General features: G+C 53.7%; 1 protein-coding gene across 1 annotated transcript; it reads left to right on the forward strand.

Moving 5' to 3' along the window:
• Positions 1 to 37,057: 37,057 nt before the first annotated feature.
• LOC136592140 (tyrosinase-like) lies at positions 37,058 to 102,524 on the forward strand. Its single transcript, XM_066588576.1, has 5 exons — positions 37,058 to 37,082; positions 39,650 to 40,449; positions 41,588 to 41,798; positions 93,980 to 94,082; positions 102,212 to 102,524. The coding sequence occupies exons 1-5, from the start codon at positions 37,070 to 37,072 to the stop codon at positions 102,393 to 102,395; spliced, it is 1,311 nt and encodes a 436-aa protein (XP_066444673.1). The 5' UTR covers positions 37,058 to 37,069; the 3' UTR covers positions 102,396 to 102,524.
• The last annotated feature ends 41,655 nt before the right edge of the window (positions 102,525 to 144,179 follow it).

The raw sequence follows: 144,179 nt of genomic DNA on the forward strand, positions 1-144,179 counted from the left end.
CTTATGGCACGGCACAGATATGGATATATATATATACACATACATACATACTTATGGCACGGCACAGACATGGATATATATATATATATATAGATACACACATACATACATACTTATGGCACGGCACAGACATGGATATATATATACACATACATACATACTTATGGCACGGCACAGACATGGATATATATATATATATACATACATACTTATGGCACGGCACAGATATGGATATATATATATATACACATACATACATACTTATGGCACGGCACAGACATGGATATATATATATATATATATATACACATACATACATACATACTTATGGCACGGCACAGATATGGATATATATATATATATACACATACATACTTATGGCACGGCACAGACATGGATATATATATATATATATATATATATATATACACATACATACATACTTATGGCACGGCACAGATATGGATATATATATATATATATACACATACATACTTATGGCACGGCACAGATATGGATATATATATATATGTACACATACATACATACTTATGGCACGGCACAGATATGGATATATATATGTACACATACATACATACTTATGGCACGGCACAGATATGGATATATATATGTACACATACATACATACTTATGGCACGGCACAGACATGGAGATAGATATATATATGTACACATACATACATACTTATGGCACGGCACAGATATGGATATATATATGTACACATACATACATACTTATGGCACGGCACAGATATGGATATATATATGTACACATACATACATACTTATGGCACGGCACAGATATGGATATATATATATACACATACATACATACTTATGGCACGGCACAGACATGGATATATATATATATACACATACATACTTATGGCACGGCACAGATATGGATATATATATATACACACATGCATACATACTTATGGCACGGCACAGACATGGATATATATATATACACATACATACATACTTATGGCACGGCACAGACATGGATATATATATGTATATATACACATGCATACATACTTATGGCACGGCACAGACATGGATATATATATATACACATACATACATACTTATGGCACGGCACAGACATGGATATATATATGTATATATACACATGCATACATACTTATGGCACGGCACAGACATGGATATATATATATACACATACATACATACTTATGGCACGGCACAGATATGGATATATATATATACACATACATACATACTTATGGCACGGCACAGACATGGATATATATATATACACATACATACTTATGGCACGGCACAGACATAGATATATATATACACATACACACATACTTATGGCACGGCACAGACATGGATATATATATATACACACATACATACATACTTATGGCACAGCACAGATATGGATATATATATATACACACATACATACTTATGGCACGGCACAGACATGGATATATATATATACACACATACATACTTATGGCACGGCACAGACATGGATATATATATATATACACATACATACATACATACTTATGGCACGGCACAGATATGGATATATATATACACACATACATACTTATGGCACGGCACAGACATGGATATATATATATACACACATACATACTTATGGCACGGCACAGACATGGATATATATATATATACACATACATACATACATACTTATGGCACGGCACAGACATGGATATATATATATACACATACATACATACTTATGGCACGGCACAGACATGGATATATATATATACACACATACTTATGGCACGGCACAGACATGGATATATATATATACACACATACTTATGGCACGGCACAGACATGGATATATATATATACACACATACTTATGGCACGGCACAGATATGGATATATATATATACACACATACATACTTATGGCACGGCACAGACATGGATATATATATATATACACATACATACATACATACTTATGGCACGGCACAGATATGGATATATATATATACACATACATACTTATGGCACGGCACAGACATGGATATATATATATATATATATATAGATACACACATACATACTTATGGCACGGCACAGACATGGATATATATATATATACACATACATACATACTTATGGCACGGCACAGACATGGATATATATATATATACACATACATACATACATACTTATGGCACGGCACAGACATGGATATATATTTATACACACCTATAACACACATACTTATGGCACGGCACAGACATGGATATATATATATATATATATACACATACATACATACTTATGGCACGGCACAGATATGGATATATATATATATATATATACACATACATACATACTTATGGCACGGCACAGACATGGATATATATATATATATATACACATACATACATACTTATGGCACGGCACTCTCAGTGGCCACCTGGCCTTGTGCCCCGATATCAGCGGGACGCGCCGGGCCCCCATGGGGCATATAAACAGGAGCCCGGCTAATAATGACCCCCATGTGGTTACCGTTTAGGGTCTGAGAACTAATGGCCGATGAGGCGAAATGACAGCTTGGACCTACAGGCTCTGATCCCGTTCACCGCGGGGCCGTAAGGAGCAGCTTTCCTTTTAGGATCTGTACAGATGCTTGGATGACGATGCGCTTCATGTACATAAACACGCGACTAATGACCATCTTCTCCAACAGTCTCTATTGTGGGTGTTTGTTACCTCGTATAGACCGGCCCCACACCTACATGTCGGCGTAGCCACCGCTTGGCCTTACACCTACATGCCGGCGTAGCCACCGCTCGGCCCCACACCTACATGCCGGCGTAGCCACCGCTCGGCCCCACACCTACATGCCGGCGTAGCCACCGCTCGGCCCCATGCCTACATGCCAGCGTAGCCACCGCTCGGCCCCACACCTACATGCCGGCGTAGCCACCGCTCGGCCCTACACCTACATGCCGGCGTAGCTACCGCTCGGCCCCACGCCTACATGCCGGCGTAGCCACCGCTCGGCCCCACACCTACATGCCGGCGTAGCCACCGCTCGGCCCCACGCCTACATGCCGGCGTAGCCACCGCTCGGCCCCACGCCTACATGCCGGCGTAGCCACCGCTCGGCCCCACGCCTACATGCCGGCGTAGCCACCGCTCGGCCCCACGCCTGCATGCCGGCGTAGCCACCGCTCGGCCCCACGCCTGCATGCCGGCGTAGCCACCGCTCGGCCCCACGCCTACATGCCGGCGTAGCCACCGCTCGGCCCCACGCCTACATGCCGGCGTAGCCACCGCTTGGCCCCGCGCCTACATGCCGGCGTAGCCACTGCTCGGCCCTACACCTACATGTCGGCGTAGCCACCGCTCGGCCCCGCACCTACATGTCGGCGTAGCCACAGCTTGCCCCGCACCTACATGTCGGCGTAGCCACCGCTTGGCCCCGCACCTACATGTCGGCGTAGCCACCGCTTGGTCCTACACCCCTACACCAACATGCCGGTGTAGCCACCGCTTGGCCTTACACCTACATATCGGCTTGGCCCCGCACCTACTTGCTGGCGTAGCCACCGCTTGGCCTTACACCTACATGTCGGCTTGGCCCTGCACCTACTTGCTGGCGTAGCCACCGCTTGGCCCTACACCTACATGCCGGCGTAGTCACCGCTTGGCCCTACACCTACATGCCGGCGTAGTCACCGCTTGGCCCCGCACCTACATGCCGGCGTAGCCACCGCTTGGCCCTACACCTACATGCCGGCGTAGTCACCGCTTGGCCCCGCACCTACATGCCAGCGTAGCCACCGCTTGGCCCTACACCTACATGCCGGCGTAGTCACCGCTTGGCCCCGCACCTACATGCCAGCGTAGCCACCGCTTGGACTCCTGATGGAACTCTGGATTGTTTGGGCTTGGTCAGTCTGCTTCCAATAAATATACTAGCTCTTGCTGCCAACTGATCCTCTTTCACTATCAGCCCCCCGGGGGGTCTATATGTCTATAGGTCCCTTTACACAGGACATGCCCAACACTCCTCCTTGTGTCCTCGCTGCGCTGCTGTCACACGGGAGCTTGTATCGCTGGCTCTCTCACAGAACGGCCAGTAGGGGGCGGCTGCAGGAGATTTCTCTCCTTGTTACCCCCCCCCCCCCCCCCCCCATCCATTCACATAACATAGTGGCCGCTCACTACTGACCGGCTGCTGGCTACACTGAACGATGTGCGATGAGCCTTATGCTGTATATGGCGCTGGACGGTCAGCCGAGTGTAAACAGCAGCTGGTCAGTAGTGAATGGCCGCTATGTTATGTGAATGGAAGGGGGCGGGGGAGCGAGGAGAGAAATCTGCAGCCCCCCCTGCTGGCCGCTGCATTTCTAGAGAGTGACAGCGCATGCGCAGCATTCTGACAGTGCCGTGGAATTCCTGGTCCAGGCCGGCTGGCGATCCGCGCATGCGCAGCATTCTGACAGTGCTGTGGAATTCCTGGTCCAGGCCGGCTGGCGATCCGCGCATGCGCAGCATTCTGACAGTGCTGTGGAATTCCTGGTCCAGGCCGGCTGGCGATCCGCGCATGCGCAGCATTCTGACAGTGCTGTGGAATTCCTGGTCCAGGCCGGCTGGCGATCCGCACATGCGCAGGATTTTCTTAAAACGCCACTGTATGCAGCATCGCAGGATCCTGAACGAGTACCCGATACTGCGCAGGAACCAGGTAATATCGCGGGACTCCAGGATAAGTACCATCGGTCGTCCGGGCATGTGCGGGATCTATTTTGATATCGGTGGAATATGGAGAGGGCTTTCAGAGTTCAGTTGCTACTTGCGGATTGACGCAGGGGAGACATACCGCCAGCCAGAGGTTGGGAGGGGGGAGGAGACACTGGAACGTCAGCCTGACCTGTACCTTTGTCGTACCGTCTCTGCACAGAACACGTTAGCGGCCGGACAGTTAGGTTAGGTAGCATGGCCACCCTCATGAACCAGTCACAGACATAAAGGAGCTGGGTCCCACCTGCCTCTCCAGCCATACTCCCTGGGTCCCGCCTGCCTCTCCAGCCCCGCTCCCTGGCACCCGCCTACCTCTCCAGCCCTGCTCCCTGGGTCCCGCCTGCCTCTCCGCCCAGCTCCCTGGGCCCCGCCTGCCTCTCCGCCCCGCTCCCTGGGTCCCGCCTGCCTCTCCGCCCCGCTCCCTGGGTCCCGCCTGCCTCTCCGCCCCGCTCCCTGGGCCCCGCCTGCCTCTCCGCCCCGCTCCCTGGGCCCCGCCTGCCTCCCCGCCTGCTCCCTGGGCCCCGCTTGCCTCTCCGCCTCGCTCCCTGGGTCTTGCCTGCCTCTCCGCTCTGCCCCGCTCCCTGGGTCCCGCCTGCCTCTCTAGCCCCGCTCCCTGGGACCCGCCTACCTCTCCAGCCCCGCTCCCTGGGTCCCGCCTGCCTCTCCAGCCCCGCTCCCTGGGACCCGCCTACCTCTCCAGCCCCGCTCCCTGGGACCCGCCTACCTCTCCAGCCCCGCTCCCTGGGTCCCGCCTGCCTCTCCGCCCCGCTCCCTGGGTCCCGCCTGCCTCTCCGCCCCGCTCCCTGGGTCCCGCCTGCCTCTCCGCCCCGCTCCCTGGGTCCCGCCTGCCTCTCCGCCCCGCTCCCTGGGCCCCGCCTGCCTCTCCGCCCCGCTCCCTGGGCCCCGCCTGCCTCCCCGCCCGCTCCCTGGGCCCCGCTTGCCTCTCCACCCAGCTCCCTGGGCCCCGCCTGCCTCTCCGCCCTGCTCCCTGGGTCTTGGGCCCGTCTGCCTTCCCGCCCTGCTCCCTGGGCCCCACCTGCCTCTCCGCCCTGCTCCCTGGGTCTTGGGCCAGTCTGCCTCCCCGCCCCGCCCCCTGGGCCCCGCCTGCCTCTCTGCCCCGCTCCCTGGGCCCCGCCTGCCTCTCTTCCCCGCTCCCTGAGTCTTGGGCCCGCTGCCTCCCCGACCCGCTCCCTGGGCCCGTCTGCCTCTCTGCCCCGCTCCCTGGGTCTTGGGCCCACCTGCCTCCCCGCCCCGCTCCCTGGGTCCCGCCTGCCTCTCTGCCCCGCTCCCTGGGTCTTGGGCCCGTCTGCCTCCCTGCCCTACTCCCTGGGCCCCGTCTGCCTCTCCGCCCCGCTCCCTGGGCCCCGCCTGCCTCTCTGCCCCGCTCCCTGGGTCTTGGGCCCGTCTGCCTCCCCGCCCCGCTCCCTGGGCCCGTCTGCCTCTCTGCCCCGCTCCCTGGGTCTTGGGCCCATCTGCCTCCCCGCCCCGCTCCCTGGGTCCCGCCTGACTCTCTGCCCCGCTCCCTGGGTCTTGGGCCCGTCTGCCTCCCTGCCCCGCTCCCTGGGCCCCGTCTGCCTCTCCGCCCCGCTCCCTGGGCCCCGTGTGCCTCTCCGCCCCGCTCCCTGGGCCCCGCCTGCCTCTCCGCCCCGCTCCCTGGGCCCCGCTTGCCTCTCCGCCCCGCTCCCTGGGCCCCGCCTGCCTCTCCGCCCCGCTCCCTGGGCCCCGCCTGCCTCTCCGCCCCGCTCCCTGGGTCTTGGGCCCGTCTGCCTCCCCGCCCCGCTCCCTGGGTCCCGTCTGCCTCTCCGCCCCACTCCTTGGGTCCCGTCTGCCTCTCCGCCCCGCTCCCTGGGTCTCGTCTGCCTCTCCGCCCCGCTCCCTGGGTCCCGTCTGCCTCTCCGCCCCGCTCCCTGGGTCCCGTCTGCCTCTCTGCCCCGCTCCCTGGGTCCCGTCTGCCTCTCCGCCCCTTCCCTGGGTCCCGTCTGCCTCTCCGCCCCGCTCCCTGGGTCCCGTCTGCCTCTCCGCCCCGCTCCCTGGGTCCCGTCTGCCTCTCCGCCCCGCTCCCTGGGTCCCGTCTGCCTCTCTCCGCCCCGCTCCCTGGGTCCCGTCTGCCTCTCTCCGCCCCGCTCCCTGGGTCCCGTCTGCCTCTCTCCGCCCCGCTCCCTGGGTCCCGTCTGCCTCTCTCCGCCCCGCTCCCTGGGTCCCGTCTGCCTCTCCGCCCCGCTCCCTGGGTCCCGTCTGCCTCTCCACCCCGCTCCCTGGGTCCCGTCTGCCTCCCCGCCCCGCTCCCTGGGACCCGTCTGCCTCCCTGCCCCGCTCCCTGGGCCCCGTCTGCCTCTCCGCCCTGCTCCCTGGGTCTTGGGCCCGCCTGCCTCCCCGCCCCGCTCCCTGGGCCCCGCCTGCCTCTCTGCCCCGCTCCCTGGGTCTTGGGCCCATCTGCCTCCCTGCCCCACTCCCTGGGCGCCGCCTGCATCTCTGCCCCGCTCCCTGGGTCTTGGGCCCGTCTGCCTCCCTGCCCCGCTCCCTGGGCCCCGCCTGCCTCTCTGCCCCGCTCCCTGAGTCTTGGGCCCGTCTGCCTCCCCACTCCTCTCTTTGGGCCCGTCTGCCTCTCTGCCCCTCTCCCTGGGTCTTGGGCCCGTTTCCCTCCCTGCCCTGCTCCCTGGGCCCCGTCTGCCTCTCCACCCTGTTCCCTGGGTTTTGGGACAATCTGCCTCCCCGCCTCGATCCCTGGGCCCCGCCTGCCTCTCTGCCCCTCTCCCTGGGTCTTGGGCCCGTCTGCCTCCCCGCCCCGCTCCCTGGGCCCCTGTTCCCCGCCTGCCTCTCTGCCCCTCTCCCTGGGTCTTGGGCCCGTCTGCCTCCCCGCCCCCTGGGCCCCGGTTGCCTCTCTGCCCCGCTCCCTGGGTCTTGGGCCCGTCTGCCTTCCCGCCCCACTCCCTGGGTCCCGCCTGCCTCTCTGCCCCGCTCCCTGGGTTTTGGGCCCGTCTGCCTCCCTGCCCCGCTCCCTGGGCCCCGCCTGCCTCTTTGCCCCGCTCCCTGGGTCTTGGGCCCGTCTGCCTCCCCGCCCCGCTCCCTGGACCCCACCTGCCTCTCTGCCCCGCTCCTTGGGTCTTGGGCCCGTCTGCCTTCCCGCTCCACTCCCTGGGTCCCGCCTGCGTCCCTGCCCCGCTCCCTGGGTCTTGGGCCCGTCTGCCTCCCTGCCCCGCTCCCTTGGCCCCGCCTGCCTCTCTGCCCCGCTCCCTGGGTCTTGGGCCCGTCTGCCTCCCCGCCCCGCTCCCTGGGCCCCACCTGCCTCTCTGCCCCGCTCCCTGGGTCTTGGGCCCGTCTGCCTTCCCGCCCCACTCCCTGGGTCCCGCCTGCGTCTCTGCCCCGCTCCCTGGGTCTTGGGCCCGTCTGCCTCCTCGCCTGCTCCCTGGGCCCCTGGGCCCAGCCTGCCTCTCTGCCCTGCTCCCTGGGCCCAGCTTGCCTCTCGGCCCCGCTCCCTGGGTCTTGGGCCCGTCTGCCTCCCCGCCCCACTCCCTGGGCCCAGCCTGCCTCTCTGCCCCTCTCCCTGGGTTTTGGGCCCGTCTGCCTCCCCGCCCCGCTCCCTGTGCCCCGCCTGCCTCTCTGCCCCGCTCCCTGGGCCTTGGGCCCGTCTGCCTCCCCGCCCCGCTCCCTGGGCCCGTCTGCCTCCCCGCCCCGCTCCCTGTGCCCCGCCTGCCTCTCTGCCCCGCTCCCTGGGTCTTGGGCCCGTCTGCCTCCCCGCCCCGCTCCCTGGGCCCAGCCTGCCTCTCCGCCCCGCTCCCTGGGTCTTGGGCCCGTCTGCCTCCCCGCCCCGCTCCCTGGGCCCGTCTGCCTCCCCGCCCCGCTCCCTGGGCCCGTCTGCCTCCCCGCCCCGCTCCCTGGGCCCCGCCTGCCTCTCTGCCCCGCTCTCTGGGTCTTGGGCCCGTCTGCCTCCCCGGCCCGCTCGCTGTGCCCAGCCTGCCTCTCTGCCCCGCTCCCTGGGTCTTGGGCCCGTCTGCCTCCCCGCCCCGCTCCCTGGGCCCGTCTGCCTCCCCGCCCCGCTCCCTGGGCCCCGCCTGCCTCTCTGCCCCGCTCTCTGGGTCTTGGGCCTGTCTGCCTCCCCGCCCCGCTCCCTGGGCCCAGCCTGCCTCCCCGCCCCGCTCCCTGTGCCCCGCCTGCCTCTCTGCCCCGCTCCCTGGGCCTTGGGCCCGTCTGCCTCCCCGCCCCGCTCCCTGGGCCCGTCTGCCTCCCTGCCCCGCTCCCTGTGCCCCGCCTGCCTCTCTGCCCCGCTCCCTGGGTCTTGGGCCCGTCTGCCTCCCCGCCCCGCTCCCTGTGCCCCGCCTGCCTCTCTGCCCCGCTCCCTGGGTCTTGGGCCCGTCTGCCTCCCCGCCCCGCTCCCTGGGCCCAGCCTGCCTCTCCGCCCCGCTCCCTGGGTCTTGGGCCCGTCTGCCTCCCCGCCCCGCTCCCTGGGCCCGTCTGCCTCCCCGCCCCGCTCCCTGGGCCCCGCCTGCCTCTCTGCCCCGCTCTCTGGGTCTTGGGCCCGTCTGCCTCCCCGCCCCGCTCGCTGTGCCCAGCCTGCCTCTCTGCCCCGCTCCCTGGGTCTTGGGCCCGTCTGCCTCCCCGCCCTGCTCCCTGGGCCCGTCTGCCTCCCCGCCCCGCTCCCTGGGCCCCGCCTGCCTCTCTGCCCCGCTCTCTGGGTCTTGGGCCTGTCTGCCTCCCCGCCCCGCTCCCTGGGCCCAGCCTGCCTCCCCGCCCCGCTCCCTGTGCCCCGCCTGCCTCTCTGCCCCGCTCCCTGGGCCTTGGGCCCGTCTGCCTCCCCGCCCCGCTCCCTGGGCCCGTCTGCCTCCCCGCCCCGCTCCCTGTGCCCCGCCTGCCTCTCTGCCCCGCTCCCTGGGCCCGTCTGCCTCCCCGCCCCGCTCCCTGTGCCCCGCCTGCCTCTCTGCCCCGCTCCCTGGGTCTTGGGCCCGTCTGCCTCCCCGCCCCGCTCCCTGGGCCCAGCCTGCCTCTCCGCCCCGCTCCCTGGGTCTTGGGCCCGTCTGCCTCCCCGCCCCGCTCCCTGGGCCCGTCTGCCTCCCCGCCCCGCTCCCTGGGCCCCGCCTGCCTCTCTGCCCCGCTCTCTGGGTCTTGGGCCCGTCTGCCTCCCCGCCCCGCTCCCTGTGCCCAGCCTGCCTCTCTGCCCCGCTCCCTGGGTCTTGGGCCCGTCTGCCTCCCCGCCCCGCTCCCTGGGCCCGTCTGCCTCCCCGCCCCGCTCCCTGGGCCCCACCTGCCTCTCTGCCCCGCTCTCTGGGTCTTGGGCCCGTCTGCCTCCCCGCCCCGCTCCCTGGGCCCAGCCTGCCTCTCTGCCTCGCTCCCTGGGTCTTGGCCCGTCTGCCTCCCCGCCCCGCTCCCTGGGCCCGTCTGCCTCCCCGCCCTGCTCCCTGGGCCCCGCCTGCCTCTCTGCCCCGCTCTCTGGGTCTTGGGCCCGTCTGCCTCCCCGCCCCGCTCCCTGGGCCCGTCTGCCTCCCCGCCCCGCTCCCTGGGCCCCGCCTGCCTCTCTGCCCCGCTCTCTGGGTCTTGGGCCCGTCTGCCTCCCCGCCCCGCTCCCTGGGCCCCGCCTGCCTCTCCGCCCCGCTCCCTGGGTCTTGGGCCCGTCTGCCTCCCCGCCCCGCTCCCTGGGCCCCGCCTGCCTCTCTGCCCTGCCTCTGTTTATGACCCTCTGCTCTGCGTGAGGTTTCCTGTAAATCTGCATTTGTTCTTACGTTTTTTTTCCGCTTGTCTCCGCTCTGCCCTCCCGCTTCGGTCTGTGTGCCAGCCCTGCCTGATTCCGTGTTTTACCCTTTCAGGGATAGTCAGGCCTGAGGTTCCAGCACAGGGCTGCCTTTATCGAGGCGATGGCTCCGCTTATATCTTCCCTGCAGCCAAGGGTCCGTCTCCCTTCCTGTGTTCTGTCTGTCTTCCCAGTTCCGTCAGTTCTCCCATCGCTGGGTCGGTTCCTCATTAATGTCTATAGTCCGCCTATCTGAGGAGTCAGCCACCAACCACTCCAGGATTACCCCCAGCCCTGGTGGATTACTCCAGTGGATCCACTAAATCTGTTAAATAAAGTAGATCCGTAACAAGCATCAAGGTGATCTGGCACAATAGTTGGCATAGTCAGAGTACATGATAAGGAAGACACTTTTCTGAGTGGCATCATAATCGCTCCGTATAACTGCTGATGCCAATAATTGGTGCCAGGCAATCGTGCATTAGGAAACTCAACATGTATGTACAGTGGATACTGATCGCTATCCGGCGGGGCCATCTACACGAGATCAGCCCCGCTCCGGGTGGGTGGGTGAGGCATCACTTTGGTGTGACATGCTCCCCCCCATGTTAGTACACTTGTGGCCCTCAGATGGGGGCCCAGAATGAGTCAATAGTACGGTGTGGGAGAATAGTAGCTTTAGATACATATACATTGTATCCAGGTGGGGATCCTCCATGATGCTTACATCTACTGGGGTTGTCCTGCCTATTGGGAAGTTTTACCAGCTTTAGTTAATAGAATTAAGTTTTAAATCCAGGGGTCCCTGAAAAAGACTAAACCGCTGATGGGCTTCGTTTATTGCAGGTTTTTAATTGCGTCACAGAAAGGGAAACAAAAAATCATAAACAATCACAGAAAACGGCCGTTCCTTACGGACTGAGGAGAGCATATAGATGCATCCTCCTCTCAACATGCAGGTAGCTGGAGGAGCCAATAACACCTGTGAGGGACACCGATGAGACGGCCAATCACACTGCCTCCGGATAATGAGGGGGGTGGATGCTTGGTGTACACTCCCACACAGAGTGGATACAGGGTGCCAGACCATTCTGATATATGTAGTGCACCATGCAGACCAGCATCCTATTAATGATGCCATGATAATTCCGCGGGTTGTCCTGCATTTCCATCAGTGAACCACATTGGTACTGCCACCCTGGGCTCCCCCTGGAGTCTTAATGCCACACTGCATGTGAATGATAGATAATGCAGGGCATTGGTTGGATGTTGGCCAAGATACATGAGCCCTCCCCCCTCGCCCCCCCCCCCATGGTCCCCCCTCCCCCCTCGGTCCCCGCCTCTCGACCCCCCCTCCCCCACCTCTCGGTAGTTCTGGCACATGATCTATAATTCTGTATCTCAATTGGTTTACAGAATGCCTCAAGTCTAGAAAAGGTTTAGAACCCGGTAACTTTATTTTTCAACCGCATGGTGCTTCTGTGCTGCGAAATGCTCTTTCTAGCTTCTTGTGTTCCCCCACATAGCCTAGCCCACCCCGCAGGTAAAGAGCGCGGTTACGTGTGCCCACCTTACCGTGACGACGTGAAGACAATGCTGGCGCATGCGCAGTGAGCTGCAGGACCGCCAGGGCCGACTGAGTACATCAACATATGAGATGTATGACACCTGGACACAGACCACCATACAGGTACTGCTCTCACACAGGTGTGTTGGGGGGGGGGGGGGGGGGGCGCAGATGGGATTGGAGACAAGGCAATGGGGTTCATTACACTGATACAGGTTTTAGTATTTTAGGGGGGTAGTAAGGTAAGGTAGTAATGCTTGAAAAGACCTAATAATGGTCGGAACGTCGTGTGGTCACTTCTCCTGCATGTGGAGGAATACACTAAAGAGACGCCTGCTGCTGTCTATTTATAAGGCTTTGTGGCGTGTGGCTATTGGCGGTCATCCCCGTTACAGCGGTGCAGCGGGAGGAGCCGCCCCTTGGAAGAGTATTCAAGACAGTAGAGCTGTTGGTCCTACTAGATCATACTGGGCTTACGGAGTCCTGCGGAAATTGGCAGTTCTGCAGCAGCAGCGCTCTTCCAACTTCGGTCCAGTGTCATTGCCCACTTTCTTCATCAGCCGCAGCTGCTGCAGCACCTCTCAACAGCAACTCATCATCCTCCAACCTTGCGGAGCTGGTAGCGGAGGAAGTGGAAGCAGTATGCATGCTGAACACCGGAGATGCAGCGGGTCTCCTCCGCAGTGTCTGTGGGAGCAAGCGGGCTGGACTTTGTCTTTACCCCCATGAAATGGAAGCTGAAGTTGGCGTCCCCGTACAGAAGTACGAATGGCCCTAACCGTTCTGGGATAGTGACTGGCACAGCTATGTTAACAACGGTATAGTGACTGGCACAGGTAGGAGGCAGAAATGCAGTGAGTGGCACAGGTATGGTAACAATGGTGCAGTGACCGGCAGATGGTGGAGACATTGGTATTGTCACTGGTTCAGGGGGGAGGTGGTGCGCCCGTACCGAAAAGGCACAACTGTGCAACGGAAAAGAAAACTAAGGGAAAGCCTCTCCCTGCAAACCCCTAACCCGGGAGGGGGCCCTGCCTACTCAGCCGGCCAATCACTTCCAACAAGTGCGGACCCACAACCCGTGCCTGGGCCACTGATAATTCCCTACTGGGGAGCCCCGATACAAAGAAAAGGGAACAGTACACCAAAAACACAATGATACTTAATAGAGCTGAGCGAGCACCAAAATGCTCAGGTGCTCGTTACTCGAGTCGAACTTCCCGCGATGCTCGAGGGTTCGTTTCGAGTAACGAACCCCATTGAAGTCAATGGGCGACCCGAGCATTTTTGTATATCGCCGATGCTCCACTAAGGTTTCCATTTGTGAAAATCTGGGAAATTCAAGAAAGTGATGGGAACGACACAGAAACGGATAGGGCAGGCGAGGGGCTACATGTTGGGCTGCATCTCAAGTTCCCAGGTCCCAATATTAAGCCACAATAGCGGCAAGAGTCCCCCCCCCCCCCAACAACAATTTTTACTTCGGACAAACCTTCATTAGCATGGCATACCTTAGCTAAGCACCACACTACCTCCAACAAAGCACAATCACTGCCTGCATGACACTCCGCTGCCACTTCTCCTGGGTTACATGCTGACCAACCCCCCCGCACGACCCAGTGTCCACAGCGCACACCAAAGTGTCCCTGCGCAGCCTTCAGCTGCACTCATGCCACGCCACACTCATGTCTATTTATAAGTGCGTCTGCCATGAGGAGGAACCGGAGGCACACACTGCAGAGGGTTGGCAGGGCCAGGCAGCGACCCTCTTTAAAAGAGGCGGGGCGATAGCCCACAATGCTGTACAGAAGCAATGAGACAGAAGCAGTGCCACACAGTATTCATTCTGTCAAGGTGTCGCATAGCTCAATCCACACTGCAAGAAGAAAGCCATCTGCGCTCTGCCCCCTACCCAAGTCAGTCAGTGTCTTTGTGCCAGACAGGTCAAACACCGCGATGGGAACTAAGTTTGCACCAACAGCATAGGGGGGTCCTAGGAAACCCAAGACGAACGAAAAATTGATCTGAGCGGCCCAACATGGCGGACTTGCACCGCGCCCACGACATAGGCCTCGGCCCACAGATTCAGCAATCCTAGGCAGGAAGCTCCTCAGCAGCAATGGCAGCAAGGTGGAGGAGCTCCAGAAACAGGCTGAGCTCCTTACCAGCAATGGCAGCAAGGTGGAGGAGCTCCAGAAACAGGCTAAGCTCCTCAGCAGCAATAGCAGCACGGTGGAGGAGCTCCAGAAACAGGCTGAGCTCCTTACCAGCAATGGCAGCAAGGTGGAGGAGCTCCAGAAACAGGCTGAGCTCCTTACCAGCAATGGCAGCAAGGTGGAGGAGCTCCAGAAACAGGCTGAGCTCCTCAGCAGCAGCACGGTGGAGGAGCTCCAGAAACAGGCTGAGCTCCTCAGCAGCAGCACGGTGGAGGAGCTCCAGAAACATGCTGAGCTCCTCAGCAGTAACGGCAGCAAGGTGGAGGAGCTCCAGAAACAGGCTGAGCTCCTCAGCAGCAGCAATGGCAGCAAGGCGGAGGAGCTCCAGTGGTGGCTGTGCTCCTCAGCAGCAGTCCAGGTGACAACTGAACAATGACCAGCACTGAGGTCAATTCTAGCCTGGCTTATATAGGAGCCGAGCTACTCAGCAACAGGTGAGGACTGACATCACTCATCCAACCACCACACCCCTCAGCGCCAGGAAAGGTAGGGACACTGCTAAACCCTGGTCCGGCCCGAGAGCCAGGTGAAGACTTCAGAACGGCTGCAACAGGAGGCATCAGTGTAGTGACTGGAACAGGGTGAAGGTATCGGTGCAGTGATTGGCACAGGAATAAGGCATTGTTATAGTGACTGGAAAAGGGAGGAGGCATTGAAGCACTGACTGATACTGGGTGGAGGTAACAGTGCACTGATTGGCACAGGATAAAGGCATCATTGTATTGACTGGCACAGGGTGAGGTAACAGTGCACTGATTGGCATAGGGTGGAGGCATCAGTGTAGTGACTGGGATATGATGGAGGCATGGGTGTAATGATTGACATAAGGTTGAGGCATTGGTGTAGTGATAGGCACAGGCTGGAGGCATTTGTGTAGTGATTGGCAGAGGGTGAAGGTATGGTGCAGTGCATGGCACCCGGTCAAGGCATCGTTGCAGTAATTGGCACACGGCAGAAGCATAAGTTTAGTGATAGGCACAGAGCAGAGGCATCAATATAATGAGTGGCACAGATTGGAGGTATTGGTGCAGTGACTGGCATAGGGCAAAGGCATCAGTGTAATGATTGGCTCAGAGTGAAGGCATTGTTGTAACAATTGGCACAGGGCGGAGTCATTGATGTAATGATTGAATAGGGTGGAGAGGTATTGGTGTAGTGACTGACACAGTGTGGAGGCATCGGTGTAGTAAAGGCATCAGTACAGTGATTGGCACAGGCTTGAAGCACTAGTGCAGTGGTTGGCACAGGGTGGATGCATCATTGTAATGATTGTTGCAAGGTTGTGGCATCGGTGCAGTGATTGGCACAAGGTAGAGGCATCAGTGATGTGCTTGGTACAGGGTGGAGGCATCAATTTAGTGATTACAACATGGTCGAGGCATCGGTGCAGTGACTGGCACAGGGTGGAGGCATCAGTGTAATGATTGACATGAGGTTGATGCATTGGTGTAGTGATAGGCAAACAGTGGAGGCACCAGTGTAATGATTGTTACAGGGTGGAGGCATTGCTGTAATGACTGGCACAGAGCAGAGACATCGGTGTAATGATTGGCACATGATGAAGGCTTTGCTGTAATGATTGGCATGGAGCAGAGGCATCGGTGTAGTGACTGGTACATGGTGGAGTCATTGCTGTAGTGAAGTCATCGGTGCTTTCGGGAGCTGGAGGCATCGGTGTAGTGATTAGAAGAGGGTGGAAACATCGGTGTAGTGCTTGACACAGGGTACAGGTATTGTGTAGTACAGGCATTGCTGCAGTGAATAGCACAGGGCAGAGGCACTGGTGTAATTATTGGCACATAGTGGAGACGTCAGTGTAGTACAGGCATCACTGCAGTGACTGGCACAGGGCAGAGGCATTGGTGTAATGATTGGCACATAGTGGAGACATCAGTGTAGTACAGGCATTGCTGCAGTGACTGGCACGGGGCAGAGGCATTGGTGTAATGATTGGTACAAGCTAGAGTCCTCGATGTAGTGACTGGCACAGGGCAGAGGCATTGGTGTAATGATTGGCACATAGTGGAGACATCAGTGTAGTACAGGCATCACTGCAGTGACTGGCACAGGGCAGAGGCATTGGTGTAATGATTGGTACAAACTAGAGTCCTCAATGTAGTGACTGGCACAGGGCAGAGGCATTGGGGTAATGATTGGCACAAGCTAGAGTCCTCGATGTAGTGACTGGCACAGGACAGAGGCATTGGTGTAATGATTGGCACAAACTAGAGTCATCGATGTAGTGACTGGCACAGAGCAGAGGCATTGGTGTAATGATTGGCACAAGCTAGAGTCCTCGATGTAGTGACTGGCACAGGGCAGAGGCATTGGTGTAATGATTGGCACAAGCTAGAGGCATTGGTGTAGTGACTGGCACAGGGCAGAGGCATTGGTGTAATGATTGGCACAAGCTAGAGTCCTCGATGTAGTGACTGGCACAGGGCAGAGGCATTGGTGTAATGATTGGCACAAGCTAGAGGCATTGGTGTAGTGACTGGCACAGGGCAGAGGCATTGGTGTAATGATTGGTACAAGCTAGGGGCATTGGTGTAGTGACTGGCACAGGGCAGAGGCATTGGTATAATGATTGGTACAAGCTAGAGGCATTGGTGTAATGACTGGCACGGAGCAGAGGCATTGGTGTAATGATTGGCACAAGCTAGAGTCATCGATGTAGTGACTGGCACAGGGCAGAGGCATTGGTGTAATGATTGGCACAAGCTAGAGGCATCGATGTAGTGACTGGCACAGGGCAGAGGCATTGGTGTAATGATTGGCACAAGCTAGAGGCATTGGTGTAATGACTGGCACAGAGCAGAGGCATTGGTGTAATGATTGGCACAAGCGAGAGTCATCGATGTAGTGACTGGCACAGGGCAGAGGCATTGGTGTAATGATTGGCACAAGCTAGAGGCATCGGTGTAGTGACTGGCATAGGATGCAGGCATTGGTGTTGTGATTGTCACAAGATGGAGACATCGATGCAGTGATTGGCATAGTGCAGAGGAATCAGTGTAGTGACTGGCACAGTGTGGAGGCATTGGTGTAATGATTGGCATAGGGTCGAGGCAGCGGTGCAGTGATTGGCACAGTTGGAGGCACTGGTGTAGTGATTGGCACATGGTGGAAGCATCAGTGTAGTGACAGTGGTGGGTGACAGACAGGGCAATCTGCCACAAAGACCGGGATCATCGAATGGTGTGCTGTCTTCCTGGTGTGGATCGGGTTGACAGATTACTGGGAGGGGCTGGTGAGGATCCAGCGGTCATGGTGCACGTTGGAACCAATGACCGAGTCAGAGGTCAGTGGAAGATCCTTAAAAAGGATTTCCAGGATCTAGGATGTAAGCTTAGGGTGAGCACCTCCAAGGTAGTATCTTCTAAAATATCTTCAGACAGGCAGCGAGAGATTAGGGAGGTAAACAAGTGGCCCCAGCGCTGGTGCAAGAAGGAAGGCTTTGGGTTCCTGGAGAAATGGGCTGACTTTGTGGTCGGCTACAGGCTCTACCGTAGGGACGGGCTGCATCTTAATGGGGAGGGGGCATAGTTCTCTGCGTTACCCAGGAAACACCACGTGGAGGTAACCATGCAACGTTTCCTTCATATAAAATGACATCAGGAAGTGAGAGAATTAGATTACGTACATAAAATTTGGACACTAATTCTTTTGCGCATAGAATTGAATAATGGAGTTGGGACCCATTAGCTTTTCCTATTGATGACATAATCAATGCCCGTGCCAAATTTCATGTTTCTATGACATCGGGAAGTTGGAGAATTAGTGGCGAGTCAGCCAGTGAGTCAGTCAGTCAGTCAGTCAGAGAGTTAGTCAGTCAGTCAGCCAGTCAGTGAGTCAGCCAGTGAGTCAGCCAGTCAGTGAGTCAGATAGTCAGCCAGCCAGTCAGCCAGAGAGTCAGTCAGAAAGTCAGTCAGTGAGTCAATCAGTCAGTCAGCCAGCCAGTGAAGGCTTTCGTCATATATATATATATATATATATATACACACTACCGTTCAAAAGTTTGGGGTCACATTGAAATGTCCTTATTTTTGAAGGAAAAGCACTGTACTTTTCAATGAAGATAACTTTAAACTAGTCCTAACTTTAAACAAATGCACTCTATACATTGCTAATGTGGTAAATGACTATTCTAGCTGCAAATGGCTGGTTTTTTGTGCAAAATCTACAAAGGTGAATAGAGGCCCATTTCCAGCAACTATCACTCCAGTGTTCTAATGGTACAATGTGTTTGCTCATTGGCTCAGAAGGCTAATTGATGATTAGAAAACCCTTGTGCAATCATGTTCACACATCTGAAAACAGTCTAGCTCGTTACAGAAGCTACAAAACTGACCTTCGTGTGAGCAGATTGAGTTTCTGGAGCATCACATTTGTGGGGTCAATTAAACGCTCAAAATGGCCAAAAAAAGAGAACTTTCATCTGAAACTCGACAGTCTATTCTTGTTCTTAGAAATGAAGGCTATTCCATGCGAGAAATTGCTAAGAAATTGAAGATTTCCTACAACGGTGTGTACTACTCCCTTCAGAGGACAGCACAAACAGGCTCTAACCAGAGTAGAAAAAGAAGTGGGAGGCCGCGTTGCACAACTAAGCAAGAAGATAAGCACATTAGAGTCTCTAGTTTGAGAAACAGACGCCTCACAGGTACCCAACTGGCATCTTCATTAAATAGTACCCGCAAAACACCAGTGTCAACATCTACAGTGAAGAGGCGGCTGCGGGATTTTGGGCTTCAGGGCAGAGTGGCAAAGAAAAAGCCATATCTGAGACTGGCCAATAAAAGAAAAAGATTAAGATGGGCAAAAGAACACAGACATTGGCCAGAGGAAGACTGGAAAAAAGTGTTGTGGACGGATGAATCCAAGTTTGAGGTGTTTGGATCACAAAGAAGAACGTTTGTGAGACGCAGAACAAATGAAAAGATGCTGGAAGAATGCCTGACGCCATCTGTTAAGCATGGTGGAGGTCATGTGATGGTCTGGGGTTGCTTTGGTGCTGGTGGGAGATTTGTACAGGGTAAAAGGGATTCTGAATAAGGAAGGCTATCACTCCATTTTGCAACGCCATGCCATACCCAGTGGGCAGCGCTTGATTGGAACCAATTTCATCCTACAACAGGACAATGACCCTAAACACACCTCCAAATTGTGCAAGAACTATTTACAGCAGAAGCAGGCAGCTGGTATTCTATCGGTAATGGAGTGGCCAGCGCAGTCACCAGATCTGAACCCCATTGAGCTGTTGTGGGAGCAGCTTGACCGTATGGTACGCCAGAAGTGCCCATCCAACCAATCCAACTTGTGGGAGATGCTTCTAGAAGCGGGGGGTGCAATTTCTCAAGCTTACCTCCACAAATTAACAGCTAGAATGTCAAAGGTGTGCAATGCTGTAATTGCTGCAAAAGGAGGATTCTTGGACGAAAGCAAAGTTTGATGTAAAAACAATGTTATTTCACATACAAATCATTATTTCTAACCTTGTCAATGTCTTGGCTCTATTGTCTATTCATTTCACAACGCATGGTGGGGAATAAGTGGGACTTTTCATGGAAAACACAAAATTGTTTGGGTGACCCCAAACTTTTGAACGGTAGTATATATATATATATATATAATGTCCTGGATCGGTGACATGTAGATAACGTGGACTATAGGGCCGTATTGTTCCTCCAGCCTCCGAGCTCCTGCCTGTAACTGCTGCTGTGAATCTACCTGGAATTACCTGTATGCAAAGTTTACCTATGTAAAGTTTTACCGGGCCTCCACCGTTCCTGAAGACCCGAGGTACGATACACTTGGCCAGTGTTTATTACTCCGCCGTGTATGAATGCCGGTGTGTGGAACGGTGGCGTCACAAACTGACAACTACTACCCCCCCCTCATCCTGAGGACTACTGGCCCTATCCTCTGCTGCGGTAACTCCCTCCGGGACCTGGAGTTAGTAAGTGCCACCATGACAGGTCCACGCACTCCACCCTCCCAACTCCAGCCGGATGGGTGGGTACAGAGTCAATCCCCTGCGGTATCCCACCATGGGTGTTGCAGAAGTTAGTGTCTCCCAGAGACCACTACATGTCTCTTCGGTCTCCTCTAGAGATGAGCGAACGTACTCGTCCGAGCTTGATGCTCGTTCGAGTATTAGGGTGTTCGAGATGCTCGTTACTCGTGACGAGTCCCATGCGATGTTCGAGTTACTTTCACTTTCATCTCTGAGACGTTAGCTCGCTTTTCTGGCCAATACAAAGACAGGGAAGGCATTACAACTTCCCCCTGCGACGTTCCAGCCCTATACCACCCCCCTGCAGTGAGTGGCTGGCGAGATCAGGTGTCACCCGAGTATAAAAGTCGGCCCCTCCCGCGGCTCGCCACAGATGCATTCTGACATAGTTCAGGGACAGTGCTGCTGGTGCCGGAGCTGCTATAGGGAGAGCGTTAGGAGTGATTTTAGGCTTCAAGAACCCCAACGGTCCTTCTTAGGGCCACATCTGACCGTGTGCAGTAGTGTGGAGGCTGCTTTTTGCAGTGTTGCACTTTTTTTTTTTTGGTATATCGGGCGTGCAGAGCATTGCGCCCTGCAGTAATACTACAGGGATAGAATTGTGTAGGCAGGGACAGAAGACTTATATAGATTGAATATACACAGTGGGCCTTTAGAAAAAAATATTGGAAGAACAACAAATATTTGGCCTGCCTGTCACTCTGCTCAGTGTTCTGGGTCCATGTCTGCTGAGGGTAGTAGTTCTACAAATAAATACGCAGCCAGCTAAGTGTTACAGCAGGCGTGCGCCAAATTATTTCCTGGCGTTCCGTAAGCGAAGTCAGCCTCCAACCACAGGCCAATAAGCGGCACATTTAATTACAGCGTTCTGTTTCTGCACTACTGGTAATACACCATGCTGAGGGGTAGGGGTAGGCCTAGAGGACGTGGACGAGGACGCGGAGGCCCAAGTCAGGGTGTGGGCACAGGCCGAGCTCCTGATCCAGGTGTATCGCAGCCGACTGCTGCGCGATTAGGAGAGAGGCACATTTCTGGCGTCCCCACATTCATAGCACATTTAATGGGTCCACGCAGTAGACCTTTATTAGAAAATGAGCAGTGTGAGCAGGTCCTGTCGTGGATGGCAGAAAGTGCATCCAGCAATCTATCGTCCACCCAGAGTTCTGCGCCGTCCACTGCTGCAAATCCGAATCCTCTGTCTGCTGCTCCTCCTTCCTCCCAGCCTCCTCACTCCATGAAAATGACATATTCTGAGCAGGCAGACTCCCAGGAACTGTTCTCGGGCCCCTGCCCAGAATGGGCAGCAGTGGTTCCTCTCCCACCAGAGGAGTTTATCGTGACTGATGCCCAACCATTGCAAAGTTCCCGGGGTCCGGGGGATGAGGCTGGGGACTTCCGGCAACTGTCTCAAGACCTTTCAGTGGGTGAGGAGGACGATGATGATGAGACACAGTTATCTGTCAGTGAGGTAGTAGTAAGGGCAGTAAGTCCGAGGGAGGAGCGCACAGAGGATTCGGAGGAAGAGCAGCAGGACGATGAGGTGACTGACCCCACCTGGTGTGCAACGCTTACTCAGGAGGACAGGTCTTCAGAGGGGGAGGCAAGGGCAGCAGCAGGGCAGGTTGCAAGAGGCAGTGCGGTGGCCAGGGGTAGAGGCAGGGCCAGACCGAATAATCCACCAACTGTTTCCCAAAGCACACCCTCGCGCCATGCCACCCTGCAGAGGCCGAGATGCTCTAAGGTTTGGCAGTTTTTCACTGAGAGTGCAGACGACCGACGAACAGTGGTGTGCAACCTTTGTCGCGCCAAGATCAGCCGGGGAGCCAACACCACCAGCCTCACCACCACCAGCATGCGCAGACATATGATGGCCAAGCACCCCACAAGGTGGGACGAAGGCCGTTCACCGCCTCCGGTTTGCACCGCTGCCTCTCCCCCTGTGCCCCAACCTGCCACTGAGATCCAACCCCCCTCTGAGGACACAGGCACTACCGTCTCCTGGCCTGCATCCACACCCTCACCTCCGCTGTCCTCGGCCCCATCCACCAATGTCTGTCAGCGCACCGTCCAGCCGTCGCTAGCGCAAGTGTTTGAGCGCAAGCGCAAGTACGCCGCCACGCACCCGCACGCTCAAGTGTTAAACGTGCACATAGCCAAATTGATCAGCCTTGAGATGCTGCCGTATAGGGTTGTGGAAACGGAGTCCTTCAAAAGTATCATGGAGGCGGCGGCCCCGCGCTACTCGGTTCCCAGTCGCCACTACTTTTCCCGATGTGCCGTCCCAGCCCTGCACGACCACGTCTCCCGCAACATTGTATGCGCCCTCACCAACGCGGTTACTGCCACGGTCCACTTAACAACGGACACGTGGACAAGCACAGACGGGCAGGGCCACTACATCTCCCTGACGGCACATTGGGTGAATTTAGTGAAGGCTGGGACAGAGTCAGAGCCTGGGACCGCTCACGTCCTACCCACCCCCAGAATTGCGGGCCCCAGGTTGGTGGTGGTATCTGCGGGGGTGTATGCTTCCTCCACTAAACCACCCTCCTCCTCCTCCTCCTCCTCCTACGCAACCTCTGTCTCGCAATCTAGATGTGTCAGCAGCAGCAGGACGTCGCCAGCAGTCGGTGTCGCGCGGCGTGGCAGCACAGCGGTGGGCAAGCATCAGCAGGCAGTGCTGAAACTACTCAGCTTAGGAGAGAAGAGGCACACGGCCCACGAACTGCTGCAGGGTCTGACAGGGCAGACCGACCGCTGGCTTGCGCCGCTGAGCCTCCAACCGGGCATGGTCGTGTGTGACAACGGCCGTAACCTGGTGGCAGCTCTGCAGCTCGGCAGCCTCACGCACGTGCCATGCCTAACCCACGTCTTTAATTTGGTGGTTCAGCGCTTTCTAAAAAGCTACCCACGCTTGTCAGACCTGCTCGTAAAGGTGCGCCGGCTCTGCGCACATTTCCGCAAGTCCCACACGGACGCTGCCACCCTGCGCACCCTGCAACATCGGTTTAATCTGCCAGTGCACCGACTGCTGTGCGACGTGCCCACACGGTGGAACTCTACGCTCCACATGTTGGCCAGGCTCTATGAGCAGCGTAGAGCTATAGTGGAATACCAACTCCAACATGGGCGGCGCAGTGGGAGTCAGCCTCCTCAATTATTTACAGAAGAGTGGGCCTGGTTGGCAGACATCTGCCAGGTCCTTGGAAACTTTGAGGAGTCTACCCAGGTGGTGAGCGGCGATGCTGCAATCATTAGCGTCACCATTCCTCTGCTATGCCTCTTGAGAAGTTCCCTGCAAACCATAAAGGCAGACGCTTTGCACTCGGAAACGGGGGCGGGGGAAGACAGTATGCCGCTGGATAGTCAGAGCACCCTCCTGTCTATATCTCAGCGCGTTGAGGAGGAGGAGGAGGAAGATCAGGAGGAGGGGGAAGACACAGCTTGGCCCACTGGTGAGGGTACCCATGCTGCTGGCCTGTCATCCTTTCAGCGTGTATGGCCTGAGGAGGAGGAGGAGGAGGATCCTGAAAGTGATCTTCCTAGTGCGGACAGCCATGTGTTGCGTACAGGTACCCTGGCACACATGGCTGACTTCATGTTAGGATGCCTTTCTCGTGACCCTCGCGTTACACGCATTCTGGCCACTACGGATTACTGGGTGTACACACTGCTCGACCCACGGTATAAGGAGAACCTTTCCACTCTGATTCCCGAAGAGGAAAGGGGTTCGAGAGTGTTGCTATACCACAGGACCCTGGCGGACAAACTGATGGTAAAATTCCCATACGACAGCGCTAGTGGCCGAAGGCGCAGTTCCGAGGGCCAGGTAGCAGGGGAGGCGCGGAGATCAGGCAGCATGTACAGCACAGGCAGGGGAACACTCTCTAAGGCCTTTGACAGCTTTCTGGCTCCCCAGCAAGACTGTGTCACCGCTCCCCAGTCAAGGCTGAGTCGGCGGGAGCACTGTAAAAGGATGGTGAGGGAGTACGTAGCCGATCGCACGACCGTCCTAAGTGATGCCTCTGCTCCCTACAACTACTGGGTGTCGAAGCTGGACACGTGGCCTGAACTAGCGCTGTATGCCCTGGAGGTGCTTGCTTGCCCTGCGGCTAGCGTCTTGTCAGAGAGGGTGTTTAGTGCGGCTGGGGGAATCATCACAGATAAGCGTACCCGACTGTCAACCGACAGTGCTGACAGGCTAACACTCATCAAGATGAACAAAGCCTGGATTTCCCCAGACTTCTCTTCTCCACCAGCGGACAGCAGCGGTACCTAAACAATACGTAGGCTGCACCCGCGGATGGAAGCATCGTTCTCTATCACCATCCAAAACGGGGAGCTTTTTGCTTCATCAATCTGTGTTTAATATTCCTCCTCCTCCTCCTGCTCCTCCTCCTGAAACCTCACATAATCACGCCGAACTGGCAATTTTTCTTAGGCCCACAAGGCTCAGTCATATAATTTTTCTAAACAATTTTTATACGTTTCAATGCTCATTAAAGCGTTGAAACTTTCACCTGAACCAATTTTTATTTTAACTGGGCTGCCTCCAGGCCTAGTTACCAATTAAGCCACATTAACCAAAGCCATTAATGGGTTTCACCTGCCCTCTTGGTTGGCCATGGCCAATTTTTCTGAGGTACATTAGTACTGTTGATACAGCAATTTTTGGGGGTCCTCGCCTACAGTGTAATCAAATTAATTTTTAGCCCACCTGCATTACAGCTGACGTTACATCCGCTGTGCTGGGCACTGCAATGGGATATATTTATGTACCGCCGGTGGGTTCCAGGGAGCCACCCATGCTGTGGGTGCACACGGAATTCCCATTGCGGAGTTGTACCTGCCTGTGACTATTTATAAAAAACCGCGGTCTGACTGGGGCATGCAGACACCTTGACAGAATGAATAGTTTGTGGCACATAGGTTCCCCATTGCTATGCCCACGTGTGTAGCTCCAGATGGAGGTGGCACAGGATTGGATTTCTCGTTGCTTCTGTACAGCATTGTGGGCTATCGTCCCGCCCCTTTTAAAGAGCGTCGCTGCCTAGCCGTGCCAACCCTCTGCAGTGTGTGCCTGCGGCAGACGCCCTTATAAATGGACATGAGGGTGGCGTGGCATGAGGGCAGCTGAAGGCTGCGCAGGGACACTTTGGTGTGCGCTGTGGACACTGGGTCGTGCGGGGGGGGGTTGGTCAGCATGTAACCCAGGAGAAGTGGCAGCGGAGTGTCATGCAGGCAGTGATTGTGCTTAGTTGGAGGTAGTGTGGTGCTTAGCTAAGGTGTGGCTTGCTAATGAAGGTTTGTCCTAAGTAAAAATTGTTGTTGGGGGGGGGGGCACTCTTGCCGCTATTGTGGCTTAATAGTGGGACCTGGGAACTTGAGATGCAGCCCAACATGTAGCCCCTCGCCTGCCCTATCCGTTGCTGTGTCGTTCCCATCACTTTCTTGAATTGCCCAGATTTTCACAAATGAAAACCTTAGCGAGCATCGGCGATATACAAAAATGCTCGGGTCGCCCATTGACTTCAATGGGGTTCGTTACTCGAAACGAACCCTCGAGCATCGCGAAAAATTCGTCTTGAGTAACGAGCACCCGAGCATTTTGGTGCTCGCTCATCTCTAGTCTCCTCCATGAAGAATGGCAACACCATGACAGAGTTTTTCTGCGAAAGGTCCTGTTTCTGGCTGAGCAGGTAGCTGCGCTGCGGTGGATGGACGCGAGGGGCCCTTCCACTCACTAACAACCATACCTTTCAATGACCAGGTCTATAAAGCATGCATGTGCCCAGATTCCATAATGTGCGATTGGTCACTCAGTCTTTTCCCCCCGCGGATGCTCGCCTCGGCTACATGAGCGCTGCAAAGGGGGTGTTAGCTCACCTCCTCCCCTCCCTGCACAATTACCACTAAGCTTAATAATAGTCTGACACTTCCTGTTCTGTAGAGGAAGCATCTCAGCTGTCTCTCATTATCATCACAGACAGGATTACACTGAGAATGCACCCTTCACAATAGTCACAGCTCACCTCCTCCCCCACCCTGTACAGACAGGATTACACTGAAAGGAGACACCTATATATAGATAACACAGGAGCCACCATTCACAATAGTCACAGCTCACCTCCTCCCCCACCCTGTACAGACAGGATTACACTGAGAGGGGACACCTATATGGAGATAACACAGGATCCACCATTCACAATAGTCACAGCTCACCTCCTCCCCTCCCTGTACAGACAGGATTACACTGAGAGGAGACACCTATATATAGATAACACAGGAGCCACCATTCACAATAGTCACAGTTCACCTCCTCCCCTCTCTGCACAGACAGTATTACACTGAGAGGTGACACCTATATATAGATAACACAGGAGCCACCATTCACAATAGTCACAGCTCACCTCCTCCCCCACCCTGTACAGACAGGATTACACTGAGAGGGGACACCTATATGGAGATAACACAGGATCCACCATTCACAATAGTCACAGCTCACCTCCTCCCCTCCCTGTACAGACAGGATTACACTGAGAGGAGACACCTCTATATAGGTAACCCAGGAGCCACCATTCACAATAGTCACAGCTCACCTCCTCCCCTCCCTGTACAGACAGGATTACACTGAGAGGAGACACCTCTATATAGGTAACACAGGAGCCACCATTCACAATAGTCACAGCTCACCTCCTCATCTCCCTGTACAGACAGGATTACACTGAGAGGAGACACTTATATAGATAACACAGGATCCACCATTCACAATAGTCACAGCTCACCTCCTCCCCTCCCTGTACAGAAAGGATTACACTCAGAGGAGACACCTATATATAGATAACACAGGATCCACCATTCACAATAGTCACAGCTCACCTCCTACCCTCCCTGCACAGACAGGATTACACTGAGAGGAGGCACCTATATATAGATAACACAGGACCCACCATTCACAATAGTCACAGATCACCTCCTCCCCTGCCTGTACAGGCAGGATTACACTGAGAGGAGACACATATATATAGATAACACAGGATCCACCATTCACAATGGTCACGGCTCCCCTCCTCCCCTCCCTGCACAGGCAGGATTACACTGAGAGGAGGCACCTATATACAGATAACACAGGATCCACCATTCACAATAGTCACAGCTCACCTCCTCCCCTCCCTGTACATACAGGATTATACTGAGAGGGGACACCTATATATACATAACACAGGATCCACCATTCACAATAGTCACAGCTCACCTCCTCCCCTCCTTGTACATACAGGTTTACACTGAGAGGAGACGCCTATATGTAGATAGCACAGGATCCACCATTCACAATAGTCACAGCTCACCTCCTCCCCTCCCTGTACAGACAGGATTACACTGAGAGGAGACACCTCTATATAGGTAACACAGGAGCCACCATTCACAATAGTCACAGCTCACCTTCTCCCCTCCCTGTACAGACAGGATTACACTGAGAGGAGGCACCTATGTATAGATAACACAGGACCCACCATTCACAATAGTCACAGCTCACCTCCTCCCCTCCCTGTACAGAAAGGATTACACTCAGAGGAGACACCTATATATAGATAACACAGGATCCACCATTCACAATAGTCACAGCTCACCTCCTACCCTCCCTGCACAGACAGGATTACACTGAGAGGAGGCACCTATATATAGATAACACAGGACCCACCATTCACAATAGTCACAGATCACCTCCTCCCCTGCCTGTACAGGCAGGATTACACTGAGAGGAGACACATATATATAGATAACACAGGATCCACCATTCACAATGGTCACGGCTCCCCTCCTCCCCTCCCTGCACAGGCAGGATTACACTGAGAGGAGGCACCTATATACAGATAACACAGGATCCACCATTCACAATAGTCACAGCTCACCTCCTCCCCTCCCTCTACATACAGGATTATACTGAGAGGGGACACCTATATATACATAACACAGGATCCACCATTCACAATAGTCACAGCTCACCTCCTCCCCTCCCTGTACATACAGGTTTACACTGAGAGGAGACGCCTATATGTAGATAGCACAGGATCCACCATTCACAATAGTCACAGCTCACCTCCTCCCCTCCCTGTACAGACAGGATTACACTGAGAGGAGACACCTCTATATAGGTAACACAGGAGCCACCATTCACAATAGTCACAGCTCACCTCCTCCCCTCCCTGTACAGACAGGATTACACTGAGAGGAGACACCTCTATATAGGTAACACAGGAGCCACCATTCACAATAGTCACAGCTCACCTCCTCCCCTCTCTGCACAGACAGTATTACACTGAGAGGTGACACCTATATATAGATAACACAGGACCCACCATTCACAATAGTCACAGATCACCTCCTCCCCTGCCTGTACAGGCAGGATTACACTGAGAGGAGACACGTATATATAGATAACACAGGATCCAGCATTCACAATAGTCACAGCTCACCTCCTCCCCTCCCTGTACAGACAGGATTATACTGAGAGGAGACACCTATATATAGATAACACAGGATCCACCATTCACAATAGTCACAGCTCACCTCCTCCCCTCCCTGTACAGACAGTATTACACTGAGAGGGGACACCTATATATAGATAACACAGGAGCCACCATTCACAATAGTCACAGCTCACCTCCTCCCCTCCCTGTACAGGCAGAATTACACTGAGAGGAGACACCTATATATAGATAACACAGGAGCCACCATTCACAATAGTCACAGCCCACCTCCTCCCCTCCCTGTACAGGCAGAATTACACTGAGAGGAGACACCTGTATATAGATAACACAGGATCCACCATTCACAATAATCACAGCTCACCTCCTCTCCTCCCTGTACAGACAGGATTACACTGAGAGGAGACACCTATATATAGATAACACAGGAGCCACCATTCACAATAGTCACAGCTCACCTCCTCCCCTCCCTGTATGAATCGCAGAGTGTCATCACAGTATGTCACATATCAATTGTCCCGATCCCTGCAGTAAAGCATTCACAGGTTCAGGTGGGTCTAAGGAGAAGAAAACTGCAGGTGGAAGAAGAGGCCATACAGTCCGGCCGAGCTCGGGGGGCGGTTAATCCTGCAGTGCGGCCACTTACTGCTCCTTCTACCTCTATAGTAAGGGGGTGCCTGTCAGGACCTGCGACTCTCAGGGTCTCCGTATCTGCACCGCCGGTCCTATCTCCTGAGCTGTGGGGGTGCGGCACAGGGGAGCCCTGGTCTTGGTGACCTCCCCGGGCTCCGTAAACCTAGACGCCGGCTCCTGTACTCAGGGAGCGGGTGCCTAAGTAGCCGGGTTGCTAGGGATGCAGCTGGTGCCTCCCGCGTCGTTGCCCCTGTTGCCATGACACCCGAGCGCGCTTGCTCTGCACTCGCTGCATCATGTCTGGGTCCTGCTGCTGTCAGGCTCCTCGCCCCAATCAGCTGCCGCCGGGAGTTCGGACAGCATGTAGTTCCTCCTGACCGTGCCAGTGTATGTTTGGTCTCCAGCTGCACCCGCGTACCCTTGGATTGATGCCCTGGTCTGACTCGCTTGCTTCGGACCTGACTTCGCTCTCTCCTGTTGCCGACCCTGATTGCCTGACCTGCCTTTGTGTTTGTGTGTTTCCCTGTATCTGTCTGTTAGTCTGACTCCTGCCCCGCATCCCTAGCGAGTCTAGGGACTGTCGCCCAGTTGTCGCCCTAGGGCCTAGCTTAGGGGGGCCAGTAGGTAGGGACAGGGGTTGCGGGTAGTTTCAGGTACTTCCACCTGCCCGGACTCCAGTCCCCTGACAGCACCATTGTGTGGGCAGCAGCTGGCAGACCCCATGACTGCGGGGCTGTCAGACATCAGCAGGGCGCTGTAATGTACTGGTAGGTATGTAGGGCCCTCCGCTGTCTGCCCACCCTTTCCAGGACACCATATACTAACTGTACCCAGGATGTTGGCACCGTGTTCTCCTCACCCAGGAAGTCCCAGGAGGAGCACACAGTCAGTCAATCTTCCGCTTGGCACAGATTCGGGGCTTCACCGGCTCTCGGAAGCGAAGGATTTTATTTGCATCTTGGGTCTTCCTGAAGCTTCTTCTCCGCGTAGATAAATACACGCCATGCCTCCATCTGCACCCACAGACCTCGCAGCCTGCAAGGTAGGTATGTGCTCTAGGGGGTCAGTGGTGGGGGGGAGGGGGTCAGAGCTGCTGCCGCGGCCCCCTCACCCTAGACACACCAGGTGGCGCACACCATGTACACCCGATACCTCCAGGTCCATCTATGCAGTGGGCACAGACGCTGGCAGAGATCAGGTGTATGCACTCATGCAGGTAGGTGGGCTCAATAATACTCATCACTGCACAAAGAGACAGACGGGGGAACACACAGTGCATGAAGGTATAAACGCTACACTCCGGCCAACCAACCTGCAGAATACAGACCAACCTAGAGCAGAGGCAGCCCTAACCATAAGAGCTTACAATCTACAGGGACACCAAGAGAGAAGCAAATATTCAGGAGGAGAGGAGGTAGGTTGTAGTCTGGTCTGTAGAGATGGTGGTGGTGGGTAGGAGGTAGGTTGTAGTCTGGTCTGTAGAGATGGTGGTGGTGGGTAGGAGGTAGGTTGTAGTCTTGGCTGTAGAAATGGTGGTAGTAGGCAGAAATTAGGTCGTAGTCTTGTCCGTAGAGGGGGTGGAGAGGAGCTAGGTCATAGTCTTGTCCGTAGAGGGGGTGGAGAGGAGCTAGGTCGTAGTCTTGTCCGTAGAGGGGGTGGAGAGGAGCTAGGTCGTAGTCTTGTCCGTAGAGGGGTTGGAGAGGAGCTAGGTCGTAGTCTTGTCCGTAGAGGGGGTGGAGAGGAGCTAGGTCGTAGTCTTGTCCGTAGAGGGGGTGGAGAGGAGCTAGGTCGTAGTCTTGTCCGTAGAGGGGGTGGAGAGGAGCTAGGTCGTAGTCTTGTCCGTAGAGGGGGGTGGAGAGGAGCTAGGTCGTAGTCTTGTCCGTAGAGGGGGGGTGGAGAGGAGCTAGGTCGTAGTCTTGTCCGTAGAGGGGGTGGAGAGGAGCTAGGTCGTAGTCTTGTCCGTAGAGGGGGTGGAGAGGAGCTAGTTCGTAGTCTTGTCCGTAGAGGGGGTGGAGAGGAGCTAGGTCGTAGTCTTGTCCGTAGAGGGGGTGGAGAGGAGCTAGGTCGTAGTCTTGTCCGTAGAGGGGGTGGAAAGGAGCTAGGTCGTAGTCTTGTCCGTAGAGGGGGTGGAGAGGAGCTAGTTCGTAGTCTTGTCCGTAGAGGGGGTGGAGAGGAGCTAGGTCGTAGTCTTGTCCGTAGAGGGGGTGGAGAGGAGCTAGGTCGTAGTCTTGTCCGTAGAGGGGGTGGAGAGGAGCTAGGTCGCAGTCTTGTCCGTAGAGGGGGTGGAGAGGAGCTAGGTCGCAGTCTTGTCCGTAGAGGGGGTGGAGAGGAGCTAGGTCGCAGTCTTGTCCGTAGAGGGGGTGGAGAGGAGCTAGGTCGCAGTCTTGTCCGTAGAGGGGGTGGAGAGGAGCTAGGTCGTAGTCTTGTCCGTAGAGGGGGTGGAGAGGAGCTAGGTCGTAGTCTTGTCCGTAGAGGGGGTGGAGAGGAGCTAGTTCGTAGTCTTGTCCGTAGAGGGGGTGGAGAGGAGCTAGGTCGTAGTCTTGTCCGTAGAGGGGGTGGAGAGGAGCTAGGTCGTAGTCTTGTCCGTAGAGGGGGTGGAGAGGAGCTAGGTCGTAGTCTTGTCCGTAGAGGGGGTGGAGAGGAGCTAGGTCGCAGTCTTGTCCGTAGAGGGGGTGGAGAGGAGCTAGGTCGCAGTCTTGTCCGTAGAGGGGGTGGAGAGGAGCTAGGTCGTAGTCTTGTCCGTAGAGGGGGTGGAGAGGAGCTAGGTCGTAGTCTTGTCCGTAGAGGGGGTGGAGAGGAGCTAGGTCGTAGTCTTGTCCGTAGAGGGGGGTGGAGAGGAGCTAGGTCATAGTCTTGTCCGTAGAGGGGGGTGGAGAGGAGCTAGGTCGTAGTCTTGTCCTTAGAGGGGGGTGGAGAGGAGCTAGGTCGTAGTCTTGTCCGTAGAGGGGGGTGGAGAGGAGCTAGGTCGTAGTCTTGTCCGTAGAGGGGGGTGGAAAGGAGCTAGGTCGTAGACTTGTCCGTAGAGGGGGGTGGAGAGGAGCTAGGTCGTAGTCTTGTCCGTAGAGGGGGTGGAGAGGAGCTAGGTCGTAGTCTTGTCCGTAGAGGGGGTGGTGAGGAGCTAGGTAATCTTGTATGTAGAGATAGTAATGGTGGTGGTAAATTGGAGCTATATTGTAGTCTTGTCTGTAGTGATGGTGAGGGAGGAGGTATGTTGTAGTCTCGTCTGTAGAGATGGTGGGGGGGAGGAGGAGGTTGGTTGTAGTATCGTCTGTAGTGATGGTGATGGTGAGGGTGAGGAGGTAGGTTGTAGTCTCGTATGTGGAGATGGTGGAGGGAGGAGGTAAGTTGTAGTCTTGCCTGTGGTGATGGTGGGGGGAGGTAGGTTGTAGTCTTGCCTGTGGTGATGGTGGGGGGAGGAGGTAGCTTGTAGTCTTGTCTGTAGAGAGGGTGGGGGGGGAGGTAGGTTGTAGTCTTATCTGTAGTTATGGTGAGGGTGAGGAGGTATGTTGTAGTCCGGTCTGTGGAGATGGTATGGGGAGAGGAGGTAGGTCTTAGTCTTGTCTGTAGAGATGGGGGGGGGGGTAGGTTGTAGTTTTGTCTGTGGTGATGGTGGGGTGGAGGAGGTAGGTTGTAGTCTTGTCTGTAGTGATGGTGGGGGGAGGAGGTAGGTTGTAGTCTTGTCTGTAGTGATGGTGAGGGGGGAGGAGGTAGGTTGTAGTCTTGCCTGTGTTGATGGTGGGGGGGAGGAGGTAGGTTGTAGTCATGTATGTAGAGATGGTGGGGGTGATGAGGTAGGTTGTAGTCTTGTCTGTGGTGATGGTTGGGGGAGGAGGTAGGTTGTAGTCTTGTCTGTAGTGATGGTGGGGGGAGGAGGTAGGTCTTAGTCTTGTCTGTAGAGAGGGTGGGGGGGAGGAGGTAGGTTGTAGTTTTGTCTGTGGTGATGGTGGGGGGGGGGGAGGTAGGTTGTAGGCTTGTCTGTAGTGATGGTGAGGGGGGAGGAGGTAGGTTGTAGTCTTGTCTGTAGAGATGGTGGGGGGAGGAGGTAGGTTGTAGTCTCGTCTGTAGAGATGGTGGGGGGAGGAGGCAGGTTGTAGTCTCGTCTGTAGTGATGGTGAGGGGGTAGGTTGAAGTCTCGCCTGTAGAGATGGTGGGGGGAAGAGGTAGGTTGTAGTCTTGTCTGTGGTGATGGTGGGGGGGGAGGTAGGTTGTAGTCTCGTCTGTAGGGATTGTGGGGGTAGGAGGTAGGTTGTAGTCTCGTCTGTAGTGATGGTGAGGGTGAGGAGGTAGGTTTTAGTCTCGTATGTGGAGATGGTGGGGAGAGGAGGTAGGTTGTAGTCTTGCCTGTGGTGATGGTGGGGGGGAGGATGTAGCTTGTAGTCTTGTCTGTAGTTATGGTGAGGAGGTAGGTTGTAGTCCGGTCTGTGGAGATGGTGGTGGGGAGAGGTAGGTTGTAGTCTTGTCTGTGGTGATGGTGGGGGGAGGAGGTAGCTTGCAGTCTTGTCTGTAGTGATGGTGGGGGAAGGAGGTAGGTTGTAGTCTTGCCTGTGGTGATGGTGGGGGGAGGAGGTAGGTTGTAGTCTTGTCTGTGGTGATGGTGGGGGGAGGAGGTAGGTTGTAGTCTTGTCTGTGGTGATGGTGGGGGGAGGAGGTAGGTTGTAGTCTTGACTGTGGTGATGGTGGGGGGAGGAGGTAGGTTGTAGTCTTGTCTGTGGTGATGGTGGGGGGAGGAGGTAGGTTGTAGTCTTGTCTGTGGTGATGGTGGGGGGAGGAGGTAGGTTGTAGTCTTGTCTGTGGTGATGGTGGGGGAAGGAGGTAGGTTGTAGTCTTGTCTGTAGTGATGGTGGGGGGAGGAGGTAGGTTGTAGTCTTGCCTGTGGTGATGGTGGGGGGAGGAGGTAGGTTGTAGTCTTGTCTGTGGTGATGGTGGGGGGAGGAGGTAGGTTGTAGTCTTGTCTGTGGTGATGGTGGGGGGAGGAGGTAGGTTGTAGTCTTGACTGTGGTGATGGTGGGGGGAGGAGGTAGGTTGTAGTCTTGTCTGTGGTGATGGTGGGGGGAGGAGGTAGGTTGTAGTCTTGTCTGTGGTGATGGTGGGGGGAGGAGGTAGGTTGTAGTCTTGACTGTGGTGATGGTGGGGGGAGGAGGTAGGTTCTAGTCTTGTCTGTGGTGATGGTGGGGGGAAGGAGGTAGGTTCTAGTCTTGTCTGTGGTGATGGTGGGGGGGAGGAGGTAGGTTCTAGTCTTGTCTGTGGTGATGGTGGGGGGAAGGAGGTAGGTTGTAGTCTTGTTTTGTCTGGTCTGTTGATGGTGATTGTGGGGGAGAGGACGTAGGTTGTAGTCTTTTCTGTAGAGAGGGGGGGGGGGAGGTAGGTTGTAGTCCTGTCTGTACAGCTGGTATAAGTTATACATCCCCCTGTATATAGTGATATGGAGCATGCTGGTATAACATGGGTATCTCCTGTATATAATTATATATGTACAGCTGGTATAAGTTATACATCTCCTGTATATAGTGATATGGAGCATGCTGGTATAACCTGGGGATCTCCTGTATATAATTATATATGTACAGCTGGCATACGTTATACATCTCCTGTATATAGTGATATGGAGCATGCTGGTATAACCTGGGTATCTCCTGTATATAATTATATATGTACAGCTGGTATAACCTGGGTATCTCCTGTATATAATTATATATGTACAGCTGGCATACATTATACATCTCCTGTATATAGTGATATGGAGCATGCTGGTATAACCTGGGGATCTCCTGTATATAATTATATATGTACAGCTGGTATCAGTTATACAACTCCTGTATATAGTGATATGGAGCATGCTGGTATAACCTGGGTATGTCCTGTATATAATTATATATGTACAGCTGGTATAAGTTATACATCTCCTGTATATAGTGATATGGAGCATGCTGGTATAACCTGGGGATCTCCTGTATATAATTATATATGTACAGCTGGTATAAGTTATACATCCCCTGTATATAGTGATATGGAGCATGCTGGTATAACCTGGGTATCTCCTGTATATAATTATATATGTACAGCTGGTATAACCTGGGTATCTCCTGTATATAATTATATATGTACAGCTGGTATAAGTTATACATCCCCTATATATAGTGATATGGAGCATGCTGGTATAACCTGGGTATCTCCTGTATATAGTTATATATGTACAGCTGGTATAAGTTATACATCTCCTGTATATAGTGATATGGAGCATGCTGGTATAACCTGGGTATTCCCTGTATATAATTATATATGTACAGCTGGTATAACCTGGGGATCTGCTGTATACAGTGATATGGAGCATGCTGGTATAACCTGGGGATCTCCTGTATATAATTTATATATGTACAGCTGGTGTAACCTGGGGATCTGTTGTATACAATGATATGGAGCATGCTGGTATAACCTGGCTATCTCCTGTATATAATTTATATATGTACAGCTGGTATAACCTGGGGATCTGTTGTATACAATGATATGGAGCATGCTGGTATAACCCGGGTATCTCCTGTATATAATTATATATGTACAGCTGGTATAACCTGGGGCTCTGCTGTATACAGTGATATGGAGCATGCTGGTATAACCTGGGTATCTGCTGTATATAATTTATATATGTACAGCTGGTATAACCTGGGGCTCTGCTGTATACAGTGATATGGAGCATGCTGGTATAACCTGGGTATCTCCTGTATATAATTTATATATGTACAGCTGGTATAACCTGGGGATCTGCTGTATACAGTGATATGGAGCATGCTGGTATAACCTGGGGATCTCCTGTATATAATTATTTATGTACAGCTGGTATAGGTTATACCTCTCCTGTATATAGTGATATGGAGCATGCTGGTATAACCTGGAGATCTCCTGTATATAATTATATATGTACAGCTGGTATAAGCTGGGGATCTGCTGTATATAGTGATATGGAGTATGCTGGTATAACCTGGGTATCCCCTGTATATAATTATATATGTACAGCTGGTATCAGTTATACATCTCCTGTATATAGTGATATGGAGCATGCTGGTATAACCTGGGTACCTCCTGTATATAATTATATATGTACAGCTGGTATAAGTTATACATCCTGTATATAGTGATATGGAGCATGCTGGTATAACCTGGGGATCTCCTGTATATAATTATATATGTACAGCTGGTATAAGTCATACATCTCCCTGTATATAGTTATATGGAGCATGCTGGTATAACCTGGGGATCTCCTGTATATAATTATATATGTACAGCTGGTATAACCTGGGGATCTGCTGTATACAGTGATATGGAGCATGCTGGTATAACCTGGGTATAATTATATATGTGTAGAATGCATGTGATGCGAATCACACTAAAGTTCATCTACTCGTGAGAACACGCTGGACGGGATCCAGGGGGGGAAACAATGCTGCGATAAGACACGCCCCCCCCCCCCCTTTTTTTTTTACCATGGCTGGTATTTTTTAGTGACAAAGGTGGCAATCCTAGGCGGAGGATGGTATCCGCTCTGAGTTATGTCCTGATGGAACTGCTGCAGCCAGTAGTACGGAGGGCAGGTATACGGGTCGCTATATGCCACGTCCGTCCTGATGATGGCAGAGGGTGAGTGGGCGAGGGGCGCAAAGCACATTTACATGCCTGCTTTTGTACAGTGACCAAGGGTGGAATAGTTGTATACTGTGGGGGATGGGGGTCTATGTGTGATGTCATACCTGTATACTGTGGGGGGGGGGGGGGGTCTGTGTGTGTTGTCATACCTGTATACTGTGGGGGGGGGGGGGTCTGTGTGTGATGTCATACCTGTATACTGTGGTGGAGGGGTCTGTGTGTGATGTCATACCTGTATACTTCAGGGGGGGGGGGGGGTCTGTGTGTGTTGTCATACCTGTATACAGACGGGGGGGGGGGGGGGGGGGGTCTGTGTGTGTTGTCATACCTGTATACTGTGGGGGGGGGGGGGTCTGTGTGTGATGTCATACCTGTATACTGTGGTGGAGGGGTCTGTGTGTGATGTCATACCTGTATACTGGGGGGCGGGTCTGTGTATAATGTCATACCTGTATACTGTGGGGAGCCTGTGTGTGATGTCATACCTGTATACTGTGGGGGGCCTGTGTGTGATGTCATACCTGTATACTGTGGGGGGCCTGTGTGTGATGTCATGCCTGTATACTGTGGGGGGCCTGTGTGTGATGTCATACCTGTATACCGGGGGGGGGTCTGTGTGTGATGTCATACCTGTATACTGGGGGGGGGGGGTCTGTGTATAATGTCATACCTGTATACTGTGGGGGGCCTGTGTGTGATGTCATACCTGTATACTGGGGGGGGGGGTCTGTGTGTGATGTCATACCTGTATACTGTGGCGGAGGGGTCTGTGTGTGATGTTATACCTCTATACTGCGCGTGCGCGGGGTGTGTGTGTGTGTGTGTGTGTGATGTCATACCTGTATACTGGGGGGGGGGGGGGGGGTCAGTGTATGATGTCATACCTGTATACTGGGGGGGGGGGGGGTCTGTGTATAATGTCATACCTGTATACTGGGGGGGGTCTGTGTGTGATGTCACACCTGTATACTGCGGGGGAGGGGGGTGTCTGTGATGTCATACCTGTATACTGGGGGGGGGGGGTCTGTGTGTGATGTCATACCTGTATACTGTGGGGGGCCTGTGTGTGATGTCATACCTGTATACTGGGGGGGGGGTCTGTGTGTGATGTCATACCTGTATACTGGGGGGGGGGTCTGTGTGTGATGTCACACCTGTATACTGCGGGGGAGGGGGGTGTCTGTGATGTCATACCTGTATACTGGGGGGGGGTCTGTGTGTGATGTCATACCTGTATACTGTGGGGGGCCTGTGTGTGATGTCATACCTGTATACTGGGGGGGGGGGGTCTGTGTGTGATGTCATACCTGTATACTGGGGGGGGGTCTGTGTGTGATGTCATACCTGTATACTGGGGGGGGGGGGGTCTGTGTGTGATATCATACCTGTATACTGGGGGGGGTCTGTGTGTGATGTCATACCTGTATACTGTGGCGGAGGGGTCTGTGTGTGATGTTATACCTCTATACTGCGCGCGCGCGGGGGGTGTGTGTGTGTGTGTGTGTGTCTGTGTGTGATGTCATACCTGTATACTGGGGGGGGGTCTGTGTGTGATGTCATACCTGTATACTGGGGGGGGGGGTCTGTGTGTGATGTCACACCTGTATACTGCGGGGGAGGGGGGTGCCTGTGATGTCATACCTGTATACTGGGGGGGGTCTGTGTGTGATGTCATACCTGTATACTGGGGGGGTGTCTGTGTGTGATGTCATACCTGTATACTGGGGGGGGGTCTGTGTGTGATGTCATACCTGTATACTGGGGGGGGGTCTGTGTGTGATGTCACACCTGTATACTGCGGGGGGGGGGGGGTGTCTGTGATGTCATACCTGTATACTGGGGGGGGGTCTGTGTGTGATGTCATACCTGTATACTGTGGGGGGCCTGTGTGTGATGTCATACCTGTATACTGGGGGGGGGGGGTGTGTGTCTGTGTGTGATGTCATACCTGTATACTGGGGGGGGGGTGTCTGTGTGTGATGTCATACCTGTATACTGGGGGGGGGGCCTGTGTGTGATGTCATACCTGTATACTGGGGGGGGTCTGTGTTTGATGTCATACCTGTATACTGTGGCGGAGGGGTCTGTGTGTGATGTTATACCTCTATACTGCGCGCGCGCGCGCGGGGGGGGGGGGGGTGTGTGTGTCTGTGTGTGATGTCATACCTGTATACCGGGGGGGGGGGTCTGTGTGTGATGTCATACCTGTATACTGGGGGGGGGGGGGGTCTGTGTATAATGTCATACCTGTATACTGGGGGGGGGGGGGGTCTGTGTGTGATGTCACACCTGTATACTGGGGGGGGTCTGTGTGTGATGTCACACCTGTATACTGCGGGGGAGGGGTCTGTGTGTGATGTCATACCTGTATACTGGGGGGGGCGGGTGGCTTTGTGCTCGGTGGGCGGGGCAGTGTAGCAGTCAGGGCAGTATGGGTGTAGTAGTACAGCCCGATGTGGCGGTGCCGCTAGTATTGCACGGAGGCGCAGTGGTGCGGCTGGCACATTCCCAGGAGCCTCCTCGGTCCTCCGTCTGACCTCTTCCTTCTGTTCTCCTTGCAGACAGCTCGGCGGTCCTGAAGATGTTGCTCCTCAGCGTCTTACTGTTCCTCGCAGCGGCGGACGCCTGTCTTTTCCCCAAAGAATGCCTCCCCCGTGACAAATACCCCACGGACTGCTGCCCGCTGTACCCTCCCGGTACTGGCTCTATTTGTGGCATGAACGATGGCAGAGGCACGTGTGTGAGTACCTCGACGAGCCGCGCCGATCCCGACCTCTACGATGACGACAGAGCTGGGTTTCCGCGTGCCTACTTCAGGACCAGATGCCAATGCAACAACAACTTCAGCGGCTACAACTGCGGCAGCTGCAAGCTGGGCTTCAAAGGAGATCGGTGCGACCAGCCGAACGTGATGGTGCACAAGGACTACCGCGAGATGAGCCCTACGCAGCAGGAGCATCTGAAGGTCCAGATGAATTACTGCAAAGACCTGATGGACCCCAGGTACTACATGCTGCAGGCGGGCGACCGCACCCGCTCCACCACCTTCAGCTTCATGAATGGCTCCTACTACGACGTCTGGGTCTCCAACATGCATTACTCCTCACAGCCCGTCATGTGGGACGGAGAGATGACCAACATGAATATGATCTCCAGGAGCTCCGCCTTCCTCAACTCCATTAAACAAGCGGTGCTCTGTCTGCAGGAACAAATGCAGAGCTGCCTCGGAGACAATACATTTGCTATGCCGTATGACGACTGGCAGACCGACAGCGGCTGCGATCTCTGCACAGATTATCACTTTGGCGCCAGCGATCAGCAGGGCTACCTGAGCCTCTTTAACGTCTTCAGCTCATGGCGGGTGAGTAACGACCGCATGTCCTTCCATCACGGGACTAGGAGGCCATTCATAGCAATGTGCTGGGAACAGAGGTCAGACCTGTAGACCCTCCACCAGTAGAAGCCCCCGACTGATCGCTTTATAGCCGGACCCCAATCTATATGATGGATGTAACGACTACAGCCGACCGCCTCTTAGTCTACAGCGCCCGAAATCCCATCACTAACCCTAGATTATAAAGGGCAGGAAGCACAGAGGTCACAGCCAAGAACACCGCGTACCATTCTAACATGTAGCTGAAGACCCCTCTGTCCTACCCTGCAGAGCTCAGCGGCCTGTGCTGCAGAGATCTCCTGCCTAACAGGAAGTTGGTGCAGGCAGAGCTGCTAGCTTATATTACACTCCGCCCCCCTTGCTGTCTGAGTGCAGAGGCTGCTGTGATCACAGGTGCCTTTTAGAGTCTATGAGGAGGAAATAGGGGTGGGGTGCACAAGAGCTTACCCCCTCCCCCCCCCCCTTGCTGTCTGAGTGCAGAGGCTGCTGTGATCACAGGTGCCTTGTAGAGTCTATGAGGAGGGAATAGGGGGGACACAAGAGCTTACAGTCTATGAGGAGGAAATAGGGAGGACACAAGAGCTTACAGTCTATGAGGAGGAAATAGGGAGGACACAAGAGCTTACAGTCTATGAGGAGGAAATAGGGGGGACACAAGAGCTTACAGTCTATGTGGAGGGAATAGGGGGACACGAGCTTACAGTCTATGGGGAGGGAATAGGGGGGACACAAGAGCTTACAGTCTATGAGGAGGAAATAGGGGGGACACAAGAGCTTACAGTCTATGAGGAGGAAATAGGGAGGACACAACAGCTTACAGTCTATGAGGAGGAAATAGGGGTGGGGTGCACAAGAGCTTACCCCCTCCCCTCCCTTGCTGTCTGAGTGCAGAGGCTGCTGTGATCACAGGTGCTTTGTACAGACACCCAGAGTGCTTGAGGAACATGAAGCCAGCAGTGCAGGCTTGTCCTCTACAGCCATGTGAAGCCAGGCACATCCTATTACACCCAGATCTAGAACACCCTAAATGGCTCTGATCCCGGGAAGAGATAGGGAGCCGAGGTAGAAGCAGCCAAGTCTGAGCAGCCTTTCTTGTCATTTACAGGCAGTTTGTGCAGATTATGCTTATGATGGCACATACTGTGAGACGTCCAAGTCCAGCTGTGAACGCACGAAGCTCACCCGCCGCGCCGGCATGGCACCCGGCATAACCAAGCCAACCACAGCTGATATCCAGAGGTGCATCAACATGACTTCCCTGGACACGCAGCCCTACAGCACAAGCTCAAGAGACAGCTTCCGCAACTGCGTAGAAGGTAAAAGCCTCCTCAGTCATGTGACCCTCCGGACAGGAACATACCAATAATCCCCAAATGGCAGCAAAATATTCTGCAGCGCCAAATCACAGGACACATGTAGATAGAACACATATAGCATTCCACCACTAGGGGGCACAGGAGCTTACAGTCTATGGGGAGGAAATAGGGGGGACACAAGAGCTTACAGTCTATGAGGAGGGAAATAGGGGGGACACAAGAGCTTACAGTCTATGAGGAGGGAAATAGGGGGGACACAAGAGCTTACAGTCTATGGGGAGGGAATAGGGGGACACAAGAGCTTACAGTCTATGAGGAGGGAATAGGGGGACACGAGCTTACAGTCTATGGGGATGGAATAGGGGGGACACAAGTGCTTACAGTCTATGGGGAGGGAATAGGGGGGACACAAGAGCTTACAGTCTATGGGGAGGGAATAGGGGGGACACAAGTGCTTACAGTCTATGGGGAGGGAATAGGGGGGGCACAAGAGCTTACAGTCTATGAGGAGGAAATAGGGGGACACGAGCTTACAGTCTATGGGGAGGATATAGGGGGACACAAGAGCTTACAGTCTATGGGGAGGGAATAGGGGGGACACAAGAGCTTACAGTCTATGGGGAGGGAATAGGGGGGACACAAGAGCTTACAGTCTATGAGGAGGTTATAGGGGGACACAAGAGCTTACAGTCTATGAGGAGGAAATAGGGGGGACACAAGAGCTTACAGTCTATGGGGAGGGAATACGGGGGACACAAGAGCTTACAGTCTATGGGGAGGGAATAGAGGTGACACAAGAGCTTACAGTCTATGGGGAGGGAATAGGGGGGCACAAGAGCTTACAGTCTATGGGGAGGGAATAGGGGGACACAAGAGCTTACAGTCTATGAGGGGGAAGTAGGGGACACAAGAGCTTACAGTCTATGGGAAGGGAATAGGGGGGACACAAGAGCTTACAGTCTATGGGGCGGGAAATAGGGGGGACACAAGAGCTTACAGTCTATGGGGAGGGAATAGGGGGGCACAAGAGCTTACAGTCTACGGGGAGGGAATAGGGGGGCACAAGAGCTTACAGTCTATGGGGAGGGAATAGGGGGGACACAAGAGCTTACAGTCTATGGGGAGGAAATAGGGGGGACACAAGAGCTTACAGTCTATGGGGAGGAAATAGGGGGGACACAAGAGCTTACAGTCTATGGGGAGGAAATAGGGGGACACAAGAGCTTACAGTCTATGGGGAGGGAATAGGGGGACAAGAGCTTACAGTCTATGGGGAGGAAATAGGGGGACACAAGAGCTTACATTCTATGGGGAGGGAATAGGGGGACACAAGAGCTTACAGTCTATGGGGAGGAAATAGGGGGACACAAGAGCTTACAGTCTATGGGGAGGGAATAGGGGGACACAAGAGCTTACAGTCTATGAGGAGGAAATAGGGGGACACGAGCTTACAGTCTATGGGGAGGAAATAGGGGGACACAAGAGCTTACAGTCTATGAGGAGGAAATAGGGGGACACAAGAGCTTACAGTCTATGAGAAGGAAATAGGGGGGACACAAGAGCTTACAGTCTATGGGGAGGGAATAGGGGGGTCACAAGAGCTTACAGTCTATGAGGAGGAAATAGGGGGAACACAAGAGCTTACAGTCTCTGGGGAGGGAATAGGGGGGACACAAGAGCTTACAGTCTCTGGGGAGGGAATAGGGGGGACACAAGAGCTTACAGTCTATGGGGAGGGAATAGGGGGGACACAAGAGCTTACAGTCTATGGGGAGGGAATAGGGGGGACACAAGAGCTTACAGTCTATGGGGAGGGAATAGGGGGGACACAAGAGCTTACAGTCTATGGGAAGGGAATAGGGGGGACACAAGAGCTTACAGTCTATGGGGAGGGAAATAGGGGGGACACAAGAGCTTACAGTCTATGAGGAAGAAGTAGGGAGGAACACAAGAGCTTACAGTCTATGGGGAGGAAATAGGGGGACACAAGAGCTTACAGTCTATGAGGAGGAAATAGGGGGACACAAGAGCTTACAGTCTATGAGAAGGAAATAGGGGGGACACAAGAGCTTACAGTCTATGGGGAGGGAATAGGGGGGTCACAAGAGCTTACAGTCTATGAGGAGGAAATAGGGGGAACACAAGAGCTTACAGTCTCTGGGGAGGGAATAGGGGGGACACAAGAGCTTACAGTCTCTGGGGAGGGAATAGGGGGGACACAAGAGCTTACAGTCTATGGGGAGGGAATAGGGGGGACACAAGAGCTTACAGTCTATGGGGAGGGAATAGGGGGGACACAAGAGCTTACAGTCTATGGGGAGGGAATAGGGGGGACACAAGAGCTTACAGTCTATGGGAAGGGAATAGGGGGGACACAAGAGCTTACAGTCTATGGGGAGGGAAATAGGGGGGACACAAGAGCTTACAGTCTATGGGGAGGGAATAGGGGGGCACAAGAGCTTACAGTCTACGGGGAGGGAATAGGGGGGCACAAGAGCTTACAGTCTATGGGGAGGGAATAGGGGGGACACAAGAGCTTACAGTCTATGGGGAGGAAATAGGGGGGACACAAGAGCTTACAGTCTATGGGGAGGAAATAGGGGGGACACAAGAGCTTACAGTCTATGGGGAGGAAATAGGGGGACACAAGAGCTTACAGTCTATGGGGAGGGAATAGGGGGACAAGAGCTTACAGTCTATGGGGAGGAAATAGGGGGACACAAGAGCTTACATTCTATGGGGAGGGAATAGGGGGACACAAGAGCTTACAGTCTATGGGGAGGAAATAGGGGGACACAAGAGCTTACAGTCTATGGGGAGGAAATAGGGGGACACAAGAGCTTACAGTCTATGAGGAGGAAATAGGGGGACACGAGCTTACAGTCTATGGGGAGGAAATAGGGGAACACAAGAGCTTACAGTCTATGGGGAGGGAATAGGGGGACAAGAGCTTACAGTCTATGGGGAGGAAATAGGGGGACACAAGAGCTTACAGTCTATGAGGAGGTAATAGGGGGGACACAAGAGCTTACAGTCTATGAGGAGGGAATAGGGGGACACAAGAGCTTACAGTCTATGAGGAGGAAATAGGGGGACACAAGAGCTTACAGTCTATGAGAAGGAAATAGGGGGGACACAAGAGCTTACAGTCTATGGGGAGGAAATAGGGGGACACAAGAGCTTACAGTCTATGGGGAGGGAATAGGGGGACACAAGAGCTTACAGTCTATGGGGAGGGAATAGGGGGGACACAAGAGCTTACAGTCTATGAGGAGGAAATAGGGGGAACACAAGAGCTTACAGTCTCTGGGGAGGGAATAGGGGGGACACAAGAGCTTACAGTCTATGGGGAAGGAATAGGGGGGACACAAGAGCTTACAGTCTATGGGGAGGGAATAGGGGGGACACAAGAGCTTACAGTCTATGGGGAGGGAATAGGGGGGACACAAGAGCTTACAGTCTATGAGGAGGGAATAGGGGGACACAAGAGCTTACAGTCTATGAGGAGGAAATAGGGGGGACACAAGAGCTTACAGTCTATGAGTAGGAAGTAGGGGACACAAGAGCTTACAGTCTATGGGGAGGGAATAGGGGTGACACAAGAGCTTACAGTCTATGGGGAGGAAATAGGGGGACAAGAGCTTACAGTCTATGGGAAGGGAATAGGGGGGACACAAGAGCTTACAGTCTATGGGGAGGGAATAGGGGGGACACAAGAGCTTACAGTCTATGGGGAGGGAATAGGGGGGCACAAGAGCTTACAGTCTACGGGGAGGGAATAGGGGGGCACAAGAGCTTACAGTCTATGGGGTGGAAATAGGGGGACACAAGAGCTTAGAGTCTATGGGGAGGAAATAGGGGGACAAGAGCTTACAGTCTATGGGGAGGAAATAGGGGGGACACAAGAGCTTACAGTCTATGGGGAGGAAATAGGGGGACAAGAGCTTACAGTCTATGGGGAGGAAATAGGGGGACACAAGAGCTTACAGTCTATGGGGAGGAAATAGGGGGGACACAAGAGCTTACAGTCTATGGGGAGGAAATAGGGGGACACAAGAGCTTAGAGTCTATGGGGAGGAAATAGGGGGACAAGAGCTTACAGTCTATGGGGAGGAAATAGGGGGGACACAAGAGCTTACAGTCTATGGGGAGGAAATAGGGGGACAAGAGCTTACAGTCTATGGGGAGGAAATAGGGGGACACGAGCTTACAGTCTATGGGGAGGGAATAGGAGAGAAACAAGAGCTTACAGTCTATGAGGAGGGAATAGGGGGGACACAAGAGCTTACAGTCTATGGGGAGGGAATAGGGGGGACACAAGAGCTTACAGTCTATGGGGAGGGAATAGGGGGGACACAAGAGCTTACAGTCTATGGGGAGGTAATAGGGGGGACACAAGAGCTTACAGTCTATGGGGAGGGAATAGAGGGGACACAAGAGCTTACAGTCTATGTGGAGGGAATAGGGGACACAAGAGCTTACAGTCTATGAGGAGGAAATAGGAGGGACACAAGAGCTTACAGTCTGAGGAGGAAATAGGAGGACACAAGAGCTTACAGTCTATGAGGAGGGAATAGGAGGACACAAGAGCTTACAGTCTATGGGGAGGGAATAGAGGGGACACAAGAGCTTACAGTCTATGGGGAGGAAATAGGGGGACACAAGAGCTTACAGTCTATGAGGAGGGAATAGGAGGACACAAGAGCTTACAGTCTATGGGGAGGGAATAGGGGGGACACAAGAGCTTACAGTCTATAAGGGGGAAATAGGGAGGACACAAGAGCTTACAGTCTATGGGGAGGAAATAGGGGGGACACAAGAGCTTACAGTCTATGGGGAGGGAATAGGGGGGACACAAGAGCTTACAGTCTATGGGGAGGAAATAGGGGGACACAAGAGCTTACAGTCTATGAGGAGGGAATAGGAGGACACAAGAGCTTACAGTCTATGGGGAGGGAATAGGGGGACACAAGCTTACAGTCTATGGGGAGGAAATAGGGGGACACAAGAGCTTACAGTCTATGAGGGGGAAATAGGGGGGACACTAGAGCTTACAGTCTATGAGGAGGGAATAGGAGAGAAACAAGAGCTTACAGTCTATGAGGGGGAAATAGAGGGGACACAAGAGCTTACAGTCTATGGGGAGGGAATAGGGGGGACACAAGAGCTTACAGTCTATGAGGAGGGAATAGGGGGGACACAAGAGCTTACAGTCTATGTGGAGGGAATAGGGGGGACACAAGAGCTTACAGTCTGAGGAGGGAATAGGAGGACACAAGAGCTTACAGTCTATGAGGAGGGAATAGGGGGACACAAGAGCTTACAGTCTATGAGGAGGAAATGGGGGGACACAAGAGCTTACAGTCTATGAGGAGGAAATAGGGGGGACACAAGAGCTTACAGTCTGAGGAGGAAGTAGGGGGGCACAAGAGCTTACAGTCTATGGGGAGGAAATAGGGGGGACACAAGAGCTTACAGTCTGAGGAGGAAATAGGGGGGCACAAGAGCTTACAGTCTATGAGGAGGGAATAGGGGGGACACAAGAGCTTACAGTCTATGGGGAGGAAATAGGGGGGGACACAAGAGCTTACAGTCTATGAGGAGGGAATAGGGGGACACAAGAGCTTACAGTCTATGAGGAGGAAATAGTGGGGCACAAGAGCTTACAGTCTATGAGGAGGGAATAGTGGGGCACAAGAGCTTACAGTCTATGAGGAGGAAATAGTGGGGCACAAGAGCTTACAGTCTATGAGGAGGAAATAGGGGGGACACAAGAGCTTACAGTCTATGGGGAGGAAATAGGGGGGCACAAGAGCTTACAGTCTGAGGAGGGAATAGGAGGACACAAGAGCTTACAGTCTATGAGGAGGAAATAGGGGGGACACAAGAGCTTACAGTCTATGAGGAGGAAATAGGGGGGACACAAGAGCTTACAGTCTATGAGGAGGGAATAGGGGGGACACAAGAGCTTACAGTCTATGAGGAGGGAATAGGGGGGACACAAGAGCTTACAGTCTATGAGGAGGGAATAGGGGGACACAAGAGCTTACAGTCTATGGGGAATAGGGGGACACAAGAGCTTACAGTCTATGGGGAGGGAATAGGGGGACACAAGAGCTTACAGTCTATGGGGAGGAAATAGGGGGGACACAAGAGCTTACAGTCTATGGGGAGGAAATAGGGGGGAAACAAGAGCTTACAGTCTATGGGGAGGGAATAGGGGGGACACAAGAGCTTACAGTCTATGGGGAGGGAATAGGGGGGACACGAGCTTACAGTCTATGGGGAGGGAATCGGGGGACACAAGAGCTTACAGTCTATGAGGAGGGAATAGGGGGGACACAAGAGCTTACAGTCTATGAGGAGGGAATAGGGGGACACAAGAGCTTACAGTCTATGAGGAGGAAATAGGGGGGACACAATAGCTTACAGTCTATGAGGAGGAAATAGGGGGACACAAGAGCTTACAGTCTATGGGGAGGAAATAGGGGGGACACAAGAGCTTACAGTCTATGGGGAGGAGGAAATAGGGGGACACGAGCTTACAGTCTATGGGGAGGGAATAGGGGGGACACAAGAGCTTACAGTCTATGGGGAGGGAATAGGGGGGACACAAGAGCTTACAGTCTATGGGGAGGGAATAGGGGGGGGGACACAAGAGCTTACAGTCTATGAGGAGGAAATAGGGGGGACACAGGAGCTTACAGTCTATGAGGAGGAAATAGGGGGGACACAAGAGCTTACAGTCTATGAGGAGGGAATAGGGGGACACAAGAGCTTACAGTCTATGGGGAGGAAATAGGGGGGACACAAGAGCTTACAGTCTATGAGGAGGGAATAGGGGGACACAAGAGCTTACAGTCTATGGGGAGGAAATAGGGGGGACACAAGAGCTTACAGTCTATGGGGAGGGAATAGGGGGGACACAAGAGCTTACAGTCTATGGGGAGGGAATAGGGGGGACACCAGAGCTTACAGTCTGAGGAGGAAATAGGGGGACACAAGAGCTTACAGTCTATGGGGAGGGAATAGGGGGGGGGACACAAGAGCTTACAGTCTATGAGGGAATAGGGGGACACAAGAGCTTACAGTCTATATGGAGGAAATAGGGGGGACACAAGAGCTTACAGTCTATGGGGAGGAAATAGGGGGGACACAAGAGCTTACAGTCTATGAGGAGGAAATAGGGGGACACAAGAGCTTACAGTCTATGAGGAGGAAATAGGGGGGACACAAGAGCTTACAGTCTATGGGGAGGGAATAGGAGGGACACGAGCTTACAGTCTATGGGGAGGGAATAGGGGGGACACAAGAGCTTACAATCTATGGGGAGGGAATAGGGGGGACACAAGAGCTTACAGTCTATGGGGAGGAAATAGGGGGGGGGACACAAGAGCTTACAGTCTATGAGGAGGAAATAGGGGGGACACAAGAGCTTACAGTCTATGAGGAGGAAATGGGGGGACAAGAGCTTACAGTCTATGAGGAGGGAATAGGAGGGACACAAGAGCTTACAGTCTATGAGGAGGGAATAGGAGGGACACACGAGCTTACAGTCTTTGAGGAGGAAATAGGGGGGACACAAGAGCTTACAGTCTATGGGGAGGGAATAGGGGGGACACAAGATCTTACAGTCTATGGGGAGGGAATAGGGGGACACAAGAGCTTACAGTCTATGGGGAGGAAATAGGGGGGACACAAGAGCTTACAGTCTATGAGGAGGGAATAGGGGGGACACAAGAGCTTACAATCTATGGGGAGGAAATAGGGGGACACAAGAGCTTACAGTCTATGAGGGAATAGGGGGGACACAAGAGCTTACAGTCTATGAGGAGGAAATAGGAGGGACACAAGAGCTTACAGTCTATGAGGAGGAAATGGGGGGACACAAGAGCTTACAGTCTGAGGAAATAGGGGGGACACAAGAGCTTACAGTCTATGAGGAGGAAATAGGGGGACACAAGAGCTTACAGTCTATGGGGAGGAAATAGGGGGACACAAGAGCTTACAGTCTATGGGGAGGAAATAGGGGGGACACAAGAGCTTACAGTCTATGGGGAGGGAATAGGGGGGCACAAGAGCTTACAGTCTATGAGGAGGGAATAGGGGGACACAAGAGCTTACAGTCTATGGGGAGGAAATAGGGGGGACACAAGAGCTTACAGTCTATGAGGAGGGAATAGGGGTGACACAAGAGCTTACAGTCTATGAGGAGGAAATAGGGGGACACAAGAGCTTACAGTCTATGGGGTGGGAATAGGGGGGACACAAGAGCTTACAGTCTATTGGGAGGAAATAGGGGGGACACAAGAGCTTACAGTCTATGGGGAGGAAATAGGGGGGACACAAGAGCTTACAGTCTATGTGGAGGGAATAGGGGACACCAGAGCTTACAGTCTATGGGGAGGGAATAGAGGGGACACAAGAGCTTACAGTCTATGGGGAGGAAATAGAGGGGACACAATTGCTTACAGTTTATGAGGAGGGAATAGGGGGACACAAGAGCTTACAGTCTATGAGGAGGAAATAGGAGGACACAAGAGCTTACAGTCTATGAGGAGGAAATAGGGGGGACACAAGAGCTTACAGTCTATGGGGAGGAAATAGGAGGACACAAGAGCTTACAGTCTATGAGGAGGAAATAGGGGGGACACAAGAGCTTACAGTCTATGAGGAGGAAATAGGGGGGACACAAGAGCTTACAGTCTATGAGGAGGGAATAGGAGGGACACAAGAGCTTACAGTCTATGAGGAGGAAATAGGAGGACACAAGAGCTTACAGTCTATGAGGAGGAAATAGGGGGGACACAAGAGCTTACAGTCTATGAGGAGGAAATAGGGGGGACACAAGAGCTTACAGTCTGAGGAGGAAATAGGGGGACACAAGAGCTTACAGTCTATGGGGAGGGAATAGAGGGGACACAAGAGCTTACAGTCTATGGGGAGGAAATAGAGGGGACACAATTGCTTACAGTTTATGAGGAGGGAATAGGAGGACACAAGAGCTTACAGTCTGAGGAGGGAATAGGAGGGACACAAGAGCTTACACTCTATGGGGAGGGAATAGGGGGACACAAGAGCTTACAGTCTATGGGGAGGGAATAGGGGGGACACAAGAGCTTACAGTCTATGGGGAGGAAATAGGGGGACACAAGAGCTTACAGTCTATGGGGAGGGAATAGGGGGGCACAAGAGCTTACAGTCTATGAGGAGGGAATAGGGGGGACACAAGAGCTTACAGTCTATGGGGAGGGAATAGGGGGGCACAAGAGCTTACAGTCTATGAGGAGGGAATAGGGGGGACACAAGAGCTTACAGTCTATGGGGAGGGAATAGGGGGGACACAAGAGCTTACAGTCTATGGGGAGGGAATAGGGGGGCACAAGAGCTTACAGTCTATGGGGAGGGAATAGGGGGGACACAAGAGCTTACAGTCTATGGGGAGGGAATAGGGGGACACAAGCTTACAGTCTATGGGGAGGAAATAGGGGGGGGGGACACAAGAGCTTACAGTCTATGAGGGGGTAATAGGGGGGACACTAGAGCTTACAGTCTATGAGGAGGGAATAGGGGGGACACAAGAGCTTACAGTCTATGGGGAGGGAATAGGGGGGACACAGGAACTTTCAGTCTATGGGGAGGAAATAGAGGGGACACAAGAGCTTACAGTCTATGAGGAGGGAATAGGGGGGACACAAGAGCTTACAGTCTATGTGGAGGGAATAGGGGGGACACAAGAGCTTACAGTCTGAGGAGGGAATAGGAGGACACAAGAGCTTACAGTCTATGGGGAGGGAATAGGGGGGACACAAGAGCTTACAGTCTATGAGGAGGGAATAGGGGGACACAAGAGCTTACAGTCTATGGGGAGGAAATAGAGGGGACACAAGAGCTTACAGTCTATGGGGAGGGAATAGGGGGGACACAAGAGCTTACAGTCTATGAGGAGGGAATAGGGGACACAAGAGCTTACAGTCTATGGGGAGGGAATAGGGGGGACACAAGAGCTTACAGTCTATGAGGAGGGAATAGGGGGACACAAGAGCTTACAGTCTATGGGGAGGGAATAGGGGGGACACAAGAGCTTACAGTCTATGAGGAGGGAATAGGAGAGAAACAAGAGCTTACAGTCTATGGGGAGGGAATAGGGGGGACACAAGAGCTTACAGTCTATGGGGAGGAAATAGAGGGGACACAAGAGCTTACAGTCTATGTGGAGGGAATAGGGGGGACACAAGAGCTTACAGTCTATGGGGAGGGAATAGGGGGACACAAGAGCTTACAGTCTATGAGGAGGAAATGGGGGGACACAAGAGCTTACAGTCTATGGGGAGGGAATAGGGGGGCACAAGAGCTTACAGTCTATGAGGAGGGAATAGTGGGGCACAACAGCTTACAGTCTATGAGGAGGAAATAGGGGGGACACAAGAGCTTACAGTCTATGATGAGGAAATAGGGGGGACACAAGAGCTTACAGTCTATGGGGAGGGAATAGGGGGGACACAAGAGCTTACAGTCTATGGGGAGGGAATAGGGGGGACACAAGAGCTTACAGTCCATGAGGAGGGAATAGGGGGGACACAGGAGCTTACAGTCTATGAGGAGGGAATAGGGGGGGCACAAGAGCTTACAGTCTATGGGGAGGAAATGGGGGGGACACAAGAGCTTACAGTCTATGAGGAGGGAATAGGGGGACACAAGAACTTACAGTCTATGGGGAGGAAATAGGGGGACACAAGAGCTTACAGTCTATGGGGAGGAAATAGGGGGGACACGAGCTTACAGTCTATGGGGAGGAAATAGGGGGGACACAAGAGCTTACAGTCTATGAGGAGGAAATAGTGGGGCACAAGAGCTTACAGTCTATGAGGAGGGAATAGGGGGACACAAGAGCTTACAGTCTATGAGGAGGAAATAGTGGGGCACAAGAGCTTACAGTCTATGAGGAGGGAATAGGGGGGCACAAGAGCTTACAGTCTATGAGGAGGAAATAGTGGGGCACAAGAGCTTACAGTCTATGAGGAGGGAATAGTGGGGCACAAGAGCTTACAGTCTATGAGGAGGGAATAGGGGGACACGAGCTTACAGTCTATGGGGAGGAAATAGGGGGGACACAAGAGCTTACAGTCTATGGGGAGGGAATAGGGGGACACAAGAGCTTACAGTCTATGAGGAGGGAATAGGGGGGGCACAAGAGCTTACAGTCTATGGGGAGGAAATAGGGGGACACAAGAGCTTACAGTCTATGGGGAGGGAATAGGGGGGGCACAAGAGCTTACAGTCTATGAGGAGGGAATAGGGGGACACAAGAGCTTACAGTCTATGGGGAGGGAATAGGGGGGACACAAGAGCTTACAGTCTATGGGGAGGGAATAGGGGGGACACAAGAGCTTACAGTCTATGAGGAGGGAATAGGGGGGACACAAGAGCTTACAGTCTATGGGGAGGGAATAGGGGGGACACAAGAGCTTACAGTCTATGGGGAGGAAATAGTGGGGCACAAGAGCTTACAGTCTATGAGGAGGGAATAGTGGGGCACAAGAGCTTACAGTCTATGAGGAGGGAATAGTGGGGCACAAGAGCTTACAGTCTATGAGGAGGGAATAGGGGGGACACAAGAGCTTACAGTCTATGGGGAGGGAATATGGGGACACAAGAGCTTACAGTCTATGGGGAGGAAATAGGGGGGACACAAGAGCTTACACTCTATGGGGAGGGAATAGGGGGACACAAGAGCTTACAGTCTATGGGGAGGGAATAGGGGGGACACATGAGCTTACAGTCTATGGGGAGGAAATAGGGGAGACACAAGAGCTTACAGTCTATGGGAAGGAAATAGGGGGGACACAAGAGCTTACAGTCTATGGGGAGGAAATAGGGGGGACACATGAGCTTACAGTCTATGGGGAGGAAATAGGGGAGACACAAGAGCTTACAGTCTATGGGGAGGAAATAGGGGGGACACAAGAGCTTACAGTCTATGGGAAGGAAATAGGGGGGACACAAGAGCTTACAGTCTATGAGGAGTGAATAGGGGGACACAAGAGCTTACAGTCTATGAGGAGGGAATAGGGGGGACACAAGAGCTTACAGTCTATGGGGAGGGAATAGGGGGACACGAGCTTACAGTCTATGGGGAAGGAATAGGGGGGACACAAGAGCTTACACTCTATGGGGAGGGAATAGGAGGACACAAGAGCTTACAGTCTATGGGGAGGGAATAGGGGGGACACAAGAGCTTACAGTCTATGAGGAGGGAATAGGGAGGACACAAGAGCTTACAGTCTATGGGGAGGGAATAGGGGGGACACAAGAGCTTACAGTCTATGGGGAGGGAATAGGGGGGACACAAGAGCTTACAGTCTATGGGTAAGGAAATAGGGGGGGCACAAGAGCTTACAGTCTATGGGGAGGAAATAGGGGGACACAAGAGCTTACAGTCTATGGGAAGGAAATAGGGGGGACACAAGAGCTTACAGTCTATGAGGAGTGAATAGGGGGACACAAGAGCTTACAGTCTATGAGGAGGGAATAGGGGGGACACAAGAGCTTACAGTCTATGGGGAGGGAATAGGGGGACACGAGCTTACAGTCTATGGGGAAGGAATAGGGGGGACACAAGAGCTTACACTCTATGGGGAGGGAATAGGAGGACACAAGAGCTTACAGTCTATGGGGAGGGAATAGGGGGGACACAAGAGCTTACAGTCTATGAGGAGGGAATAGGGAGGACACAAGAGCTTACAGTCTATGGGGAGGGAATAGGGGGGACACAAGAGCTTACAGTCTATGGGGAGGGAATAGGGGGGACACAAGAGCTTACAGTCTATGGGTAAGGAAATAGGGGGGGCACAAGAGCTTACAGTCTATGGGGAGGAAATAGGGGGACACAAGAGCTTACAGTCTATGGGAAGGAAATAGGGGGGACACAAGAGCTTACAGTCTATGGGAAGGAAATAGGGGGGACACAAGAGCTTACAGTCTATGGGGAGGAAATAGGGGGGACACAAGAGCTTACAGTCTATGAGGAGGAAATAGGGGGACACAAGAGCTTACAGTCTATGAGGAGGGAATAGGGGGACACGAGCTTACAGTCTATAGGGGAAGGAAATAGGGGGGACACAAGAGCTTACAGTCTATGGGGAGGAAATAGGGGGGACACAAGAGCTTACAGTCTATGAGGAGGAGATAGGAGGGACACAAGAGCTTACAGTCTATGAGGAGGAAATAGGGGGGACACAAGAGCTTACAGTCTATGGGGAGGAGATAGGAGGGACACAAGAGCTTACAGTCTATGAGGAGGAAATAGGGGGGACACACGAGCTTACAGTCTATGGGAAGGAAATAGGGGGGACACAAGAGCTTACAGTCTATGAGGAAGTAGGGGGGACACAAGAGCTTACAGTCTATGAGGAGGAAATAGGGGGGACACAAGAGCTTACAGTCTATGAGGAGGAAATAGGGGGACACAAGAGCTTACAGTCTATGAGGAGGAAATAGGGGGGACACAAGAGCTTACAGTCTATGGTGAGGGAATAGGGGGACACGAGCTTACAGTCTATGGGGAGGGAATAGGGGGGACACAAGAGCTTACAGTCTATGAGGGGGAAAAAGGGGGACACAAGAGCTTACAGTCTATGGGGAGGAAATAGGGGGGACACAAGAGCTTACAGTCTATGGGGAGGAAATAGGGGGGACACAAGAGCTTATAGTCTATGGGGAGGGAATAGGTGGACACAAGAGCTTACAGTCTATGGGGAGGAAATAGGGGGACACAAGAGCTTACAGTCTATGAGGAGGGAATAGGGGGACACAAGAGCTTATAGTCTATGGGGAGGGAATAGGGGGGGGGGACACAAGAGCTTACAGTCTTTGAGGAGGAGATAGGGGGGACACAAGAGCTTATAGTCTTTGGGGAGGGAATAGGGGGACACAAGAGCTTACAGTCTATGGGGAGGGAATAGGGGGGACACAAGAGCTTATAGTCTATGGGGAGGGAATAGGGGGACACAAGAGCTTACAGTCTTTGAGGAGGAGATAGGGGGGACACAAGAGCTTACAGTCTATGAGGAGGAGATAGGGGGGACACAAGAGCTTACAGTCTATGAGGAAATAGGGGGGACACAAGAGCTTACAGTCTATGAGGAGGGAATAGGGGGGACACAAGAGCTTACAGTCTATGGGGTGGGAATAGGGGGGACACAAGAGCTTACAGTCTATGGGGAGGGAATAGGGGGGCACAAGAGCTTACAGTCTATGGGGAGGGAATAGGGGGGACACAAGAGCTTACAGTCTATGAGGAAATAGGGGGGACACAAGAGCTTACAGTCTATGGGGAGGGAATAGGGGGGACACAAGAGCTTACAGTCTATGTGGAGGGAATAGGGGGGACACAAGAGCTTACAGTCTATGAGGAGGAAATAGGGAGGACACAAGAGCTTACAGTCTATGGGGAGGGAATAGGGGGGACACAAGAGCTTACAGTCTATGGGGAGGGAATAGGGGGGACACAAGAGCTTACAGTCTATGGGGAGGAAATAGGGAGGACACAAGAGCTTACAGTCTATGGGGAGGGAATAGGGGGGACACAAGAGCTTACAGTCTATGGGGAGGGAATAGGGGGGACACAAGAGCTTACAGTCTATGGGGAGGGAATAGGGGGGACACAAGAGCTTACAGTCTATGAGGAGGAAATAGGGAGGACACAAGAGCTTACAGTCTATGGGGAGGGAATAGGGGGACACAAGAGATTACAGTCTTTGAGGAGGAGATAGGGGGGACACAAGAGCTTACAGTCTATGAGGAAATAGGGGGGACACAAGAGCTTACAGTCTGAGGAAATAGGGGGACACAAGAGCTTACAGTCTATGGGGAGGGAATAGGGGGGACACAAGAGCTTACAGTCTGAGGAAATAGGGGGACACAAGAGCTTACAGTCTATGGGGTGGGAATAGGGGGGACACAAGAGCTTACAGTCTATGGGGAGGAAATAGGGGGGACACAAGAGCTTACAGTCTATGGGGAAATAGGGGGGACACAAGAGCTTACAGTCTATGAGGAAATAGGGGGGACACAAGAGCTTACAGTCTATGGGGAGGAAATAGGGGGACACAAGAGCTTACAGTCTATGGGGAGGGAATAGGGGGGACACAAGAGCTTACAGTCTATGGGGAGGGAATAGGGGGGACACAAGAGCTTACAGTCTATGAGGAGGAAATAGGGGGGACACAAGAGCTTACAGTCTATGAGGAAATAGGGGGGACACAAGAGCTTACAGTCTATGAGGAAATAGGGGGGACACAAGAGCTTACAGTCTATGGGGAGGGAATAGGGGGGACACAAGAGCTTACAGTCTATGAGGAGGGAATAGGGGGGACACAAGAGCTTACAGTCTGAGGAGGGAATAGGGGGGACACAAGAGCTTACAGTCTATGGGGAGGGAATAGGGGGGACACAAGAGCTTACAGTCTATGAGGAGGGAATAGGGGGGACACAAGAGCTTACAGTCTATGAGGAGGGAATAGGGGGGACACAAGAGCTTACAGTCTATGGGGAGGGAATAGGGGGGACACAAGAGCTTACAGTCTGAGGAGGGAATAGGGGGGACACAAGAGCTTACAGTCTATGGGGAGGGAATAGGGGGGACACAAGAGCTTACAGTCTATGGGGAGGGAATAGGGGGGACACAAGAGCTTACAGTCTATGGGGAGGGAATAGGGGGGACACAAGAGCTTACAGTCTATGGGGAGGGAATAGGGGGGCACAAGAGCTTACAGTCTATGAGGAGGGAATAGGGGGACACAAGAGCTTACAGTCTATGAGGAGGGAATAGGAGGGACACAAGAGCTTACAGTCTATGGGGAGGGAATAGGGGGGACACAAGAGCTTACAGTCTATGGGGAGGAAATTTGGGGGGACACAAGAGCTTACAGTCTATAGGGAATAGGGGGGACACGAGAGCTTACAGTCTATGAGGAGGGAATAGGGGGGACACAAGAGCTTACAGTCTATGAGGAGGAAATAGGGGGACACAAGAGCTTACAGTCTATGGGGAAAGAATAGGGGGGACACAAGAGCTTACAGTCTATGAGGAGGAAATAGGGGGACACAAGAGCTTACAGTCTATGGGGAGGGAATAGGGGGACACAAGAGCTTACAGTCTATGGGGAGGAAATAGGGGGGACACAAGAGCTTACAGTCTATGGGGAGGAAATAGGGGGGACACAAGAGCTTAGTCTATGAGGAGGAAATAGGGGGGACACAAGAGCTTACAGTCTATAAGGAGGAAATATGGGGGACACAAGAGCTTACAGTCTATGGGGAGGAAATGGGGGGACACAAGAGCTTACAGTCTGAGGAGGAAATAGGGGGGACACAAGAGCTTACAGTCTATGAGGAGGGAATAGGGGGGACACAAGAGCTTACAGTCTATGGGGAGGAAATAGGGGGGACACAAGAGCTTACAGTCTGAGGAGGAAATAGGGGGGACACAAGAGCTTACAGTCTATGAGGAGGGAATAGGGGGGACACAAGAGCTTACAGTCTATGAGGAGGAAATAGTGGGGACACAAGAGCTTACAGTCTATGAGGAGGAAATAGTGGGGACACAAGAGCTTACAGTCTATGAGGGAATAGGGAGGACACAAGAGCTTACAGTCTATGAGGAGGGAATAGGGGGGACACAAGAGCTTACAGTCTATGAGGAGGAAATAGGGGGACACAAGAGCTTACAGTCTATAGGGAGGAAATAGGGGGGACACAAGAGCTTACAGTGTATGGGGAGGAAATAGGGGGGGCACAAGAGCTTACAGTCTATGAGGAGGGAATAGGGGGGACACAAGAGCTTACAGTCTATGAGGAGGGTATAGGGGGACACAAGAGCTTACAGTCTATGGGGAGGGAATAGGGGGGACACAAGAGCTTACAGTCTATGGGGAGGGAATAGGGGGACACAAGAGCTTACAGTCTATGGGGAGGGAATAGGGCGACACAAGAGCTTACAGTCTATGGGGAGGGAATAGGGGGACACGAGCTTACAGTCTATGAGGAGGGAATAGGGGGACACAAGAGCTTACAGTCTATGGGGAGGGAATAGGGGGACACAAGAGCTTACAGTCTATGAGGGGGAAATAGGGGGGGCACAAGAGCTTACAGTCTATGAGGAGGGAATAGGGGGGACACAAGAGCTTACAGTCTATGGGGAGGGAATAGGGGGACACGAGCTTACAGTCTATGGGGAGGAAATAGGGGGACACAAGAGCTTACAGTCTATGAGGAGGAAATAGGGGGGACACAAGAGCTTACAGTCTATGGGGAGGGAATAGGGGGACACAAGAGCTTACAGTCTATGGGAAGGAAATAGGGGGACACAAGAGCTTACAGTCTATGGGAAGGAAATAGGGGGACACAAGAGCTTACAGTCTATGGGAAGGAAATAGGGGGGACACAAGAGCTTACAGTCTATGAGGAGGAAATAGGGGGACACAAGAGCTTACAGTCTATGGGAAGGAAATAGGGGGGACACAAGAGCTTACAGTCTATGGGGAGGGAATAGGGGGACACAAGAGCTTACAGTCTATGGGAAGGAAATAGGGGGACACAAGAGCTTACAGTCTATGAGGAGGGAATAGGGGGGACACAAGAGCTTACAGTCTATGGGGAGGAAATAGGGGGGACACAAGAGCTTACAGTCTATGGGGAGGAAATAGGGGGGACACAAGAGCTTACAGTCTATGAGGAGGAAATAGGGGGACACAAGAGCTTACAGTCTATGGGGAGGGAATAGGGGGACACAAGAGCTTACAGTCTATGGGGAGGGAATAGGAGGGACACAAGAGCTTACAGTCTATAAGGGGGAAATAGGGAGGACACAAGAGCTTACAGTCTATGGGGAGGGAATAGGGGGGACTCAAGAGCTTACAGTCTATGAGGAGGGAATAGGGGGACACAAGAGCTTACAGTCTAGGGGGAGGAAATAGGGGGACACAAGAGCTTACAGTCTATGAGGAGGAAATAGGGGGGACACAAGAGCTTACAGTCTATGGGGAGGGAATAGGGGGGACACGAGCTTACAGTCTATGAGGAGGAAATAGGGGGACACAAGAGCTTACAGTCTATGAGGAAATAGGGGGACACAAGAGCTTACAGTCTATGAGGGGGAAATAGGGGGAACACAAGAGCTTACAGTCTATGAGGAAATAGGGGGACACAAGAGCTTACAGTCTATGAGGAGGGAATAGGGGGGACACAAGAGCTTACAGTCTATGAGGAGGGTATAGGGGGACACAAGAGCTTACAGTCTATGGGGAGGGAATAGGGGGGACACAAGAGCTTACAGTCTATGGGGAGGGAATAGGGGGACACAAGAGCTTACAGTCTATGAGGAGGAAATAGGGGGGACACAAGAGCTTACAGTCTATGGGGAGGGAATAGGGCGACACAAGAGCTTACAGTCTATGAGGGGGAAATAGGGGGGGCACAAGAGCTTACAGTCTATGAGGAGGGAATAGGGGGGACACAAGAGCTTACAGTCTATGGGGAGGGAATAGGGGGACACGAGCTTACAGTCTATGGGGAGGGAATAGGAGGGACACAGGAGCTTACAGTCTATGGGGAGGAAATAGGGGGACACAAGAGCTTACAGTCTATGAGGAGGAAATAGGGGGGACACAAGAGCTTACAGTCTATGGGGAGGGAATAGGGGGACACAAGAGCTTACAGTCTATGGGAAGGAAATAGGGGGACACAAGAGCTTACAGTCTATGGGAAGGAAATAGGGGGACACAAGAGCTTACAGTCTATGGGGAGGGAATAGGGGGACACAAGAGCTTACAGTCTATGGGAAGGAAATAGGGGGACACAAGAGCTTACAGTCTATGGGAAGGAAATAGGGGGACACAAGAGCTTACAGTCTATGGGAAGGAAATAGGGGGACACAAGAGCTTACAGTCTATGGGAAGGAAATAGGGGGACACAAGAGCTTACAGTCTATGAGGAGGAAATAGGGGGGACACAAGAGCTTACAGTCTATGAGGAGGAAATAGGGGGACACAAGAGCTTACAGTCTATGGGGAAATAGGGGGACACAAGAGCTTACAGTCTATGGGAAGGAAATAGGGGGGCACAAGAGCTTACAGTCTATGAGGAGGAAATAGGGGGGACACAAGAGCTTACAGTCTATGAGGAGGAAATAGGGGGACACAAGAGCTTACAGTCTATGGGAAGGAAATAGGGGGGACACAAGAGCTTACAGTCTATGAGGAGGAAATAGGGGGGACACAAGAGCTTACAGTCTATGAGGAGGAAATAGGGGGGACACAAGAGCTTACAGTCTATGAGGAGGAAATAGGGGGACACAAGAGCTTACAGTCTATGGGAAGGAAATAGGGGGGACACAAGAGCTTACAGTCTATGGGGAGGAAATAGGGGGGACACAAGAGCTTACAGTCTATGAGGAGGAAATAGGGGGACACAAGAGCTTACAGTCTATGGGGAGGGAATAGGGGGACACAAGAGCTTACAGTCTATGGGGAGGGAATAGGAGGGACACAAGAGCTTACAGTCTATAAGGGGGAAATAGGGAGGACACAAGAGCTTACAGTCTATGGGGAGGGAATAGGGGGGACTCAAGAGCTTACAGTCTATGAGGAGGGAATAGGGGGACACAAGAGCTTACAGTCTAGGGGGAGGAAATAGGGGGACACAAGAGCTTACAGTCTATGAGGAGGAAATAGGGGGGACACAAGAGCTTACAGTCTATGGGGAGGGAATAGGGGGGACACGAGCTTACAGTCTATGAGGAGGGAATAGGGGGGCACAAGAGCTTACAGTCTATGAGGAGGAAATAGGGGGACACGAGCTTACAGTCTATGGGGAGGAATTAGGGGGACACAAGAGCTTACAGTGTATGGGGAGGAAATATGGGGGGCACAAGAGCTTACAGTCTATGAGGAGGGAATAGGGGGGACACAAGAGCTTACAGTCTATGGGGAGGGAATAGGGGGGACACAAGAGCTTACAGTCTATGGGGAGGGAATAGGGGGGACACAAGAGCTTACAGTTTATGGGGAGGAAATAGGGGGACACAAGAGCTTACAGTCTATGAGGAGGAAATAGGGGGGACACAAGAGCTTACAGTCTATGGGGAGGGAATAGGGCGACACAAGAGCTTACAGTCTATGAGGGGGAAATAGGGGGGGCACAAGAGCTTACAGTCTATGAGGAGGGAATAGGGGGGACACAAGAGCTTACAGTCTATGGGGAGGGAATAGGGGGACACGAGCTTACAGTCTATGGGGAGGGAATAGGAGGGACACAGGAGCTTACAGTCTATGGGGAGGAAATAGGGGGACACAAGAGCTTACAGTCTATGAGGAGGAAATAGGGGGGACACAAGAGCTTACAGTCTATAGGGAATAGGGGGGCACAAGAGCTTACAGTCTATGAGGAGGGAATAGGGGGACACAAGAGCTTACAGTCTATGAGGAGGGAATAGGAGGGACACAAGAGCTTACAGTCTATGGGGAGGGAATAGGGGGGACACAAGAGCTTACAGTCTATGGGGAGGAAATTTGGGGGGACACAAGAGCTTACAGTCTATAGGGAATAGGGGGGACACAAGAGCTTACAGTCTATGAGGAGGAAATAGGGGGACACAAGAGCTTACAGTCTATGGGGAGGGAATAGGGGGACACAAGAGCTTACAGTCTATGGGGAGGAAATAGGGGGGACACAAGAGCTTACAGTCTATGGGGAGGAAATAGGGGGGACACAAGAGCTTAGTCTATGAGGAGGAAATAGGGGGACACAAGAGCTTACAGTCTATAAGGAGGAAATATGGGGGACACAAGAGCTTACAGTCTATGGGGAGGAAATGGGGGACACAAGAGCTTACAGTCTATGGGGAGGAAATAGGGGGGATACAAGAGCTTACAGTCTATGGGGAGGGAATAGGGGGACACAAGAGCTTACAGTCTATGAGGAGGAAATGGGGGGACACGAGCTTATAGTCTATGGGGAGGAAATGGGGGGGGGACACAAGAGCTTACAGTCTATGAGGAGGGAATAGGGGGGACACAAGAGCTTACAGTCTATGAGGAGGGAATAGGGGGGACACAAGAGCTTACAGTCTGAGGAGGAAATAGGGGGGACACAAGAGCTTACAGTCTATGAGGAGGGAATAGGGGGGACACAAGAGCTTACAGTCTATGAGGAGGAAATAGTGGGGACACAAGAGCTTACAGTCTATGAGGAGGGAATAGGGGGGACACAAGAGCTTACAGTCTATGAGGAGGAAATAGGGGGACACAAGAGCTTACAGTCTATGAGGGGGAAATAGGGGGGACACAAGAGCTTACAGTGTATGGGGAGGAAATAGGGGGGACACAAGAGCTTACAGTCTATGGGGAGGGAATAGGGGGACAAGAGCTTACAGTCTATGGGGAGGGAATAGGGGGGACACAAGAGCTTACAGTCTATGGGGAGGGAATAGGGGGACACAAGAGCTTACAGTCTATGAGGAGGAAATAGGGGGGACACAAGAGCTTACAGTCTATGGGGAGGGAATAGGGCGACACAAGAGCTTACAGTCTATGAGGAGGAAATAGGAGACACAAGAGCTTACAGTCTATGAGGAGGAAGTAGGGGGGACAGAAGAGCTTACAGTCTATGAGGAGGAAATAGGGGGGACAGAAGAGCTTACAGTCTATGAGGAGGGAATAGGGGGACACAAGAGCTTACAGTCTATGAGGAGGAAATAGGGGGGACACAAGAGCTTACAGTCTATGAGGAGGGAATAGGGGGGCACAAGAGCTTACAGTCTATGAGGAGGAAATAGGGGGACACGAGCTTACAGTCTATGGGGAGGAATTAGGGGGACACAAGAGCTTACAGTGTATGGGGAGGAAATAGGGGGGGCACAAGAGCTTACAGTCTATGAGGAGGGTATAGGGGGACACAAGAGCTTACAGTCTATGGGGAGGGAATAGGGGGGACACAAGAGCTTACAGTCTATGGGGAGGGAATAGGGAGGAACACAAGAGCTTACAGTCTATGAGGAGGGAATAGGGCGACACAAGAGCTTACAGTCTATGAGGGGGAAATAGGGGGGGCACAAGAGCTTACAGTCTATGAGGAGGGAATAGGGGGACACGAGCTTACAGTCTATGGGGAGGGAATAGGAGGGACACAGGAGCTTACAGTCTATGGGGAGGAAATAGGGGGACACAAGAGCTTACAGTCTATGAGGAGGAAATAGGGGGGACACAAGAGCTTACAGTCTATGGGGAGGGAATAGGGGGACACAAGAGCTTACAGTCTATGGGAAGGAAATAGGGGGACACAAGAGCTTACAGTCTATGAGGAGGGAATAGGGGGGACACAAGAGCTTACAGTCTATGGGGAGGAAATAGGGGGGACACAAGAGCTTACAGTCTATGGGGAGGAAATAGGGGGGACACAAGAGCTTACAGTCTATGAGGAGGAAATAGGGGGACACAAGAGCTTACAGTCTATGGGAAGGAAATAGGGGGGACACAAGAGCTTACAGTCTATGGGGAGGGAATAGGGGGACACAAGAGCTTACAGTCTATGGGAAGGAAATAGGGGGACACAAGAGCTTACAGTCTATGAGGAGGGAATAGGGGGGACACAAGAGCTTACAGTCTATGGGGAGGAAATAGGGGGGACACAAGAGCTTACAGTCTATGGGGAGGAAATAGGGGGGACACAAGAGCTTACAGTCTATGAGGAGGAAATAGGGGGACACAAGAGCTTACAGTCTATGGGGAGGGAATAGGGGGACACAAGAGCTTACAGTCTATGGGGAGGGAATAGGAGGGACACAAGAGCTTACAGTCTATGAGGAGGGTATAGGGGGACACAAGAGCTTACAGTCTATGGGGAGGGAATAGGGGGGACACAAGAGCTTACAGTCTATGGGGAGGGAATAGGGAGGAACACAAGAGCTTACAGTCTATGAGGAGGGAATAGGGCGACACAAGAGCTTACAGTCTATGAGGGGGAAATAGGGGGGGCACAAGAGCTTACAGTCTATGAGGAGGGAATAGGGGGACACGAGCTTACAGTCTATGGGGAGGGAATAGGAGGGACACAGGAGCTTACAGTCTATGGGGAGGAAATAGGGGGACACAAGAGCTTACAGTCTATGAGGAGGAAATAGGGGGGACACAAGAGCTTACAGTCTATGAGGAGGGTATAGGGGGACACAAGAGCTTACAGTCTATGGGGAGGGAATAGGGGGGACACAAGAGCTTACAGTCTATGGGGAGGGAATAGGGAGGAACACAAGAGCTTACAGTCTATGAGGAGGGAATAGGGCGACACAAGAGCTTACAGTCTATGAGGGGGAAATAGGGGGGGCACAAGAGCTTACAGTCTATGAGGAGGGAATAGGGGGACACGAGCTTACAGTCTATGGGGAGGGAATAGGAGGGACACAGGAGCTTACAGTCTATGGGGAGGAAATAGGGGGACACAAGAGCTTACAGTCTATGAGGAGGAAATAGGGGGGACACAAGAGCTTACAGTCTATGGGGAGGGAATAGGGGGACACAAGAGCTTACAGTCTATGGGAAGGAAATAGGGGGACACAAGAGCTTACAGTCTATGAGGAGGGAATAGGGGGGACACAAGAGCTTACAGTCTATGGGGAGGAAATAGGGGGGACACAAGAGCTTACAGTCTATGGGGAGGAAATAGGGGGGACACAAGAGCTTACAGTCTATGAGGAGGAAATAGGGGGACACAAGAGCTTACAGTCTATGGGAAGGAAATAGGGGGGACACAAGAGCTTACAGTCTATGGGGAGGGAATAGGGGGACACAAGAGCTTACAGTCTATGGGAAGGAAATAGGGGGACACAAGAGCTTACAGTCTATGAGGAGGGAATAGGGGGGACACAAGAGCTTACAGTCTATGGGGAGGAAATAGGGGGGACACAAGAGCTTACAGTCTATGGGGAGGAAATAGGGGGGACACAAGAGCTTACAGTCTATGAGGAGGAAATAGGGGGACACAAGAGCTTACAGTCTATGGGGAGGGAATAGGGGGACACAAGAGCTTACAGTCTATGGGGAGGGAATAGGGGGACACAAGAGCTTACAGTCTATGAGGAGGAAATAGGGGGAACACAAGAGCTTACAGTCTATGAGGAAATAGGGGGACACAAGAGCTTACAGTCTATGAGGGAAGAGGGGGGATACAAGAGCTTACAGTCTATGGGGAGGAAATAGGGGGGACACAAGAGCTTACAGTCTATGAGGAGGAAATAGGAGACACAAGAGCTTACAGTCTATGAGGAGGGAATAGGAGACACAAGAGCTTACAGTCTATGAGGGAAGAGGGGGGACACAAGAGCTTACAGTCTATGGGGAGGGAATAGGGGGGACACGAGCTTACAGTCTATGAGGAGGGAATAGGGGGAACACAAGAGCTTACAGTCTATGAGGAGGAAGTAGGGGGGACAGAAGAGCTTACAGTCTATGAGGAGGAAATAGGGGGGCACAAGAGCTTACAGTCTATGAGGAGGAAATAGGGGGGACAGAAGAGCTTACAGTCTATGAGGAGGGAATAGGGGGACACAAGAGCTTACAGTCTATGAGGAGGAAATAGGGGGGACACAAGAGCTTACAGTCTATGAGGAGGGAATAGGGGGGCACAAGAGCTTACAGTCTATGAGGAGGAAATAGGGGGGTCACAAGAGCTTACAGTCTATGAGGAGGAAATAGGGGGAACACAAGAGCTTACAGTCTATGAGGGGGAAATAGGGGGAACACAAGAGCTCACAGTCTATGAGGAGGAAATAGGGGGGACACAAGAGCTTACAGTCTATGGGGAGGAAATAGGGGGACACAAGAGCTTACAGTCTATGGGGAGGAAATAGGGGGACACAAGAGCTTACAGTCTATGAAAAGGAAATAGGGGGAACACAAGAGCTTACAGTCTATGAGGGGGAAATAGGGGGAACACAAGAGCTTACAGTCTATGGGGAGGGAATAGGGGGGACACAAGAGCTTACAGTCTATGAGGAGGGAATAGGGGGGACACAAGAGCTTACAGTCTATGAGGAGGAAATAGGGGGGACACAAGAGCTTACAGTCTATGAGTAGGAAGTAGGGGGGACACAAGAGCTTACAGTCTATGGGGAGCGAAAAGGGGGGACACAAGAGCTTACAGTCTATGAGGAGGGAATAGGGGGGACACAAGAGCTTACAGTCTATGGGGAGGGAATAGGGGGGACACGAGCTTACAGTCTATGGGGAGGGAATAGGGGGGCACAAGAGCTTACAGTCTATGGGGAGGGAATAGGGGGGCACAAGAGCTTACAGTCTATGGGGAGGGAATAGGGGTGACACAAGAGCTTACAGTCTATGGGGAGGGAATAGGGGGGCACAAGAGCTTACAGTCTATGGGGAGGGAATAGGGAGACAGAAGAGCTTACAGTCTATGAGGAGGAAATAGGGGGGACACAAGAGCTTACAGTCTATGAGTAGGAAGTAGGGGGGACACAAGAGCTTACAGTCTATGGGGAGCGAAAAGGGGGGACACAAGAGCTTACAGTCTATGAGGAGGGAATAGGGGGGCACAAGAGCTTACAGTCTATGGGGAGGGAATAGGGGGGCACAAGAGCTTACAGTCTATGGGGAGGGAATAGGGGTGACACAAGAGCTTACAGTCTATGGGGAGGGAATAGGGGGGCACAAGAGCTTACAGTCTATGGGGAGGGAATAGGGGGACACAAGAGCTTACAGTCTATGAGGGGGAAGTAGGGGACACAAGAGCTTACAGTCTATGGGAAGGGAATAGGGGGGACACAAGAGCTTACAGTCTATGGGGAGGGAATAGGGGGGACACAAGAGCTTACAGTCTATGGGGAGGAAATAGAGGGGACACAAGAGCTTACAGTCTATGAGGAAATAGGGGGGACACGAGCTTACAGTCTATGGGGAGGAAATAGGGGGGACACAAGAGCTTACAGTCTATGGGGAGGGAATAGGGGGGACACAAGAGCTTACAGTCTATGGGGAGGGAATAGGGGGGCACAAGAGCTTACAGTCTACGGGGAGGGAATAGGGGGACACAAGAGCTTACAGTCTATGGGGAGGGAATAGGGGGGACACAAGAGCTTACAGTCTATGGGGAGGAAATAGGGGGGACACAAGAGCTTAGAGTCTATGGGGAGGAAATAGGGGGGACACAAGAGCTTAGAGTCTATGGGGAGGAAATAGGGGGACAAGAGCTTACAGTCTATGGGGAGGAAATAGGGGGACACAAGAGCTTACAGTCTATGAGGAGGGAATAGGGGGGACACAAGAGCTTACAGTCTATGGGGAGGGAATAGGAGAGAAACAAGAGCTTACAGTCTATGGGGAGGGAATAGGGGGGACACAAGAGCTTACAGTCTATGGGGAGGGAATAGGGGGGACACAAGAGCTTACAGTCTATGGGGAGGGAATAGGAGAGAAACAAGAGCTTACAGTCTATGGGGAGGGAATAGGGGGGACACAAGAGCTTACAGTCTATGGGGAAGAAATAGGGAGGGCACAAGAGCTTACAGTCTATGGGGAGGAAATAGGGGGGACACAAGAGCTTACAGTCTATGGGGAGGAAATAGAGGGGACACAAGAGCTTACAGTCTATGAGGAGGGAATAGGGGGGACACAAGAGCTTACAGTCTATGGGGAGGGAATAGGGGGGACACAAGAGCTTACAGTCTATGGGGAGGAAATAGGGGGACACAAGAGCTTACAGTCTATGGGGAGGGAATAGGGGGGACACAAGAGCTTACAGTCTATGGGGAGGGAATAGGGGGACACAAGAGCTTACAGTCTATGGGGAGGAAATAGGGGGGACACAAGAGCTTACAGTCAATGGGGAGGGAATAGGGGGGACACAAGAGCTTACAGTCTATGAGGAGGGAATAGGAGGACACGAGCTTACAGTCTATGAGGAGGGAATAGGGGGGACACAAGAGCTTACAGTCTATGGAGAGGGAATAGGGGGGACACAAGAGCTTACAGTCTATGGGAAGGGAATAGGGGGACACAAGAGCTTACAGTCTATGAGGAGGGAATAGGGGGGACACAAGAGCTTACAGTCTATGGGGAGAAAATAGGGGGACACAAGAGCTTACAGTCTATGAGGAGGGAATAGGAGGACACAAGAGCTTACAGTCTATGGGGAGGGAATAGGGGGGACACAAGAGCTTACAGTCTATGGGGAGGGAATAGAGGGGACACAAGAGCTTACAGTCTATGGGGAGGAAATAGAGGGGACACAAGAGCTTACAGTCTATGAGGAGGGAATAGGGGGGACACAAGAGCTTACAGTCTATGGGGAGGAAATAGGGGGACACAAGAGCTTACAGTCTATGAGGAGGGAATAGGGGGGACACAAGAGCTTACAGTCTATAGGGAGGAAATAGGGGGACACAAGAGCTTACAGTCTATGGGGAGGAAATAGAGGGGACACAAGAGCTTACAGTCTATGAGGAGGGAATAGGGGGGACACAAGAGCTTACAGTCTATGGGGAGGAAATAGGGGGACACAAGAGCTTACAGTCTATTGGGAGGGAATAGGGGGGACACAAGAGCTTACAGTCTATGGGGAGGGAATAGGGGGACACAAGCTTACAGTCTATGGGGAGGAAATAGGGGGGGGACACAAGAGCTTACAGTCTATGAGGGGGAAATAGGGAGGACACAAGAGCTTACAGTCTATGAGGAGGGAATAGGAGAGAAACAAGAGCTTACAGTCTATGGGGAGGAAATAGAGGGGACACAAGAGCTTTCAGTCTATGGGGAGGAAATAGAGGGGACACAAGAGCTTACAGTCTATGAGGAGGGAATAGGGGGGACACAAGAGCTTACAGTCTATGGGGAGGGAATAGGGGGGACACAAGAGCTTACAGTCTATGGGGAGGAAATAGGGGGGACACAAGAGCTTACAGTCTATGAGGAGGGAATAGGGGGGACACAAGAGCTTACAGTCTATGGGGAGGGAATAGGGGGGACACAAGAGCTTACAGTCTATGAGGAGGGAATAGGGGGACAAAGGAGCTTACAGTCTATGGGGAGGGAATAGGGGGACACAAGAGCTTACAGTCTATGGGGAGGGAATAGGGGGACAAAGGAGCTTACAGTCTATGGGGAGGGAATAGGGGGACACAAGAGCTTACAGTCTATGGGGAGGAAATAGGGGGGCACAAGAGCTTACAGTCTATGGGGAGGGAATAGGGGGGACTCAAGAGCTTACAGTCTATGGGGAGGGAATAGGGGGACACAAGAGCTTACAGTCTATGGGGAGGGAATAGGGGGGACTCAAGAGCTTACAGTCTATGAGGAGGGAATAGGGGGACACAAGAGCTTACAGTCTATGGGGAGGGAATAGGGGGGACTCAAGAGCTTACAGTCTATGGGGAGGAAATAGGGGGGCACAAGAGCTTACAGTCTATGGGGAGGGAATAGGGGGGCACAAGAGCTTACAGTCTATGAGGAGGGAATAGGGGGGCACAAGAGCTTACAGTCTATGAGGAGGGAATAGGGGGGCACAAGAGCTTACAGTCTATGAGGAGGAAATAGGGGGGACACAAGAGCTTACAGTCTATGGGGAGGGAATAGGGGGGCACAAGAGCTTACAGTCTTTGGGGAGGGAATAGGGGGGACACAAGAGCTTACAGTCTATGGGGAGGGAATAGGGGGACACAAGAGCTTACAGTCTATGAGGAGGAAATGGGGGGACACAAGAGCTTACAGTCTATGAGGAGGGAATAGGGGGACACAAGAGCTTACAGTCTATGAGGAGGAAATAGGGGGGACACAAGAGCTTACAGTCTGAGGAGGAAATAGGGGGACACAAGAGCTTATAGTCTATGGGGAGTAAATAGGGAGGGACACAAGAGCTTAAGTCTATGAGGAGGGAATAGTGGGGCATAAGAGCTTACAGTCTATGAGGAGGGAATAGGGGGGGCACAAGAGCTTACAGTCTATGAGGAGGGAATAGTGGGGCACAAGAGCTTACAGTCTATGAGGAGGGAATAGGGGGGACACAAGCTTACAGTCTATGGGGAGGGAATAGGGGGACACAAGAGCTTACAGTCTATGGGGAGGAAATAGGGGGGACACAAGAGCTTACAGTCTATGGGGAGGGAATAGGGGGAGCACAAGAGCTTATAGTCTATGAGGAGGGAATAGGGGGGACACAAGCTTACAGTCTATGGGGAGGGAATAGGGGGACACAAGAGCTTACAGTCTATGGGGAGGAAATAGGGGGGACACAAGAGCTTACAGTCTATGGGGAGGGAATAGGGGGGACACAAGAGCTTACAGTCTATGGGGAGGAATAGGGGGACACAAGAGCTTACAGTCTATGGGGAGGGAATAGGGGGGACACAAGAGCTTACAGTCTATGGGGAGGGAATAGGGGGGACACAAGAGCTTACAGTCTATGAGGAGGGAATAGGAGAGAAACAAGAGCTTACAGTCTATTGGGAGGGAATAGGGGGGACACAAGAGCTTACAGTCTATGAGGAGGGAATAGGGGGGACACAAGAGCTTACAGTCTATGGGGAGTGAATAGGGGGACACAAGAGCTTACAGTCTATGGGGAGGGAATAGGGGGGACACAAGAGCTTACAGTCTATGGGGAGGGAATAGGGGGACACAAGAGCTTACAGTCTATGGGGAGGGAATAGGGGGGACACAAGAGCTTACAGTCTATGGGGAGATAATAGGGGGGACACAAGAGCTTACAGTCTATGAGGAGGGAATAGGAGGACACAAGAGCTTACAGTCTATGAGGAGGGAATAGGGGGACTCAAGAGCTTACAGTCTATGGGGAGGAAATAGGGGGGCACAAGAGCTTACAGTCTATGAGGAGGGAATAGGGGGGCACAAGAGCTTACAGTCTATGAGGAGGGAATAGGGGGGCACAAGAGCTTACAGTCTATGAGGAGGAAATAGGGGGGACACAAGAGCTTACAGTCTATGGGGAGGGAATAGGGGGGCACAAGAGCTTACAGTCTATGGGGAGGGAATAGGGGGGACACAAGAGCTTACAGTCTTTGGGGAGGGAATAGGGGGGACACAAGAGCTTACAGTCTATGGGGAGGAAATAGGGGGACACAAGAGCTTACAGTCTATGAGGAGGAAATGGGGGGACACAAGAGCTTACAGTCTATGAGGAGGGAATAGGGGGACACAAGAGCTTACAGTCTGAGGAGGAAATAGGGGGGACACAAGAGCTTATAGTCTATGGGGAGTAAATAGGGAGGGACACAAGAGCTTACAGTCTTTGGGGAGGGAATAGTGGGGCACAAGAGCTTACAGTCTATGAGGAGGGAATAGTGAGGCACAAGAGCTTACAGTCTATGAGGAGGGAATAGGGGGGACACAAGCTTACAGTCTATGGGGAGGGAATAGGGGGACACAAGAGCTTACAGTCTATGGGGAGGAAATAGGGGGGACACAAGAGCTTACAGTCTATGGGGAGGAAATAGGGGGACACAAGAGCTTACAGTCTATGAGGAGGAAATAGGGGGGACACAAGAGCTTACAGTCTATGGGGAGGGAATAGTGGGGCACAAGAGCTTACAGTCTATGAGGAGGGAATAGGGGGGACACAAGCTTACAGTCTATGGGGAGGGAATAGGGGGACACAAGAGCTTACAGTCTATGGGGAGGAAATAGGGGGGACACAAGAGCTTACAGTCTATGGGGAGGAAATAGGGGGGACACAAGAGCTTACAGTCTATGGGGAGGGAATAGGGGGGACACAAGAGCTTACAGTCTATGGGGAGGAAATAGGGGGGACACAAGAGCTTACAGTCTATGAGGGGGAAATAGGGGGAACACAAGAGCTTACAGTCTATGGGGAGGAAATAGGGGGGACACAAGAGCTTACAGTCTATGAGGGGGAAATAGGGGGAACACAAGAGCTTACAGTCTATGGGGAGGGAATAGGGGGGACACAAGAGCTTACAGTCTATGGGGAGGGAATAGGGGGGACACAAGAGCTTACAGTCTATGAGGGGGAAGTAGGGGACACAAGAGCTTACAGTCTATGGGGAGGAATAGGGGGACACAAGAGCTTACAGTCTATGAGGGGGAAATAGGGGGAACACAAGAGCTTACAGTCTATGGGGAGGGAATAGGGGGACACAAGAGCTTACAGTCTATGAGGGGGAAATGGGGGGACACAAGAGCTTACAGTCTATGGGGAGGGAATAGGGGGACACAAGAGCTTACAGTCTATGAGGAGGGAATAGTGGGGCACAAGAGCTTACAGTCTATGAGGAGGGAATAGGGGGGACACAAGCTTACAGTCTATGGGGAGGGAATAGGGGGACACAAGAGCTTACAGTCTATGGGGAGGAAATAGGGGGGACACAAGAGCTTACAGTCTATGGGGAGGAAATAGGGGGGACACAAGAGCTTACAGTCTATGGGGAGGGAATAGGGGGGACACAAGAGCTTACAGTCTATGGGGAGGAAATAGGGGGGACACAAGAGCTTACAGTCTATGAGGGGGAAATAGGGGGAACACAAGAGCTTACAGTCTATGGGGAGGGAATAGGGGGGACACAAGAGCTTACAGTCTATGAGGGGGAAATAGGGGGAACACAAGAGCTTACAGTCTATGGGGAGGGAATAGGGGGGACACAAGAGCTTACAGTCTATGAGGGGGAAGTAGGGGACACAAGAGCTTACAGTCTATGGGAAGGGAATAGGGGGGACACAAGAGCTTACAGTCTATGGGGAGGGAATAGGGGGGACACAAGAGCTTACAGTCTATGAGGAGGGAATAGGGGGGACACAAGAGCTTACAGTCTATGGGGAGAGAATAGGGGGGACACAAGAGCTTACAGTCTATGGGGAGGAAATAGAGGGGACACAAGAGCTTACAGTCTATGAGGAAATAGGGGGGACACAAGAGCTTACAGTCTATGGGGAGGAAATAGGGGGGACACAAGAGCTTACAGTCTATGGGGAGGGAATAGGGGGGACACAAGAGCTTACAGTCTATGGGGAGGGAATAGGGGGGCACAAGAGCTTACAGTCTATGGGGAGGGAATAGGGGGGCACAAGAGCTTACAGTCTATGGGGAGGGAATAGGGGGGACACAAGAGCTTACAGTCTATGGGGAGGGAATAGGGGGGACACAAGAGCTTACAGTCTATGGGGAGGAAATAGGGAGGACACAAGAGCTTACAGTCTATGGGGAGGAAATAGAGGGGACACAAGAGCTTACAGTCTATGAGGAAATAGGGGGGACACAAGAGCTTACAGTCTATGGGGAGGAAATAGGGGGGACACAAGAGCTTACAGTCTATGGGGAGGAAATAGGGGGACACAAGAGCTTACAGTCTATGGGGAGGGAATAGGAGAGAAACAAGAGCTTACAGTCTATGGGGAGGGAATAGGAGAGAAACAAGAGCTTACAGTCTATGAGGAGGGAATAGGGGGGACACAAGAGCTTACAGTCTATGGGGAGGGAATAGGGGGGACACAAGAGCTTACAGTCTATGGGAAGGAAATAGGAGAGAAACAAGAGCTTACAGTCTATGGGGAAGAAATAGGGAGGGCACAAGAGCTTACAGTCTATGGGGAGGAAATAGGGGGGACACAAGAGCTTACAGTCTATGGGGAGGAAATAGAGGGGACACAAGAGCTTACAGTCTATGAGGAGGGAATAGGGGGGACACAAGAGCTTACAGTCTATGGGGAGGGAATAGGGGGACACAAGAGCTTACAGTCTATGGGGAGGAAATAGGGGGGACACAAGAGCTTACAGTCAATGGGGAGGGAATAGGGGGGACACAAGAGCTTACAGTCTATGAGGAGGGAATAGGAGGACACGAGCTTACAGTCTATGAGGAGGGAATAGGGGGGACACAAAAGCTTACAGTCTGAGGGGGAAATAGAGGGGACACAAGAGCTTACAGTCTATGAGGAGGGAATAGGGGGGACACAAGAGCTTACAGTCTATGGAGAGGGAATAGGGGGGACACAAGAGCTTACAGTCTATGGGGAGGGAATAGGGGGGACACAAGAGCTTACAGTCTATGAGGAGGGAATAGGAGGACACAAGAGATTACAGTCTATGGGGAGGGAATAGGGGGGGACACAAGAGCTTACAGTCTATGGGGAGGGAATAGAGGGGACACAAGAGCTTACAGTCTATGGGGAGGAAATAGAGGGGACACAAGAGCTTACAGTCTATGAGGAGGGAATAGGGGGGACACAAGAGCTTACAGTCTATGGGGAGGAAATAGGGGGACACAAGAGCTTACAGTCTATGAGGAGGGAATAGGAGGACAGAAGAGCTTACAGTCTATGGGGAGGGAATAGGGGGGACACAAGAGCTTACAGTCTATGGGGAGGGAATAGGGGGACACAAGCTTACAGTCTATGGGGAGGAAATAGGGGGGGACACAAGAGCTTACAGTCTATGAGGGGGAAATAGGGGGGACACTAGAGCTTACAGTCTATGTGAAGGGAATAGGGGGGACACAAGAGCTTACAGTCTATGAGGAGGGAATAGGAGAGAAACAAGAGCTTACAGTCTATGGGGAGGGAATAGGGGGGACACAAGAGCTTTCAGTCTATGGGGAGGAAATAGAGGGGACACAAGAGCTTACAGTCTATGGGGAGGAAATAGAGGGGACACAAGAGCTTACAGTCTATGAGGAGGGAATAGGGGGGACACAAGAGCTTACAGTCTATGGGGAGGGAATAGGGGGGACACAAGAGCTTACAGTCTATGGGGAGGAAATAGGGGGGACACAAGAGCTTACAGTCTATGAGGAGGGAATAGGGGGGACTCAAGAGCTTACAGTCTATGAGGAGGGAATAGGGGGACACAAGAGCTTACAGTCTATGGGGAGGGAATAGGGGGGACTCAAGAGCTTACAGTCTATGAGGAGGGAATAGGGGGACACAAGAGCTTACAGTCTATGGGGAGGGAATAGGGGGACACAAGAGCTTACAGTCTATGGGGAGGAAATAGGGGGGACACAAGAGCTTACAGTCAATGGGGAGGGAATAGGGGGGACACAAGAGCTTACAGTCTATGAGGAGGGAATAGGAGGACACGAGCTTACAGTCTATGAGGAGGGAATAGGGGGGACACAAAAGCTTACAGTCTGAGGGGGAAATAGAGGGGACACAAGAGCTTACAGTCTATGAGGAGGGAATAGGGGGGACACAAGAGCTTACAGTCTATGGAGAGGGAATAGGGGGGACACAAGAGCTTACAGTCTATGGGGAGGGAATAGGGGGACACAAGAGCTTACAGTCTATGAGGAGGGAATAGGAGGACACAAGAGATTACAGTCTATGGGGAGGGAATAGGGGGGACACAAGAGCTTACAGTCTATGGGGAGGAAATAGGGGGACACAAGAGCTTACAGTCTATGAGGAGGGAATAGGAGGACACAAGAGCTTACAGTCTATGGGGAGGGAATAGGGGGGACACAAGAGCTTACAGTCTATGAGGAGGGAATAGGGGGGACACAAGAGCTTACAGTCTATGGGGAGGGAATAGGGGGACACAAGCTTACAGTCTATGGGGAGGAAATAGGGGGGGACACAAGAGCTTACAGTCTATGAGGGGGAAATAGGGGGGACACTAGAGCTTACAGTCTATGTGAAGGGAATAGGGGGGACACAAGAGCTTACAGTCTATGAGGAGGGAATAGGAGAGAAACAAGAGCTTACAGTCTATGGGGAGGGAATAGGGGGGACACAAGAGCTTTCAGTCTATGGGGAGGAAATAGAGGGGACACAAGAGCTTACAGTCTATGGGGAGGAAATAGAGGGGACACAAGAGCTTACAGTCTATGAGGAGGGAATAGGGGGGACACAAGAGCTTACAGTCTATGGGGAGGGAATAGGGGGGACACAAGAGCTTACAGTCTATGGGGAGGGAATAGGGGGGACACAAGAGCTTACAGTCTATGAGGAGGGAATAGGAGGACACAAGAGCTTACAGTCTATGAGGAGGGAATAGGGGGACACAAGAGCTTACAGTCTATGGGGAGGGAATAGGGGGGACTCAAGAGCTTACAGTCTATGGGGAGGAAATAGGGGGGCACAAGAGCTTACAGTCTATGGGGAGGGAATAGGGGGGCACAAGAGCTTACAGTCTATGAGGAGGGAATAGGGGGGCACAAGAGCTTACAGTCTATGAGGAGGGAATAGGGGGGCACAAGAGCTTACAGTCTATGAGGAGGAAATAGTGGGGACACAAGAGCTTACAGTCTATGGGGAGGGAATAGGGGGGCACAAGAGCTTACAGTCTTTGGGGAGGGAATAGGGGGGACACAAGAGCTTACAGTCTATGGGGAGGGAATAGGGGGGACACAAGAGCTTACAGTCTATGGGGAGGAAATAGGGAGGACACAAGAGCTTACAGTCTATGGGGAGGGAATAGGGGGGCACAAGAGCTTACAGTCTATGAGGAGGAAATAGTGGGGCACAAGAGCTTACAGTCTATGAGGAGGGAATAGGAGGACACAAGAGCTTACAGTCTATGAGGAGGAAATAGGGGGGACACAAGAGCTTACAGTCTATGGGGAGGGAATAGGGGGGACACAAGCTTACAGTCTATGGGGAGGGAATAGGGGGACACAAGAGCTTACAGTCTATGGGGAGGAAATAGGGGGGACACAAGAGCTTACAGTCTATGGGGAGGGAATAGGGGGTACACAAGAGCTTACAGTCTATGGGAGGAATAGGGGGACACAAGAGCTTACAGTCTATGGGGAGGGAATAGGGGGGACACAAGAGCTTACAGTCTATGGGGAGGGAATAGGGGGGACACAAGAGCTTACAGTCTATGGGGAGGGAATAGGGGGACACGAGCTTACATTTTATGGGGAGGAAATCGGGGGACACAAGAGCTTACAGTCTATGGGGAGGGAATAGGGGGGACACAAGAGCTTACAGTCTATGGGGAGGGAATAGGGGGGACACGAGCTTACAGTCTATGAGGAGGAAATAGGGGGGACACAATAGCTTACAGTCTATGAGGAGGAAATAGGGGGACACAAGAGCTTACAGTCTATGGGGAGGAAATAGGGGGGACACAAGAGCTTACAGTCTATGGGGAGGAGGAAATAGGGGGACACAAGAGCTTACAGTCTATGGGGAGGGAATAGGGGGGACACAAGAGCTTACAGTCTATGGGGAGGGAATAGGGGGGACACAAGAGCTTACAGTCTATGGGGAGGGAATAGGGGGGACACAGGAGCTTACAGTCTATGAGGAGGAAATAGGGGGGACACAAGAGCTTACAGTCTATGGGGAGGAAATAGGGGGACACAAGAGCTTACAGTCTATGGGGAGGAAATAGGGGGGCACAAGAGCTTACAGTCTATGAGGAGGGAATAGGAGGACACAAGAGCTTACAGTCTATGAGGAGGAAATAGGGGGGACACAAGAGCTTACAGTCTATGGGGAGGGAATAGGGGGGACACAAGCTTACAGTCTATGGGGAGGGAATAGGGGGACACAAGAGCTTACAGTCTATGGGGAGGAAATAGGGGGGACACAAGAGCTTACAGTCTATGGGGAGGGAATAGGGGGTACACAAGAGCTTACAGTCTATGGGGAGGAATAGGGGGACACAAGAGCTTACAGTCTATGGGGAGGGAATAGGGGGGACACAAGAGCTTACAGTCTATGGGGAGGGAATAGGGGGGACACAAGAGCTTACAGTCTATGGGGAGGGAATAGGGGGGACACGAGCTTACATTTTATGGGGAGGAAATCGGGGGACACAAGAGCTTACAGTCTATGGGGAGGGAATAGGGGGGACACAAGTGCTTACAGTCTATGGGGAGGGAATAGGGGGGACACGAGCTTACAGTCTATGAGGAGGAAACAGGGGGGACACAATAGCTTACAGTCTATGAGGAGGAAATAGGGGGACACAAGAGCTTACAGTCTATGGGGAGGAAATAGGGGGGACACAAGAGCTTACAGTCTATGGGGAGGAGGAAATAGGGGGACACAAGAGCTTACAGTCTATGGGGAGGGAATAGGGGGGACACAAGAGCTTACAGTCTATGGGGAGGGAATAGGGGGGACACAAGAGCTTACAGTCTATGGGGAGGGAATAGGGGGGACACAAGAGCTTACAGTCTATGGGGAGGGAATAGGGGGGACACAGGAGCTTACAGTCTATGAGGAGGAAATAGGGGGGACACAAGAGCTTACAGTCTATGGGGAGGAAATAGGGGGACACAAGAGCTTACAGTCTATGGGGAGGAAATAGGGGGGACACAAGAGCTTACAGTCTATGGGGAGGGAATAGGGGGGACACAAGAGCTTACAGTCTATGGGGAGGAAATAGGGGGGGGGGACACAAGAGCTTACAGTCTATGAGGGAATAAGGGGACACAAGAGCTTACAGTCTATGAGGAGGAAATAGGGGGGACACAAGAGCTTACAGTCTATGTGGAGGAAATAGGGGGGACACAAGAGCTTACAGTCTATGGGGAGGAAATAGGGGGGGGGGACACAAGAGCTTACAGTCTATGAGGAGGAAACAGGGGGGACACAAGAGCTTACAGTCTATGAGGAGGAAATAGGGGGGACGCAAGAGCTTACAGTCTATGAGGAGGAAATAGGGGGGACACAAGAGCTTACAGTCTATGGGGAGGAAATAGGGGGGACACAAGAGCTTACAATCTATGAGGAGGAAATAGGGGGGACACAAGAGCTTACAGTCTATGGGGAGGAAATAGGGGGGGGGGACACAAGAGCTTACAGTCTATGAGGAGGAAATAGGGGGGACACAAGAGCTTACAGTCTATGAGGAGGAAATAGGGGGGACACAAGAGCTTACAGTCTATGGGGAGGAAATAGGGGGGACACAAGAGCTTACAGTCTATGGGGAGGGAATAGGGGGGACACAAGAGCTTACAGTCTATGGGGAGGGAATAGGGGGACACAAGAGCTTACAGTCTATAGGGGAGGAACTAAGGAGGGACACAAGAGCTTACAGTCTATGGGGAGGGAATAGGGGGGCACAAGAGCTTACAGTCTATGGGGAGGAGGAAATAGGGGGACACAAGAGCTTACAGTCTATGGGGAGGAAATAGGGGGGACACAAGAGCTTACAATCTATGAGGAGGAAATAGGGGGGACACAAGAGCTTACAGTCTATGAGGAGGAAATGGGGGGACACAAGAGCTTACAGTCTGAGGAAATAGGGGGGACACAAGAGCTTACAGTCTATGGGGGAATAGGGGGACACAAGAGCTTACAGTCTATGGGGAGGGAATAGGGGGACACAAGAGCTTACAATCTATGAGGAGGGAGTAGGGGGGACACAAGAGCTTACAGTCTATGGGGAGGGAATAGGGGGGACACAAGAGCTTACAGTCTATGGGGAGGGAATAGGGGGGACACAAGAGCTTACAATCTATGAGGAGGAAATAGGAGGGACACAAGAGCTTACAGTCTATGAGGAGGGAATAGGGGGACACAAGAGCTTACAGTCTATGAGGAGGAAATGGGGGGACACAAGAGCTTACAGTCTATGGGGAGGGAATAGGGGGACACAAGAGCTTACAATCTATGAGGAGGGAGTAGGGGGACACAAGAGCTTACAGTCTATGAGGAAATATGGGGGACACAAGAGCTTACAGTCTATAAGGAGGAAATAGGGGGGCACAAGAGCTTACAGTCTATGGGGAGGAAATAGGGGGGACACAAGAGCTTACAATCTATGAGGAGGAAATAGGAGGGACACAAGAGCTTACAGTCTATGAGGAGGGAATAGGGGGACTCAAGAGCTTACAGTCTATGGGGAGGGAATAGGGGGGACACAAGAGCTTACAGTCTATGAGGAGGGAATAGGGGGAGCACAAGAGCTTACAGTCTATGGGGAGGAAATGGGGGGACACAAGAGCTTACAGTCTATGAGGAGGGAATAGGGGGACACAAGAGCTTACAGTCTATGAGGAGGAAATGGGGGGACACAAGAGCTTACAGTCTGAGGAAATAGGGGGGACACAAGAGCTTACAGTCTATGGGGAGGGAATAGGGGGACACAAGAGCTTACAATCTATGAGGAGGGAGTAGGGGGGACACAAGAGCTTACAGTCTATGAGGAGGAAATAGGAGGGACACAAGAGCTTACAGTCTATGAGGGGGGAATAGGGGGGACACAAGAGCTTACAGTCTATGGGGAGGAAATGGGGGGACACAAGAGCTTACAGTCTGAGGAAATAGGGGGGACACAAGAGCTTACAGTCTATGAGGAGGAAATAGGGGGACACAAGAGCTTACAGTCTATGGGGAGGAAATAGGGGGACACAAGAGCTTACAGTCTATGAGGAGGAAATAGGGGGGACACAAGAGCTTACAGTCTATGGGGAGGAAATAGGGGGACACAAGAGCTTATAGTCTATGAGGAGGAAATAGGGGGACACAAGAGCTTACAGTCAATGGGGAGGAAATGGGGGGACACAAGAGCTTACAGTCTATGAGGAGGGAATAGGGGGGACACAAGAGCTTACAGTCAATGGGGAGGGAATAGGGGGGACACAAGAGCTTACAGTCTGTGAGGAGGAAATAGGGGGGACACAAGAGCTTACAGTCTATGGGGAGGGAATAGGGGGGAAACAAGAGCTAACAGTCTATGAGGAGGGAATAGGGGGGACACAAGAGCTTACAGTCAATGGGGAGGGAATAGGGGGGACACAAGAGCTTACAGTCTATGAGGAGGAAATAGGGGGGACACAAGAGCTTACAGTCTATGAGGAGGGAATAGGGGGGACACAAGAGCTTACAGTCTATGTGGAGGGAATAGGGGGGACACAAGAGCTTACAGTCTATGAGGAGGAAATAGGGGGGACACAAGAGCTTACAGTCTATGAGGAGGAAATAGGGGGGACACAAGAGCTTACAGTCTATGAGGAGGAAATGGGGGGACACAAGAGCTTACAGTCTGAGGAAATAGGGGGGACACAAGAGCTTACAGTCTATGAGGAGGAAATAGGGGGACACGAGCTTACAGTCTATGGGGAGGAAATAGGGGGACACAAGAGCTTACAGTCTATGAGGAGGAAATAGGGGGACACAAGAGCTTATAGTCTATGAGGAGGGAATAGGGGGGACACAAGAGCTTACAGTCTATGGGGAGGGAATAGGGGGGAAACAAGAGCTTACAGTCTATGGGGAGGAAATAGGGGGGACACAAGAGCTTACAGTCTATGGGGAGGAAATAGGGGGGACACAAGAGCTAACAGTCTATGAGGAGGGAATAGGGGGGGCACAAGAGCTTACAGTCTATGGGGAGGGAATAGGGGGGACACGAGCTTACAGTCTATGAGGAGGAAATAGGGAGGACACAAGAGCTTACAGTCTATGGGGAGGGAATAGGGGGGACACAAGAGCTTACAGTCTATGGGGAGGGAATAGGGGGGACACAAGAGGTTACAGTATATGGGGAGGAAATAGGGGGACACAAGAGCTTATAGTCTATGGGGAGGAACTAAGGGGGGACACAAGAGCTTACAGTCTATGGGGAGGAACTAAGGGGGGACACAAGAGCTTACAGTCTATGAGGAGGAAATAGGGGGACACAAGAGCTTACAGTCTATGGGGAGGAAATAGGGGGGACACAAGAGCTTACAGTCTATGAGGAGGGAATAGGGAGGACACAAGAGCTTACTGTCAATGGGGAGGAAATAGGGGGACACAAGAGCTTACAGTCTATGGGGAGGGAATAGGGGGGACACAAGAGCTTACAGTCTATGAGGAGGAAATAGGGGGACACAAGAGCTTATAGTCTATGAGGAGGGAATAGGGGGACACAAGAGCTTACAGTCTATGAGGAGGGAATAGGGGGGACACAAGAGCTTACAGTCTATGGGGAGGGAATAGGGGGGACACAAGAGCTTACAGTCTATGGGGAGGGAATAGGGGGGACACAAGAGCTTACAGTCTATGAGGAGGAAATAGGGGGGACACAAGAGCTTACAGTCTATGAGGAGGAAATAGGGGGGACACAAGAGCTTACAGTCTATGAGGAGGAAATGGGGGGACACAAGAGCTTACAGTCTGAGGAAATAGGGGGGACACAAGAGCTTACAGTCTATGAGGAGGAAATAGGGGGACACAAGAGCTTACAGTCTATGGGGAGGAAATAGGGGGACACAAGAGCTTACAGTCTATGAGGAGGAAATAGGGGGACACAAGAGCTTATAGTCTATGAGGAGGGAATAGGGGGACACAAGAGCTTACAGTCTATGAGGAGGGAATAGGGAGGACACAAGAGCTTACTGTCAATGGGGAGGAAATAGGGGGACACAAGAGCTTACAGTCTATGGGGAGGGAATAGGGGGGACACAAGAGCTTACAGTCTATGAGGAGGAAATAGGGGGACACAAGAGCTTATAGTCTATGAGGAGGGAATAGGGGGACACAAGAGCTTACAGTCTATGAGGAGGGAATAGGGGGGACACAAGAGCTTACAGTCTATGGGGAGGGAATAGGGGGGACACAAGAGCTTACAGTCTATGGGGAGGGAATAGGGGGGGCACAAGAGCTTACAGTCTATGGGGAGGGAATAGGGGGGACACGAGCTTACAGTCTATGAGGAGGAAATAGGGAGGACACAAGAGCTTACAGTCTATGGGGAGGGAATAGGGGGGACACAAGAGCTTACAGTCTATGGGGAGGGAATAGGGGGGACACAAGAGGTTACAGTATATGGGGAGGAAATAGGGGGACACAAGAGCTTATAGTCTATGGGGAGGAACTAAGGGGGGACACAAGAGCTTACAGTCTATGGGGAGGAACTAAGGGGGGACACAAGAGCTTACAGTCTATGAGGAGGAAATAGGGGGACACAAGAGCTTACAGTCTATGGGGAGGAAATAGGGGGGACACAAGAGCTTACAGTCTATGAGGAGGGAATAGGGAGGACACAAGAGCTTACTGTCAATGGGGAGGAAATAGGGGGACACAAGAGCTTACAGTCTATGGGGAGGGAATAGGGGGGACACAAGAGCTTACAGTCTATGAGGAGGAAATAGGGGGACACAAGAGCTTATAGTCTATGAGGAGGGAATAGGGGGACACAAGAGCTTACAGTCTATGAGGAGGGAATAGGGGGGACACAAGAGCTTACAGTCTATGGGGAGGGAATAGGGGGGACACAAGAGCTTACAGTCTATGGGGAGGGAATAGGGGGGACACAAGAGCTTACAGTCTATGGGGAGGGAATAGGGGGGACACGAGCTTACAGTCTATGAGGAGGAAATAGGGGGAACACAAGAGCTTACAGTCTATGAGGAGGAAATAGGGGGGACACAAGAGCTTACAGTCTATGGGGAGGGAATAGTAGGACACAAGAGCTTACAGTCTATGAGGAGGGAATAGGGGGGACACAAGAGCTTACAGTCTATGGGGAGGGAATAGGGGGGACACAAGAGCTTACAGTCTATGGGGAGGGAATAGGGGGGACACGAGCTTACAGTCTATGAGGAGGAAATGGGGGGAACACAAGAGCTTACAGTCTATGAGGAGGGAATAGGGGGGACACAAGAGCTTACAGTCTATGGGGAGGAAATAGGGGGGGGGACACAAGAGCTTACAGTCTATGGGAAGGAAATATGGGGGACACAAGAGCTTACAGTCTATGAGGAAATAGGGGGAACACAAGAGCTTACAGTCTATGAGGAAATAGGGGAGACACAAGAGCTTACAGTCTATGAGGGAAGAGGGGGGATACAAGAGCTTACAGTCTATGGGGAGGAAATAGGGGGGACACAAGAGCTTACAGTCTATGAGGAGGAAGTAGGGGGACACAAGAGCTTACAGTCTATGAGGGGGGAATAGGGGGACACTAGAGCTTACAGTCTATGAGGAAATAGGGGGGACACAAGAGCTTACAGTCTATGAGGAGGGAATAGGGGGGCACAAGAGCTTACAGTCTATGAGGAGGAAGTAGGGGGGACAGAAGAGCTTACAGTCTATGGGGAGGAAATAGGGGGACACAAGAGCTTACAGTCTATGAGGAGGAAATAGGGGGGACACAAGAGCTTACAGTCTATGGGGAGGAAGTAGGGGGGACACAAGAGCTTACAGTCAATGGGGAGGGAATAGGGGGGACACAAGAGCTTACAGTCTATGAGGAGGAAATTGGGGGGACACAAGAGCTTATAGTCTATGAGGAGGGAATAGGGGGGACACAAGAGCTTACAGTCTATGAGGAAATAGAGGGGACACAAGAGCTTACAGTCTATGAGGAGGAAATAGGGGGGACACAAGAGCTTACAGTCTATGAGGAGGAAATAGGGGGGACACAAGAGCTTACAGTCTATGGGGAGGGAATAGGGAGGACACAAGAGCTTACTGTCAATGGGGAGGAAATAGGGAGGACACAAGAGCTTACAGTCTATGAGGAAATAGAGGGGACACAAGAGCTTACAGTCTATGGGGAGGAAATAGGGGGGACACAAGAGCTTACAGTCTATGAGGAAATAGAGGGGACACAAGAGCTTACAGTCTATGAGGAGGAAATAGGGGGGACACAAGAGCTTACAGTCTATGAGGAGGAAATAGGGGGGACACAAGAGCTTACAGTCTATGGGGAGGGAATAGGGAGGACACAAGAGCTTACTGTCAATGGGGAGGAAATAGGGGGGGGACACAAGAGCTTACAGTCTATGAGGAAATAGAGGGGACACAAGAGCTTACAGTCTATGGGGAGGAAATAGGGGGGACACAAGAGCTTACAGTCTATGAGGAGGGAATAGGGAGGACACAAGAGCTTACTGTCAATGGGGAGGAAATAGGGGGACACAAGAGCTTACAGTCTATGGGGAGGGAATAGGGGGGACACAAGAGCTTACAGTCTATGAGGAGGAAATAGGGGGACACAAGAGCTTATAGTCTATGAGGAGGGAATAGGGGGACACAAGAGCTTACAGTCTATGAGGAGGGAATAGGGGGGACACAAGAGCTTACAGTCTATGGGGAGGGAATAGGGGGGACACAAGAGCTTACAGTCTATGGGGAGGGAATAGGGGGGACACAAGAGCTTACAGTCTATGGGGAGGGAATAGGGGGGACACGAGCTTACAGTCTATGAGGAGGAAATAGGGGGAACACAAGAGCTTACAGTCTATGAGGAGGAAATAGGGGGGACACAAGAGCTTACAGTCTATGAGGAGGAAATAGGGGGACACAAGAGCTTACAGTCTATGAGGAGGAAATAGGGGGACACACGAGCTTACAGTCTATGGGGAGGGAATAGTAGGACACAAGAGCTTACAGTCTATGAGGAGGGAATAGGGGGGACACAAGAGCTTACAGTCTATGGGGAGGGAATAGGGGGGACACAAGAGCTTACAGTCTATGGGGAGGGAATAGGGGGGACACGAGCTTACAGTCTATGAGGAGGAAATAGGGGGAACACAAGAGCTTACAGTCTATGAGGAGGGAATAGGGGGGACACAAGAGCTTACAGTCTATGGGAAGGAAATATGGGGGACACAAGAGCTTACAGTCTATGAGGAAATAGGGGGAACACAAGAGCTTACAGTCTATGAGGAAATAGGGGAGACACAAGAGCTTACAGTCTATGAGGGAAGAGGGGGGATACAAGAGCTTACAGTCTATGGGGAGGAAATAGGGGGGACACAAGAGCTTACAGTCTATGAGGAGGAAGTAGGGGGACACAAGAGCTTACAGTCTATGAGGGGGGAATAGGGGGACACAAGAGCTTACAGTCTATGAGGAAATAGGGGGGACACAAGAGCTTACAGTCTATGAGGAGGAAATAGGGGGGACACAAGAGCTTACAGTCTATGAGGAGGGAATAGGGGGGCACAAGAGCTTACAGTCTATGAGGAGGAAGTAGGGGGGACAGAAGAGCTTACAGTCTATGGGGAGGAAATAGGGGGACACAAGAGCTTACAGTCTATGAGGAGGAAATAGGGGGGACACAAGAGCTTACAGTCTATGGGGAGGAAGTAGGGGGGACACAAGAGCTTACAGTCAATGGGGAGGGAATAGGGGGGACACAAGAGCTTACAGTCTATGAGGAGGAAATAGGGGGGACACAAGAGCTTATAGTCTATGAGGAGGGAATAGGGGGGACACAAGAGCTTACAGTCTATGAGGAAATAGAGGGGACACAAGAGCTTACAGTCTATGAGGAGGAAATAGGGGGGACACAAGAGCTTACAGTCTATGAGGAGGAAATAGGGAGGACACAAGAGCTTACTGTCAATGGGGAGGAAATAGGGGGACACAAGAGCTTACAGTCTATGAGGAAATAGAGGGGACACAAGAGCTTACAGTCTATGAGGAGGGAATAGGGCGACACAAGAGCTTACAGTCTATGGGGAGGAAATAGGGGGACACAAGAGCTTACAGTCTATGGGGAGGGAATAGGGGGACACAAGAGCTTACAGTCTATGGGGAGGGAATAGGGGGACACAAGAGCTTACAGTCTATGGGGAGAAAATAGGGGGACACAAGAGCTTACAGTCTACGGGGAGGAAATAGGGGGGACACAAGAGCTTACAGTCTATGAGCACTAAATAGGGGGACACAAGAGCTTACAGTCTATGAGGAGGGAATAGGGGGACACAAGAGCTTACAGTCTATCAGGAGGGAATAGGGGGGACACAAGAGCTTACAGTCTATGGGGAGGGAATAGGGGGGACACAAGAGCTTACAGTCTATGGGAAGGAAATAGGGGGACACAAGAGCTTACAGTCTATGGGAGGAAATAGGGGGGGGCACAAGAGCTTACAGTCTATGGGAAGGAAATAGGGGGACACAAGAGCTTACAGTCTATGGGGAGGAAATAGGGGGACACAAGAGCTTACAGTCTATGAGGAGGAAATAGGGGGGACACAAGAGCTTACAGTCTATGAGGAGGAAATAGGGGGACACAAGAGCTTACAGTCTATGGGGAGGAAATAGGGGGACACAAGAGCTTACAGTCTATGAGGAAATGGGGGGGACACAAGAGCTTACAGTCTATGGGGAGGGAATAGGGGGGACACGAGCTTACAGTCTATGGGGAGGGAATAGGGGGACACAAGAGCTTACAGTCTATGAGGAGGAAATAGGGGAAACACAAGAGCTTACAGTCTATGAGGAGGAAGTAGGGGGACACAAGAGCTTACAGTCTATGAGGAAATAGGGGGGACACAAGAGCTTACAGTCTATGAGGAGGGAATAGGGGGGCACAAGAGCTTACAGTCTATGAGGAGGAAGTAGGGGGACACAAGAGCTTACAGTCTGTGGGGAAATAGGGGGACACAAGAGCTTACAGTCTGAGGAAATAGGGGGACACAAGAACTTACAGTCTATGAGGAGAAACTAAGGGGGGACACAAGAGCTTACAGTCTATGGGGAGGAAATAGGGGGACACAAGAGCTTACAGTCTATGGGAAGGAAATAGGGGGGACACAAGAGCTTACAGTCTATGGGGAGGAAATAGGGGGACACAAGAGCTTACAGTCTATGAGGAGGAAATAGGGGGGACACAAGAGCTTACAGTCTATGGGGAGGAAATCGGGGGGACACAAGAGCTTACAGTCTATGGGGACGGAATAGGGGGGACACAAGAGCTTACAGTCTATGGGGAGGAAATAGGGGGGACACAAGAGCTTACAGTCTATGGGGAGGAAATCGGGGGACACAAGAGCTTACAGTCTATGAGGAAATAGGGGGGACACAAGAGCTTACAGTCTATGGGGAGGAAATAGGGGGGACACAAGAGCTTACAGTCTATGAGGAGGAAATAGGGGGGACACAAGAGCTTACAGTCTATGGGGAGGGAATAGGGGGGACACGAGCTTACAGTCTATGGGGAGGAAATAGGGGGGACACAAGAGCTTACAGTCTATGAGGAGGGAATAGGGGGGCACAAGAGCTTACAGTCTATGAGGAGGAAGTAGGGGGACACAAGAGCTTACAGTCTATGAGGAGGGAATAGGGGGACACAAGAGCTTACAGTCTATGGGGAGGGAATAGGGGGGACACAAGAGTTTACAGTCTATGAGGAGGGAATAGGGGGGACACAAGAGCTTACAGTCTATGGGGAGGGAATAGGGGGGACACAAGAGCTTACAGTCTATGGGGAGGGAATAGGGGGGACACAAGAGCTTACAGTCTATGAGGAGGGAATAGGGGGACACAAGAGCTTACAGTCTATGAGGAGGGAATAGGGGGACACAAGAGCTTACAGTCTATGAGGAGGAAATTGGGGGGACACAAGAGCTTACAGTCTATGAGGAGGAAGTAGGGGGACACAAGAGCTTACAGTCTATGGGGAGGGAATAGGGGGACACAAGAGCTTAAAGTCTATGGGGAGGAAATAGGGGGGAAACAAGAGCTTACAGTCTATGAGGAAATCGGGGGACACAAGAGCTTACAGTCTATGGGGAGGAAATAGGGGGACACAAGAGCTTACAGTCTATGGGGAAATCGGGGGACACAAGAGCTTACAGTCTATGAGGAGGGAATAGGGGGGACACAAGAGCTTACAGTCTATGAGGAGGGAATAGGGGGGACACAAGAGCTTACAGTCTGAGGAGGGAATAGGGGGGATTCAAGAGCTTACAATCTATGGGAAGGAAATAGGGGGGACACAAGAGCTTACAGTCTATGGGGAGGGAATAGGGGGGACACGAGCTTACAGTCTATGGGGAGGAAATAGGGGGGACACAAGAGCTTACAGTCTATGGGGAGGGAATAGGGGGGACACAAGAGCTTACAGTCTATGAGGAGGAAATAGGGGGACACAAGAGCTTACAGTCTATGGGAAGGAAATAGGGGGGACACAAGAGCTTACAGTCTATGAGGAGGGAATAGGGGGACACAAGAGCTTACAGTCTATGGGGAGGGAATAGGGGGGACACAAGAGCTTACAGTCTATGAGGAGGGAATAGGGGGGACACAAGAGCTTACAGTCTATGGGGAGGAAATAGGGGGACACAAGAGCTTACAGTCTATGAGGAGGAACTAAGGGGGGACACAAGAGCTTACAGTCTATGGGGACGGAATAGGGGGGACACAAGAGCTTACAGTCTATGAGGAAATATGGGGGACACAAGAGCTTACAGTCTATGGGGAGGAAATAGGGGGGACACAAGAGCTTACAGTCTATGGGGAGGAAATAGGGGGGACACAAGAGCTTACAGTCTATGATGTGGATATAGGGGGGAACAAGAGCTTACAGTCTATGGGGAGGGAATAGGGGGGACACGAGCTTACAGTCTATGGGGAGGAAATAGGGGGGACACAAGAGCTTACAGTCTATGGGGAGGGAATAGGGGGGACACAAGAGCTTACAGTCTGAGGAGGGAATAGGGGGGACACAAGAGCTTACAGTCTATGGGAAGGAAATAGGGGGGACACAAGAGCTTACAGTCTATGGGGAGGAAATAGGGGGACACAAGAGCTTACAGTCTATGGGGAGGGAATAGGGGGGACACAAGAGCTTACAGTCTATGGGGAGGAACTAAGGGGGGACACAAGAGCTTACAGTCTATGGGGACGGAATAGGGGGGACACAAGAGCTTACAGTCTATGAGGAGGAACTAAGGGGGGACACAAGAGCTTACAGTCTATGGGGACGGAATAGGGGGGACACAAGAGGTTACAGTCTATGGGGAGGAAATAGGGGGGACACAAGAGCTTACAGTCTATGGGGAGGAAATCGGGGGGACACAAGAGCTTACAGTCTATGGGGAGGAAATAGGGGGGACACAAGAGCTTACAGTCTATGGGGAGGAAATCGGGGGGACACAAGAGCTTACAGTCTATGAGGAAATAGGGGGACACAAGATCTTACAGTCTATGGGGAGGAAATAGGGGGGACACAAGAGCTTACAGTCTATGATGTGGAAATAGGGGGGAACAAGAGCTTACAGTCTATGGGGAGGAAATAGGGGGGACACAAGAGCTTACAGTCTATGAGGAGGGAATAGGGGGGACACAAGAGCTTACAGTCTATGAGGAGGAAGTAGGGGGACACAAGAGCTTACAGTCTATGGGGAGGGAATAGGGGGGACACAAGAGCTTACAGTCTATGAGGAGGAAGTAGGGGGACACAAGAGCTTACAGTCTATGGGGAGGGAATAGGGGGACACGAGCTTACAGTCTATGAGGGGGAAATAGGGGGGCACAAGAGTTTACAGTCTATGAGGAGGAAGTAGGGGGACACAAGAGCTTACAGTCTATGGGGAGGGAATAGGGGGACACAAGAGCTTACAGTCTATGAGGAGGAAGTAGGGGGACACAAGAGCTTACAGTCTATGAGGGGGAAATAGGGGGACACAAGAGCTTACAGTCTATAAGGGGGAAATAGGGGGACACAAGAGCTTACAGTCTATGAGGGGGAAATAGGAGGGACACAAGAGCTTACAGTCTATGAGGAGGGAATAGGAGGACACAAGAGCTTACAGTCTATGGGGAGGGAATAGGGGGACACGAGCTTACAGTCTATGGGGACGGAATAGGGGGACACGAGCTTACAGTCTATGAGGAGGGAATAGGGGGACACAAGAGCTTACAGTCTATGGGGAGGGAATAGGGGGACACAAGAGCTTACAGTCTATGGGGAGGAAATAGGGGGACACAAGAGCTTACAGTCTATGGGGAGGGAATAGGGGGGACACAAGAGCTTACAGTCTATGAGGAGGAAGTAGGGGGACACAAGAGCTTACAGTCTATGAGGAGGGAATAGGGGGACACAAGAGCTTACAGTCTATGAGGAGGGAATAGGGGGGACACAGGAGCTTACAGTCTATGGGGAGGAAATAGGGGGACACAAGAGCTTACAGTCTATGGGGAGGGAATAGGGGGAACACAAGAGCTTACAGTCTATGGGGAGGAAATAGGGGGGACACAAGAGCTTACAGTCTATGAGGAGGAACTAGGGGGGCACAAGAGCTTACAGTCTATGGGGAGGGAATAGGGGGGCACAAGAGCTTACAGTCTATGGGGAGGAAATAGGGGGACACAAGAGCTTACAGTCTATGGGGAGGGAATAGGGAGGAACACAAGAGCTTACAGTCTATGAGGAGGGAATAGGGGGACACAAGAGCTTACAGTCTATGAGGAGGGAATAGGGGGGACACAAGAGCTTACAGTCTATGAGGAGGGAATAGGGGGACACAAGAGCTTACAGTCTATGAGGAGGGAATAGGGGGGCACAAGAGCTTACAGTCTATGGGGAGGAAATAGGGGGACACAAGAGCTTACAGTCTATGAGGAGGAAGTAGGGGGACACAAGAGCTTACAGTCTATGAGGAGGGAATAGGGGGACACAAGAGCTTACAGTCTATGAGGAGGGAATAGGGGGGACACAAGAGCTTACAGTCTATGGGGAGGGAATAGGGGGGACACAAGAGCTTACAGTCTATGGGGAGGGAATAGGGGGGACACAAGAGCTTACAGTCTATGGGGAGGGAATAGGGGGACACGAGCTTACAGTCTATGAGGAGGGAATAGGGGGACACAAGAGCTTACAGTCTATGAGGAGGGAATAGGGAGGACACAAGAGCTTACAGTCTATGAGGAGGTTATAGGGGGACACAAGAGCTTACAGTCTATGGGGAGGAAATAGAGGGGACACGAGCTTACAGTCTATGAGGAGGGAATAGGGGGGCACAAGAGCTTACAGTCTATGGGGAGCGAATAGGGGGGACACAAGAGCTTACTGTCTATGGGGAAATAGGGGGGCACAAGAGCTTACAGTCTATGGGGAGGGAATAGGGGGGACACAAGAGCTTACAGTCTATGAGGAGGAAGTAGGGGGACACAAGAGCTTACAGTCTATGGGGAGGGAATAGGGGGGACACACGAGCTTACAGTCTATGGGGAGGGAATAGGGGGACACAAGAGCTTACAGTCTATGGGGAGGGAATAGGGGGGACACAAGAGCTTACAGTCTATGAGGAGGTTATAGGGGGACACAAGAGCTTACAGTCTATGGGGAGGAAATAGAGGGGACACGAGCTTACAGTCTATGAGGAGGGAATAGGGGGGCACAAGAGCTTACAGTCTATGGGGAGCGAATAGGGGGGACACAAGAGCTTACTGTCTATGGGGAAATAGGGGGGCACAAGAGCTTACAGTCTATGGGGAGGGAATAGGGGGGACACAAGAGCTTACAGTCTATGAGGAGGGAATAGGGGGGACACAAGAGCTTACAGTCTATGGGAAGGAAGTAGGGGGGCACAAGAGCTTACAGTCTATGGGGAGGGAATAGGGGGGACACAAGAGCTTACAGTCTATGAGGAGGGAATAGGAGGACACAAGAGCTTACAGTCTATGAGGAGGGAATAGGGGGACACGAGCTTACAGTCTATGGGGAGGGAATAGGGGGACACGAGCTTACAGTCTATGAGGAGGGAATAGGGGGGACACAAGAGCTTACAGTCTATGGGGAGGGAATAGGGGGACACGAGCTTACAGTCTATGAGGAGGGAATAGGGGGGCACAAGAGCTTACAGTCTATGGGGAGGGAATAGGGGGGACACAAGAGCTTACAGTCTATGAGGAGGGAATAGGGGGGACACAAGAGCTTACAGTCTATGAGGAGGGAATAGGGGGGACACAAGAGCTTACAGTCTATGGGGAGGGAATAGGGGGGACACAAGAGCTTTCAGTCTATGGGGAGGGAATAGGGGGGCACAACAGCTTACAGTCTATGGGGAGGGAATAGGGGGGACACAAGAGCTTACAGTCTATGAGGGAGGGAATAGGGGGGCACAACAGCTTACAGTCTATGAGGGAGGGAATAGGGGGGCACAACAGCTTACAGTCTATGAGGGAGGGAATAGGGGGGCACAACAGCTTACAGTCTATGAGGAGGGAATAGGGGGACACAAGAGCTTACAGTCTATGAGGGAGGGAATAGGGGGGACACAAGAGCTTACAGTCTATGAGGAGGGAATAGGGGGGCACAACAGCTTACAGTCTATGAGGAGGGAATAGGGGGACACAAGAGCTTACAGTCTATGGGGAGGAAGTAGGGGGGGGGGGACACAAGAGCTTACAGTCTATGGGGAGGAAGTAGGGGGGGGGGGACACAAGAGCTTATGATTTATCATGTTTTGATATCTGAGATCTATCATTTTATGAGTGTCACCCGGTAATCCTCTTCTTCTTCGACAGAGATGTACTGGAGGTGGAGACAATATATGGGTGGAACAATGAGTGAAGACGCTCTGGCCTATAATGACCCGATGGTGCCTTTAGCCATGGTCTTCATCATGAAGTAAGTGGGAGGACTTATCTGCAGACTCCACATCTGCCTTCATATCCTGTAGTCACATCTATCTGCTCCACGTGCAGCAAGGCACCTTACATTGTAGCAGAGACCTCCTGGCAGGAGGAAGGAATCTGGCCCCTTTAGACTGCCTACTATATATCTGGCGGACGCCTTGCTTCACTCATTAGGAGAGCTTTACACTAGAACAATATGGGAAGTGAAGTGAAAGGCAAAAATATTCAGCTAATTAATACATCTGAGAACCTCGTTATTAGAAGTGGGAAGAAAGAACAAAGACAAAACATTCAGAAGGCAAGTAGAGGAGCAAGAGACCCCGATCACAAACCAGCATGTTCCTACACAAATGGTCAGAGCATGGGAAACAAACAAGGAGAACTGGAGCTCCGAACACAGGAAGAGAAATATGATGTCATCGGCATCACGGACACTTGGTGGGATGATACACATGATTGGATACAAGGCTTGAAGGATACAATGTATTTATAAGGAACAGACCTAATAAAGGCGAGGAGGTGTTGTGTTGTATGTTAGGAGAACATTCATCTCCACAGAGATTCAAGCTTCAGAGCTGGGAGTTCTGTAGAAACTGTTTGGGTAAGAATACAAGGAGAGAACAATAGAAAGGACCCCATTGTAGGCATTTACTATAGGCCACCTGGACAAGCAGAAGATATGGAGGAACTCTTTCTACATCAGATGGCCAAGCTCTACAAGAAGCCCAACATAGTGATCATGGGAGATTTTACCCATCCAAACATTTGTTGGGAATCTCAGGTAAAAGTAATCGATCCAACAGATTCTTATCCGCTCTTACTGACAACTTTATCTTCCAGAAGGTAGAAGATAAAACAAGGGGATCTGCTATCTGGGACCTAATTCTTACCAACAGGGAGGGAATGGTTGAGGAAGTAAGGGTGGCTGGGACCTTAGGAGGCAGTGATCATGATATCCTTGGATGTTGGATAACAAGGGGAGGAAGACCTGGGAAGACTCAGACCTCAAGGTTGGATTTTGGAAAGGCAGATTTTAATGGACTCAGAAAGAGGAAGAATCCAATGGCCGGATGTTCTTATGGACAGAAATGTCCAAGAAGTGTTACAAGTTTTGTGGATCCACTGGGTCTCCCTGCCAAATGGAGCCACCTGGCAAGGAAGACAGCTGAAACCGAGGTGAAGACAGGACAAATGCGAGAACTCGGCACCAGAATGGAAAATGGGTCTTGCCGCAATCTCAGATGGAAGAGGTGTCCCTGTCCTGGAGGTACCCATAATGGTGGAGAGGTCCGGACCCCCTTTCTGCCCCTGGCTCCTAGATGTCCCAGCCTGCCTGAAGGTAATGGGAATCCAGGGTCATATGCACCAAGCCACGCGGATATGGGGGAGTGAATGTAACATGGGAACCAGACACAGTCCAGAACAGAAAACACACAAAGGGTGGATGAAACAAGACCCAGCAGAAGAACACAAAGGAAGCTGGGGACACACAATGACCATAACACAGAAAGGCAGACCAAACCCGGGAGCCAGCAGCTCACATTCAATCATAGAGGAAATTACATCAACAGCCGGCATCATGGGAACAGACTGGATGGCTTACATGGGAAGCTTGATTACAAATCCTCCCAAACTGAGCGCCTCCCACGTAATCAGGTGCCGGGCGGGATACTGGCATTAATACCCCGCCTGCACCGCAAGGCCCAGTCTGCTGTTAAACGCACAGTTCAGGAGGTTTCTTCCTCTAATCCCACTTCTTGGAGAGCTGCAAAGTTTTAGGGTGCCCCCACTTATCTAAGAAAAGAAAAACTGGGCAGGGAAGCTAAATGTAAAAAAAAAAAAACCTTTTCCCTTTGTGCTTCACACGATCCCCTCTAGAATCCGCTGGAAGTCATTTTAATTTACATCCAAAAAAGATGAAAAACCAGTGTAATCCTCTACCGGAGGGCAAAGTGTGACGCAACGCGCTTCGGCATCATCAGACACGGAGAAGACCAAGACTTATATAGTAAATAAGCCACATTATAGGGAACATCTGCAGTGCATTCCGGCGTGGGACGCCGATTCGGGGCCAGGAGATAGCAGATCACTTCCAGCCACGTCATCCGGCGCTCCACAGTCCCGGTCACATGATCGCCGGCTCTAAGTCAGCTGGTTCTCTCAGGGAGGGCGGTGCTTCAGCCTGCAGATGGCACATCCCTTATGGCTGTGTCATAGAACAGCCCAAGGAGCGCATAGGGCGTTCCACACTGCCGGTCATGTGATCGCTGATGGCATGTCAGCTGGTCTGCTGACATTATTACTGTATATTGCCATAATTTCAATGGTCAGGTGACTAGATGGAAACTGATCTCCTGGCCAGGCTGAATCTGTTCTGGGACCTGTAGTATGTCCCAGCCTCTGGTGGGCAAAAACATTAAATCAATATTTTTACATACTACTAAGAATGATGCTGAGAAGGAAGAACTTTTAGATTCCTATTTTGTATCTGTTTTCTCTCGGAAAGTAGATGTAACATCAGCTGATCTTCCCTGTGCTATTGAATAAAAGAATGCAAGCTATCTGTAAGCAGAGAGATTGTAAGGGAACACTTAGCTAACTTACATGAACCCAAGTCGCAAGGTCCTGATGAATTACATCCTAGGATACTAAAGGAAGCAGCGGAGGTAATTGCTGAACCACTTGCCATAATCTGTGAAAATTCATGGAGAACAGGAGAAGTCCCAGAAGATTGGAAAAGGGCAAATGTTGTCCTTATCTACAGAAAAGGGAAGAAGGTGGATCCAGGAAACTACAGGCCTGTGAGCCTGACTTCTTTACCGGGAAAGATCTTTGAACAGATTATTAAACAGCATGTATGAAAGTACTTGGATGAGAATGGAGTAATTAACCAGAGCCAGCATGGGGTTGTAACAAACAAGTCATGCCAGACTAATCTAATCTCCTCCTATGACAGAATCACCAACTGGGTTGATCAGGGAAATGCGGTGGATATAGTATATCTTGGCTTTAGTAAAGCATTTGACAAAGTATCTCATACCATACTTATTGATGAAATGGCCAAATATGGGATTGACAAGGCAACTGTTAGGTGGATTCACAACTGGCTGAGTGATCGTACTCAAAGAGAGGTCATAAATGGCTGCACATCCCAGTGGGAGAATGTATCAAGTGGGGACCACAAGGCTCTGTCCTGGGCCCAGTGTTGGTCAACATTGTTATAAATGATCTGGAGGAGGGAATTGTGGGAAACTGAGCAAATGTGCCGACGACACAAAGCTAGGAGGGATAGCTAACACTAGGGAAGAGAGAGAGAGGATTCAGAAAGATCTAGGAAAGCTTGTACAGTGGTCAGCGATAAGTCTCTCTGTCTCCATCTTTGCTGCTTTTATCTGATTTTTACACAATGTATTTTCCCTTATAGGTTTTTAGTGCTTCTTCGCTGCCTTCTTGTTTTAGTTGGTTACATGCTTTCTTTTTGCCCCCCCCCCCCCATCACTAACCCTTCTATCCCTGTAAGGTAGGGTCCGCTCACAATAAGTAACTAGGATGTTAGTAACCTTCCCCATTTATTGTCCGTGCTCTTATTCCTGAGGACATTCTCCCAGTCAGTGAGGTGAAGGCCGTCTCTGAGCTGATGGAACTTGGCCTTCCTAAAGTTTTGTATTTTTGTAGCTCCTCTATAAAACTCTCTCTTGAAAGACAAGTGGAAATGTATATTCTGGTCACTATTTCCCCGGTGCCTCCCGCCTGCACCCCTATTATTCTGTCAGGTCTGTTGGTTAGTATTAAGTCCACAATGGCCGTCCCTCTAGTCGGGTTCTGTACAAGTTGGGTAATTATCTTTAGTAATTGACAGGAAGTCGTTACCTTCATGAGATCCGCAGGTTTCGGCTTCCCAGTCTATATCTGGCTACTTACTGTCCCCCATAATAATGACCTTCGTGTGATTTGCAGCTGCTGTCAGGACAGTGTCCGGGATATGGGGGTCCCTGAGATATCCCGCAACCCCTGTCCCTGCCTACTTGCCCCCCTGGGCTAACCCCCAGGGCGACAACTGGGCGGCGGTCCCTACCCTCACTAGGGAAGCGGGACACGGGAAGACAAACAGACACTGAAGACAAACAAACGGTAGAGTGGTCAGACAATCCGGGTCGGCAACAAGAGGGTACGCAGTACAGAGGGGAAGGCAAAAACGTAGTCAGCGTCCAGAAGCAGAGGTCAGGAAAGCCGGGGTCACAAAGAGCAGTCAGAATAAACGCGGGTGCAGCTGGAGAACCAAACTAACACTGGCGAGGGCTGGGAGGAAAACACACACATTTAAATGCTGTCAGAGCTCCCGCCCCAGCAGCTGATTGGGACGGGGAGCCTGACAGCAGCTGATTGGGGCGGGGAGCCTGACAGCAGCTGATTGGGACGGGGAGCCTGACAGCAGCTGATTGGGACGGGGAGCCTGACAGCAGCTGATTGGGACGGGGAGCCTGACAGCAGCTGATTGGGACGGGGAGCCTGACAGCAGCGGATTGGGGCGGGGAGCCTGACAGCAGCGGATTGGGGCGGGGAGCCTGACAGCAGCGGATTGGGGCGGGGAGCCTGACAGCAGCGGATTGGGGCGGGGAGCCTGACAGCAGCGGAATGGGGCGGGGAGCCTGACAGCAGCGGATTGGGGCGGGGAGCCTGACAGCAGCGGATTGGGGCGGGGAGCCTGACAGCAGCGGATTGGGGCGGGGAGCCTGACAGCAGCGGATTGGGGCGGGGAGCCTGACAGCAGCGGATTGGGGCGGGGAGCCTGACAGCAGCGGATTGGGGCGGGGAGCCTGACAGCAGCGGATTGGGGCGGGGAGCCTGACAGCAGCGGATTGGGGCGGGGAGCCTGACAGCAGCGGATTGGGGCGGGGAGCCTGACAGCAGCGGATTGGGGCGGGGAGCCTGACAGCAGCGGATTGGGGCGGGGAGCCTGACAGCAGCGGTTTGGGGCGGGGAGCCTGACAGCAGCGGTTTGGAGCAGCTGATTGGGGCGGGGAGCCTGACAGCAGCTGATTGGGGCGGGGAGCCTGACAGCAGCTGATTGGGGCGGGGAGCCTGACAGCAGCTGATTGGGGCGGGGAGCCTGACAGCAGCTGATTGGGGCGGGGAGCCTGACAGCAGCAGGGCCCATCAAGGAGGTGCTGGGGACACGCCCCCAGCCTTGCAGAACAGACAGTTACCAAGGAAGTGTGCTAGGTAGTCAAGGACTTAGGCCTCCTTCCCACGGACGGAAATCCGCCGTGTTGCCCGCAGCTATTAGGTTCTATTGAACCTGATAGCACAATGCTCACGGTGCGGAATTCCATCGCGAAATTCCGCACCGTGAAATCTCCCGTCCTCACCCGCAGCATGCTCTATTTGCCGCGGGTGTACGCGCGGACGGCTTCCATTACAGTCAATGGACGCCGTCCGTCACGCTATCTCCTGCTGTAACACAGCGGAAGATAGCGTAAAAAACGCTTCCCCGCCTACTGCCGCCGCATCATATGACGCGGCTGGCGCGTCACATGACATAGCCGGCCGCGTTATGTGACGCGGTGGGCGTGTCATGTGACACGGCGGCGGTGGGCGGGGAAGTGTCATGCGGGCGCGAAGAAGACGGATCCGCTGGTAAGTTTGGGGTCTCTGGCGGGCACCTGCTGCCTCCCTAGCAACCCGGCGGCGACCAGTCTTACAGCGGCCTGGGGAGATCACTAGAAGCGGGGCTCCCCTACGCCGCACTCCTGTACTCCGGGTGGCAGGACCGGTGGTGTGGGCATGGCGGCCCCGAGAGTTGCCGGTTCATCTGTTTGCCTCACTAATGGATGTTCAGCGGCTCCTGTTATATTTGGGGTCTATAGAAAGCCCCTCTGAAGATTATATTGTCCTTCCCTCATGTATCTCCACCCATAGAGACCCCACATGTTCACCCCCCGCATACATCTGCCCGTAATGGGGGTGTTGTGGGGTCTCTACGCAGATCTTCAGCAGTGTACCAATCGCCCGTCATTCGCGCCCGCGGGACGCTTTGCATTCCAATGTATTCATTCACATCAGCGACATTTGGCCACATAAAAAAATTGTGCTGGGAAACAAAATCCTGCGTGCCGCCCGCGTGCTGCCCGTGTGCCGCCCGCATGCCGCCCGTGTGCCGCCCGCGCTCAGAGCCGCGTCAAAAGATCAGTGTTACCCGCCTTTTGCCAAAATACACTGGAAGTTCCCGTAGACTTCAATGAAAGCTGTAAACCAGGGAGGGGAGGAGTCAGCCTGCGGGCAGCGCTGGGCAGAGGCGACAGCCGCCTCTATTTAGGCATTAGTGGGCATTCTCAGCATTTTGCGGCGATCGATGGATTTCCTCACTTCTGCGGCTTTTGTTACCGATCCGCAGCAGCGAATTAGCAGCAAACCTCTATTGCAGCAAATCTCCATGCATGTGAACGGCATCCCGTGGTGCGAGGGCGGCCGAGGAGAGGCTGCACCCCACGGGTTCACAGCACTAGATAGCTCCTTCCAGAGCATCGCCCCTTTGATTGCTTCATTCGAGTTCCCTGGCATCCGCCCCCCCCCCCCCCCCCCCCCCCCCCCCCCCCCCCCCCCCCCCCCCCCCCCCCCCGTGGATGCAGATGCCCTCATCCTGAATATATAGCAAGGAGGACCTTGAGAGACGCTTCATCCGGAAACCTTCCTTAAGTACTGTGAGGTTCTGGCGAGCTGGGGGTGACATCAGGTGCAGCAGACCAAGCAGCAAGGGTTAAAAGCAAAACACATGGGGTCTTGGCAAAAAGTACAGACTACCTACTGCATGCTCACCACACTGTTGTATAAGTCAACATGTGACAGACACAGCGTTCCTCCTCCCCTTCTCTGCACGTCAGAGGGCATGCTCACTACACTGTTGTATAAGTCAATATAAGACAGACACAGCGTACCTTCTCCCCCTCTCTGCACGTCACAGAGCATGCTCACCACACTATTGTAAAAGTCAATAGAAGATGGACACAGCGTTCCTCCTCCCCTTCTCTGCACATCACAGAGCATGCTCACTACACTCTTGTAAAAGTCAATAGAAAATGGACACAGCGTTCCTCCTCCCCTTCTGAACGTCACAGAGCATGCTCACTACACTCTTGTATAAGTCAATAGAAGACAGACACAGCGTACCTCCTCCCCCTCTCTGCACGTCACAGAGCATGCTCACCACACTATTGTATAAGTCAATAGAAGATGGACACAGCGTTCCTTCTCCCCCTCTCTGCACGTCACAGAGCATGCTCACCACACTATTGTATAAGTCAATAGAAGATGGACACAGCGTTCCTCCTCCCCTTCTCTGCACATCACAGAGCATGCTCACTACACTCTTGTAAAAGTCAATAGAAAATGGACACAGCGTTCCTCCTCCCCTTCTGAACGTCACAGAGCATGCTCACTACACTCTTGTATAAGTCAATAGAAGACAGACACAGCGTACCTCCTCCCCCTCTCTGCACGTCACAGAGCATGCTCACCACACTATTGTATAAGTCAATAGAAGATGGACACAGCGTACCTCCTCCCCCTCTGCACGTCACAGAGCATGCTCACCACACTATTGTATAAGTCAATAGAAGATGGACACAGCGTACCTCCTCCCCCTCTCTGCACATCACAGAGCATGCTCACCACACTATTGTATAAGTCAATAGAAGATGGAAACAGCATACCTCCTCCCCCTCTGCACGTCACAGAGCATGCTCACTGCTCTGCGGTAGGATGCAGCAGACATGCAGGTTTTGTGCTCCTGCCTTGATGTAGTCTGTCCTGCGTTGGGAGGATTCTGGGGTTGCTGCCGTGGGACAAGGATACAACAATCTCCTTGAGCCCTAACCCCCCCGCCGCTCCGCTAAGCTCCGGCAGGCGCCGCACCGGGCCGTCCGTTTACACCATGTGAAGGGGGGGGCGACTCAGCGCAGAGAGCGTCAGGAAGGTCCTATAAGAGCTTCACCATTAGCATGGCGCCAGTTCAAGATGGACCTTCCAGATGCTGGATGTCCGCGCGGGCCGGGTCAGCTGACCTGCTGGGACTTGTACTCCGTCTGCCATTATAACGCCGCTCTTTCTTTCCTCTTTCTACAGAATACAGGAGAGATGGATGTCTTTCCAAAAGATCCCCCCAAACTTCTATCCGCGCGACAACCCCAACTACGGGCACAGATACGGCGACTGCTGCATGCCCAGCTTCAGCTGCACCCTCAACGGCAACATGATGGTTCCACTGGCACAGAGCAACATGTATTTCACAGGGTTTAATGGCTTTTAAAGCAGCCGAAGGCGAATCGCCCAGAAGGATCCGCAACTAATCAAGAAGCCGCTTAATTACAGATGATTAACGATCAGCGACCAATCACGTGGCAGCCATGAATGCGCACAATAAAGTATCTCTGCACACTCTGCGTTGTCTTATTGTAAAGCAGTGTAATGGCGGGTCACCACAGGGAGCGCCGCAGCCTCATGGGCACACTGTTCTAGCCATGGCTGGCGGGTATACGGAGGGGCGGGACACAGAATTCTGGTGGGATTCCACCTTTTTTGGTGCAAATCAATTTAGAGAGATTTACTGTTGAGTTGTCAGAAGAAGAGCAGGTAGCAGCTGATAGCCTGTAGTGGAGTAGTGCAGGTACAGGTGTGGTCCATAGAGGGCGCTGATGCGAACAGTTATCTGCAGGTACAGGTGTGGCCTCTAGAGGGGGCTGATGGGAACAGTTTTCTGCAGGTACAGGTGTGGCCTCTAAAGGGCGCTGATGGGAACAGTTATCTGCAGGTACAGGTGTGGTCCCTAGAGGGGGCTGATGGGAACAGAAATCTGCAGGTACAGGTGTGGTCCCTAGAGGGGGCTGCTGGGAACAGTTATCTGCAGGTACAGGTGTGGTCCCTAGAGGGGGCTGATGGGAACAGTTATCTGCAGGTACAGGTGTGGTCCCTAGAGGGGGCTGATGGGAACAGATATCTGCAGGTACAGGTGTGGCCTCTAGAGGGAGCTGCTGGGAACAGTTATCTGTAGGTGCAGGTGTGGCCTCTAGAGGGAGCTGCTGGGAACAGTCATCTGCAGGTACAGGTGTGGCCTCTAGAGGGGGCTGCTGGGAACAGTTATCTGCAAGTACAGGTGTGGCCTCTAGAGGGAGCTGCTGGGAACAGTTATCTGCAGGTACAGGTGTGGCCTTTAAAGGGGGTTGATGGGAACAGTTATCTGCAGGTACAGGTGTGGTCCCTAGAGGGGGCTGATGGGAACAGAAATCTGCAGGTACAGGTGTGGTCCCTAGAGGGGGCTGCTGGGAACAGTTATCTGCAGGTACAGGTGTGGTCCCTAGAGGGGGCTGATGGGAACAGTTATCTGCAGGTACAGGTGTGGTCCCTAGAGGGAGCTGCTGGGAACAGTTATCTGTAGGTGCAGGTGTGGCCTCTAGAGGGAGCTGCTGGGAACAGTCATCTGCAGGTACAGGTGTGGCCTCTAGAGGGGGCTGCTGGGAACAGTTATCTGCAGGTACAGGTGTGGCCCCTAGAGGGGGCTGACGGGGAACAGTTATCTGCAGGTACAGGTCGTGGCCTCTAGAGGGGGCTGCTGGGGACAGTTATCTGCAGGTACAGGTGTGGCCCCTAGAGGGGGCTGATGGGAACAGTTATCTGCAGGTACAGGTCGTGGCTTCTATAGTGGGCTGCTGGGAACAGTTATCTGCAGGTACAGGTGTGGCCTCTAGAGGAGGCTGCTGGGAACAGTTATCTGCAAGTACAGGTGTGGCCTCTAGAGGGGGCTGATGGGAACAGTTATCTGCAGGTAGAGGTGTGGCCTCTAGAGGAGGCTGCTGGGAACAGTTATCTGCAGGTACAGGTGTGGCCTCTAGAGGGGGCTGCTGGGAACAGTTATCTGCAGGTACAGGTGTGGCCCCTAGAGGGGGCTGACGGGGAACAGATATCTGCAGGTACAGGTGTGGCCTCTAGAGAAGGCTGCTGGGAACAGTTATCTGCAGGTACAGGTGTGGCCTCTAGAGGGGGCTGCTGGGAACAGTTATCTGCAGGTACAGGTGTGGCCCCTAGAGGGGGCTGATGGGAACAGTTATCTGCAGGTACAGGTCGTGGTCCCTAGAGGGGGCTGATGGGAACAGTTATCTGCAGGTACAGGTGTGGTCCCTAGAGGGGGCTGATGGGAACAGTTATCTGCAGGTACAGGTGTGGTCCCTAGAGGGGGCTGATGGAAACAGTTATCTGCAGGTACAGGTGTGGTCCCTAGAGGGGGCTGATGGGAACAGTTATCTGCAGCTACAGGTGTGGCCTCTAGAGGGGGCTGATGGGAACAGTTATCTGCAAGTACAGGTGTGGCCTCTAGAGGGCGCTGATGGGAACAGTTATCTGCAGGTACAGGTGCTGCTGGGAACAGTTATATGCAGGTACAGGTGTGGCCTCTAGAGGGAGCTGCTGGGAACAGTTATCTGCAGGTACAGGTGTGGCCTCTAGAGGGGACTGCTGGGAACAGTTATCTGCAAGTACAGGTGTGGCCTCTAGAGGGCGCTGCTGGGAACAGTTATCTGCAGGTACAGGTGTGGCCCCTAGAGGGGGCTGACGGGGAACAGATATCTGCAGGTACAGGTGTGGCCTCTAGAGAGCACTGCTGGGAACAGTTATCTGCAGGTACAGGTGTGGCCCCTAGAGGGGGCTGATGGGAACAGTTATCTGCAGGTACAGGTGTGGCCCCCAGAGGGGGCTGACGGGGAACAGTTATCTGCAGGTACAGGTCGTGGCCTCTAGAGGGGGCTGCTGGGGACAGTTATCTGCAGGTACAGGTGTGGCCCCTAGAGGGGGCTGATGGGAAAAGTTATCTGCAGGTACAGGTCGTGGCTTCTATAGTGGGCTGCTGGGAACAGTTATCTGCAGGTACAGGTGTGGCCTCTAGAGGGGGCTGCTGGGAACCGTTATCTGCAGGTACAAGTGTGGCCTCTAGAGAGGGCTCCTGGGAAATTTTATCTGCAGGTACAGGTGTGGCCTCTAGAGGGGGCTGCTGGGAACAGATATCTGTAGGTACAGGTGTGGCCTCTAGAAGGGGCTGCTGGGAAAAGTTATCTGTAGGTACAGGTCGTGGCTTCTATAGTGGGCTGCTGGGAACAGTTATCTGCAGGTAGAGGTGTGGCCTCTAGAGGAGGCTGCTGGGAACAGTTATCTGCAGGTACAGTTGTGGCCTCTAGAGAGGGCTGCTGGGAACAGTTATCTGCAGGTACAGGTGTGGCCCCTAGAGGGGGCTGATGGGAACAGTTATCTGCAGGTACAGGTCGTGGCCTCTAGAGGGGGCTGCTGGGAACAGTTATCTGCAGGTACAGGTCGTGGCTTCTATAGTGGGCTGCTGGGAACAGTTATCTGCAGGTACAGGTGTGGCCTCTAGAGGGGGCTGCTGGGAACAGTTATCTGCAGGTACAAGTGTGGCCTCTAGAGAGGGCTCCTGGGAAATTTTATCTGCAGGTACAGGTGTGGCCTCTAGAGGGGGCTGCTGGGAACAGTTATCTGCAGGTACAGGTGTGGCCTCTAGAGGGGGCTGCTGGGAACAGATATCTGTAGGTACAGGTGTGGCCTCTAGAAGGGGCTTCTGGGAACAGTTATCTGCAGGTACAGGTGTGGCCTCTAGAGGGGGCTGCTGGGAACAGATATCTGTAGGTACAGGTGTGGCCTCTAGAGGGAGCTGCTGGGAACAGTTATCTGCAGGTAGAGGTGTGGCCTCTAGAAGGAGCTGCTGGGAACAGAAATCTGTAGGTACAGGTGGGTCCTCTAGAGGGGGTTGCTGGGAACAGTTATCTGCAGGTAGAGGTGTGGCCTCTAGAGGGGGCTGCTGGGAACAGTTATCTGTAGGTACAGGTGTGGTCCCTAGAAGGGGCTGCTGGGAACAGTTATCTGTAGGTACAGGTGTGGCCTCTAGAGGAGGCTGATGGGAACAGTTATCTGCAGGTACAGGTCGTGGCCTCTAGAGGGGGCTGCTGGGAACAGTTATCTGCAGGTACAGGTGTGGCCCCTAGAGGGGGCTGATGGGAACAGTTATCTGCAGGTACAGGTCGTGGCCTCTAGAGGGGGCTGCTGGGAACAGTTATCTGCAGGTACAGGTGTGGCCCCTAGAGGGGGCTGATGGGAACAGTTAACTGCAGGTACAGGTCGTGGCTTCTATAGTGGGCTGCTGGGAACAGTTATCTGCAGGTACAGGTGTGGCCTCTAGAGGGGGCTGCTGGGAACAGTTATCTGCAGGTACAAGTGTGGCCTCTAGAGAGGGCTCCTGGGAAATTTTATCTGCAGGTACAGGTGTGGCCTCTAGAGGGGGCTGCTGGGAACAGTTATCTGTAGGTACAGGTGTGGTCCCTAGAGGGGGCTGATGGGAACAGTTATCTGTAGGTACAGGTGTGGTCCCTAGAGGGGACTGACAGGGAACAGATATCTGCAGGTACAGGTGTGGCCTCTAGAGAGGGCTGCTGGGAACAGTTATCTGCAGGTACACGTGTGGCCCCTAGAGGGGGCTGATGGGAACAGTTATCTGCAGGTACAGGTCGTGGCCTCTAGAGGGGGCTGCTGGGAACAGTTATCTGCAGGTACAGGTGTGGCCCCTAGAGGGGGCTGATGGGAACAGTTATCTGCAGGTACAGGTCGTGGCTTCTATAGTGGGCTGCTGGGAACAGTTATCTGCAGGTACAGGTGTGGCCTCTAGAGGGAGCTGCTGGGAACAGTTATCTGCAGGTACAGGTGTGGCCTCTAGAGGGGGCTGCTGGGAACAGTTATCTGCAGGTAGAGGTGTAGCCTCTAGAGGGTGCTGCTGGGAACAGTTATCTGCAGGTACAGGTGTGGCCTCTAGAGGGGGCTGCTGGGGACAGTTATCTGCAGGTACTGGTGTGGCCTCTAGAGGGAGCTGCTGGGAACAGTTATCTGCAGGTACAGGTGTGGCCTCTAGAGGGGGCTGATGGGAACAGTTATCTGCAGGTACAGTGGTGGCCTCTAGAGGGGGCTGCTGGGAACAGTTATCTGCAGGTACAGGTGTGGCCTCTAGAGGGGGCTGCTGGGAACAGTTATCTGTAGGTACAGGTGTGATCCCTAGAGGGGGCTGACAGGGAACAGATATCTGCAGGTACAGGTGTGGCCCTTAGAGGGGGCTGATGGGAACAGTTATCTGCAGGTACAGGTCGTGGCTTCTATAGTGGGCTGCTGGGAACATTTATCTGCAGGTACAGGTGTGGCCTCTAGAGGGGGCTGCTGGGAACAGTTATCTGCAGGTACAGGTGTGGCCTCTAGAGGGGGCTGCTGGGAACAGTTTTCTGCAGGTACAGGTGTGGCCTCTAGAGGGGGCTGCTGGGAACAGTTATCTGCAGGTACAGGTGTGGCCCCTAGAGGGGGCTGACAGGGAACAGATATCTGCAGGTACAGGTGTGGCCTCAAGAGAGCACTGCTGGGAACAGTTATCTGCAGGTACAGGTGTGGCCCCTACAGGGGGCTGATGGGAACAGTTATCTGCAGGTACAGGTCGTGGCCTCTAGAGGGGGCTGCTGGGAACAGTTATCTGCAGGTACAGGTGTGGCCCCTAGAGGGGGCTGATGGGAACAGTTATCTGCAGGTACAGGTCGTGGCTTCTATAGTGGGCTGCTGGGAACAGTTATCTGCAGGTACAGGTGTGGCCTCTAGAGGGGGCTGCTGGGAACAGTTATCTGTAGGTACTGGTGTGGCCTCTAGAGGGGGCTGCTGGGAACAGTTATCTGCAGGTAGAGGTGTGGCCTCTAGAGGAGGCTGCTGGGAACAGTTATCTGCAGGTACAGTGGTCGCCTCTAGAGGGGGCTGCTGGGAACAGTTATCTGCAGGTACAGGTGTGGCCTCTAGAGGGGGCTACTGGGAACAGTTTTCTGCAGGTACAGGTGTGGCCTCTAGAGGGGGCTGCTGGGAACAGTTATCTGCAGGTACAGGTGTGGCCCCTAGAGGGGACTGACAGGGAACAGATATCTGCAGGTACAGGTGTGGCCTCTAGAGGGGGCTGCTGGGAACAGATATCTGTAGGTACAGGTGTGGCCTCTAGAAGGGGCTTCTGGGAACAGTTATCTGTAGGTACTGGTGTGGCCTCTAGAGGGGGCTGCTGGGAACAGTTTTCTGCAGCTACGGGTGTGGCCTCTAGAGGGGGCTGCTGGGAACAGTTATCTGCAGGTACAGGTGTGGCCCCTAGAGGGGGCTGATGGGAACAGTTATCTGCAGGTACAGGTCGTGGCCTCTAGAGAGGGCTCCTGGGAAATTTTTTCTGCAGGTACAGGTGTGGCCTCTAGAAGGGGCTGCTGGGAACAGTTATCTGTAGGTACAGGTGTGGTCCCTAGAGGGGGCTGACGGAACAGATATCTGCAGGTACAGGTGTCGCCGCTAGAGAGGGCTGCTGGGAACAGTTATCTGCAGGTACAGGTGTGGCCCCTAGAGGGGGCTGATGGGAACAGTTATCTGCAGGTACAGGTGTGGCCCCTAGAGGGGGCTGACGGGGAACAGTTATCTGCAGGTACAGGTGTGGCCTCTAGAGGGGGCTGCTGGGAACAGATATCTGCAGATACAGGTGTGGCCTCTAGAGGGGGCTACTGGGAACAGTTTTCTGCAGCTACGGGTGTGGCCTGTAGAGGGGGCTGCTGGGAACAGTTATCTGCAGGTACAGGTGTGGTCCCTAGAGGGGGCTGCTGGGCACAGTTATCTGCAAGTACAGGTGTGGCTTCTAGAGGGGGCTGATGGGAACAGTTATCTGCAGGTACAGGTGTGGCCTCTAGAGGGGGCTGCTGGGAACAGTTATCTGTAGGTACAGGTGTGGTCCCTAGAGGGGGCTGCTGGGAACAGTTATCTGCAAGTACAGGTGTGGCCTCTAGAGGGGGCTGCGGGGAACAGTTATCTGCAGGTACAGGTGGGTCCTCTAGAGGGGGCTGCTGGGAACAGTTATCTGCAGGTAGAGGTGTGGCCTCTAGAGGGGGCTGCTGGGAACAGTTATCTGCAGGTACAGGTCGTAGCTTCTATAGTGGGCTGCTGGGAACAGTTATCTGCAGGTACAAGTGTGGCCTCTAGAGAGGGCTCCTGGGAAATTTTATCTGCAGGTACAGGTGCGGCCTCTAGAGGGGGCTGCTGAGAACAGATATCTGTAGGTACAGGTGTGGCCTCTAGAAGGGGCTTCTGGGAACAGTTATCTGTAGATACTGGTGTGGCCTCTAGAGGGGGCGGCTGGGAACAGTTATCTGCAGGTACAGGTGTGGCCTCTAGAGGGAGCTGCTGGGAACAGTTATCTGCAGGTAGAGGTGTGGCCTCTAGAGGGAGCTGCTGGGAACAGTAATCTGTAGGTACAGGTGGGTCCTTTAGAGGGGGCTGCTGCGAACAGTTATCTGCAGGTAGAGGTGTGGCCTCTAGAGGGGGCTGCTGGGAACCGGTATCAGAAGGTGCAGGTGTGGCTTCTAGAAGGGGCTTTTGGGAACAGTTATCTGCAGGTACAGGTGTGGCACCGAGAGGGGGCTGCTGGGAGCAGTTATCTGCAGGTAGAGGTGTGGCCTCTAGAGGGGGCTGCTGGGAACAGTTATCTGCAGGTAGAGGTGTGGCCTCTAGAGGGGGTTGCTGGGAACAGTTATCTGCAGGTCGAGGTGTGGCCTCTAGAGGGGGCTGCTGGGAACAGTTATCTGTAGGTACAGATGTGATCCCTAGAGGGGGCTGACAGGGAACAGATATCTGCAGGTACAGGTGTGGCCTCTAGAGGGGGCTGCTGGGGACAGTTATCTGCAGGTACAGGTGTGGCCTCTAGAGGGGGCTGATGGGAACAGTTATCTGCAGGTAGAGGTGTGGCCTCTAGAGGGGGCTGCTGGGAACAGTTATCTGCAGGTAGAGGTGTGGCCTCTAGAGGGGGCTGCTGGGAACAGTTATCTGCAGGTCGAGGTGTGGCCTCTAGAGGGGGCTGCTGGGAACAGTTATCTATAGGTACAGGTGTGATCCCTAGAGGGGGCTGACAGGGAACAGATATCTGCAGGTACAGGTGTGGCCCTTAGAGGGGGCTGATGGGAACAGTTATCTGCAGGTACAGGTCGTGGCTTCTATAGTGGGCTGCTGGGAACAGTTATCTGCAGGTACAGGTGTGGCCTCTAGAGGGGGCTGCTGGGGACAGTTATCTGCAGGTACTGGTGTGGCCTCTAGAGGGAGCTGCTGGGAACAGTTATCTGCAGGTAGAGGTGTGGCCTCTAGAGGGGGCTGCTAGGATCAGTTATCTGCAGGTAGAGGTGTGGCCTCTAGAGGGGGCTGCTGGGAACAGTTATCTGTAGGTACAGTTGTGATCCCTAGAAGGGGCTGACAGGGAACAGATATCTGCAGGTAGAGGTGTGGCCCTTAGAGGGGGCTGATGGGAACAGTTATCTGCAGGTACAGGTCGTGGCTTCTATAGTGGGCTGCTGGGAACAGTTATCTGCAGGTACAGGTGTGGCCTCTAGAGGGGGCTGCTGGGAACAGTTATCTGCAGGTACAGGTGTGGCCCCTAGAGGGGGCTGACGGGGAACAGATATCTGCAGGTACAGGTGTGGCCTCTAGAAAGCACTGCTGGGAACAGTTATCTGCAGGTACAGGTGTGGCCCCTACAGGGGGCTGATGGGAACAGTTATCTGCAGGTACAGGTCGTGGCTTCTATAGTGGGCTGCTGGGAACAGTTATCTGCAGGTACAGGTGTGGCCTCTAGAGGGGGCTGCTGGGAACCGTTATCTGCAGGTTCAGTGGTCGCCTCTAGAGAGGGCTCCTGGGAACAGTTATCTGTAGGTACTGGTGTGGCCTCTACAGGGGGCTGCTGGGAACAGTTATCTGCAGGTAGAGGTGTGGCCTCTAGAGGAGGCTGCTGGGAACAGTTATCTGCAGGTACAGTGGTCGCCTCTAGAGAGGGCTCCTGGGAACAGTTATCTGCAGGTACAGGTCGTGGCTTTTATAGTGGGCTGCTGGGAACAGTTATCTGCAGGTACAGGTGTGGCCTCTAGAGGGGGCTGCTGGGAACAGTTATCTGCAGGTACAGGTGTGGCCTCTAGAGGGGCCTGCTGGGAACAGATATCTGTAGGTACTGGTGTGGCCTCTAGAGGGGGCTGCTGGGAACAGTTTTCTGCAGCTACGGGTGTGGCCTGTAGAGGGGGTTGCTGGGAACAGTTATCTGCAGGTAGAGGTGTGGTCCCTAGAGGGGGCTGCTGGGCACAGTTATCTGCAGGTAGAGGTGTGGCCTCTGGAGGGGGCTGCTGGGAACAGTTATCTGCAGGTACAGGTCGTGGTCCCTAGAGGGGGCTGATGGGAACAGTTATCTGCAGGTACAGGTGTGGCCCCTAGAGGGGGCTGATGGGAACAGTTATCTGCAGGTACAGGTTGTGGCCCTTAGAGGGGGCTGCTGGGAACAGTTATCTGAAGGTACAGGTGTGGCTTCTAGAAGGGGCTATTGGGAACAGTTATCTGCAGGTACAGGTGTGGCCTCTAGAGGAGGCTGATGGGAACAGTTATCTGCAGGTACAGGTGTGGCCTCTAGAGGAGGCTGATGGGAACAGTTATCTGCAGGTACAGGTGTGGCCTCTAGAGGAGGCTGATGGGAACAGTTATCTGCAGGTACAGGTGTGGCCTCTAGAGGGGGCTGATGGGAACAGTTATCTGCAGGTAGAGGTGTGGCCTCTAGAGGGGGCTGCTGGGAACAGTTATCTGCAGGTCGAGGTGTGGCCTCTAGAGGGGGCTGCTGGGAACAGTTATCTGCAGGTCGAGGTGTGGCCTCTAGAGGGGGCTGCTGGGAACAGTTATCTGTAGGTACAGGTGTGATCCCTAGAGGGGGCTGACAGGGAACAGATATCTGCAGGTACAGGTGTGGCCTCTAGAGGGGGCTGCTGGGGACAGTTATCTGCAGGTACTGGTGTGGCCTCTAGAGGGAGCTGCTGGGAACGGTTATCTGCAGGTACAGGTGTGGCCTCTAGAAGGGGCTGATGGGAACAGTTATCTGCAGGTACAGGTGTGGCCTCTAGAGGGGGCTGACAGGGAACAGATATCTGCAGGTACAGGTGTGGCCCTTAGAGGGGGCTGATGGGAACAGTTATCTGCAGGTACAGGTCGTGGCTTCTATAGGGGGCTGCTGGGAACAGTTATCTGCAGGTACAGGTGGGTCCTCTAGAGGGGGCTGCTGGGAACAGTTTTCTGCAGGTACAGGTGTGGCCTCTAGAGGGGGCTGCTGGGAACACTTATCTGCAGGTACAGGTGTGGCCTCTAGAGGGGGCTGCTGGGCACAGTTATGTGCAGGTTCAGTGGTCGCCTCTAGAGAGGGCTCCTGGGAACAGTTATCTGTAGGTACTGGTGTGGCCTCTAGAGGGGGCTGCTGGGAACAGTTATCTGCAGGTAGAGGTGTGGCCTCTAGAGGAGGCTGCTGGGAACAGTTATCTGCAGGTACAGTGGTCGCCTCTGGAGAGGGCTGCTGGGAACAGTTATCTGCAGGTACAGGTCGTGGCTTCTATAGTGGGCTGCTGGGAACAGTTATCTGCAGGTACAGGTGTGGCCTCTAGAGGGGGCTGCTGGGCACAGTTATGTGCAGGTTCAGTGGTCGCCTCTAGAGAGGGCTCCTGGGAACAGTTATCTGTAGGTACTGGTGTGGCCTCTAGAGGGGGCTGCTGGGAACAGTTATCTGCAGGTACAGGTGTGGCCTCTAGAGGAGGCTGATGGGAACAGTTATCTGCAGGTACAGGTGTGGCCTCTAGAGGAGGCTGATGGGAACAGTTATCTGCAGGTACAGGTGTGGCCTCTAGAGGAGGCTGATGGGAACAGTTATCTGCAGGTACAGGTGTGGCCTCTAGAGGAGGCTGATGGGAACAGTTATCTGCAGGTACAGGTGTGGCCTCTAGAGGGGGCTGATGGGAACAGTTATCTGCAGGTAGAGGTGTGGCCTCTAGAGGGGGCTGCTGGGAACAGTTATCTGCAGGTCGAGGTGTGGCCTCTAGAGGGGGCTGCTGGGAACAGTTATCTGCAGGTCGAGGTGTGGCCTCTAGAGGGGGCTGCTGGGAACAGTTATCTGTAGGTACAGGTGTGATCCCTAGAGGGGGCTGACAGGGAACAGATATCTGCAGGTACAGGTGTGGCCTCTAGAGGGGGCTGCTGGGGACAGTTATCTGCAGGTACTGGTGTGGCCTCTAGAGGGAGCTGCTGGGAACGGTTATCTGCAGGTACAGGTGTGGCCTCTAGAAGGGGCTGATGGGAACAGTTATCTGCAGGTACAGGTGTGGCCTCTAGAGGGGGCTGACAGGGAACAGATATCTGCAGGTACAGGTGTGGCCCTTAGAGGGGGCTGATGGGAACAGTTATCTGCAGGTACAGGTCGTGGCTTCTATAGGGGGCTGCTGGGAACAGTTATCTGCAGGTACAGGTGGGTCCTCTAGAGGGGGCTGCTGGGAACAGTTTTCTGCAGGTACAGGTGTGGCCTCTAGAGGGGGCTGCTGGGAACACTTATCTGCAGGTACAGGTCGTGGCTTCTATAGTGGGCTGCTGGGAACAGTTATCTGCAGGTACAGGTGTGGCCTCTAGAGGGGGCTGCTGGGCACAGTTATGTGCAGGTTCAGTGGTCGCCTCTAGAGAGGGCTCCTGGGAACAGTTATCTGTAGGTACTGGTGTGGCCTCTAGAGGGGGCTGCTGGGAACAGTTATCTGCAGGTAGAGGTGTGGCCTCTAGAGGAGGCTGCTGGGAACAGTTATCTGCAGGTACAGTGGTCGCCTCTGGAGAGGGCTGCTGGGAACAGTTATCTGCAGGTACAGGTCGTGGCTTCTATAGTGGGCTGCTGGGAACAGTTATCTGCAGGTACAGGTGTGGCCTCTAGAGGGGGCTGCTGGGAACAGTTATCTGCAGGTACAGGTGGGGCCTCTAGAGGGGGCTGCTGGGAACAGCTATCTGTAGGTACAGGTGTGGCCTCTAGAAGGGGCTTCTGGGAACAGTTATCTGTAGGTACTGGTGTGGCCTCTAGAGGGGGCTGCTGGGAACAGTTTTCTGCAGCTACGGGTGTGGCCTGTAGAGGGGGTTGCTGGGAACAGTTATCTGCAGGTAGAGGTGTGGTCCCTAGAGGGGGCTGCTGGGCACAGTTTTCTGAAGGTACAGGTGTGGCTTCTAGAAGGGGCTATTGGGAACAGTTATCTGCAGGTACAGGTGTGGCCTCTAGAGGAGGCTGATGGGAACAGTTATCTGCAGGTACAGGTGTGGCCTCTAGAGGAGGCTGATGGGAACAGTTATCTGCAGGTACAGGTCGTGGTCCCTAGAGGGGGCTGATGGGAACAGTTATCTGCAGGTACAGGTCGTGGTCCCTAGAGGGGGCTGATGGGAACAGGTATCTGAAGGTACAGGTGTGGCTTCTAGAAGGGGCTTTTGGGAACAGTTATCTGCAGGTACAGGTGTGGCACCAAGAGGGGGCTGCTGGGAGCAGTTATCTGCAGGTACAGGTGTAGCCTCTAGAGGGTCCTGCTGGGAACTGTTATCTGCAGGTACAGGTGTGGCCTCTAGAGGGGGCTGCTGGGGACAGTTATCTGCAGGTACAGGTGTGGCCTCTAGAGGGAGCTGCTGGGAACAGTTATCTGCAGGTAGAGGTGTGGCCTCTAGAGGGGGCTGCTGGGAACAGTTATCTGCAGGTCGAGGTGTGGCCTCTAGAGGGGGCTGCTGGGAACAGTTATCTGTAGGTACAGGTGTGATCCCTAGAGGGGGCTGACAGGGAACAGATATCTGCAGGTACAGGTGTGGCCTCTAGAGGGGGCTGCTGGGGACAGTTATCTGCAGGTACAGGTGTGGCCTCTAGAGGGAGCTGCTGGGAACAGTTATCTGCAGGTACAGGTGTGGCCTCTAGAGGGGGCTGATGGGAACAGTTATCTGCAGGTAGAGGTGTGGCCTCTAGAGGGGGCTGCTGGGAACAATTATCTGCAGGTAGAGGTGTGGCCTCTAGAGGGGGCTGCTGGGAACAGTTATCTGCAGGTCGAGGTGTGGCCTCTAGAGGGGGCTGCTGGGAACAGTTATCTGTAGGTACAGGTGTGATCCCTAGAGGGGGCTGACAGGGAACAGATATCTGCAGGTACAGGTGTGGCCCTTAGAGGGGGCTGATGGGAACAATTATCTGCAGGTACAGTGGTCGCCTCTAGAGAGGGCTCCTGGGAAATTTTATCTGCAGGTACAGGTGTGGCCTCTAGAGGGGGCAGCTGGGAACAGATATCTTTAGGTACAGGTGTGGCCTCTAGAGGGGGCTGATGGGAACAGTTATCTGTAGGTACAGGTGTGGTCCCTAGAGGGGGCTGCTGGGAACAGTTATCTGCAAGTACAGGTGTGGCCTCTAGAGGGGGCTGATGGGAACAGTTAACTGCAGGTACAGGTGTGGCCTCTAGAGGGGGCTGCTGGGAACAGTTATCTGCAGGTAGAGGTGTGGCCTCTGGAGGGGGCTGCTGGGAACAGTTATCTGCAGGTAGAGGTGTGGCCTCTAGAGGGGGCTGCTGGGAACAGTTTTCTGTAGGTACAGGTGTGGTCCCTAGAGGGGGCAGATGGGAACAGTTATCTGCAGGTACAGGTGCTGCTGGGAACAGTTATCTGCAGGTAGAGGTGTGGCCTCTAGAGGGGGCTGCTGGGAACAGTTATCTGCAGGTAGAGGAATGGCCTCTAGAGGGGGCTGCTGGGAACAGTTATCTGCAGGTAGAGGTGTGGCCTCTATAGGGGGCTGCTGGGAACAGTTATCTGCAGGTACAGGTGTGGCCTCTAGAGGAGGCTGCTGGGAACAGTTATCTGCAGATACAGTGGTGGCCTCTAGAGGGGGCTGCTGGGAACAGTTATCTGCAGGTACAGGTGGGTCCTCTAGAGGGGGCTGCTGGGAACAGTTATCTGCAGGTACAGGTGTGAGCTCCAGAGGGGGCTGCTGGGAACAGTTATCTGCAGGTACAGGTGTGGCCTCTAGAGGGGGCTGCTGGGAACAGTTATCTGCAGGTACAGGTGTGGCCCCTAGAGGGGGCTGCTGGGAACAGTTATCTGCAGGTACAGGTGTGGCCTCTAGAGGGGGCTGCTGGGGACAGTTATCTGCAGGTACTAGTGTGGCCTCTAGAGGGAGCTGCTGGGAACAGTTATCTGCAGGTACAGGTGTGGCCTCTAGAGGGGGCTGCTGGGAACAGTTATCTGCAGGTACAGGTGTGGCCTCTAGAGGGGGCTGCTGGGAACAGTTATCTGTAGGTACAGGTGTGATCCCTAGAGGGGGCTGACAGGGAACAGATATCTGCAGGTACAGGTGTGGCCCTTAGAGGGGGCTGATGGGAACAGTTATCTGCAGGTACAGGTCGTGGCTTCTATAGTGGGCTGCTGGGAACAGTTATCTGCAGGTACAGGTGTGGCCTCTAGAGGGGGCTGCTGGGAACAGTTATCTGCAGGTACAGGTGTGGCCTCTAGAGGGGGCTGCTGGGAACAGTTATCTGCAGGTACAGGTGTGGCCTCTAGAGGAGGCTGATGGGAACAGTTATCTGCAGGTACAGGTCGTGGCTTCTATAGGGGGCTGCTGGGAACAGTTATCTGCAGGTACAGGTGGGTCCTCTAGAGGGGGCTGCTGGGAACAGTTTTCTGCAGGTACAGGTGTGGCCTCTAGAGGGGGCTGCTGGGAACACTTATCTGCAGGTACAGGTCGTGGCTTCTATAGTGGGCTGCTGGGAACAGTTATCTGCAGGTACAGGTGTGGCCTCTAGAGGGGGCTGCTGGGCACAGTTATGTGCAGGTTCAGTGGTCGCCTCTAGAGAGGGCTCCTGGGAACAGTTATCTGTAGGTACTGGTGTGGCCTCTAGAGGGGGCTGCTGGGAACAGTTATCTGCAGGTAGAGGTGTGGTCTCTAGAGGAGGCTGCTGGGAACAGTTATCTGCAGGTACAGTGGTCGCCTCTGGAGAGGGCTGCTGGGAACAGTTATCTGCAGGTACAGGTCGTGGCTTCTATAGTGGGCTGCTGGGAACAGTTATCTGCAGGTACAGGTGTGGCCTCTAGAGGGGGCTGCTGGGAACAGTTATCTGCAGGTACAGGTGGGGCCTCTAGAGGGGGCTGCTGGGAACAGCTATCTGTAGGTACAGGTGTGGCCTCTAGAAGGGGCTTCTGGGAACAGTTATCTGTAGGTACTGGTGTGGCCTCTAGAGGGGGCTGCTGGGAACAGTTTTCTGCAGCTACGGGTGTGGCCTGTAGAGGGGGTTGCTGGGAACAGTTATCTGCAGGTAGAGGTGTGGTCCCTAGAGGGGGCTGCTGGGCACAGTTTTCTGAAGGTACAGGTGTGGCTTCTAGAAGGGGCTATTGGGAACAGTTATCTGCAGGTACAGGTGTGGCCTCTAGAGGAGGCTGATGGGAACAGTTATCTGCAGGTACAGGTGTGGCCTCTAGAGGAGGCTGATGGGAACAGTTATCTGCAGGTACAGGTCGTGGTCCCTAGAGGGGGCTGATGGGAACAGTTATCTGCAGGTACAGGTCGTGGTCCCTAGAGGGGGCTGATGGGAACAGGTATCTGAAGGTACAGGTGTGGCTTCTAGAAGGGGCTTTTGGGAACAGTTATCTGCAGGTACAGGTGTGGCACCAAGAGGGGGCTGCTGGGAGCAGTTATCTGCAGGTACAGGTGTAGCCTCTAGAGGGTCCTGCTGGGAACTGTTATCTGCAGGTACAGGTGTGGCCTCTAGAGGGGGCTGCTGGGGACAGTTATCTGCAGGTACAGGTGTGGCCTCTAGAGGGAGCTGCTGGGAACAGTTATCTGCAGGTAGAGGTGTGGCCTCTAGAGGGGGCTGCTGGGAACAGTTATCTGCAGGTCGAGGTGTGGCCTCTAGAGGGGGCTGCTGGGAACAGTTATCTGTAGGTACAGGTGTGATCCCTAGAGGGGGCTGACAGGGAACAGATATCTGCAGGTACAGGTGTGGCCTCTAGAGGGGGCTGCTGGGGACAGTTATCTGCAGGTACAGGTGTGGCCTCTAGAGGGAGCTGCTGGGAACAGTTATCTGCAGGTACAGGTGTGGCCTCTAGAGGGGGCTGATGGGAACAGTTATCTGCAGGTAGAGGTGTGGCCTCTAGAGGGGGCTGCTGGGAACAATTATCTGCAGGTAGAGGTGTGGCCTCTAGAGGGGGCTGCTGGGAACAGTTATCTGCAGGTCGAGGTGTGGCCTCTAGAGGGGGCTGCTGGGAACAGTTATCTGTAGGTACAGGTGTGATCCCTAGAGGGGGCTGACAGGGAACAGATATCTGCAGGTACAGGTGTGGCCCTTAGAGGGGGCTGATGGGAACAATTATCTGCAGGTACAGTGGTCGCCTCTAGAGAGGGCTCCTGGGAAATTTTATCTGCAGGTACAGGTGTGGCCTCTAGAGGGGGCAGCTGGGAACAGATATCTTTAGGTACAGGTGTGGCCTCTAGAGGGGGCTGATGGGAACAGTTATCTGTAGGTACAGGTGTGGTCCCTAGAGGGGGCTGCTGGGAACAGTTATCTGCAAGTACAGGTGTGGCCTCTAGAGGGGGCTGATGGGAACAGTTAACTGCAGGTACAGGTGTGGCCTCTAGAGGGGGCTGCTGGGAACAGTTATCTGCAGGTAGAGGTGTGGCCTCTGGAGGGGGCTGCTGGGAACAGTTATCTGCAGGTAGAGGTGTGGCCTCTAGAGGGGGCTGCTGGGAACAGTTTTCTGTAGGTACAGGTGTGGTCCCTAGAGGGGGCCGATGGGAACAGTTATCTGCAGGTACAGGTGCTGCTGGGAACAGTTATCTGCAGGTAGAGGTGTGGCCTCTAGAGGGGGCTGCTGGGAACAGTTATCTGCAGGTAGAGGAATGGCCTCTAGAGGGGGCTGCTGGGAACAGTTATCTGCAGGTAGAGGTGTGGCCTCTATAGGGGGCTGCTGGGAACAGTTATCTGCAGGTACAGGTGTGGCCTCTAGAGGAGGCTGCTGGGAACAGTTATCTGCAGATACAGTGGTGGCCTCTAGAGGGGGCTGCTGGGAACAGTTATCTGCAGGTACAGGTGGGTCCTCTAGAGGGGGCTGCTGGGAACAGTTATCTGCAGGTACAGGTGTGAGCTCCAGAGGGGGCTGCTGGGAACAGTTATCTGCAGGTACAGGTGTGGCCTCTAGAGGGGGCTGCTGGGAACAGTTATCTGCAGGTACAGGTGTGGCCCCTAGAGGGGGCTGCTGGGAACAGTTATCTGCAGGTACAGGTGTGGCCTCTAGAGGGGGCTGCTGGGGACAGTTATCTGCAGGTACTAGTGTGGCCTCTAGAGGGAGCTGCTGGGAACAGTTATCTGCAGGTACAGGTGTGGCCTCTAGAGGGGGCTGCTGGGAACAGTTATCTGCAGGTACAGGTGTGGCCTCTAGAGGGGGCTGCTGGGAACAGTTATCTGTAGGTACAGGTGTGATCCCTAGAGGGGGCTGACAGGGAACAGATATCTGCAGGTACAGGTGTGGCCCTTAGAGGGGGCTGATGGGAACAGTTATCTGCAGGTACAGGTCGTGGCTTCTATAGTGGGCTGCTGGGAACAGTTATCTGCAGGTACAGGTGTGGCCTCTAGAGGGGGCTGCTGGGAACAGTTATCTGCAGGTACAGGTGTGGCCTCTAGAGGGGGCTGCTGGGAACAGTTTTCTGCAGGTACAGGTGTGGCCTCTAGAGGGAGCTGCTGGGAACAGTTATCTGCAGGTACAGTGGTCGCCTCTAGAGAGGGCTCCTGGGAACAGTTATCTGCAGGTACAGTGGTCGCCTCTAGAGAGGGCTCCTGGGAACAGTTATCTGTAGGTACTGGTGTGGCCTCTAGAGGGGGCTGCTGGGAACAGTTATCTGCAGGTAGAGGTGTGGCCTCTAGAGGAGGCTGCTGGGAACAGTTATCTGCAGGTACAGTGGTCGCCTCTAGAGAGGGCTCCTGGGAACAGTTATCTGCAGGTACAGGTCGTGGCTTCTATAATGGGCTGCTGGGAACAGTTATCTGCAGGTACAGGTGTGGCCTCTAGAGGGGGCTGCTGGGAACAGTTTTCTGCAGGTACAGGTGTGGCCCCTAGAGGGGACTGACAGGGAACAGATATCTGCAGGTACAGGTGTGGCCTCTAGAGGGGGCTGCTGGGAACAGATATCTGTAGGTACAGGTGTGGCCTCTAGAAGGGGCTTCTGGGAACAGTTATCTGTAGGTACTGGTGTGGCCTCTAGAGGGGGCTGCTGGGAACAGTTTTCTGCAGCTACGGGTGTGGCCTCTAGAGGGGGCTGCTGGGAACAGTTATCTGCAGGTACAGGTGTGGCCCCTAGAGGGGGCTGATGGGAACAGTTATCTGCAGGTACAGGTCGTGGCCTCTAGAGAGGGCTCCTGGGAAATTTTTTCTGCAGGTACAGGTGTGGCCTCTAGAAGGGGCTGCTGGGAACAGTTATCTGTAGGTACAGGTGTGGTCCCTAGAGGGGGCTGACGGAACAGATATCTGCAGGTACAGGTGTGGCCTCTAGAGATGGCTGCTGGGAACAGTTATCTGCAGGTACAGGTGTGGCCCCTAGAGGGGGCTGATGGGAACAGTTATCTGCAGGTACAGGTGTGGCCCCTAGAGGGGGCTGACGGGGAACAGTTATCTGCAGGTACAGGTGTGGCCTCTAGAGGAGGCTGCTGGGAACAGATATCTGCAGATACAGGTGTGGCCTCTAGAGGGGGCTACTGGGAACAGTTTTCTGCAGCTACGGGTGTGGCCTGTAGAGGGGGCTGCTGGGAACAGTTATCTGCAGGTAGAGGTGTGGCCTCTATAGGGGGCTGCTGGGAACAGTTATCTGCAGGTACAGGTGTGGTCCCTAGAGGGGGCTGCTGGGCACAGTTATCTGCAAGTACAGGTGTGGCTTCTAGAGGGGGCTGATGGGAACAGTTATCTGCAGGTACAGGTGTGGCCTATAGAGGGGGCTGCTGGGAACAGTTATCTGTAGGTACAGGTGTGGCCTCTAGAGGGGGCTGATGGGAACAGTTATCTGCAGGTAGAGGTGTGGCCTCTAGAGGGGGCTGCTGGGAACAGTTATCTGCAGGTCGAGGTGTGGCCTCTAGAGGGGGCTGCTGGGAACAGTTATCTGCAGGTCGAGGTGTGGCCTCTAGAGGGGGCTGCTGGGAACAGTTATCTGCAGGTCGAGGTGTGGCCTCTAGAGGGGGCTGCTGGGAACAGTTATCTGTAGGTACAGGTGTGATCCCTAGAGGGGGCTGACAGGGAACAGATATCTGCAGGTACAGGTGTGGCCCTTAGAGGGGGCTGATGGGAACAGTTATCTGCAGGTACAGGTGTGGCCTCTAGAGGGGGCTGCTGGGGACAGTTATCTGCAGGTACTGGTGTGGCCTCTAGAGGGAGCTGCTGGGAACGGTTATCTGCAGGTACAGGTGTGGCCTCTAGAAGGGGCTGATGGGAACAGTTATCTGCAGGTACAGGTGTGGCCTCTAGAGGGGGCTGCTGGGAACAGTTATCTGCAGGTTGAGGTGTGGCCTCTAGAGGGGGCTGCTGGGAACAGTTATCTGCAGGTTGAGGTGTGGCCTCTAGAGGGGGCTGCTGGGAACAGTTATCTGCAGGTACAGGTGTGGCCCCTAGAGGGGGCTGATGGGAACACTTATCTGCAGGTACAGGTCGTGGCTTCTATAGTGGGCTGCTGGGAACAGTTATCTGCAGGTACAGGTGTGGCCTCTAGAGGGGGCTACTGGGCACAGTTATCTGCAGGTTCAGTGGTCGCCTCTAGAGAGGGCTCCTGGGAACAGTTATCTGTAGGTACTGGTGTGGCCTCTAGAGGGGGCTGCTGGGAACAGTTATCTGCAGGTAGAGGTGTGGCCTCTAGAGGAGGCTGCTGGGAACAGTTATCTGCAGGTACAGTGGTCGCCTCTAGAGAGGGCTGCTGGGAACAGTTATCTGCAGGTACAGGTCGTGGCTTCTATAGTGGGCTGCTGGGAACAGTTATCTGCAGGTACAGGTGTGGCCTCTAGAGGGGGCTGCTGGGAACAGTTATCTGCAGGTAGAGGTGTGGTCCCTAGAGGGGGCTGCTGGGCACAGTTATCTGAAGGTACAGGTGTGGCTTCTAGAAGGGGCTATTGGGAACAGTTATCTGCAGGTACAGGTGTGGCCTCTAGAGGAGGCTGATGGGAACAGTTATCTGCAGGTACAGGGGTGGCCTCTAGAGGAGGCTGATGGGAACAGTTATCTGCAGGTACAGGTCGTGGCTACTAGAGGGGGCTGCTGGGAACAGTTATCTGCAGGTACAGGTCGTGGTCCCTAGAGGGGGCTGATGGGAACAGTTATCTGCAGGTACAGGTCGTGGTCCCTAGAGGGGGCTGATGGGAACAGGTATCTGTAGGTACAGGTGTGGCCTCTAGAGGGGGCTGCTGGGGACAGTAATCTGCAGGTACAGGTGTGGCCTCTAGAGGGAGCTGCTGGGAACAGTTATCTGCAGGTACAGGTGTGGCCTCTAGAGGGGGCTGATGGGAACAGTTATCTGCAGGTAGAGGTGTGGCCTCTAGAGGGGGCTGCTGGGAACAATTATCTGCAGGTAGAGTTGTGGCCTCTAGAGGGGGCTGATGGGAACAGTTATCTGCAGGTACAGGTCGTGGTCCCTAGAGGGGGCTGATGGGAACAGGTATCTGTAGGTACAGGTGTGGCCTCTAGAGGGGGCTGCTGGGGACAGTTATCTGCAGGTACAGGTGTGGCCTCTAGAGGGAGCTGCTGGGAACAGTTATCTGCAGGTACAGGTGTGGCCTCTAGAGGGGGCTGATGGGAACAGTTATCTGCAGGTAGAGGTGTGGCCTCTAGAGGGGGCTGCTGGGAACAATTATCTGCAGGTAGAGGTGTGGCCTCTAGAGGGGGCTGCTGGGAACTGTTATCTGCAGGTCGAGGTGTGGCCTCTAGAGGGGGCTGCTGGGAACAGTTATCTGTAGGTACAGGTGTGATCCCTAGAGGGGGCTGACAGGGAACAGATATCTGCAGGTACAGGTGTGGCCCTTAGAGGGGGCTGATGGGAACAGTTATCTGCAGGTACAGGTCGTGGCTTCTATAGTGGGCTGCTGGGAACAGTTATCTGCAGGTACAGGTGTGGCCTCTAGAGGGGGCTGCTGGGAACAGTTATCTGCAGGTACAGGTGTGGCCTGTTGAGGGGGCTGCTGGGAACAATTATCTGCAGGTACAGTGGTCGCCTCTAGAGAGGGCTCCTGGGAAATTTTATCTGCAGGTACAGGTGTGGCCTCTAGAGGGGGCAGCTGGGAACAGATATCTGTAGGTACAGGTGTGGCCTCTAGAGGGGGCTGATGGGAACAGTTATCTGTAGGTACAGGTGTGGTCCCTAGAGGGGGCTGCTGGGAACAGTTATCTGCAGGTACAGGTGTGGCCTCTAGAGGGGGCTGATGGGAATAGTTAACTGCAGGTACAGGTGTGGCCTCTAGAGGGGGCTGCTGGGAACAGTTATCTGCAGGTAGAGGTGTGGCCTCTAGAGGGGGCTGCTGGGAACAGTTTTCTGTAGGTACAGGTGTGGTCCCTAGAGGGGGCAGATGGGAACAGTTATCTGCAGGTACAGGTGCTGCTGGGAACAGTTATCTGCAGGTAGAGGTGTGGCCTCTAGAGGGGGCTGCTGGGAACAGTTATCTGCAGGTAGAGGTGTGGCCTCTAGAGGGGGCTGCTGGGAACAGTTATCTGCAGGTAGAGGTGTGGCCTCTATAGGGGGCTGCTGGGAACAGTTATCTGCAGGTACAGGTGTGGCCTCTAGAGGAGGCTGCTGGGAACAGTTATCTGCAGATACAGTGGTGGCCTCTAGAGGGGGCTGCTGGGAACAGTTATCTGCAGGTACAGGTGGGGGCTGCTGGGAACAGTTATCTGCAGGTACAGGTGTGAGCTCCAGAGGGGGCTGCTGGGAACAGTTATCTGCAGGTACAGGTGTGGCCTCTAGAGGGGGCTGCTGGGAACAGTTATCGGCAGGTACAGGTGTGGCCCCTAGAGGGGGCTGCTGGGAACAGTTATCTGCAGGTACAGGTGTGGCCTATTGAGGGGGCTGCTGGGAACAGTTATCTGCAGGTAGAGGTGTGGCCCCTAGAGGGGGCTGCTGGGAACAGTTATCTGCAGGTACAGGTGTGGCCTCTAGAGGGGTCTGATGGGAACAGTTATCTGCAGGTAGAGGTGTGGCCTCTAGAGGGGGCTGATGGGAACAGTTATCTGCAGGTACAGGTGTGGTCCCTAGAGGGGGCTGCTGGGCACAGTTATCTGCAAGTACAGGTGTGGCCTCTAGAGGGGGCTGATGGGAACAGTTAACTGCAGGTACAGGTGTGGCCTCTAGAGGGGGCTGCTGGGAACAGTTATCTGCAGGTAGAGGTGTGGCCTCTGGAGGGGGCTGCTGGGAACAGTTATCTGCAGGTAGAGGTGTGGCCTCTAGAGGGGGCTGCTGGGAACAGTTATCTGCAGGTACAGGTGTGGCCTCGAGAGGGGGCTGCTGGGAACAGTTATCTGCAGGTACCGTGGTGGCCTCTAGAGGGAGCTGCTGGGAACAGTTATCTGCAGGTACAGGTGTGGCCTCTATAGGCAGCTCCTGGGAACAGTTATCTGCAGGTACAGGTGTGGCCTCTAGAGGGAACTGCTGGGAACAGTTATCTGCAGGTACAGGTGTGGCCTCTAGAGGGGCTGCTGGGAACAGTTATCTGTAGGTACAAGTGTGGCCTCTAGAGGGGGCTGCTGGGAACAGATATCTGCAGGTACAGGTGCTGCCTCTAGAGGGGGCTGCTGGGAACAGTTATCTGCAGGTACCGTGGTGGCCTCTAGAGGGAGCTGCTAGGAAAAGTTATCTGCAGGTACAGGTGTGGTCCCTAGAGGGAGCTGCTGGGAACAGTTATCTGCAGGTACAGGTGTGAGCTCCAGAGGGGGCTGCTGGGAACAGTTATCTGCAGGTACAGGTGTGGCCTCTAGAGGGGGCTGCTGGGAACAGTTATCTGCAGGTACAGGTGTGGCCCCTAGAGGGGGCTGCTGGGAACAGTTATCTGCAGGTACAGGTGTGGCCTCTAGAGGGGGCTGATGGGAACAGTTATCTGCAGGTAGAGGTGTGGCCTCTAGAGGGGGCTGATGGCAACAGTTATCTGCAGGTACAGGTGGGTCCTCTAGAGGGGGCTGCTGGGAACAGTTATCTGCAGGTACAGGTGTGGCCTCTAGAGGGGGCTGCTGGGAACAGTTATCTGCAGGTGGAGGTGTAGCCTCTATAGGGGGCTGCTGGGAACAGTTATCTGCAGGTAAATGTGTGGCCTCTAGAGGGAGCTACTGGGAACAGTTATCTGAAGGTAGAGGTGTGGCCTCTAGAGGGGGCTGCCGGGAACAGTTATCTGCAGGTACAGGTGTGGGCTCTAGAGGGGGCTGCTGGGAACAGTTATCTGCAGGTACAGGTGTGGGCTCTAGAGGGGGCTGCTGGGAACAGTTATCTGCAGGTACAGGTGTGGCCTCTAGCGGGGGCTGCTGGGAACAGTTATCTGCAGGTACAGGTGTGGGCCCCTAGAGGGGGCTGCTGGGTACAGTTATCTGTAGGTACAGGTGCTGCTGGGAACAGTTATCTGCAGGTACAGGTGTGGCCTCTAGATGGGGCTGCAGGGAACAGTTATCTGCAAGTACAGGTGTGGCCTCAAGAGGGGGCTGCTGGGAACAGTTATCTGCAGATACCGTGGTGGCCTCTAGAGGGAGCTGCTGGGAACAGTTATCTGCAGGTACAGGTGTGGCCTCTAGAGGGGGCTGCTGGGAACAGTTATATGCAGGTACAGGTGTGGCCTCTAGAGGGGGCTGCTGGGAACAGTTATATGCAGGTACAGGTGTGGCCTCTAGAGGGGGCTGCTGGGAACAGATATCTGCAGATACAGGTGTGGCTTCTAGAGGGGGCTACTGGGAACAGTTTTCTGCAGCTACGGGTGTGGCCTGTAGAGGGGGCTGCTGGGAACAGTTATCTGCAGGTAGAGGTGTGGTCCCTAGAGGGGGCTGCTGGGAACAGTTATCTGCAAGTACAGGTGTGGCCTCTAGAGGGGGCTGATGGGAACAGTTATCTGCAGGTACAGGTGTGGCCTCTAGAGGGGGCTGCTGGGAACAGTTATCTGTAGGTACAGGTGTGGTCCCTAGAGGGGGCTGCTGGGAACAGTTATCTGCAGGTTCAGGTCGTAGCTTCAATAGTTGGCTGCTGGGAACAGTTATCTGCAGGTACAAGTGTGGCCTCTAGAGAGGGCTCCTGGGAAATTTTATCTGCAGGTACAGGTGCGGCCTCTAGAGGGGGCTGCTGAGAACAGATATCTGTAGGTACAGGTGTGGCCTCTAGAAGGGGCTTCTGGGAACAGTTATCTGTAGATACTGGTGTGGCCTCTAGAGGGGGCGGCTGGGAACAGTTATCTGCAGGTACAGGTGTGGCCTCTAGAGGGAGCTGCTGGGAACAGTTATCTGCAGGTAGAGGTGTGGCCTCTAGAGGGAGCTGCTGGGAACAGTAATCTGTAGGTACAGGTGGGTCCTTTAGAGGGGGCTGCTGCGAACAGTTATCTGCAGGTAGAGGTGTGGCCTCTAGAGGGGGCTGATGGGAACAGTTATCTGCAGGTAGAGGTGTGGCCTCTAGAGGGGGCTGCTGGGAACAGTTATCTGCAGGTAGAGGTGTGGCCTCTAGAGGGGGCTGCTGGGAACAGTTATCTGCAGGTCGAGGTGTGGCCTCTAGAGGGGGCTGCTGGGAACAGTTATCTATAGGTACAGGTGTGATCCCTAGAGGGGGCTGACAGGGAACAGATATCTGCAGGTACAGGTGTGGCCCTTAGAGGGGGCTGATGGGAACAGTTATCTGCAGGTACAGGTCGTGGCTTCTATAGTGGGCTGCTGGGAACAGTTATCTGCAGGTACAGGTGTGGCCTCTAGAGGGGGCTGCTGGGGACAGTTATCTGCAGGTACTGGTGTGGCCTCTAGAGGGAGCTGCTGGGAACAGTTATCTGCAGGTAGAGGTGTGGCCTCTAGAGGGGGCTGCTAGGATCAGTTATCTGCAGGTAGAGGTGTGGCCTCTAGAGGGGGCTGCTGGGAACAGTTATCTGTAGGTACAGTTGTGATCCCTAGAAGGGGCTGACAGGGAACAGATATCTGCAGGTACAGGTGTGGCCCTTAGAGGGGGCTGATGGGAACAGTTATCTGCAGGTACAGGTCGTGGCTTCTATAGTGGGCTGCTGGGAACAGTTATCTGCAGGTACAGGTGTGGCCTCTAGAGGGGGCTGCTGGGAACAGTTATCTGCAGGTAGAGGTGTGGCCCCTAGAGGGGGCTGACGGGGAACAGATATCTGCAGGTACAGGTGTGACCTCTAGAAAGCACTGCTGGGAACAGTTATCTGCAGGTACAGGTGTGGCCCCTACAGGGGGCTGATGGGAACAGTTATCTGCAGGTACAGGTCGTGGCTTCTATAGTGGGCTGCTGGGAACAGTTATCTGCAGGTACAGGTGTGGCCTCTAGAGGGGGCTGCTGGGAACCGTTATCTGCAGGTTCAGTGGTCGCCTCTAGAGAGGGCTCCTGGGAACAGTTATCTGTAGGTACTGGTGTGGCCTCTACAGGGGGCTGCTGGGAACAGTTATCTGCAGGTAGAGGTGTGGCCTCTAGAGGAGGCTCCTGGGAACAGTTATCTGCAGGTACAGGTCGTGGCTTTTATAGTGGGCTGCTGGGAACAGTTATCTGCAGGTACAGGTGTGGCCTCTAGAGGGGGCTGCTGGGAACAGTTATCTGCAGGTACAGGTGTGGCCTCTAGAGGGGCCTGCTGGGAACAGATATCTGTAGGTACTGGTGTGGCCTCTAGAGGGGGCTGCTGGGAACAGTTTTCTGCAGCTACGGGTGTGGCCTGTAGAGGGGGTTGCTGGGAACAGTTATCTGCAGGTAGAGGTGTGGTCCCTAGAGGGGGCTGCTGGGCACAGTTATCTGCAGGTAGAGGTGTGGCCTCTGGAGGGGGCTGCTGGGAACAGTTATCTGCAGGTACAGGTCGTGGTCCCTAGAGGGGGCTGATGGGAACAGTTATCTGCAGGTACAGGTGTGGCCCCTAGAGGGGGCTGATGGGAACAGTTATCTGCAGGTACAGGTTGTGGCCCTTAGAGGGGGCTGCTGGGAACAGTTATCTGAAGGTACAGGTGTGGCTTCTAGAAGGGGCTATTGGGAACAGTTATCTGCAGGTACAGGTGTGGCCTCTAGAGGAGGCTGATGGGAACAGTTATCTGCAGGTACAGGTGTGGCCTCTAGAGGAGGCTGATGGGAACAGTTATCTGCAGGTACAGGTGTGGCCTCTAGAGGAGGCTGATGGGAACAGTTATCTGCAGGTACAGGTCGTGGCCTCTAGAGGGGGCTGCTGGGAACAGTTATCTGCAGGTACAGGTCGTGGTCCCTAGAGGGGGCTGATGGGAACAGTTATCTGCAGGTACAGGTGTGGCCCCTAGCGGGGGCTGATGGGAACAGTTATCTGCAGGTACAGGTTGTGGCCCTTAGAGGGGGCTGATGGGAACAGTTATCTGCAGGTACAGGTCGTGGCTTCTATAGTGGGCTGCTGGGAACAGTTATCTGCAGGTACAAGTGTGGCCTCTAGAGAGGGCTCCTGGGAAATTTTTTCTGCAGGTACAGGTGTGGCCTCTAGAGGGGGCTGCTGGGAACAGTTATCTGTAGGTACAGGTGTGGTCCCTAGAGGGGGCTGACAGAGAACAGATATCTGCAGGTACAGGTGTGGCCTCTAGAGCGGGCTGCTGGGAACAGTTATCTGCAGGTACAGGTCGTGGCCTCTAGAGCGGGCTGCTGGGAACAGTTATCTGCAGGTACAGGTCGTGGCTTCTATAGTGGGCTGCTGGGAACAGTTATCTGCAGGTACAGGTGTGGCCTCTAGAGGGGGCTGCTGGGAACAGTTATCTGCAGGTACAGGTGTGGCCCCTAGAGGGGGCTGACGGGGAACAGTTATCTGCAGGTACATGTGTGGCCTCTAGAGGGGGCTGCTGGGAACAGATATCTGCAGATACAGGTGTGGCCTCTAGAGGGGGCTGCTGGGAACAGTTTTCTGCAGGTACAGGTGTGGTCCCTAGAGGGGGCTGCTGGGAACAGTTATCTGCAAGTACAGGTGTGGCCTCTAGAGGGGGCTGCGGGGAACAGTTATCTGCAGGTACAGGTGTGGCCTCTAGAGGGGTCTGCTGGGAACAGGCATCTGCAGGTACAGGTGGGTCCTCTAGAGGGGGCTGCTGGGAACAGTTATCTGCAGGTAGAGGTGTGGCCTCTAGAGGGAGCTGCTGGGAACAGTAATCTGTAGGTACAGGTGGGTCCTCTAGAGGGGGCTGCTGCGAACAGTTATCTGCAGGTAGAGGTGTGGCCTCTAGAGGGGGCTGCTGGGAACAGGTATCTGAAGGTACAGGTGTGGCTTCTAGAAGGGGCTTTTGGGAACAGTTATCTGCAGGTACAGGTGTGGCACCGAGAGGGGGCTGCTGGGAGCAGTTATCTGCAGGTACAGGTGTAGCCTCTAGAGGGTGCTGCTGGGAACTGTTATCTGCAGGTACAGGTGTGGCCTCTAGAGGGGGCTGCTGGGGACAGTTATCTGCAGGTACAGGTGTGGCCTCTAGAGGGAGCTGCTGCGAACAGTTATCTGCAGGTAGAGGTGTGGCCTCTAGAGGGGGCTGCTGGGAACAGTTATCTGCAGGTCGAGGTGTGGCCTCTGGAGGGGGCTGACAGGGAACAGATATCTGCAGGTACAGGTGTGGCCCTTAGAGGGGGCTGATGGGAACAGTTATCTGCAGGTACAGGTCGTGGCTTCTATAGTGGGCTGCTGGGAACAGTTATCTGCAGGTACAGGTGTGGCCTCTAGAGGGGGCTGCTGGGAACAGTTATCTGCAGGTAGAGGTGTGGCCTCTGGAGGGGGCTGCTGGGAACAGTTATCTGCAGGTAGAGGTGTGGCCTCTAGAGGGGGCTGCTGGGAACAGTTATCTGCAGGTAGAGGTGTGGCCTCTAGAGGGGGCTGCTGGGAACAGTTATCTGCAGGTCGAGGTGTGGCCTCTAGAGGGGGCTGCTGGGAACAGTTATCTATAGGTACAGGTGTGATCCCTAGAGGGGGCTGACAGGGAACAGTTATCTGCAGGTCGAGGTGTGGCCTCTGGAGGGGGCTGACAGGGAACAGATATCTGCAGGTACAGGTGTGGCCCTTAGAGGGGGCTGATGGGAACAGTTATCTGCAGGTACAGGTCGTGGCTTCTATAGTGGGCTGCTGGGAACAGTTATCTGCAGGTACAGGTGTGGCCTCTAGAGGGGGCTGCTGGGAACAGTTATCTGCAGGTAGAGGTGTGGCCTCTGGAGGGGGCTGCTGGGAACAGTTATCTGCAGGTAGAGGTGTGGCCTCTAGAGGGGGCTGCTGGGAACAGTTATCTGCAGGTAGAGGTGTGGCCTCTAGAGGGGGCTGCTGGGAACAGTTATCTGCAGGTCGAGGTGTGGCCTCTAGAGGGGGCTGCTGGGAACAGTTATCTATAGGTACAGGTGTGATCCCTAGAGGGGGCTGACAGGGAACAGATATCTGCAGGTACAGGTGTGGCCCTTAGAGGGGGCTGATGGGAACAGTTATCTGCAGGTACAGGTCGTGGCTTCTATAGTGGGCTGCTGGGAACAGTTATCTGCAGGTACAGGTGTGGCCTCTAGAGGGGGCTGCTGGGGACAGTTATCTGCAGATACTGGTGTGGCCTCTAGAGGGAGCTGCTGGGAACAGTTATCTGCAGGTACAGGTGTGGCCTCTAGAAGGGGCTGATGGGAACAGTTATCTGCAGGTACAGGTGTGGCCTCTAGAGGGGGCTGCTGGGAACAGTTATCTGCAGGTAGAGGTGTGGCCTCTAGAGGGGGCTGCTAGGATCAGTTATCTGCAGGTAGAGGTGTGGCCTCTAGAGGGGGCTGCTGGGAACAGTTATCTGTAGGTACAGTTGTGATCCCTAGAAGGGGCTGACAGGGAACAGATATCTGCAGGTACAGGTGTGGCCCTTAGAGGGGGCTGATGGGAACAGTTATCTGCAGGTACAGGTCGTGGCTTCTATAGTGGGCTGCTGGGAACAGTTATCTGCAGGTACAGGTGTGGCCTCTAGAGGGGGCTGCTGGGAACAGTTATCTGCAGGTACAGGTGTGGCCCCTAGAGGGGGCTGACGGGGAACAGATATCTGCAGGTACAGGTGTGGCCTCTAGAAAGCACTGCTGGGAACCGTTATCTGCAGGTTCAGTGGTCGCCTCTAGAGAGGGCTCCTGGGAACAGTTATCTGTAGGTACTGGTGTGGCCTCTACAGGGGGCTGCTGGGAACAGTTATCTGCAGGTAGAGGTGTGGCCTCTAGAGGAGGCTGCTGGGAACAGTTATCTGCAGGTACAGTGGTCGCCTCTAGAGAGGGCTCCTGGGAACAGTTATCTGCAGGTACAGGTCGTGGCTTTTATAGTGGGCTGCTGGGATCAGTTATCTGCAGGTACAGGTGTGGCCCCTAGAGGGGGCTGCTGGGAACAGTTATCTGAAGGTACAGGTGTGGCTTCTAGAAGGGGCTATTGGGAACAGTTATCTGCAGGTACAGGTGTGGCCTCTAGAGGAGGCTGATGGGAACAGTTATCTGCAGGTACAGGTGTGGCCTCTAGAGGAGGCTGATGGGAACAGTTATCTGCAGGTACAGGTGTGGCCTCTAGAGGAGGCTGATGGGAACAGTTATCTGCAGGTACAGGTCGTGGCCTCTAGAGGGGGCTGCTGGGAACAGTTATCTGCAGGTACAGGTCGTGGTCCCTAGAGGGGGCTGATGGGAACAGTTATCTGCAGGTACAGGTGTGGCCCCTAGAGGGGGCTGATGGGAACAGTTATCTGCAGGTACAGGTTGTGGCCCTTAGAGGGGGCTGATGGGAACAGTTATCTGCAGGTACAGGTCGTGGCTTCTATAGTGGGCTGCTGGGAACAGTTATCTGCAGGTACAAGTGTGGCCTCTAGAGAGGGCTCCTGGGAAATTTTTTCTGCAGGTACAGGTGTGGCCTCTAGAGGGGGCTGCTGGGAACAGTTATCTGTAGGTACAGGTGTGGTCCCTAGAGGGGGCTGACAGAGAACAGATATCTGCAGGCACAGGTGTGGCCTCTAGAGCGGGCTGCTGGGAACAGTTATCTGCAGGTACAGGTCGTGGCCTCTAGAGCGGGCTGCTGGGAACAGTTATCTGCAGGTACAGGTGTGGCCTCTAGAGGGGGCTGCTGGGAAGTTATCTGCAGGTACAGGTGTGGCCCCTAGAGGGGGCTGACGGGGAACAGTCATCTGCAGGTACAGGTGTGGCCTCTAGAGGGGGCTGCTGGGAACAGATATCTGCAGATACAGGTGTGGCCTCTAGAGGGGGCTGCTGGGAACAGTTTTCTGCAGGTACAGGTGTGGTCCCTAGAGGGGGCTGCTGGGAACAGTTATCTGCAAGTACAGGTGTGGCCTCTAGAGGGGGCTGCGGGGAACAGTTATCTGCAGGTACAGGTGTGGCCTCTAGAGGGGTCTGCTGGGAACAGGCATCTGCAGGTACAGGTGGGTCCTCTAGAGGGGGCTGCTGGGAACAGTTATCTGCAGGTAGAGGTGTGGCCTCTAGAGGGAGCTGCTGGGAACAGTAATCTGTAGGTACAGGTGGGTCCTCTAGAGGGGGCTGCTGCGAACAGTTATCTGCAGGTAGAGGTGTGGCCTCTAGAGGGGGCTGCTGGGAACAGGTATCTGAAGGTACAGGTGTGGCTTCTAGAAGGGGCTTTTGGGAACAGTTATCTGCAGGTACAGGTGTGGCACCGAGAGGGGGCTGCTGGGAGCAGTTATCTGCAGGTACAGGTGTAGCCTCTAGAGGGTGCTGCTGGGAACTGTTATCTGCAGGTACAGGTGTGGCCTCTAGAGGGGGCTGCTGGGGACAGTTATCTGCAGGTACAGGTGTGGCCTCTAGAGGGAGCTGCTGCGAACAGTTATCTGCAGGTAGAGGTGTGGCCTCTAGAGGGGGCTGCTGGGAACAGTTATCTGCAGGTCGAGGTGTGGCCTCTGGAGGGGGCTGCTGGGAACAGTTATCTGTAGGTACAGGTGTGATCCCTAGAGGGGGCTGACAGGGAACAGATATCTGCAGGTACAGGTGTGGCCTCTAGAGGGGGCTGCTGGGGACAGTTATCTGCAGGTACAGGTGTGGCCTCTAGAGGGAGCTGCTGGGAACAGTTATCTGCAGGTACAGGTGTGGCCTCTAGAGGGGGCTGATGGGAACAGTTATCTGCAGGTAGAGGTGTGGCCTCTAGAGGGGGCTGCTGGGAACAGTTATCTGCAGGTAGAGGTGTGGCCTCTAGAGGGGGCTGCTGGGAACAGTTATCTGCAGGTCGAGGTGTGGCCTCTAGAGGGGGCTGCTGGGAACAGTTATCTGTAGGTACAGGTGTGATCCCTAGAGGGGGCTGACAGGGAACAGATATCTGCAGGTACAGGTGTGGCCCTTAGAGGGGGCTGATGGGAACAGTTATCTGCAGGTACAGGTCGTGGCTTCTATAGTGGGCTGCTGGGAACAGTTATCTGCAGGTACAGGTGTGGCCTCTAGAGGGGGCTGCTGGGAACAGTTATCTGCAGGTAGAGGTGTGGCCTCTGGAGGGGGCTGCTGGGAACAGTTATCTGCAGGTAGAGGTGTGGCCTCTAGAGGGGGCTGCTGGGAACAGTTATCTGCAGGTAGAGGTGTGGCCTCTAGAGGGGGCTGCTGGGAACAGTTATCTGCAGATAGAGGTGTGGCCTCTATAGGGGGCTGCTGGGAACAGTTATCTGCAGGTACAGGTGTGGCCTCTAGAGGAGGCTGATGGGAACAGTTATCTGCAGGTACAGGTGTGGCCTCTAGAGGAGGCTGATGGGAACAGTTATCTGCAGGTACAGGTCGTGGCCTCTAGAGGGGGCTGCTGGGAACAGTTATCTGCAGGTACAGGTCGTGGTCCCTAGAGGGGGCTGATGGGAACAGTTATCTGCAGGTACAGGTGTGGCCCCTAGAGGGGGCTGATGGGAACAGTTATCTGCAGGTACAGGTCGTGGCTTCTATAGTGGGCTGCTGGGAACAGTTATCTGCAGGTACAGGTGTGGCCTCTAGAGGGGGCTGCTGGGAACAGTTATCTGCAGGTAGAGGTGTGGCCTCTGGAGGGGGCTGCTGGGAACAGTTATCTGCAGGTACAAGTGTGGCCTCTAGAGAGGGCTCCTGGGAAATTTTTTCTGCAGGTACAGGTGTGGCCTCTAGAGGGGGCTGCTGGGAACAGTTATCTGTAGGTACAGGTGTGGTCCCTAGAGGGGGCTGACAGGGAACAGATATCTGCAGGTACAGGTGTGGCCTCTAGAGCGGGCTGCTGGGAACAGTTATCTGCAGGTACAGGTCGTGGCTTCTATAGTGGGCTGCTGGGAACAGTTATCTGCAGGTACAGGTGTGGCCCCTAGAGGGGGCTGACGGGGAACAGTTATCTGCAGGTACAGGTGTGGCCTCTAGAGGGGGCTGCTGGGAACAGATATCTGCAGATACAGGTGTGGCCTCTAGAGGGGGCTGCGGGGAACAGTTATCTGCAGGTACAGGTGTGGCCTCTAGAGGGGTCTGCTGGGAACAGGCATCTGCAGGTACAGGTGGGTCCTCTAGAGGGGGCTGCTGGGAACAGTTATCTGCAGGTCGAGGTGTGGCCTCTAGAGGGGGCTGCTGGGAACAGTTATCTGTAGGTACAGGTGTGATCCCTAGAGGGGGCTGACAGGGAACAGATATCTGCAGGTACAGGTGTGGCCCTTAGAGGGGGCTGATGGGAACAGTTATCTGCAGGTACAGGTCGTGGCTTCTATAGTGGGCTGCTGGGAACAGTTATCTGCAGGTACAGGTGTGGCCTCTAGAGGGGGCTGCCGGGAACAGTTATCTGCAAGTAGAGGTGTGGCCTCTGGAGGGGGCTGCTGGGAACAGTTATCTGCAGGTAGAGGTGTGGCCTCTAGAGGGGGCTGCTGGGAACAGTTATCTGCAGGTAGAGGTGTGGCCTCTAGAGGGGGCTGCTGGGAACAGTTATCTGCAGATAGAGGTGTGGCCTCTATAGGGGGCTGCTGGGAACAGTTATCTGCAGGTACAGGTGTGGCCTCTAGAGGAGGCTGCTGGGAACAGTTATCTGCAGGTACAGGTGTGGCCTCTAGCGGGGGCTGCTGGGAACAGTTATCTGCAGGTACAGGTGTGGCCCCTAGAGGGGGCTGCTGGGAACAGTTATCTGCAGGTACAGGTGTGGCCTCTAGAGGGGGCTGCTGGGAACAGTTATCTGCAGGTACAGGTGTGGCCTCTAGAGGGGGCTGCTGGGAACAGTTATCTGCAGGTACAGGTGTGGCCTATTGAGGGGGCTGCTGGGAACAGTTATCTGCAGGTACAGGTGTGGCCTCTAGAGGGGGCTGATGGGAACAGTTATCTGCAGGTAGAGGTGTGGCCTCTAGAGGGGGCTGATGGGAACAGTTATCTGCAGGTACAGGTGGGTCCTCTAGAGGGGGCTGTTGGGAACAGTTATCTGCAGGTACAGGTGTGGTCTCTAGAGGGGGCTGCTGGGCACAGTTATCTGCAAGTACAGGTGTGGCCTCTAGAGGGGGCTGATGGGAACAGTTAACTGCAGGTACAGGTGTGGCCTCTATAGGGGGCTGCTGGGAACAGCTATCTGCAGGTACCGTGGTGGCCTCTAGAGGGGGCTGCTGGGAATAGTTATCTGCAGGTACAGGTATGGCTTCTAGAAGGGGCTTTTGGGAACAGTTATCTGCAGGTACAGGTGTGGCATCGAGAGGGGGCTGCTGGGAACAGTTATCTGCAGATAGAGGTGTGGCCCCTAGAGGGGGCTACTGGGAACAGTTATCTGCAGGTAGAGGTGTGGCCTCAAGAGGGGGCTGCTGGGAACAGTTATCTGCAGGTAGAGGTGTGGCCTCTAGAGGGGGCTGCTGGGAACAGTTATCTGCAGGTCGAGGTGTGGCCTCTAGAGGGGGCTGCTGGGAACAGTTATCTATAGGTACAGGTGTGATCCCTAGAGGGGGCTGACAGGGAACAGATATCTGCAGGTACAGGTGTGGCCCTTAGACGGGGCTGATGGGAACAGTTATCTGCAGGTACAGGTCGTGGCTTCTATAGTGGGCTGCTGGGAACAGTTATCTGCAGGTACAGGTGTGGCCTCTAGAGGGGGCTGCTGGGGACAGTTATCTGCAGATACTGGTGTGGCCTCTAGAGGGAGCTGCTGGGAACAGTTATCTGCAGGTACAGGTGTGGCCTCTAGAAGGGGCTGATGGGAACAGTTATCTGCAGGTACAGGTGTGGCCTCTAGAGGGGGCTGCTAGGATCAGTTATCTGCAGGTAGAGGTGTGGCCTCTAGAGGGGGCTGCTGGGAACAGTTATCTGTAGGTACAGTTGTGATCCCTAGAAGGGGCTGACAGGGAACAGATATCTGCAGGTACAGGTGTGGCCCTTAGAGGGGGCTGATGGGAACAGTTATCTGCAGGTACAGGTCGTGGCTTCTATAGTGGGCTGCTGGGAACAGTTATCTGCAGGTACAGGTGTGGCCTCTAGAGGGGGCTGCTGGGAACAGTTATCTGCAGGTACAGGTGTGGCCCCTAGAGGGGGCTGACGGGGAACAGATATCTGCAGGTACAGGTGTGGCCTCTAGAAAGCACTGCTGGGAACCGTTATCTGCAGGTTCAGTGGTCGCCTCTAGAGAGGGCTCCTGGGAACAGTTATCTGTAGGTACTGGTGTGGCCTCTACAGGGGGCTGCTGGGAACAGTTATCTGCAGGTAGAGGTGTGGCCTCTAGAGGAGGCTGCTGGGAACAGTTATCTGCAGGAACAGTGGTCGCCTCTAGAGAGGGCTCCTGGGAACAGTTATCTGCAGGTACAGGTCGTGGCTTTTATAGTGGGCTGCTGGGAACAGTTATCTGCAGGTACAGGTGTGGCCCCTAGAGGGGGCTGCTGGGAACAGTTATCTGAAGGTACAGGTGTGGCTTCTAGAAGGGGCTATTGGGAACAGTTATCTGCAGGTACAGGTGTGGCCTCTAGAGGAGGCTGATGGGAACAGTTATCTGCAGGTACAGGTGTGGCCTCTAGAGGAGGCTGATGGGAACAGTTATCTGCAGGTACAGGTGTGGCCTCTAGAGGAGGCTGATGGGAACAGTTATCTGCAGGTACAGGTGTGGCCTCTAGAGGAGGCTGATGGGAACAGTTATCTGCAGGTACAGGTCGTGGCCTCTAGAGGGGGCTGCTGGGAACAGTTATCTGCAGGTACAGGTCGTGGTCCCTAGAGGGGGCTGATGGGAACAGTTATCTGCAGGTACAGGTGTGGCCCCTAGAGGGGGCTGATGGGAACAGTTATCTGCAGGTACAGGTTGTGGCCCTTAGAGGGGGCTGATGGGAACAGTTATCTGCAGGTACAGGTCGTGGCTTCTATAGTGGGCTGCTGGGAACAGTTATCTGCAGGTACAAGTGTGGCCTCTAGAGAGGGCTCCTGGGAAATTTTTTCTGCAGGTACAGGTGTGGCCTCTAGAGGGGGCTGCTGGGAACAGTTATCTGTAGGTACAGGTGTGGTCCCTAGAGGGGGCTGACAGAGAACAGATATCTGCAGGCACAGGTGTGGCCTCTAGAGCGGGCTGCTGGGAACAGTTATCTGCAGGTACAGGTCGTGGCCTCTAGAGCGGGCTGCTGGGAACAGTTATCTGCAGGTACAGGTGTGGCCTCTAGAGGGGGCTGCTGGGAACAGTTATCTGCAGGTACAGGTGTGGCCCCTAGAGGGGGCTGACGGGGAACAGTTATCTGCAGGTACAGGTGTGGCCTCTAGAGGGGGCTGCTGGGAACAGATATCTGCAGATACAGGTGTGGCCTCTAGAGGGGGCTGCTGGGAACAGTTTTCAGCAGGTACAGGTGTGGTCCCTAGAGGGGGCTGCTGGGAACAGTTATCTGCAAGTACAGGTGTGGCCTCTAGAGGGGGCTGCGGGGAACAGTTATCTGCAGGTACAGGTGTGGCCTCTAGAGGGGTCTGCTGGGAACAGGCATCTGCAGGTACAGGTGGGTCCTCTAGAGGGGGCTGCTGGGAACAGTTATCTGCAGGTAGAGGTGTGGCCTCTAGAGGGAGCTGCTGGGAACAGTAATCTGTAGGTACAGGTGGGTCCTCTAGAGGGGGCTGCTGCGAACAGTTATCTGCAGGTAGAGGTGTGGCCTCTAGAGGGGGCTGCTGGGAACAGGTATCTGAAGGTACAGGTGTGGCTTCTAGAAGGGGCTTTTGGGAACAGTTATCTGCAGGTACAGGTGTGGCACCGAGAGGGGGCTGCTGGGAGCAGTTATCTGCAGGTACAGGTGTAGCCTCTAGAGGGTGCTGCTGGGAACTGTTATCTGCAGGTACAGGTGTGGCCTCTAGAGGGGGCTGCTGGGGACAGTTATCTGCAGGTACAGGTGTGGCCTCTAGAGGGAGCTGCTGCGAACAGTTATCTGCAGGTAGAGGTGTGGCCTCTAGAGGGGGCTGCTGGGAACAGTTATCTGCAGGTCGAGGTGTGGCCTCTGGAGGGGGCTGCTGGGAACAGTTATCTGTAGGTACAGGTGTGATCCCTAGAGGGGGCTGACAGGGAACAGATATCTGCAGGTACAGGTGTGGCCTCTAGAGGGGGCTGCTGGGGACAGTTATCTGCAGGTACAGGTGTGGCCTCTAGAGGGAGCTGCTGGGAACAGATATCTGCAGGTACAGGTGTGGCCCTTAGAGGGGGCTGATGGGAACAGTTATCTGCAGGTACAGGTCGTGGCTTCTATAGTGGGCTGCTGGGAACAGTTATCTGCAGGTACAGGTGTGGCCTCTAGAGGGGGCTGCTGGGAACAGTTATCTGCAGGTAGAGGTGTGGCCTCTGGAGGGGGCTGCTGGGAACAGTTATCTGCAGGTAGAGGTGTGGCCTCTAGAGGGGGCTGCTGGGAACAGTTATCTGCAGGTAGAGGTGTGGCCTCTAGAGGGGGCTGCTGGGAACAGTTATCTGCAGATAGAGGTGTGGCCTCTATAGGGGGCTGCTGGGAACAGTTATCTGCAGGTACAGGTGTGGCCTCTAGAGGAGGCTGATGGGAACAGTTATCTGCAGGTACAGGTGTGGCCTCTAGAGGAGGCTGATGGGAACAGTTATCTGCAGGTACAGGTCGTGGTCCCTAGAGGGGGCTGATGGGAACAGTTATCTGCAGGTACAGGTGTGGCCCCTAGAGGGGGCTGATGGGAACAGTTATCTGCAGGTACAGGTCGTGGCTTCTATAGTGGGCTGCTGGGAACAGTTATCTGCAGGTACAGGTGTGGCCTCTAGAGGGGGCTGCTGGGAACAGTTATCTGCAGGTAGAGGTGTGGCCTCTGGAGGGGGCTGCTGGGAACAGTTATCTGCAGGTACAAGTGTGGCCTCTAGAGAGGGCTCCTGGGAAATTTTTTCTGCAGGTACAGGTGTGGCCTCTAGAGGGGGCTGCTGGGAACAGTTATCTGTAGGTACAGGTGTGGTCTCTAGAGGGGGCTGACAGGGAACAGATATCTGCAGGTACAGGTGTGGCCTCTAGAGCGGGCTGCTGGGAACAGTTATCTGCAGGTACAGGTCGTGGCCTCTAGAGCGGGCTGCTGGGAACAGTTATCTGCAGGTAGAGGTCGTGGCTTCTATAGTGGGCTGCTGGGAACAGTTATCTGCAGGTACAGGTGTGGCCCCTAGAGGGGGCTGACGGGGAACAGTTATCTGCAGGTACAGGTGTGGCCTCTAGAGGGGGCTGCTGGGAACAGATATCTGCAGATACAGGTGTGGCCTCTAGAGGGGGCTGCTGGGAACAGTTTTCTGCAGGTACAGGTGTGGTCCCTAGAGGGGGCTGCTGGGAACAGTTATCTGCAAGTACAGGTGTGGCCTCTAGAGGGGGCTGCGGGGAACAGTTATCTGCAGGTACAGGTGTGGCCTCTAGAGGGGTCTGCTGGGAACAGGCATCTGCAGGTACAGGTGGGTCCTCTAGAGGGGTCTGCTGGGAACAGGCATCTGTAGGTACAGGTGTGATCCCTAGAGGGGGCTGACAGGGAACAGATATCTGCAGGTACAGGTGTGGCCCTTAGAGGGGGCTGATGGGAACAGTTATCTGCAGGTACAGGTCGTGGCTTCTATAGTGGGCTGCTGGGAACAGTTATCTGCAGGTACAGGTGTGGCCTCTAGAGGGGGCTGCCGGGAACAGTTATCTGCAGGTAGAGGTGTGGCCTCTGGAGGGGGCTGCTGGGAACAGTTATCTGCAGGTACAGGTGTGGCCCCTAGAGGGGGCTGCTGGGAACAGTTATCTGCAGGTACAGGTGTGGCCTCTAGAGGGGGCTGCTGGGAACAGTTATCTGCAGGTACAGGTGTGGCCTCTAGAGGGGGCTGCTGGGAACAGTTATCTGCAGGTACAGGTGTGGCCTATTGAGGGGGCTGCTGGGAACAGTTATCTGCAGGTACAGGTGTGGCCTCTAGAGGGGGCTGATGGGAACAGTTATCTGCAGGTAGAGGTGTGGCCTCTAGAGGGGGCTGCTGGGCACAGTTATCTGCAGGTAGAGGTGTGGTCTCTAGAGGGGGCTGCTGGGCACAGTTATCTGCAAGTACAGGTGTGGCCTCTAGAGGGGGCTGATGGGAACAGTTAACTGCAGGTACAGGTGTGGCCTCTATAGGGGGCTGCTGGGAACAGCTATCTGCAGGTACCGTGGTGGCCTCTAGAGGGGGCTGCTGGGAATAGTTATCTGCAGGTACAGGTATGGCTTCTAGAAGGGGCTTTTGGGAACAGTTATCTGCAGGTACAGGTGTGGCATCGAGAGGGGGCTGCTGGGAACAGTTATCTGCAGATAGAGGTGTGGCCCCTAGAGGGGGCTACTGGGAACAGTTATCTGCAGGTAGAGGTGTGGCCTCAAGAGGGGGCTGCTGTGAACAGTTATCTGCAGGTAGAGGTGTGGCCTCTAGAGGGGGCTACTGGGAACAGTTATCTGCAGGTAGAGGTGTGGCCTCTAGAGGGGGCTGCTGGGAACAGTTATCTGCAGGTCGAGGTGTGGCCTCTAGAGGGGGCTGCTGGGAACAGTTTTCTGCAAGTACAGGTGTGGCCTCTAGAGAGGGCTGCGGGGAACAGTTAACTGCAGGTACAGGTGTGGCCTCTAGTGGGGTCTGCTGGGAACAGTTATCTGCAGGTACAGGTGGGTCCTCTAGAGGGGGCTGCTGGGAACAGTTATCTGCAGGTAGAGGTGTGGCCTCTAGAGGGGGCTGCTGGGAACAGTTATCTGTAGGTACAGGTGTGGTCCCTAGAGGGGGCTGCTGGGAACAGTTATCTGCAGGTACAGGTGGGTCCTCTAGAGGGGGCTGCTGGGAACAGTTATCTGCAGGTACAGGTGGGTCCTCTAGAGGGGGCTGCTGGGAACAGTTATCTGCAGGTACAGGTGTGGCCTCTAGAGGGGGTTGCTGGGAACAGTTATCTGCAGGTACAGGTGTGGCCCCTAGAGGGGGCTGCTGGGAACAGTTATCTGTAGGTACAGGTGTGGCCTCTAGAGGGTGCTGCTGGGAGCAGTTATCTGCAGGTACAGGTGTGGCCTCTAGAGGGGGCTACTGGGAACAGTTATCTGCAGGTAGAGGTGTGGCCTCGAGAGGGGGCTGCTGGGAACAGTTATCTGCAAGTACAGGTGTGGCCTCTAGAGGGGGCTGATGGGAACAGTTATCTGCTGGTACCGTGGTGGCCTCTAGAGGGAGCTGCTGGGAACAGTAATCTGTAGCTACAGGTGTGGTCCCTAGAAGGGGCTGCTGGGAACTGTTATCTGAAGGTACAGGTGTGGCTTCTAGAAGGGGCTTTTGGGAACAGTTATCTGCAGGTACAGGTGTGGCATCGAGAGGGGGCTGCTGGGAACAGTTATCTGCAGGTACAGGTGGGTCCTCTAGAGGGGGCTGCTGGGAACAGTTATCTGCAGGTAGAGGTGTGGCCTCTAGAGGGGGCTGCTGGGAACAGTTATCTGTAGGTACAGGTGTGGTCCCTAGAGGGGGCTGCTGGGAACAGTTAGCTGCAAGTACAGGTGGGTCCTCTAGAGGGGGCTGCTGGGAACAGTTATCTGCAGGTACAGGTGTGGCCTCTAGAGGGGGCTGCTGGGAACAGTTATCTGCAGGTAAACGTGTGGCCTCGAGAGGGGGCTGCTGGGAACAGTTATCTGTAGGTACAGGTGTGGTCCCTAGAGGGGGCTGCTGGGAACAGTTATCTGCAAGTACAGGTGTGGCCTCTAGAGGGGGCTGATGGGAACAGTTATCTGCAGGTTACAGGTGTGGCCTCTAGAGGGTGCTGCTGGGAACAGTTATCTGCAGGTACAGGTGTGGCCTCTAGATGGGGCTGCTGGGAACAGTTATCTGCAGGTAGAGGTGTGGCCTCTAGAGGGGGCTGCTGGGAACAGTTATCTGCAAGTACAGGTGTGGCCTCTAGAGGGGGTTGCTGGGAACAGCTATCTGTAGGTACATGTTTGGCCTCTAGAGGAGGCTGCTGGGAACAGTTATCTGCAGGTCGAGGTGTGGCCTCTAGAGGGGGCTGCTGGGAACAGTTATCTGCAAGTACAGGTGTGGCCTCTAGAGAGGGCTGCGGGGAACAGTTAACTGCAGGTAGAGGTGTGGCCTCTAGAGGGAGCTGCTGGGAACAGTAATCTAGGTACAGGTGGGTTCTCTAGAGGGGGCTGCTTGGAACAGTTATCTGCAGGTACCGTGGTGGCCTCTAGAGGGAGCTGCTGGGAACAGTTATCTGCAGGTAGAGGTGTGGCCTCTAGAGGGAGCTGCTGGGAACAGTAATCTGTAGTAACAGGTGGGTTCTCTAGAGGGGGCTGCTTGGAACAGTTATCTGCAGGTAGAGGTGTGGTATCTAGAGGGGGCTGCTGGGAACAGTTATCTGTAGCTACAAGTGTGGCTTCTAGAAGGGGCTGCTGGGAACAGTTATCTGCAGGTACAGGTGTGGCATCGGGAGGGGGCTGCTGGGAACAGTTCTCTGTAGGTAGAGGTGTAGCCTCTATAGGGGGCTGCTGGGAACAGTTTTCTGCAGGTAGAGGTGTGGCCTCTAGAGGGGGCTGCTGGGAACAGTTATCTGTAGGTACAGGTGTGGTCCCTAGAGGGGGCTGACAGGGAACAGATATCTGCAGGTACAGGTGTGGCCTCTAGAGAGGGCTGCTGGGAACAGTTATCTGCAGGTACAGGTGTGGCCCCTAGAGGGGGCTGATGGGAACAGTTATCTGCAGGTACAGGTGTGGCCCCTAGAGGGGGCTGATGGGAACAGTTATCTGCAGGTACAGGTCGTGGCTTCTATAGTGGGCTGCTGGGAACAGTTATCTGCAGGTACAGGTGTGGCCTCTAGAGGGGGCTGCTGGGAACAGTTATCTGCAGGTACAGGTGTGGCCCCTAGAGGGGGCTGACGGGGAACAGTTATCTGCAGGTACAGGTGTGGCCTCTAGAGGGGGCTGCTGGGAACAGATATCTGCAGATACAGGTGTGGCCTCTAGAGGGGGCTGCTGGGAACAGTTTTCTGCAGCTACGGGTGTGGCCTGTAGAGGGGGCTGCTGGGAACAGTTATCTGCAGGTAGAGGTGTGGCCTCTATAGGGGGCTGCTGGGAACAGTTATCTGCAGGCACAGGTGTGGTCCCAAGAGGGGGCTGCTGGGCACAGTTATCTGCAAGTACAGGTGTGGCCTCTAGAGGGGGCTGCTGGGAACAGTTATCTGCAGGTACAAGTGTGGCCTCTAGAGAGGGCTCCTGGGAAATTTTATCTGCAGGTACAGGTGCGGCCTCTAGAGGGGGCTGCTGAGAACAGATATCTGTAGGTACAGGTGTGGCCTCTAGAAGGGGCTTCTGGGAACAGTTATCTGTAGATACTGGTGTGGCCTCTAGAGGGGTCTGCTGGGAACAGGTATCTGCAGGTACAGGTGTGGTCCCTAGAGGGGGCTGCTGGGAACAATTATCTGCAAGTACAGGTGTGGCCTCTAGAGGGGTCTGCGGGGAACAGTTATCTGCAGGTACAGGTGTGGCCTCTAGACTGGTCTGCTGGGAACAGTCATCTGCAGGTACAGGTGTGGCCTCTAGAGGGGGCTGCTGGGAACAGTTATCTGCAGGTACAGGTGTGGCCTCTAGAGGGAGCTGTTGGGAACGGTTATCTACAGG

The sequence above is a fragment of the Eleutherodactylus coqui genome, chromosome 1 (assembly GCF_035609145.1).
Source record: "Eleutherodactylus coqui strain aEleCoq1 chromosome 1, aEleCoq1.hap1, whole genome shotgun sequence".
Lineage (NCBI taxonomy): Eukaryota > Metazoa > Chordata > Amphibia > Anura > Eleutherodactylidae > Eleutherodactylus > Eleutherodactylus coqui.

What these genes read in the sequence shown, in the direction of transcription:
- LOC136592140 (XM_066588576.1), top strand. An exon ending in CTTCCGCAACTGCGTAGAAG is followed by an intron (nt 41,799 to 93,979) that starts GTAAAAGCCTCC and finishes CTTCTTCGACAG; the next exon opens with AGATGTACTGGAGGTGGAGA. An exon ending in GCCATGGTCTTCATCATGAA is followed by an intron (nt 94,083 to 102,211) that starts GTAAGTGGGAGG and finishes CTCTTTCTACAG; the next exon opens with AATACAGGAGAGATGGATGT.